This window comes from Brassica napus, chromosome C7 (genome assembly GCF_020379485.1).
Source record: "Brassica napus cultivar Da-Ae chromosome C7, Da-Ae, whole genome shotgun sequence".
NCBI classification, from domain to species: domain Eukaryota; kingdom Viridiplantae; phylum Streptophyta; class Magnoliopsida; order Brassicales; family Brassicaceae; genus Brassica; species Brassica napus.
The window spans coordinates 18,810,876-18,953,058 of record NC_063450.1 but is presented as its reverse complement, the minus strand read 5'-3'; the positions used below and the strand labels follow the sequence as shown (position 1 = coordinate 18,953,058).

Below are 142,183 nucleotides of genomic sequence, written 5' to 3'. Positions count from 1 at the left end.
TTAAATTACTAATAAACACACAACTAGTAATACATAGAAAAATATTGAAGGTAGAGAATTACCCACATATTACATGTAACATTTTTGAGTTAAGTTTCGCAACTCAAGAAGAAATTTGAGACAAAAATGTTTTTAATGGTGTGTGGTATTTATTTAAAATAAATTGGTAAAAACGATTATAAAAAAAATGTTAGTTAAAATTAGGGAATAATAATTATTAATTTAAACCAAACTGAAAATAAACTATTTTGTAAATGAAAAAAGATATTTACATTACAACAAATGTTAAACTCTTAAATTAAATTATATTATTTTATATGTTATATGACAAATATTGAAAATAATATAATGTATTTATAACATTAACATTTGTTGTTATATAAATTACAAAAAAGCATTTCATCATAGTTTACTTTCATTATTGTTTTAAATAGTAAGTTTGAAAACAAATGTTAACTACCATATTTTTTTTTATCGCTTTTTACAATTATAAATTTAAATGTGTAACATATGCGTATGTGAAATATTTTTGTCATAAAATTTCTTCTTAAGGTTGCGAAAACTTAACTTAAAAATTTTACATGTATTATGTGGGTAATTCTCTTACCTTCAAATTATTTTCTATGTATTACTAGTTTTGTGTGTATTATTAGTAATTTAAAACTTAGTCAAAGGTTTGTTGAGTCCTTTAGCTTTTAATATTAGAATATTTTGTTATAGTTTATTTGTTCTTCACTTTTAAATTTTATAGACCTATAAAATGTGGCCAAACAATAATGTTAATTAATAGATATTACAATTTACACTTCACATTTAAAATAATGATAACTAATGATGTCTTTAAATGTTTTTGTTTTATTTCAACACTTGTTGAGAAACATGAGAAGTTGAATGGTGTAAAAAAAAATTCTTATGTTGTGTGTTTAACAACTTAACTAAATTTTATAAGCAGGAAAATGCATTTGGAACAAGAAATAGAATTGTTGTAATTATTGTGATAGCATTTGGTGATAGATATAACGGGAGTCTCATATTTGATATCAAGCAAACTAATACATTTGATGAAAATAAGGCAGCTAATGTATATGGAAAAATAAGCTATGTGGTCATTGTTTGATGAACATCACATTAGGTTATCGCTAGTTAGTACTTAAAAATTATAACATTCAGTGAAATGTTTGTTAACGCCTTCACTTTTAATATTGCGAAGACTTTTGTTTATGTTTTGTGTGTTTTCATATTCGGGTTTCATAGAACTATAAAAAGTGGGTAAAATGTTTTAATTAATTAGGAGATATAAAAACTTATACTTCACATTTAAAATGATGAGATCTAATGATGTCATTAAAGATTTTTGTTGTTCAACACTTTTTGAGAAACATAAGAAGTTGACTGGTTTGAATTTTTTTTTCTTATGTTATTGTATGTTGAACAACTTCATCAAAAATGTTGAGCCATAAGATGCATTTGACACAGAAAAGAGTTTAGTTATGATTACTTTGACAACATTTGTTGATTTATTTAAAGATATACTCCATTTGAAAGTGTGTGGATGATTTTAATTGTGTTTTACTCATCCAATGATTTTAAGGGTGTTTTATTCATTCAATACACCAAAGAAAACACATTGTACATGGTGCTCCTAACAAATTAATAAATCATAATCCGTAAGGGCATTGCTTTATGGGCTTCAGCGTAGGACCGATCTAATTTTAGACAAAAGACAAGGTACCGATCAAGTTGCTAAATCTGAAACTTTAGTTTATATTGTTTAAATTGGCCGGTGTGGGTTTATTAACATATATTGAGGTCCCTTTTCAATAAATGGAGTCATGGACAACGTTGACACCATCTGCCAATACCAATTTGTATTTTTGAAGAATTGGTTACGAAAATTGTTGGCGCTAATCGCAAGTCGATTTCGACCATAATTTACTCGGTTATGTAGTCTTAGATGTTGATCTCTGACCCTATCGATGCCTATGTCGGCTTGTTCCTATGTGCAGGTGGTCCGTGTAAAGAAGGTTGAGACAAGGAACTACCATAACGTATGTTTGATACTGATCGATTCCCTTGAAAACAACTTAACATTCACTGAAAATCAGCTTGCCCTTGGCAGTATAAGACGCGTTAGATGGCACTGTCGAGATCAAGAAAATTAAAGACTCTTGTTTTGGTAAACTTTTCTAACTGGAAGCGCTAAAGTGTTTCATCTTGAACAAGCTGATATATTCGATGCAGATAAGGCAGCTGATGTCTAAGAAAAAGTACGCTATGTGGCCAGTGTTTGATGGATATCCTATTACGTTATCTCTAGTTAGTACTTAAAATTAAAACATTCAGTGAAATATTTGTTAAATCTTTCACTTTTAATATTGGGAAGATATTTATTTATGTTTTGTATGTTTTCATATTTAGGTTTCATAGACATAAAATGTGGATACAAAATTTTAATTAATTAATGAATATTACAACTTAGACTTCACATTTAAAATAATGGGATATAATGATGTTCTTAAGATTTTTTTTTGTTCAACAACTTTTGAGAAACTTATGAAATTGAAAGGTTTGAATTATTTTTTCTTATGTTGTTGTGTGTTAAACAATTTCATCAAAAGTTTATGAGCCAAAATATGTATCTAAGACATGAAATAGTTTAGTTATGAGTATTGTGATAGCATTTGTTGATTTATGTAAAGAGAGACTCAAGTTTTAAAATTTGGATAATTTTAATAGTGTTTTATTCATCATAGTTATTGTTAAAGAGTCTTATTTTCCTTTAAAAGAGAATACATGTGGATAATCAATTTATTAAGACGATGATGAACCAGAAAAACTTTACTTGAAAAAAAAAAGACCGAATGAAAAATTTGGAAACTACTTCTCAATGCTACTTTAGTCCAAGGAGGATCGAGTGAGATAGAAATGATCTATGAAAGGTTGTATGATGAAGCAGTTCGTGTTAGTGAAAGTTAGTTTTTCATTTAATTGACTTATTTTTGTTTTTATTATTGTTTTTGTCATCGTTGTTACTCAACTTAGTTTATTTTATATATGTTTTCGTTAGTTGTTTTATACATTTTAATTATGTTTAATGATCAACGAAATTTCTTTTTTTATATTAATATACACAGACTTCTTTATATATAGTGGTTTAATAAAATAAACATTAAACTCACGCAAAGAGGGGTAACAATCTATATTACACTCAAAAGATTCTTATAGTATCAAATTTGCACAAACTCAAGACCGCATTCGGTTTTATTCTGAAATAAACTTTTAGGTATGTTTACCTTCCCCCTCCCTTTTTTTATAGATGTACGTTTGTATGTTTATGTAATAAACACGATATCAAACCATCTAAACTATATACCAAACTGAATAAAACCTAACTCAGCTCAATTCTTCTATATCTTTAGCAGAAAATGCATTTTTCATATTTTCTCATTTCTCACTAATTTCCTGAAATTTAAGTTTTAGTGAACAAAAATCATAAACTATTAATATACTAACATAGAAATTTATAAAATAATTGGTGTGTCATCTTCTTCTCTCGATATTGTTTTGTCTTTCTCGAAGAACAATGGGGGTCTATCATCTTCTTCTCTAAAATCCTTCTTTGGTTATTCTTCTTTCTCTTTGCCATCTAAATTTTATCTCCAGTCACTTTTTAGGATCAATAATTCCACCATAAAAAAATGCATATGTGATGTTTCTAGCATCTCTAATTTACTTGAAGTATTTGAAATAATAGTAATGAATTCTATTTTAGTTAATAACACCTCCGGATCTACTATCATAGAATTACCAGAACATGATGATCAACGATTTTCTCATACATAGACATGTCCCCAATTAATTTGGTTGGTGAAATTACAAGAGTAAATCCATTATAATGCCAATGCTTGTCGATTCGAATTAAAATCCACTGGTTTGATATGTTGTCATAGATGATTGTTTTCTAACTTATAACATCAATGCATCTATAAATTATGGTTTGTACATGTCATTGACAATTATGTTTTATTCGTTAATTTTTGTGTGCTTATAATTTACAATAATTAGATATACATGGTCTATTTGGCTGATAAATTTTGTTAATTCGTTGTGTCTTGTCATGTGATTTGTTTGAGCTCTGATGATATCGAGTGTTTTTAATGAAAATGGCTTTATGATTTTTAATATGATATTTTATATAATTTTGGGTTAAAAAGGGGTTGGAATCTGATTTAATTTTTGTTTTAAAGGTTAATTATTATTTGATGAACAGTAAACCAATTAGTCTAGTTAATTGTTGTTCAGTAAACAATAATTTTAGCAGTGCTTTAGTGAATTTTAACATGGTGATTCACAGATCAAAAATAAACAATAAAAAAATTTAGTCAAGTGATTTGTTTGATAGTTCAATAACACTTTTACACTATATTATGAGTACGGGTGGGCGTTCGGTTTAGGTCTATTTGGGTTTCGGATTTTTGAGCTAGAGATTTAAGTCTCGTTGGAGTATTTATAAATTTTGGTTCTAGTTTGATTTTGGATTATTGTGGGTTTCGTTTGGTTTCGGATACCAATTTAAATTATGTAAAAGCCTAAAAATCCAAATATACATTAAATTCTCAAAATCAAAATATATATATATCATGTAAGACTAAATACCTAAAATTAACATAATTGTTGGTTTGATTTGGATATTGGGATAGAGAACAAGTATGTATTTCTGGTGTTTTGAGCATTTTGGCTATTTTCAGATATTTATTTGTGATTATTTTGGTATTCTGATAGTTTTATGTATTTTAAATATTTTTAGATATTAAATATAAATTAATTAATATATATATAAATATATAATTGTGATTCATATACCTTCAGATACCATAAATATTTTGGTTTGGATCGGATTCGTTTTTGGTTCTTTGAATATTAAAATTTTGGATTCATTCGCGTATTTAATCAGTTTTGGTTTGAGCTTGGTGATACTTTTTGGGGCCGAATTCGGTTGGATCTTCATATTTTGCTCACCCCTAACAGGAGATCGTAGCACGAATAAAATGATTTTGTGGTTCTATACACAAAAAGAGATTAATGATTTTGTGGTTGTACACGGCGAATAAAATGATTTTTAGGAAGTATTTCACGAAATATAAGATACTCTTTGATAAGTTCAACAGTAGGCCATTAAGAGTTATGGAGGAACAGAGCATGGCAGGCTTGGAGAAGAAGAATAGTTGCTAGAAGTCGCTTAAAAAAATGAAGGCAAAGACTCTTATTGAAAGAGTATCTTTAGTTATTATAATGCAATGTGTCTTATCTGCTATTTATGAATCTAAAGGCATGATATGCCTACCTCAGGTTTTTATCAAAACAATTAACAACAAACTATCTTTCTTCTCTATATATTCTTTCTCTCTTTTCTTCTGCTATGTCACCTCCGTCTTCTGCAATTTCTCTCATTTTTGTCAAACAAACAAGATGAGCTTTCCACAAGCTTATCACTCTTGTAGAAACGTGTAATACAAAGTCATCCAACTATGAAATTAACCTGACTGCTCCCAAATTCCGTCTCTGCTAAGGAAAAACAAGCGTCTCTTTAATATTTTTGGGATCCTTCAACTGTTATCGTTTGCCTTTGTTTGAGAAAATTTTCAAATTTCCCGATAAAATTTTCTTGATTGGTTCATTTACCACCAAAGACAATTTTCTTGATTTTCAAATATCCTTGTTCTTTTCATCTGGCGATTTTCTCGATTTTTAATTTGATCGGCAAAGAAGAAAATGGGGCAACATCAATCGAAAGGGGAGTTGCTATTTCAGCAAGTGAGCTATGGTAATGTTGTAGGGATTCAATCTCTTCGTCATGATGGAGTTGAACTCGAGGTTCAATTTTTTTGATTGATTGTTACTGAATTGCTCGAAATTAGGGTTTATCGTAATTGTTGATTTGGTATTGTAGTGGATTGATAGAGAAGGGAAAACTCCTTTGATGGCTTGCATGAACTCTGAGCTTTATGATGTCGCCAAAACTTTGATCGAGTTAAGCGCTAATGTTAATGCTTATCGTCCTGCTACTATTAAGACTCTTCCTTTTTTATTGAATGTGTTTGATTCTGCAAGTATTTAAATTTGAAAACATATAATTCAAAACTATATAAAAAAATTATTTTAATTTTATTTTATTTATTTGTGTTTATATATATCTAGGGTATAAGAGTCTTTTGGATCTTTAGTGAAATTTATTTCGGTAATTTTATTCTTTGGTAAAAAAACTTAAAAATAGTATATTTGAGAGAATTCGCTTGACAAAATATACACACAAATTGACCAAGAAAAATATACACACAAAAAGGAAATTATTTATCAGAGAAATAATCAGTGGGTGCAAAGTTGAAATTGTATAGAATACAGGGAGTATTTGACAAATAGAGAAAACGTGTAATACAAAAGTCTTTCAACTCTGGATGGAATGGAATAAACCCGACTTTCTCCCCCCCAAACATCTCTTTCTTATTCGCTAAGGAAAAAGAAAAACAAGAAAAAAAGACAAGTGTCATTAATTTCTGGGACCCTTCCTTCCTTCCTTCTCTTATCGTCTCCCTTTGTTTGTTTGATAATAAGAGTTTCCCCGAGAAAATTTTCTCGATCGATTCAACAACTACCACACCAAATACTTGAACTCGCTCCTGTTCCTTGCGTTGCCGTGTGTAATCGATCGATCCTCCTTTCTTCTTCTTTCGTTGAATTTTTCTCGATTTTTGGTTCGATCGACGGAGAAGAAAAATGGGGCAACAGCAGTCGAAAGGGGAATTGCTGTTTCAGCAAGTGAGCTACGGTAACGCTGAAGGGATTCGATCTCTTCGTCGCGAAGGAGCTGACCTCGAGGTTTGATTGATTGTTGAATTTGATCGTAAATTAGGGTTATTTCGGTAATTTGTGTGATTTGGGGATTGTAGTGGATGGATAGAGAAGGCAAAACGCCTTTGATAATGGCTTGCATGAACTCGGAGCTTTACGATGTCGCCAAGACTTTGATCGAGTTGGGTGCTAATGTCAATGCTTATCGTCCTGGTACTCTATAAAGACTCTTCCTTTTCTTTTTATTAGTGAATGTGTTTGAAGTTTGAGACCCTCTTGATCCTGATACAATGTGTTCTTTATCTTCGTGTTGGTATCATCAGCTCGCCATGCAGGGACTCCTCTGCACCATGCTGCTAAAAGAGGTCTTGAGAACACTGTTAAGCTACTCCTTTCACACGGTGGTATGTTTTCCTTTCATTCTACGGCTTGGTCAGTGTGATTTTTAGGATATATTTGTTGCTGTCTTTATCTTAATATGACATTGTTGAATGTTTGGCAGCAAACCCACTTGTTCTTAATGATGATTGTCAAACACCACTTGAGGTCGCTAGAGTCAAAGGGTTCAGTAATGTTGTACGTGCAATTGAGGTATGTTTTCTGATACCCTCCCTGCTTGATCATTCGTCAGATGTGCTCAGTTTTGATTTCTGCATTCTGTAGAGTCACATCTGCTTGTTCTCTGGTTGGATGCGTGAATTTTACGGACCTGCCATTCTTGATTTATTTGCTCCTCAGCTTCTTTCAAGAAGAGTGTGAGTGTATCCATTAATCTTTACCCTTATTATCAGTCCTTTTTTGTTCATTTTGTTTCAAATGCAGCTACACCTGTTCTTGTGGACTTGTCTTTTTCCCCTGAAATCTGTGGAATTTTAATATCTTTGCAGATGGGTAGTCATCGTACCAACTGGTTCAAGAAACCCTGCAAAGCCTTTCAAGTTGGAGCTGGTTGTGTATGCTAGTCTGCAGGTCCGTTGATCATTTATATCAGGATGTTTCACTTTCTATGTGTTGGATTTATCGTTTATCTGCTTCTAAACTGTTATGATGTAATCAGGATGCACAGCCACGCACAGTGATGCCCTTGTGGAAAGCAAATTTAGAGGAACCAAAAGGAAAGCAGTCTGATACTTCTTCAGTGATGATTGTCGATAACTCCACAAGTAATTTCTTGCTACTTTTATATGTTGTTGACATGCAACCTCTTTGTTTTTGTGGATGATGATTGAACTTTATGCTGGTGGATAGTCCCAAGCCGCAGGAGGCAAAGACGAAGGGCCTGCGCCTCCCATGGGAGACGTAGGCCTCAAGTAGTTAGGCGTAAGTCTACACTGTTTAGTTGCTAGCTACCGATCCTTAGTTCACATCATAAATTTTCTTCTACCTCCATGTTTTGAAAGTTGCAAAGAAAGTATCTAAAATCGATGTCTCTGTTTATCTGTTACTTGCATTATAGATATTATGTTTAAGTGAAGTAGAAACATGTAAAGTTTGTATTGTCTTTCTTACAGAAACACGTCTTAAACTGGCGCCCTCGATTGAAGGTGACGGACAACAGCTTAAGTGGTTTTGTGATGCATGTAAAGGGATTCCACAGGTAATATCAAATACATTAGCCATTTGGATTTATAGAGGTCTCTTGTTTCATTTACTCATCATTTGGTTTATACAGCCAGCGCATCCCCCAGTCTTTCTCCAAACTGCACCTTCTGCGCCACCACTTCATCCTGCTATGAGTGACACACCAGATATCAATCACCATTCCATAGGTGAAGCAAGTTCATCATCTGCACCTCTTCCTCCTACTCCTCCTCCCTCAGGAAAAGCAAGCACATCTGGTTTCAATAGCCATGGAAGCGTTACTGTCCATGAACCTTCACCATCAGCTCCTCCATTGGCAGATGAGGATATGGAAACTGTAGAGGAAGGTCCTATTCATTACCCAACAATCGATTCAACACCTGTCGATGTCCCATCTCCTTCTTCCCTTCCAGCTTCAACAGATGGTGAAAAGAAAGATGACGGAAGCTCTGGACAGTGTTCCATATGTCTTGACGCTCCATCTGAAGCTGTTTGTGTACCGTGTGGACATGTCGCGGGATGCATGTCTTGCTTGACCGAGATCAAAGCCAAGAAATGGGGATGTCCGGTTTGTCGTGCCAAGATCGATCAGATCATTAAACTTTACCGTGTCTGAAATAGACAGGTACTTCTACTTACTCCATGGGGAGTATATCTCTCCTTCATTGTGCTGTGAGATTAAAGTTTTTCAACCATTGAAACTATCTCTATGTTACGCTTGTGTTTTAAAAAAGTACGTTTATACTTGGAATTCCAACACAATACGTATGTTTTGTATATATATATATATGGTTTTGGACGAAAGGAAGAATAATGTTAAAAGTATTCATACAATTAGGGGTGTTCAATCCGGATATCGGTTCGGTTTTGGTTCGGTTTTTTTGGTTTTTCGGTATTTTGGTTAGTAAAATATAACTACCATTCTAAATCCATATTTACTTCGGTTCGGTTCGGTTAATATACCGTCGGTTTTCGGTTTATTCGGTTTTATATCCAAAAACATAATTCTTTATTTTGGGATCATATTATATGAATTTTAGAGTCTTGTTGTCAACACATTCATTTATTAAAAAATATTATAAGTTTAAATAAAAGAACAAAAATAAAAAATGTTTCTATCATTTAATAAAATAATCAAATCTATAATTAAAATCAAAGCTCAAAATTTTGATAATAAAAATAAAAAACAAAAAATAAAACAGAAGCACGAAGCACAAAAAATAAGTTATTATATTTTTTCATATTTAGCGTTCATCAAAGTCATGTTTCTTATATTAAACACGAAACTCTACTCGTTTATAGATAAAAAAAATTGTGAAATTTTTTCACTAATTGTTATCATCAAATTTATAATCTTTATTTCAATTTAATCAATGCTAAATTAAAACAAAAAGATCAAAAGAAGACTAAGAAAATAAGAAGCATGTTTGCGACGAATTGTTATTTAATTATAGTTCAAGTGTTTTACAAATCAGGACTATTTTATTACTGTAAAAAATATGGTAATAGTTATTAGCAAAAAAATTAACTTATGATTTTCATACGTTGTTATAAAATATATACATATTTACATGCTTCTATTTTTTGATCGGTTTATTCGGTTTTATCGGTTATATACCGAACCATATCCAAATCCTACGGTTTTTTAAAAATCATATCCATTCGGTTTGTATGGTATATACCAAATCCAAACCATATTATCTATTTTGAATCGGTTCGATACGGTTCGGTTTTGCCATATTGAACAGCCTTACATACAATATTAGTGTATTTTCGATTTATAGTTTATGGTATAAAATCTTTGAATATATTTAATATTCTTGAATCGTGGATTAGATTGGTTCCCAAAAGTAATAACAGCATACGTCAATCATTGTACGGAAAGTTAAATGGTTAGTAAAACTGTTTGTGTCCAGATAACTTTTCCGTTAATTACTCAATAATCGTACTCATCTATGTGCCTTCTTGCTCCATAATAAGTAGGTAAAATGAGCAATTATTTCAAAAAAATAAGAAGACTAAAATAACTAAGAGCATTACATATCTAGTGGAATATTTTACTGCTTTTCTATGTATGAAGAAGATTAGTAGAATAAATGGTTGGACTGTACTATAGACATATCACCACCACCAAATTTAGCATAAAGAAAAGCATGATATCATTGCCATTAATGGCATCAACTACAAATCTAATCACGAATAAAACATCATGTCTGTTATGAAATAACTTATAATTTATAGTATCGAGAAATTTAAATAAGAGTAGAATTTGATACCCGTAGGAAGCAAATAACACTAGTATAAGGGAAAAAGTTTATTATAAGGAAGAAGAAGAAGATGTAATGGTTCTTTGATTATAAACTCTTGTTCTTGTTTATGGTGTACAAAAGAGTGAGATGAGTGATGGTATTTATAGTGAACAACAATACATAAAATAACAAAGATAGTGCTTAATTTGGTAAATGAGTGGGTGATCATAGTGTTTGATGAGTAGATGATCATAGTGCTTGAGTTGGTAAAGGAGTGGATGATCATAGTGCTTGAGTTTGGTAAAGAAGTGGATGATCATTTCAATGCTTAATTTATAACACTCCCCCTTGATCATCCATCTTGTATTACGTGGTGCCTCGTTAAAAACCTAGTCATGGAAAACCCAATGGGAAAAACCGTAGTAAAAGTAAAAAGAGTACAACTACGTAAGCTCCCCCTCGAATGAGTAGTCATAGAACCTTTAGAACAATGATAGATTTTCATCTCTCAAATTGTAACATTCTCTTTGGTTGTCTATCTTTTGTATGTTCTTTGTTGCCTCGTTAAAACCTTGTCATGGAAAAACCCAATGGGAAAAAAAAACATGATAAGGAAAAAGAGTACAACCACACTTACTATCATATTTCTTTCTCTGGAAACAATATCTTCAGGATATGCATTCCAATCAACTCTCTTCAGAGAATTAAGCTTAAGAGAATAAACTCTATTCATTTCTATTATGATATCTAGGGCCTTTAGACTTCTTGTCCATAATTCTCTTTTGACTTAGACAATAGTTTATTGGTCTATTTGGATTTCAAACCAAATTTCTTACATATAATCGTATAGAAATTCGTCTCGTACATACGAATTATTCATTTGTAACTATAGAAGTTACTATTATGATTTTCTTTCTTTTCATATGAAATTACATCTTTCAGTAATGAAAAAGATTAATAATTTTCTTAAATAACACTCTTACGTATGGTATTTCAGGACCAAACATATACGAGCGTCTTAAATAAAATACTTTAAGGATCTTTATGATAACATCTTAGTTTTAGATCTCCAGTTTAGAATACATAAAACAATATAGTATTGTCAAGAGTTTTCTTCCAAAATATAATTTTTCTATAACTCTTCAGGAGTTTTGATTATATTCAAATCATGATTCTATTGATTTATAATCTCTTGATAAATACAAATGGATACATTTGTTAACCTTATAATATTTCATATATTCCATAAAATAGTTTGTTTCAATTCGATCGAATATGCAGAGTTCCCGGGAACATGATTTTGATATCATCAATCCTTCATGGATTATACTTTCAGGGATTAACATTTTTCAAGTGGATTGTTTCATTCAAGTTCTTCCTTTATTACCAGACTATAAGGAACTTGAAACTAGTTGCATCTACCACATGAAATTATGTCTCTTCACAATTAATTTCATATTGATCTTCTTTGTGTGCAACGGTTCATTTACATCTCACTTGTTTTACACCTTTTAGTGTATGGACTACTGGTCCAAATACTTCTCTATTTCACAAGAACTTTATATCTTTGTCTATTGCATCTTTCTGATTTGGCCAATCATTTTTTTTGTGTACACTTTTCAATAGACTTTTTTTCATGATCCTCTTTCTCATTTATTATATCAACTGCTACTTTGCATGTATAATATCATCGACGTCAATTTTCTTATCGGTTCCATTTTGTTTCATACATGACATAACTTATTGAGATCTCTTCATTTGTCTCAGGTACCTGAATTTTCGTCAGTCATGTTTAATTTCTCTTCTGGAGATCATACAAAACTATATTGCCTCGTTTTGACCATTATCAATATATGCTCCTTTTTCATTTACGAGGATTTATCTTTGGAACCAATCTGTCTACCACCCTGCAGGCGTGACTAGCAGTTTGATATTGTTCTTGTAGAACATTTATTCTTATTGGAGCATTTACAGCTGGTATATGTGACTTGATCACTATATTTATATGGGTCGTGTCTGGCAACTGCTTTAGTAAGTTTTGAAATGAATTATCTTTTGGACTTCTATTTCACATTGTGTTTAGCCCGAGGATCAATGATAATTCATTTCAACTTATTTTCTTTTCCAGCTGTTTATTTTCTCCCCCTTATGTTGGAAGTACTAACTCACTTTTAGAATTCATGTATAGCCTTACTTATAGTTTTCGGGGATGGCTCTGGATTCTTAAGTGTCAATAGAGATTTATATCCAACATATATTTCCAACCTCATTTGAAAACACATCTTCATTTGAAGCTCTGTGGCGGAGCAACATCCAACATTCTTAGATGAAAATGATTGGTTTCTGATTCTATACCAATGATGGGGAGAACTAGTGAAAATTTATTGGCTTGATGCGATCCAATGTTGCTCAAAATGTTTAGCACTTATCTCAGTGAATGTGCTATAGTCGTTAAAGACTTTAAGAAGTGAATTCACCAATATTATAAAAATGCATAGTGGGTGATCAGTCCACTAACATCTTCGTTATTTATGCCAATATCTTATTTTGGCTGGTGAAAACCATATTACCCTTTTATCTTATGGGTAAGCAACATATGTCAAATCATTCGGAAGAATCTTCTGGTTCTTATATGACTATGCATATGACCTTTAAGTATATATTCGCATTATTAATGAACCAAAATGGTCTAACTGATTCATGCCAAATGTAAACTTCTAGTTTACTATACATTTATCTTCATTATACTAATCTTTGTGTAGTACAATATATAAGAGGCTGTAGATATTTTCTCTAAAATACTTATACTGCTTTGAGAATTATTTCTGATTGAAATGTATATATCATTTCGTTTGCTTATTGTCTCAACATAAGTGTCTCAAAATCTTACGGATTTACTTTGAGAAAAATTCATTAATCTTAGTTTTAGTGTAAACATAATCTTCTGGATGTTTGACTTATCATAAAAAGTGAGATTCTTTAACTCTTCCCCTCGAGAGTATAATACTACAGGTTTATCAATCTCGAATGTATCTCATTTTCTTAATCAACAACATATCCTACATGGGTTATGTATTTTTCGTAGATCCTTTTAACTTTTGATACTTATAAAAATACAATACCTTAAGAACTTTAAATTGCATTCTTAAAACTTTAAATTGAATTTTTATGTGCATTAATACTATGTACACTTCTGGAGCATCATATATATCCTCTTTTTAAGCATTCTATAAGTTTTTACTACTTGTATTGTACACACAATAAATTTTCTTTCATCTTCAGATGAATTCATAATTTCTTTTCTTTATTACCATGTTTATTTTCTCAACTTTAAGTGAGAGTATGAGTTCTATAAAGAAACTCTTTGGACCTTGACCTCATTTATGCTCACGTCTAAAACCACTATTTATGAGTTTTTTTTTAAATATCATATTCTCTTCAGGAGAATGAATCATAATCAACTAGACGTGATTTATCAATAGATATTTTTCAATATATATGCATCATAAAAAATTTCTTGAAGAAATTTTACTTTTAAACTTAACATCCAATTGGCTTTATTTACAGACTTCAGGTCTTGTAATCTTTAAATGCAAAATACAAAATGAGCTTTAGGTAATCACTTCAGGTGATAATACCTTTTTATATATATTATCTTCCAAAACTTATGGATCTTTTAGAGTCAAGCTTTAAACTTAAAATCCTCAATATAAATGGTAATAAAATCAAAATATTTCAAATATATATAAATATGTATTAACAAAGGTGTCTTATTATATCAGAAAATAAATAAAACTTTCATAGTAATTATTATATAGACTATATTATTACTCTCATGCTTTTTAACAAAGTTTAACCTATCAATCAATTTAATGAACAAATTTATATCACTGCCAACTTCATGCAAATTGATTTATCTAATCAAGTTTGTTAAACTTGTATATAAAGCATAAAAATACTTATCTTATAAACAGAAGTATATCGGCGATGAAAGTTTCAGCTGTTCACGTTTCTGAATTGGCTGATAACTTGTACATATCTTTCCGAGAGAATACACAATCCTGAAAACTTTAAATTTTGCTCATATAAACATGGCCATTACATTAGTAAATATCAACATATAATCCAAATTCTTTTATGATATTAGACCAAAGACTAATCGACAACAAAACTAACCGATTACAAATAATTTCTTTTATGATGTTAGACCATGAATCATAAAGTATGTTTCCTTAATACCATTAAATCATGAAGCATATTAAAGTATAATAAGCAAAATTTAATTCATAAAATAACTATTATTCTTACATATAGACAAGCGTTGATATATATATATATATATATATATATATATATCATCGTCTAAAATGACTATATATATATATATATATATATTTTTTTTTTAGAATTTCGCAATTTTAAAATGAATCATTTATTATGAACTTCATAATTTAAAAACCGTTTACATTAATCATACAAGAAATTACAAGGAGAAGCGATGTAAATAAAATTAAACCGATATTCATCTTAAATTCACTCGGAGTAAATTCTCCAACGAATAAACCATAAATAGAAACACAAATAAAAATGGCACATAAAAACAAAAGTGCGCGAATCATCTTTCTTGAAATGAAAAATCGGAGGAGAGCGATTTGAAATTTTTGAGAGAAGATGAAATGTTTTGGATGATGAAATGGAGTGAAAATGAGTTGTATTTATAGATGAAAATTACTGTTTATGACCGTTGGAGAAAGGGGAAATTTTTGAAAAATTTTCTTTGTGACCGTTAGGGTTAAATCGAGTGCACCAAAAATTAGTCTGAAAATATCGTATTAAACGGTCAATCAAATCTATAAAATTTCATAAAAGTGAAAAATTATGACAATGAAATATTTATGTTATATGACAACAAATCATGCGACGGCTCAGCCGATCAATGCAGAATAATAAATAAATTATACGGCGGCTCGGCCGACCAATTAATAATAAACAGAATATAAGGCGGCTCAGCCGACCAATAAATAATAAACAGGATATAAGGCGGCTCGGCCGGCCAATAAATAAATTAAATTACTAGTAAATAATATATGCGGTATTCCGGCCATTATAACATGATATAAATAATAGTAGAGGCGGTATACCGACCATTATAACAGGGTATAAATGATACAAATAAATTTTACCGAATCGCAGAGTGATCGTGCTGATAACGTGTTATGAAATAACTTATAATTTATAGTATCGAGAAATTTAAATAAGAGTAGAATTTGATACCCGTAGGAAGCAAATAACACTAGTATAAGGGAGAAAGTTTATTATAAGGAAGAAGAAGAAGATGTAATGGTTCTTTGATTATAAACTCTTGTTCTTGTTTATGGTGTACAAAAGAGTGAGATGAGTGATGGTATTTATAGTGAACAACAATACATAAAATAACAAAGATAGTGCTTAATTTGGTAAATGAGTGGGTGATCATAGTGTTTGATGAGTAGATGATCATAGTGCTTGAGTTGGTAAATGAGTGGATGATCATAGTGCTTGAGTTTGGTAAAGAAGTGGATGATCATTTCAATGCTTAATTTATAACAATGTCATTATTATTAATGGCATCGACTAGACAACTACAAATCTAGTTACAAATAAACCTTGTTTTTTTTAAGGGTTGATGGCAGTCAGGCCATCAGTAATGAATATAACCAGTGTTTTGAAAACAAGATTGGTCGGACCGTGGCTCGTTCTTCTAACCGATTTCGGCAAATCTGGTTAAAAAACCGGTCAAACTCGGTAAAACTGGTAATCAGATTCAATAATAAAATTCAGTTTTCTCATAATCAAATTAAAAAAAAAACTGCAAATTTAAGAATATTTCATTAAAAATCATATTTTTAAAAATATATTTTTAAATAAATTAATTTTCATTATATTTTTATACTATTTTTAAGTTTTTATTTTATTTATGTACCAATTTTAGTTAATTTCTAATAATGATATAACATTTTGTAAAAAATAATTTTATAATTATAGATTCTATATGTTTAATTAATTTAAAATTAAATTAAAATTTAAATTTGGTTGAACATGTTGGACCGGTCCGACCATTGACCAGTTACAATATTGAGTCGATGTCCGGTCCGGTTTTCAAAACATTGAATATACCAGACCGACGAAATATTATATGGCTTCTAATTCTTTTGTTTAAAATTTTCAATGATCTTTAACTTCATTAAACTAATATTATTTTTACGAATAAACTAATGGTTTTACACCAAACATTTTCTGAAAAACACAATAAATTAACAGATACCTGATTCTCTCTACAACTAAATTACATATTTAAGTTGTTCTATAAAAAAAGATACTAAAAATTCAAATAAAAATTATAAATTTTGATCATAGCCAAGTTCTATCATTTACTTAGATGAAAAACTCAACATTTTCAAATATTTTGGAGGTTAGTTTAAAGTTTTCTTTTTAAAGTTAGTTTAAATGTATATTCTGATAACCTCGATTTTAAATAAAATAGACATATATGAATTTTATTACAACTTAAGTACAAATATAAACTAACCCTTAAAATAACTATTTAGTTACATCTATTACTACTGAAAACTTAACTAATTCTAAATTTAAGCATTTATTGTATTTTTTAAATTTAACACATACTTTCCTAAATCCATTTCATAACTAATTAATTATAAATAATAAACTTAATTAATGTTTCTATCTAATAAATTTGAACATAGTATAGCATTAACTAATCACAATTTCATAAAAACCAATTTCATAAAATTAATTAGGAAGCTAAAAAATAAAATTTTCACAAAATTATTTTCATTTTTCACGTATACCACTAAAGCACAATACTTTAAAAAAATATATTCTATTAAAACTGAAGTACAAATATAAACTTACCCTTAAACTAACTAATTAATTACATCTATTACCACCGAAAAAAACTAGCTAATCATAACTTTCAGCATTTATTATATTTTCTGAAAACACACTTACCCAAATCCATTCATAACTAATTAATTATAAATAATTAACTTAATTAACTTTTTCTAATAAATTTGAACATATTATCGCACTAACTAAACACAATTTCATAAAAAATAATTTCATAAAATTAATTAAGAAACTAAAAATTAAAATTTTCACAAAATTATCTTTTCATTTTTCACGTATAGTACTCGAGCAAAACACTTTTAAAATGTATGTACTTGTAAATGATTTATTAAATCTATATTTATCATATATTATACGGGTTGAAAAATATATTAGCTCAATATTTAAACAAATTTTTGTTAACAAAAAATATCATTGACTTTAAAATCGCAGATCAAATCTAGTTTTAACACTAAAACCAAAAACAGATATTGAAATATTTTAGGTAGCTTAATATAGAGATGGAATATGGTTATGATTTGAGTTAATTATATATATATATATATGTGTGTGTGTGTGTGTGTTCTTTGATATGTAGCTTAATTTAGAGATGGAATATGGTTATGATTTGAGTTAATTATATATTTATATGTTCTTAGATATGTATATCACTTCATCTTTGTGTCGTTTAAATCTTCATTTTCTCAATAGAAACATCTGATATATTTTACAAATATATATGACTACATGGTAGATTTCTCTTTTGTTTCCACTTTCCACTAACAATCGTGCGGTCACATATGTACAGATTAAATAAACCAAACATCTATTTTGTACTTGTATAAGATAGAAAAGAGCCAAAACATGAAAAACCAGGTGAAAAAAATCACATGCTCCACTATGATATGAAATCAACAGTGAGATTGATTGATTGACACAACCTTTCTCCTTCTTTATTAAGTAACCATTCAAACACACTCCACTGCTCCTCTTTTTCCCTCTCTGTCCTCATCCAGTTTTGTACCTCTGCCACAAGTTACCCCTTTCCGCTAACTTCTTTCAGGGGTAATCTCGACTTTTCTTTGCATGTGTTGTCCACTCGCACCAAATACCAAATATTATCGTCACTATATTCAATCCAGGGCCTTTTCAATCCTGGCCCTGCCTACCCTATTCTCCTCTAAGTTGATAATCTATCACTAGATTTCGATTCCATCTTCTCATGTTAACTGTAAACTACTGTATTTGTAGTATTAGCTACTACAGCTAAGAGCTTAATATGCGTAAAAACAAACTAACGTGTCAAAAAGATGTTTAGAATGATAACTAGTAGCACTCCGGAATTGATGCCACTTTTGCTACCATTAGTTCAATTCCATGTGCATGTTCAAAGCTAATAATCGAAAAAAAAAAGTTTTCTAACGTTGCTACCATTAGTTCAATTCCAATTTACTCTGAATACTCAAGTTTATATAAGAAAAAAGAGTTTACTAAAATTGAAAAAAATGATAATATCTAAATTAGGGGCATGAGTCCTACGGTCCTATCCCATGTATGTAAGGTCGGTTCATTCACATCCGGTTGGAAATACGAAGGAAATGGCTGAATCAAAGTTTGTTGCTCAAATTTTTGAAACAGTGAAATGATAATCAATGAGAGTAGTTGTTGACGATGAAAATGATGCGAGTAAAAGTTCATTAGCTTTTGTTTCAGTATTCCAAAGATAACTGTTGTGTCATTCTTTGTAACTCTGCTTCGTAATACGTTGGGTGATAACCAAAATATATATATTCATCAACGGAAAATAAAACTTGTATTAATAACAAAAATAATTTGATGAGTCGATAAACAATGTTTCTTCACATAATTAATCCACGACACAAAAGTCTTGCATTTCTCCACACCTAGTCGTAATAAAAATAGGAGAAATCCAAGATTTTTATGTTACCATCATTAGCGGTGATAGTCTAGTAGTAAACTTTTAGGATTTTGTGTGTATTCTATTGGTATTAGATTCAATTCCCCTGAAAATTAAATTATTGATGCTTAGTCAATTTGAATTTGGATTAAGATATAACAGATGATTGGTCTATTTCCAAACATTAGTTAGATAGTATTCACGGTGTGGTAACCAATCTATTTTGTAGCACTAAGTACGTTATGTCGAAACCGACCATATCAACCGATAGGATATATAAAAAAGTTTATAAATCAAAATATGGTTCTTACTGTGTACTTAAATTCCTCTTCTGAATTAGATCATTAAATACTACACTGATGTAGATCTAGTGATCAATTTAAATTTTGGGAATTTGCATGATGTTTAGAATATAAAACAAGGAGTCCGGAGTGATTATCTCTAGTGACGCGATGGTCGAATGGTAAATAATTTCTATGTGAATTTAGATCAATTTGATCTTACTGAAAATGTCCAATTCTATTACTTGCATATTGGTTTTTCCCCGTAGATATTCGGAAAGAATGTCCTTCCCCTTTTTTTACAGTAAGAGGTTAAGTCTACCTTTTATTTTCTTTTGGCACAAAGGTTAAGTTTACCATTAAAGCACAAAATATGTATTTTGAAGGATTACACACTTTCATAGTCACTAAGTTTGTCTGTTATTTAGTGCCAAATCTTGAAGTAAATCTTATTCATTATTTTGGAATTCAAACACTTAGTTTTATTTATGTTTACCATTTGTGCATGGGTAAAATTTTTAAATCCAAAAATAAAAGTTGTTTAATTTGTCTGGAACATTGTCCAATGATAAAGACATGCTCCTTCTTACATTCAAGTTGTGAGTTCGAACCTTTTGTTGGAAGGAATTACTGCACGATTATCTTTAGCACATTCACACAGATATAGGTTTTTGGTTTCGGCTCATTTACAAATCATGTACGCAAATCTATAAGTAGACCACACGCCTCAAAAAAATTAATATGGGTTTATTTGGACACGTGATCTACTCCTCAGTTATAAAAATATTATTAATCATTCTAAATTCTAACAACTAAAAACTAGATAGAATGAAAACAGAAATTAAACATTCTAAAATGCATAAACAATATTTTCAAAATAAGAAAAAAATATATGCATATATATATATATATTAATATGTATGAGAATATTAAAATTATATAATTAAACAATAAACATTAAGATCATATTAATATTTGATCAAAAAGACTAATTTGATATAAAAAAAAAAGATAACAAAAAAAAAGATATTAACATTTCGTAAAATTAAAAAGATATTTTTATTGGAAAACAATACAACTTATTTATGGAATGACTCCAGTCTTTTTCTCGTATATTTTTGTTATAATTTTGTAGGCCGGGACTTAAACTTAAAGCAATTATTGATTGAAAAATAAAAAGATCTTCACATTAGTTATTTAATTAGCTTGTAAGTTGCTAAATAAATAAACAAAATTCCAACCTTTTAAAAAATTAGCTTATTACGTTTAAAAAAAATACAGCTTCATTTGATTTTCTACAGTGGAAACAAATATTTTAAAATAAAGATTTTTTGAAACATAAAAAATAAATATGTTTAAAATCTTGTTCTCATTGTGTGTTTCAAGAGTTTCTAAAATAGAAACGCGCTTCAGATGGAGTATCAATGTATCTTACCTAAAAAAGTAATTAGGTTAGATCAAAGTTGTCTTGTACTCCTTTATGGTAATCATGTTAAGAATTTTCAGTACTCGTGGTTTACCTATTTGATGTTTTTATTGAATGCATGTAGCTTAGGAAAAAAAATGATTGACTTACCTCTATTTGATAATTTGTGTTAATAATTTACAAGAGAAAACTGTTGGGATATACTTAAAAATGAGTTAATTTCTTTATTTGTCGATAAACAAAGAAAAAAAAATTTAACATTTAACTTTTTAATATGAAGTTTAAGTTATACTACGTACTCTTTTTGTCAAAAATGAGTTGTTTAATAAGCTGTACTATTTAATATTTTTACTGCATTTGATGAATATGCATTTAACCTTTGTCCGCAAACAGTTTAACATAACAATAATGATTAAAGAGATATTTTATTTTCTTTGTCAAAAAATACAAGCTTGCATTATTAGTTATTTCACTGTTATTAGTCAATCAAAAAATTAAATGAGAAAATATATATATCAGTGACTACATTCAGCAGCCCACTCTTTACTACAATGACTACGATACCCCCTCCTCTCCTTCTTTTTCCTCTCCACCATCTTCCCTTATCAACTCAAGACCCATAAAGTTCAAGACTCAAGACTCATAAAGTTCCTCTCATATTCATCATAACCTAAAACCAAAACCTCAAAGAGTTAATAAAACCTAAATTATACATCAGATCTTGATATCATGGATCCTATCCACGGCTTTATGAGCACATCAAACATCTCACACAACACAAACCTTATGATCGCCGCCGCAGCAGCCACCACTACCACTACCTCCTCCTCCTCGTCTTCCTCTGGCGGCTCCGCGACGAACCAACTGAGTAGGTACGAGAATCAGAAGAGAAGAGACTGGAACACTTTCGGACAATATCTACGGAACCACCGTCCACCACTTTCTCTCTCCCGTTGCAGTGGTGCTCATGTTCTTGAGTTCCTCAGGTACCTCGACCAATTCGGCAAGACCAAGGTATACATACATATGTAACGTATACACTTACGTATATGTATGTATCGCTCACATCAGTATACTAATTTGATATTATTCCACTGAAGATATAATCATATAGATCCACATTATGAAACCCTATTTGTCTAATTTGGGTTTCTTTTATTTGTATTATATTGTTCAATTGGATTCTTGTTGATAATTGTAGATGTTAATATGATTCTTTCAAAGAGCTGAGTCTAACTTATCTAGGTTTGTCTGATGATCTTAAACTTAGGCTTTATATATCACATATTTTTATCTATCACAGGACTAATTGTAAATCCTTTGTATATATGCAAAATGTTAACTCAATCATTATATACAACATGTAAACTATCTAGAGCACCTCAAATTTTAGTAATAGAATCGTCTTTTAGCATAAAAATAAAACAAAACATGTATACATGATATGCTTCTTCAATTGGTGGTTGTATATGTTTTAAAACGTTACATACTGAAACTGCTGATTTTAGACGCTAATTCGATCTTGTATCTCAAGGTTCACATGCAAATATGTCCTTTCTTTGGACACCCAAACCCACCAGCACCATGTACCTGCCCACTCAGACAAGCGTGGGGCAGCCTCGACGCACTCATTGGCCGGCTTCGAGCTGCTTTTGAAGAGAACGGTGGTTCACCAGAGACGAACCCTTTTGGTGCACGAGCTGTTCGACTCTACCTAAGGGAAGTTCGTGATTCGCAGGCTAAAGCGCGTGGGATCAGCTATGAAAAGAAGAAGCGGAAGCGACCTCCTCAGGCGCCACTACCACCGCCTCATCAGCCGGTGATTTCGAATAGTCCTAATTTGCAATAAGTCATATCAGTCAGATATGTTTCAGTCAACTACGTTTCCTTGCAACTTTATATAGTATTTGTCAATGACGAACATGCAGGAGTTGTCTAAAAAGCTGCATGCCCTTCTTCTTTATTTGGCCAGCTAAGAATTTTATATCTGTATTGAATAATTACGTACTTTTTCATTCAGTCTCGCATAAATGTGTATTTGTTATAAACCAAGGTCCGGTAGAAGTTCACATTCGAAGGTCCATACACTTACGTATTTGTATTTTCTAGTTCATATTGTATTAGGGTTTCATACTTATGTAATTCTCTATATAAAGGGCTATTTATTGTCTAATAAAGATACATACTTTTTATCTTATTTTCATAACACGTTATCAGCACGATAGCCTCTAGCCCTAAACCCTCACGAAATATTCTTCAACTCAGCCGAAAATCATCAAACCCTAAACACAAAGGAATCTGCCTCGGAACTTCAAAGATGTTGTTCTCTTAAACCGTGAGGACCCAGAAAACGATCAAGATATCAAATCGAAGCCCTCGCCGAGACGAATCCGTCAGTGCAAACCGCTTGTCGATCTGACCACCGACGCGCCCTCACGCACAGATACAGTGCGCGCCAATTTGATTTGGAAACCAAATCTGATTCCAACAAGGATTTTCTAACCGAACTCAACTCCTGTGCAAGATAAGTTTATCATACCTTAGTTGATTCATGTTATCTTGTTGGCGTTCATGTTATCTAATGCTCCTCGTGTTGTTTCATGAGCCGAGGGAATTAAAATCTAATATCAACAAGGAGTTCAAGCCGAGAGGAGTTGCTGCCTGTGCGATCAAACTCTCTTTTCCATTCAGATCAAAAGGAGTTCATAGGTAAACTATCTCAAACTTTAAAACTACTTAGAAGTCGAGTTTAATGTAATTAAACTCAAACCATACAAGAGAGAACCGATCTCATATACCTTAATATGGGGTCGACCACTTATTTCCCCACGAGAACTATTGTATAGTGCTATATGTCTCCGAAACTATTGCCTCTATCTGTTTGCCTCCGAGAATAAAGTTCAATTCCTATTTCCCCCCGAATATATAGTTCGAAACCTATTTCTCTCCAATCATCGAATTAGACGGTATACTATCGGTTCCGATCTATGATGTAAACCAGAGCCGAAATAAACCAAAATATAGTCAATTAACCATACCAAAACCCGACCCATTAAAATTTGTGAAAACCCCAAATAGCAAAATTCAGTAAGAACCCTAACTTTTGAAATCAGTTTTAATCTTTGTGAAGGTGATGGCTGGAGGTCGGAGCAACACGTCTGGAGATTCGAGGGGATCATCGTCTGGTCCTCGGCCAGAGGTGCTGGAAGATTTTTCAGTGTTCCTAAGAAATGTTGGTGTGGTGAGCTAATGGTGACGTTGACGTCCAATTCCGACTAGAATCCATACCAGAGATACTTGCGATGTTCATTTGCGGCAGAGAATAAGGTAATGTAATTGTTTCAGATAGTGCTTGGGATTTTTCTTTTTGATTATCAGTGTTGTGATTGTTTTTAATTTGTAGCTTCAAAATGATAATCACATCTTCAAGTGGGCGGATGAGGCTTTATTGAACGAGGTTGATACACTTTTACTCATCTTCTGTGTTTTCTACAGCTCCAGAGACTGACGCCATTGATCTCTTATCCATTTCGCCAGCAATTTGGGGATTTTGCGTAAGGTCGGGTTCTGGGTTTACGTTTATGACGTTGGTTTTTTTTTTCTTTTTTTAATAATGAGGCTGGATCTTTAATCGGGTTTAAATCAGTCTTAATTGGATCTTAGTTGGTTAACTATCAATTTTAAGTGGTTTACGGTTTCGGTTGAAACAATAAACCGATAGTAAACCGTCTAATTCGATGATCGGGGAGAAATATGTTTCGAACTATATATTCGGGGGGAAATAGAAATATAACTTTATTTTCGGGGACAAATAGATAGAGACAGTAGTTTCGGAGACATATAGCAGTATACAATAATTATCAGGGGAAATAGGTGGTCGACCCCTTAATATGTGATCATAGAAATCAAAACCTAACCAACTATGAATACATAATTCGATTTATATCCTTATAAATCATATAGTATATGTTTAAAACTTAGTAAAACATGGTCATAAGTTTTAAACCTAAGAACTAATCTAAACCTAAAATCGCATGACATGAAAATCGAATGTCATGCTTAAAACCGAAAACTGTATAAACCTATACTATCTAATATGATTCTAATAATTCTAAAACTTGAATCATATACCTAAAACTATAGTTTCAGATCTGATCATGTCAATAATCAGATCGCATACTTGGTATGCTTGAAAAACCGATTCCTAAACATCTAAAACCTAATTTGCTTAAACCAAAAAATGGCATATCTTTAAAATTAAAACCCCTTGATGAAAACTTTCTAAAACTTGTCTTCACATGCTGTTTAAGGCTTTAAAATCTGATTGTTTGTTTAAGAAAATCTGATTGCATGTTTTTAAAATTAGAAATCGCATGCTAGGCATAAAATTGCAAATCGCATGCTTAGTTGAAATTTGATTTGTTTGACCACCTAATCACATGCTAGGATTATTAAAACTTGATTGTATGATCTGTTTGTTAATAGAAATTGCATGTTTTAGGTTTGCAAATCATATGCTAAACATTAAAATCAAAATCTCATGCTAGACATAGAAAATTAATTCGCATGTTTAGGTTTAAAATCTGATTTTGTTAATCACATGATAGGATTGATAAAACCTAATTGTTTGATCTGATCTCTAATAGAAATTACATGTTTTAATGTTAGAAATCGAAACATAAACATTAAAACTGAAATTGCATGCTAAAACCTAGAACCTTTAAAAAAAAAAATAGGAATGTTGTTACAAGGTTGTTACAAAGTTATTAGGGTTTTTGTCTTGGCCGATTTTATGCTTGTATAACTTGATATTTTTCATGCATAAGTACATGTTTGAGGTTGCATAATTAGACTAAGAATAATTACATGTTCTTGTGTCTAAATCCTATTAGAATTAAGATTTGAAATTTAACCTAAAATCTGATCGCATGTTTATTGGATTTTTTTGAAAATTTTTAACTTAATAAATTTAAATTAGAATTCCAGAATTTGATCATATGAAACCTAGGGATAAAATTTCATGATTAGATTGAAATTATTCATATGCTAATTGATTAAAAATCGATTAGACCTAGGAAATTGAAATTACATGATTAAATCCTATTAGAAATAGAAATTGCCTTGATCACATGCTATTGATTGAAATCTAATTTGGTTGCTTGATCACATGATATGTTTAAAATCTGAATCGTATGTCTTAACCAAATCTGATTCGCATGCTTCAAACCCAAAATCTGATTTGTTTGATCGCCTAGCTCGCATGCTAAGAAATTAAAATATGGATTGATTGTTAAAGATAAAATCCGATTGCATGCAGCATGGAGCCTAGATTTAATTTGCTCAGTCACATGCTCACATGATCCAAATCTGATTTGCTAGCTGATTACTTGATTGAAAATGATGTCTTGCTTGTTTAAAACATAGAGATTGCATGAAATCCTATCCACATGATTAAAAGCTTGGCCGTATGATCAAAACTTCATCATATGCTAAACTTAATTCGATTACATTGCCTGGCATGTATGTGTTTTTTTAAACCTTGAATCATATGCTGAAAAATCTAGCAAATCCGAAACACATAACCAAATCCTAAAACTGTTGGATTTGGTTTGGCCAAGACTATACATGTTCATATGAACATTTGTAGGATCGTTTCTCAAAGCCTTGGCCAAATGAAATCTTAGCCAAATTTTAAGACATGATCACTTGTTTAAAACTTAAAATCTGATCATAAAATTACTCCTTGGCCGAAATCTATAAGAATCCTAGAACCATTCGGATTTGGCATGACCGAAACTTATGTTTGGCCTAATGAACAATCGAATGATCTTTAAAGACTTGGCCAAATGTAGAAGCTTGGCCTAGCTTAAATCTTGATCAAATGCAAAGTCTAAATTTTGTTGGCCAACCTTTAAAAGACCTTGATGGAAGGCAAAAGCTTGGCCAAATTGAAATTTCTATTGGCCAAATATGAAATCTAGTCAAACTAATAGAATCTCTTGGCCAAAGCATTTTGGTAAAATCATCTTGGCCGAATCCCGTTGGCCAAAGTTTTTTGAATAATCTATCTTGGCCGAATTTAAATCCCTATTAATCTAATCAGATTTAATTTATTTCTGGCTATTTGTTGCACACTTTGATTTATTTAATGCATGATGTTTTCAAAATTATTGTCTAAGGGAACAAAATTTGATATTAAATTACCTAAGTTTGAGATTCAATACGAGATAAATGAACATTAAGTGCTATTATCTCGACGGGGAGAATCAGAGAATCCCTAAATCCCTAAATAAGTTAAGCATCAACGACAACAATAGCCCAAATAGAACTCGGCCAAAATCAAATCTGTAAACGAAATTGCACAACAGAAAGATTATATGGAGATTAATAATTAGCAAACCGGTCATGCCATTCCGGTTAAGTATGCGACATTCTATTGAATGATTTAATATATGCTGCCCCTTTGAATAAGAAAATTGATAATATGAGTATTCACCATGATATTTCAAAAATAAGCAAGAAATTTTGTGGGCTTGAACACCTACAGATGGACTGATCATCCATCATATATGACGACATATTGTTGTACATATCCTTGTCAAAATCTGCAATAAGTTTGCAAGAGTAATTGGTGATACAGGTGGATTTATGAATCCTTATAAGTTGCAACAAAATTTGTTCGCATAATGCCAAAGAACAAATAGAGACTCTCCCATGAATTTGATAAAGGGTCAAGAATTAATGTTCCCATATAGAGAACTTAAATAAGTTGTTCCACCACAAAATTATAAGATGGGATCTGAAATTGAATTAAGTGTATACGTTGGATATAAATCTCCATAAGAATATATAAGGCCACGAGAGATATGATTAAGGCTAAGCCATGTATTAGATAATTCCGTATATCCAACATCAGGGAGAGAAATAATAAGCTGGTAAACGATTTCGAGAATGAATAATGATCTTCAAATATGAATATAGAATAAGAGTCCAAAGAATGAATCATTCTCAGAACTTAAACAAGTCAATTGCCAGACATGTTTGATGACCCAAACTGAAATATACCAGCGGGTTATGCTCTAATAAAATTGATATTGGACTTAGTTAAGATAAGACTGTTCCATACATGTATTACTCGAAAATGAGAAGAGCATAAAATTGAAATGATAGATCCGAAATTAAGGTTCCAAAGGAAACCTTAGACATGACCTTGAATAAAGATCAGGTACCTGAAAATAATAAGATCTAAATGCATTATGTCATGTCTGGATTATAAATGGAACCGGTAAAATAATATCGACGTCGATGATGATATAATATTTGAATACAAAAGCGCTTGACAAAAGCAAGGATCATGAAACCAACGTCTATCATAGAGTGCACTCAGAGAAATTGATTAAGCAAATTGATAATGCTATAAGATGTGGTATATGAAATCTCTTAAGAGAAGAGATGTAGTCAAACCAGTTGGACATAAGTAAGTCTTTGGTGAGAAAACATAATAAGAATGACGAAATTGCATAAGGTTCTCACAAACACCTGAAATCAATTATAAAGGAGACATACTACTATGTGGTGGATGCAACGACATTCTGATTCCCTATAAGTCTTGCAAATAAAATACATATCTATATGGTCAACTGGATAGCGAAATTTATGTGAAAGTTCCAGAGGATATCAAACTACCGAACACATCAACTTCTCGAGAACAATATTGAATATCTTTATGTGAACGACTTGAATATCCTAGGAACCTCTGGAGAAATTTCTCAAATATAGAATACATCAAGAAAAAATTCAAATTCAACATGAAAGGTTTTGGGAAAACAAGATTATATATTGGATTATACATTGAGCACCTTGAAAAGAAAATCCTTATGCATCAAATGACATACATAGATAACGTGCTCAAGAAGTTTGATATGGACTAAGCTTACGAATTGACAAGTCCCATAATTATAAGGTTCCTCAGTTTAGAAAAGATAATTTCGGCCATAATGAAGAAAATGAGGAGATCTTTGGTCCCGAAATGCCATGTCTAAGTGCCATAAAGTTTTGACGGATTTAGCGAGCCATACAAGGCTAGATAAATAATTTGTCGTAATCTTTTAGCTAGATATAGCTCATGATCGACCCAAAGACACTAGAACGGGATTATACATATTTTTGTTACCTACAAGGAACTAAAGACTTGGGTCCATTTGATATTAACATACCCGAAGAAGGGTAAATTATTTTGGTAATTCAGGTTGTTTGTCCGTCCAAGTTCACTCAAGCGAGGATTTGGTGGATCTAATTACTAAGGTGTTGCTGACATCCAGAGATGTACTCAACAAAGGAAGTAATACGTGTTGTACTCTTTTTCCTTCACCATGGTTTTATCCCATTGGGTTTTCCTTGTAAGGTTTTAATGAGGCAACATCCAAAGCGTATTACAAACCACTTCGGAGATGGTCTTCCAAGGGGGAGTGTTATAAACCAAGGTCCGGTAGAAGTCCATATTCGAAGGTCCATATTCTTATTTATTTGTATTTCCTAGTCCATATTGTATTAGAATTTCATACTTATGTAATTTCCTATATAAAGAGTTCTTTATTGTCTAATAAAGATACAGATTTTTTCCTTTATTTTCATAACAGTATTAGTATTATTATCTTCAATACATACACCATTATTCTATTCAGGGGTATGTATTTTTCTGCTAATTGAAGTTTTGACTAATAATCCCTTTTTTTAGCAAACAACTAATAATCCTATTATTTCGTCTTTTACCACACAAAAAATATTCCTAGTATTTCAAAACTTCATGTCCATAAACTATTTTTCTATGCATAACTTTAGCTGTTTTTTTTTCTATACATGGATTCATATCCATTAATAGTAATATATTATTACTCCCACCGTATCACTTTAAATTGCGTTTAAAATTTTTTATTTTGTTTCATAATAATTGATGTTCTCACTATTCTATATAAAATTTAATGTCATTAAAAATTTGTGATCAATTACAAAATAGTGTGTATTTTTCTTATTGTTTAGACTACTTTTATTTAATCCTAGTTTTATATAACCAAGATAAACTATATAAGATTTTGTAATTTCTTAATCATCTTGCAAAAACCTTAAACATCATTTAAAATGATACAGATGGAGTAGTTATTTTTTATTGTAGACTTATACTACTTTCAGGTGTATATTAGAACTTCATAATCGGCATCTCTAATAATTGGTAGAACCAACTTATAGTATATGGGGATCAAATAAGTCATAAATTGTAGTTCGATAAGACGTGACAAAAGAAGATTTGCAAAATCAAATGGTTGTTCGTGTCTTTTCATGCTCTGTGTATATGCATTCCTTTGTAGTGTCCTAATTTTGGTAGGGAATTGGCAAATAATTCACTTTATTTGTCCTTGTTACAAAAGTCTTTTCAACCAAGTGGTGGTAGCCTAGTGGCAATCTCTTGGGGCTTGGTGTGTATCCACATCAGTCATGAGTTCGATTTCCCATGGGAACTAAATTATCACTACTTGGCCAGTTTGGGCTTGGGCTTCGGCCCAAGTGGTTTACATGGTGGGTCATAACAGATGATTGGTCCACCCCCTGACATTAGTCGGAAGGTATTTCAAACTCGGGTCAGGCAGTGTTGTACGCTTTCGGACTAGTCCACTCTAGAGCACTAAGTGCGTTCCTCCCGGGGCCGACCGGATCAGCCGATAGAGTTTATCAAAAATACAAAAGTCTTTTCTTTCTTTATTACTATTTGCATACTATTGTTTCCGTAAATTCTTGATCTCCCTTATCATTTAATTATACATGTTTGCATTTGATTGCGCTTAACATTTATATGTTTTGTTTTTATTTGAATATAACACTACACTTCCTGTCTTTAATTAGACATTAGGCAAATGTGATGAAAATTATATATTGTACTCCTTCCGTTTCATATTGTAAGTAGTTTTAGGGAAATATTTTTGTTTCAAAATGTAAGTAGTTTTCGTATTTCTAGGTAACTTTTACATTTATTGAATACAGTGTGACCAATCAAATTAAATAGACTTATTTTTTATTGGTTAAATTATATCTAACCTATTTATTATAAAATACTTTTTAAAAACATAATAATTTTCTTAATCTTCGTGCTTTAAACTACTTATATTATGAAACGGAGGGAGTAGTATATAGTGTTCCGGAGAAAGTTTTGATACGTTTGTTCATCTTGCTCCCTAGGGTTTACAAATCATATTGAAAGACATTATTTTCCGCAAAAAAGATTGATGTCTAGGTTGATTACATACATGACTTCAAGAATCATACTACGCCTTACGAAAAATATCTGTAAACGGTAAAGAATACTGTAAATTGCACATACTGTGAACAAGTAATGATTTTAAAACCACTAGTCACCTTACCCCTTTCCTTCCAAACTAAACGTTGTTCTAAAATGTTTTACGCGTCTTTAGTAAAAAGAGTTTATGTTCTAATATGTGATCAATTAACCAACCAACAAAACTACTTGTTACAAATAACATATGTCTTTACCGAATAAGTTTTATTGAATCTTCGTAGTATACAATATTATAGTATGTAAGATTGTTTAAAAGTGACTACATAAGTATTATGAACGGAAATATAATTTATAGTGATGGCATCAGACTAAACAAAAGGACGGCGGTTTTCAAAACTAAAAAAAACTAGAAAATCGTATAAAAGTTGGCGATAAATATTGATGATGATACTGTATCATTGATACATTATCACTTCGCATGGAATAGTACCAGGAAAACAATTTATTCCTGATCATTTTAAATACATTTACAATTTTTGAGAACAAAAACCCTAAGTATTCCTCACAAATAAGTCAATGTTTCTCATTTAAGGCATGGTAAAATAAAATAGAAAGGAAGGAAATATTGGTGCAGCTTGATTGGCAAATCAAAGGGTCATGGGTCCCACATCACACGCTCACACAGTCTCATTCGTCGTGGCAGCTGAAAAAATCGATAATGACGAAACTATTCTGCTTTACAACAAGCCTTTTTTTACTCCACTTGATATTTGACACGTGAGCAGATACCTACCTGCCGTTACATGTGATCCTCCTCTCTTCTCAGGGTTTAGTTGGACTTGTTTCATTCCCGCTCTTAACGTTTAAAGCCCAGTTTTTGTAAGGGGCTCTGCCCATGACAAATGAGACGGTGCGAGCGTGTATTTTCAACTAATTTTATGATCTCTTCATATTTCAGGAATTCAGGATTTTCCTTTTTTTTGCTGAGAATGTGAATATCATTAATGAATAATGAACATTTGATACAAGACTTAACTGTTAGTTAGGATATGATAATATCCAACTGTTAGAGAATAAGTATATTCTGTATAGATAAGTATCGACAGTTACGGATACGTTGTATATATACTTATTCATATGATCAATGTAAATCATCAAGTCTTATACACTTTCATGGTATCAGCAGCTTCTACGATCCTAGCTTCCTAAACTCGCTTTTGCGAAATTCTCTTCTCTTCTTCTCTCTTTTTCTCATCTCCTTTATCTCCTCTCTCTCTCTCTCTCTGTCTTCTATTTATCACTATGGCTGCTACCACATAAACGGTGAATTCATCAGATAAACCGTTCGGTCTTAGTCAGACCAGAGCATACATTCCTATTGTACTCGATCTTGACAAGATGAATTACGATGTGTGGAGAGAGATCTTTGAAACCCATTGCCTTGCTTTTGGTGTTTCGGATCAACTTGGTGTCAACTGGAGTATTGCAGGGGTTGCAATTGGTCATTGATGCACGGTGTAGTATGTCAGCAATGTAGTTCTGTTGACTAAGAAACATCCCTTTGGCATCAGCATCTAGGTCACCCGGGTAGTTCTATTAATCAGTCTTTGTTTTCTTTGGGTTTTTCAAATAATATTGCCGACTTGACAACCATGTGTCATGCGTGCAAAGTGGGTAAACACACTCGTCTTCCTTTTATCTCTTCTTCTACAATTGTCTCTGCACCTTTTCAGATTATTCATTCCGATATTTGGACATCTCCAGTGTCTAGTACTTCTGGTTTTAAATATTATCTTCTGTTTTTGGATCATTATACTCACTACACTTGGGTCTATCCGTTACACAGAAAAAGTGACACATTTGCCAAATATTTACACTTCTCAGCTTATGTGCGCACACAATTCAAATGCTCTATCAAAGCACTTCAGTGTGATAACGGTGGCGAGTACACAAGCCGAGCTTTTCTCGATCACTTGGCTGCTACTGGAACAGACATTCGCTTCTCCTGCCCTCATACGTCCCAACAAAACGGACGGGCAGAGCGCATGCTTCGTACCATCAACAATCTTGTGTGCACACTTCTTATTCAAGCTAGCATGCCGATTTCTTTTTGGGTTGAAGCTCTCCACACGGCTGTCTACACTCTTAATCTTCTTCCCTCCTCTGCTATTCAAAATAATATACCTTTTACACGATTGTTTAATCGCCATGTGTCTTACTCTCACCTTCGTGTATTTGGCTCTTTGTGCTATCCGAATACAGCTTCCACATCACCTCACAAACTGGCACCTCGATCCATGGCATGCGTGTTTTTAGGATATCCTTTGAACCATCGAGAGTATAGGTGCTTGGTGCTGTCTACTCGAAAGATAGTCATCTCGCGCCATGTCACCTTTGTTGAGGATGTGTTCCCTTTCTCTGCTGTTCCGGCTCATAAAATCTTACCTTCTTCTCCTTCTCATGTGCCACTTATACGTGTTCCACCCACAAATGTTCCACTGGCGGCTACACCTCCCCCGCCAGCTCCTCAGCCTAGTCAAAACACCCACTTTATGGTCACTCGGAGCAAAACCGGGATCTCTAAACCTCGCGTTCCTCTTTGCCTTCATACCGAAATTGTCTCTCCTCTTCCATTGTCTCATGTATAGGCTGCGAATGACCGTTACTGGAATGGAGCAATGCACGAGGAATACGATGCTCATGTTAAACGCGGTACGTGGGTTTTGGTACCTCGACCTTCTAATGTTAACATCATACATTCTATGTGGTTGTTTCGGCATAAGTTTAATGCAGATGTAACACACAAGCGCCACAAGGCACGTCTAGTCGGAAATAGGAAATCACAACGACCAGGGATCGATTGTATGGATACCTTCAGTCCGGTGGTCAAACCTGCATCCATTCGATCTATTCTCCATGTGGCTCTCGCTCGCAATTGGCCTCTTCGACGACTTGACGTCAAAAATTTCTTTCTTCACGGCGACCTTGAAGAAACAGTCTACATGCACCAGACACCCGGGTTCGTTGAGAAATCCAAATCAAATCATGTGTGCTTGCTCCGACGATAGCTATATGGCCTCAAACAAGCCCTGAGAACTTGGTACACGAAGTTCGCTACAGTCGCCAAACAGATCGGATTTGTTCAAAGCAGATGCGATGCCTCTCTGTTCATTATCAACAAAGGCGCTGACACGACATATTTGCTGCTTTACGTCGACGACATTATCCTTACAGCATCTACACCAGCTCTCCTTGATCGAATAGTCTGTGGCCTCTCATCTGCGTTTGACCTCACCGACCTTGGACAGCTTCATCATTTTCTGGGCATTGGTGTCACATACAATGCCAAAGGGGTGTTTCTTAGTCAACAGAACTACATTGCTGACATACTACACCGTGCATCAATGGCCAATTGCAACCCCTGCAATACTCCAGTTGACACCAAGCCCAAACTTGCCGCCGATGAAGGTCCCCCAGTCTCTGATCCATCGCTTTATCGAAGCGTAGCTGGTGCACTGCAGTACCTTACCCTCACACGACCAGAAATTGCCTTTGCAATTCAACCGGTCTATTTGTTCATGCATGACCCACGAGAACCACACCTCACAGCTCTGAAGCGCATTCTGCGCTATCTCAAGGGCACCATGCATCTCACACAGTCTTCAGTTGAACAAGTCGTCCATGACTGATCTTGTTGCATACTCAGACGCTGATTGGGCGGGGTGTCCATCAACAAGACGCTCCACCTCCGGCTACTGTGTGTTCCTTGGTGACAGCTTGATCTCTTGGTCTTCCAAGCGCCAAGACACAGTGTCCCGCTCTAGCGCAGAGGCTGAATACCAGGGCGTTCCTAATGCAGTTGCAGAGACGATATGGATTCGAAACCTACTTCTGAAACTCGGCTGTCTCCGTAAGAAGGCTACTCTAGTCTATTGCGATAACATCTCAGCCGTATATCTCTCCTCCAATCCTGTTCAGCACCAGAGAACTAAACATATTGAGATTGATCTCCACTTTGTGCGCGAAAGAGTCTCTATGGGTCACATTCGCGTCCTTCATGTTCCAACACATCTTCAATATGCAGACATCTTTACCAAGGGTCTCCCTTCACAGCTGTTCACAGACTTGCGCACCAGTCTCAGCGTTCGACAAGCTCTGCTTCCACTGAGGGGGAGTGTTAGTTAGGATATGATAATATCCAACTGTTAGAGAATAAGTATATTCTGTATAGATAAGTAACGAAAGTTACGGATACGTTGTATATATACTTATTCATATGATCAATGTAAATCATCAAGTCTTATACACTTTCATTAACTTGGATCTAATTCTGCTGATGAAGCAAGATGGTTCCTAAGTGTTGCAAAAAAAGTAAAAAATCACTTAGAAACTAAGAGGCCTAGCAAAGTTACGAGAACAATAGCTAGAGCTAATAGCAAGGTCACCAAACAGCTTGAATAGAGACCGGTAAGTTAACATCGAAATGGACCAGCAGACAAGGAAAAGATCGAGGGTCGCTCAGAGCTCAACAGGCGGAGGCGGTTGACAACTCCGGCCCCGACCATCGGCATCGATAAACTAGCTCTAATCAAACCAAATCTAGAGAACTAAGCACTGAAGGTCACAATCCAACCCCAAAAGACTACACCTGGCCGATGAAGAACAATTTCTGATGGAGCAGGCGGTAGATTACAGGCTGAAACCGGCCACTCCACGAAATAAATAACCCGAAATAGAGGAAAGGAGAGGCATACACAAACAGAGCAAAATATCCTTCCGGTGTTAGAAGTTCAGGCAGACTCATGAGAATCCACAAAGCATGGGACCTGAAGAATCACCATGGGAAGCTGAAGGAAAGCTTGACTGAGGAAGAGGCCCTTAACGGAGTGTCTCGGCTCCGTCGCGCTCTGAAGAAACGAGGTCTTCAGGGAGAGGCTCTACAGTACTTGAATCACTGAGGCAGAGGAGGAGCACTGGCAAGGTAAGATGGAAAGAGCAGAGAAGAGGCAACGACGCTCAAGAACCACTCTTCCACGGCTTGGGATGACGGATCTGACCCAGATCTGACGGCAGCAGCTCGAAACCAAAGCAGCAAAGACAAGCGTCCTGAATCAGATCTACTTTACACCACCTCGCACACGCTCTAGGAAAGGTTAGGACACCCTAGCCTTTCGATTAGGTCTGTTGAAACAGATATCCAGAGCAAACGAGTCAAGGAGGGGGTGATGAAAGCTAAATGAGACATGAAAGAGACTGAAGCTGAACAGCGAAGCTAGGAGAAGGGAGGTCGACGGCTAGAACCGACCGTCAACAGCCGGAAACGAGGAAAAAGAAGCGGCGGAGCTCTTATGCGGTGGAGGAAGAGAAGGGATAGATAAAAGAGAGAAAAATCTCTCTCATATCTCTAGATATAACTTCAATGTGAACAATAGGAATTTAGGGTTTACTTAGGTAAAGTCTGATTTGAGCATGCACTTCTGGAAATCATGTGATTATATAAAGAAGTGTGGTACTCTATAATGATATTTGGTGAAATATAAAATACCATATCATGAACAAAATATAAACGAGATTATATTTTATAATGCTAATACATAAGATAACATTTAACTTTTGGTGAAATCACTTCGTTTGTATCAAAGATGCATCCAGATGATCCATCTAAATGCCTTATCCAGATGATCTATCTGAATGTTGTTCGTTTCTGTATTTCGTCTATGCATATAGATGAATCATCTGAATCCAATTCTGTTTGTTTGTTTTTTTTTCTTTGAACTTACTTCTGTATCTAGATGGACTTGTTAATAAAATGACTAAAATACCTAGTCAGATATAATGATATTTGGTGAAATATAAAATACCATATCATGAACAAAATATAAACGAGATTATATTTTATAATGCTAATACATAAGATAACATGTAAGTTTTTGGAAATCACTTTGTTTGTATCTAAGAGATGCATCCATATGATTCATCTAAATGTCTTATCCAGATGTTTCATCTGGATGTTGTTCGTTTATGTATTTCGTCTATGCATCCAAATAAATCATCTGAATGCAACTCTGTTCGTTTGTTTTTTTTTTCTTTGAACTTACATCTCCATCTAGATGGACTTGTTAATAAATGACTAAAATAGACTTGTTTTACATTTTTGGCGGGAAAATAACGTTTTTACGGTTTTGGCTAAAAATGTGTTTTGTGGTTTTGATGAGAAAGAACCATAAGAAAGTGTGTTTTATGATTTTGGCGGAAAAGTGTGTTTTGCGTTTTTGGCGAAAATGTGTTTTGTGGTTTTGATGAGAAAGAACCATAAAAAGTGTGTTTTATGATTTTGGCGGAAAAGTGTGTTTTGCGTTTTTGATGGAAAAGTGCGTTTTTACAGTTTTGACGAAAAAATGTGTTTTTACGGGTTTGACCGAAAAGTGCATTTTAACTATTTTGATGGAAAAATGTGTTTTGCGGTTTTGGCGAAAAAATGTGTTTTGCGGTTTTAGCAGAAAGATGCTTTTTATGGGCTTTGCCGGAAAATATATTTTGCGGTTTTGGCGAAATGCGTTTTGCGGTTTTGGCGGAAAAGTGTGTTTTACGGGCTTGGCCGAAAAAATGCATTTTTGCGGTTTTGGTGGAAAAATGTGTTTTGCCGTTTTGGCGGAAAAGTGCGTTTTATGGGCTTGGCCGAAAAATGCATTATTGCGGTTTTGACGGAAAAATGTGTTGCGGTTTTGGCGGAAAAATGTGTTGCGGTTTTGGCGGAAAAATGAGTTTTGCGATTTTGGCGGAGAAGTGCGTTTTACGGGCATGGCCGAAAAATGCATTTTTGCGGTTTTGGAGGAAAAATGTGTTTTGGCGGAAAAATGTGTTTTGGCCTAATAGTGTGTTTTTTGTGTTTGGCGGAAAAATGTGTTTTTACTGTTTTGGTGGTTGACGGAAATGTGCAGTTTTACGGGTATGGCCAAATAGTGCGGTTTTACGGATTTGGCCCAAAAGTGCATTTTTATGGAGTATGTGTTTTTGCACTTGTTGCGAAAAAGTGCATTTTGCGGTTTTGGCGGAAATGTGCGTTTTGCGGTTCTGGTGAGAAAGTGCATTTTTCGGTTCTGGCAGAAAAATGTATCTCCAAAACATCGGGATTTTGGTTTAAAAAGAATATTTTGGTTTTAAAGAGTTATTTTTGTCATTTATCATTTTGGACTGAACTAGATGCACCATCAAGACTCACATTCGTTTGGGTAAGATTTTAAGATGAATTTTTAAAAACTCAGCTGGAAGATCCATTGAAATGTAGTATTTTAATGTACATAACGAACATCGATTTGTATCTTCATATGGAGATGAATCACTTGGGTGAGTAAACTAACGGTATCTATGTTGTTTACCTACAAAAGAGGTCAACATATAAGAAATGTAGGGTTATCTAGGATGCAGTCCGTATAATATCATGTGAAGACATTAATTCCAAAACAAATTAACTCATAATCGATTGGTGAGGACATGTAAACAACATGTTATTGCTGCTTCTGCTTCACAATATCCCCAAAATAAGTATCTTCGATCAAGCAACAGTAAGAAATAAATAAAAAAGATGCAATATAAAAAGAAGTGGATTTGGAGAAGTAAAAAAAAAACTTGGGGGAAATCAACCAAAACATTATTGGACAAGTGTTATCAAGTTTTTCATATGAGTTAATTTTCCTACTAACCCAACCCACTCACTATCACATGATCAGGCAAGAAAAACGCGTAGATCCAGAGAGAATTCATGACCAAAACAAGTAAACAAAATAAAATAAAGTAAAATCTTGACCAAAAAATAAAAATAAAAATAAAATAAAGCTCGTCTTGCATATCAATTATTACGCCTGGGGGTCGGATTTGGGCCGGTTCCTTTCGGGTCCAGATCTTTTCGGATCCTAAATATTTAGACCCAATAGATACTTAGAAATTTTCGGTTCAGGTTCGGGTCGGTTCTTCTCGGGTCCGGATCGGATCTTCTCGGATCCGAGTCAATTCGGATCTATAATTAAAATACCCATAAATTACCCGTAATTTTTCGGATCCGGATCGGGTTCGGGTATTTAGGATCTGAAAAGGACATGATATACCCAATTTCATAAACTTTAGTTAAATATTTGTCATATATATCTAAATTTTTACAAAACAACTTAAATGAAACTATTAATAATTAAAATAAAAATTTTAAAACTCTAAATTTTACAATTTAAAGCTTTACATTACTTTAAAAATGTTAAAAAAATAATAACAAATATTGTTAACAAAAGATATTTCAACTAAATCATAAAATAATATATATAAAATAGAACACAAAAACATCGTAGTTTTAGATATACATGTTTTTAACTCAGGTACAAATCGGTTCTTATCGGGTCGGATCTATTCGGATCGGTTCTTTTCGGATCCGGGTCTATTCGGGTCGGTTCCTTTTCGGTTCCGGTTTTTTCGGGTAAAAAAATTTAGACCCAAAAAGATACTTGTAAATTTTTTATCCGGTTCTGGGTCGGATATTTTTGAGTCGGTTCTGGTTCGGATCTTCGGATCCAAGTTAAAATGCTCAGCCCTATCAATTGTCATGTTACAAAAACAAAAAAGACCACCGACACACACACAAAAATTAACGAAAAAATAAGATCAAATAAAAAATAAGAATAAAAATTCAATGCAAAATTAACGACCATGACGCGATTTGTCTCTCTAAATCTCTTCTCACACTCTGCCGCTTCGCTGCGAGAAGAGAAGAGAAGAGAAGAGAAAGTTGGTTTGGTTTCCCAATATAGACTCTCACTAATATAGAAAAAGCAACTTCTTAGATCCGATTCTCGCTCCACTCTCTTCGATCCCTCTCCCTCTGCCTTGATCTTGATCCTGGTCCCTTGCCTTCCTCTTCCGAATCTAAGAGCTACTGGTGAGTTCCTCTCTTCATTTACGTTCCCCTGATTCCTTCTTTCGCCGGTAACTAGGTTTAATCAGTCTCTGTTTCTAACTTCGATACTTGTTGATGATAAGGAATCTCATTGCTCGTCTCAGTTTGGTTTCTTCTCATTTCAGATCCAAATCGCGTCGATTCAGAATCATTGTTTTAGATTCATTGATCAATCGAAACATTTGGAGTTGTTGATCAAATCTTGTAGAATCTCTCGTTTGGAGTTGTGAATCATCACGAAAAGAAAGAGCGATGAGGGGAAGATCAGATGGAGGGAAAAAGAAGCCTGTGATCGTGTTGGTCTGCATCGCAGCGGTTGTTCTTGTTTTTGTATATCTCTTCTTTGGCTCCTCTAACCATGGGGCTTCCGCTATTGAGTATGGGAGGAAGCTTGGCTTGACTGGTGATGATGATGTTACCAAGAAGGACGAGGCTTCTTCTACTTCCTTTTATGTAGATGATGATGCCAACGGCTTCACACCAAGAAGTTTTCCTGTGATTTCTTTAAAGACACTTTTTAAATATATTTTTTCCATTTCGTTTTCTAATTACATTTTTTTCTTGACTTGCAAAGGTGTGTGATGACCGGCACTCGGAGCTTATTCCTTGCTTAGACAGGAATCTCATTTACCAGATGAGATTGAAGCTTGACTTGTCTTTGATGGAGCATTATGAACGCCACTGCCCTCCTCCTGAAAGGAGGTTTAACTGCTTGATTCCTCCTCCTCCTGGTTATAATGTGAGTTTCAGTTTCTTCTATATCTGTTGGTCTTGGCATGTTTCTTGAGTACATTTCCTCACGCTGTTTTCATATGTCTTAGGTTCCCATCAAGTGGCCCAAAAGCAGAGACGAAGTTTGGAAAGTGAACATTCCTCATACTCACCTTGCTCATGAGAAGTCTGACCAAAACTGGATGGTTGTCAAAGGAGATAAAATCAATTTCCCTGGTGGAGGCACTCATTTCCACTATGGTGCTGATAAGTACATTGCATCCATGGCAAATGTAAGGCACTGTGACTAGATCTTATGTGGAACAGAGATATGTACTGATGCTATTCTCGAAACTTTTGCAGATGCTTAACTTTCCGAACAACATTTTGAACAATGGGGGAAGACTTAGGACGTTTCTAGATGTCGGCTGTGGTGTTGCGAGTTTCGGTGGTTACCTTCTTGCATCAGATATTATGACCATGTCCTTGGCACCAAACGATGTGCATCAGAACCAAATCCAGTTCGCTCTTGAGAGAGGGATTCCTGCATACCTCGGCGTTCTTGGAACAAAGAGGCTCCCATACCCAAGCAGATCCTTTGAGCTTGCACATTGTTCACGTTGCCGAATCGACTGGCTCCAAAGAGACGGTATTCTTCTTCTCGAGCTAGACAGGGTACTGAGACCTGGTGGTTATTTCGCATATTCGTCTCCAGAAGCATATGCACAAGACGAGGAGGATCTCAGAATATGGAGAGAAATGAGTGCTCTTGTGGAGCGTATGTGTTGGACCATAGCTGCTAAAAGGAACCAAACTGTGATTTGGCAGAAACCAATGACAAACGATTGTTATCAGGAAAGAGAACCTGGAACCCAGCCTCCTCTATGTAACTCTGACAGTGACCCTGATGCTGTGTATGGTGTAAACATGGAAGCATGCATCAGTCAATACAGTGAACGTAAAGTTTTCATTTGCCCTCTTCCTTTTCGAAAACAGAGATTATAAGTTATATTTTAAGTAACTTCACATGTGTTTGATATAGCATATCTGAGAACATATGCCCACTGAAACAAATTTCCTTTTTTCCACTAGATGACCACAAAACCAAGGGAAGTGGATTGGCTCCATGGCCAGCTCGATTAACCTCTCCTCCTCCTCGGCTAGCTGATTTTGGATATTCCGCCGACATGTTTGAGAAGGATACGGTATGTTTAATCCCATGATCTTAGCTCTTGCAATTTGAAGCTTCGGTGATATAGAAACTGTAGTAACCTTATGCTATTTCTTCCCCATACAGGAAACTTGGAGGCGTAGGGTAGATGCTTACTGGGATCTCTTGACTCCTGTAATTCAATCAGACACCGTGAGGAACATAATGGACATGAAAGCAAACATGGGTTCCTTTGCTGCTGCTCTGAATGACAAAGACGTTTGGGTTATGAATGTCGTTCCTGAAGACGGGCCTAACACGCTTAAACTGATATACGACAGAGGCCTGATGGGTGCTGTTCATAGCTGGTTAGTTTCTCTTCCTTAACCTCTTCACTTTATCATAATCTATTTATATCTTTGCTCCTTAATATTATATGATTATATGGCAGGTGTGAAGCCTTCTCAACTTACCCAAGGACTTACGATCTACTCCATGCTTGGGACATCATTTCTGATGTCAAGAAGAGAGGTTGCAGCGCAGAGGATCTGTTGTTGGAGATGGATCGTATACTTAGGCCAAGCGGGTTCATACTCATAACGGACAAACAATCTGTAGTTGATCTTGTGAAGAAGTATCTCAAGGCTTTGCATTGGGAAGCAGTTGAAACCAAGGCAGCCTCGGATTCAGACCATGACTCGGATGTCATTCTCATTGTCCAGAAGAAGCTCTGGTTGACAAGTGAAAGCCTCAGAGATCTCGAGTGATCATCATGATGGCCAGAAACTGCATCCAAACATGAAAAAACGAGATTCGCAATAGATATCTTTGTTGGGAGAATCTAATCAAAGCATACAACGATTAAAAATTCGTTTTATAGCGGTTTAACGTTTTGTTTTCTTTTTAATATTTCTTTCTTTTACATATTCATATATGCTGTTTGTATGGTTCAGTAGAGATGCTCAGTTTCCTATCAATTAAAACTTTTTTTTGATGCAGTTTAATTTCAATCATTGGTTAATAGATTTATAGAATTCAATGATTCACTATTTAACGCTAAAATTTACTACTCCCTTTGTTTCCTAAAAAAATCATATTCTAGTTTTTCACACATTTTAATAAAACACATTAAATTTGCAAATTTTTTGTGTTTATTTTTTTCCCATAATTTTAAGCCAATAAAAATTAATTAGTGCAATTAAGTTTTTTGAAGTTTGCAATTAGTTAATAAAACGTGTATTGAAAATGTAAAAAATGAATCTTTTTGAAACAATTTTTTTTTCTAAAATATGTATCTTTGAGGAAAGGAGGGAGTACTATATACTGAATCTTGTTGTGATTAAAAACTTCATAAAACTCAATCCCAAAGCATTTGATGATGAGCAATAATCTCCTTGAAGCTAAATCTTTAGCACTCAGTGATTAATATAGAATGAAAGAATAAAAGAGAGAAAAAGCGTGATAGGAGGAACAAAAGGCATGCGTGTTACTTATCTAGCCCCCATTATAACTCACAAGTAACTTTACTGTTGTTGGAAGAAATCTTTAGGTTGTCCCAAGCAAAATTGACGATAATGATTAGTTTACGAGATGAAAAAGTAAATAATTAAGTATAATTGCATTTGATGATTAGAACATTTTATTGGTCCAAAAGGAAAACTAAACATGTGAAAGTGTTCTACAAGTTTTTGTCTCGTGGACACAAAGTTGAAGCTGTTGTCCACTTCTCTAAGTTAACTCCCATGATTTATGCCCCCACCTTTTTTATATATTCTATCCAAATAATTGATATTCAAATTAAATAGCCTTGAGTGCATGACAATAACATCCATTACTACATTAGATTTCGAAAACAATTTCTTTCTTCATTATTTTTTGTATATATTATAATATATTACTAGGTGATTTTTCTGTGCTTATGCAAGGATATAAATATTTATAAATAAATATATTATAATAATTGATTGTTATTTATTTTTAATTTTAAATTAACTTATAATTTGTATGCACAATTTATATTAATAATAATATATTACTTTAATTAGACATATGATTTTAGATATGTTATATCTAGTCGATTTTGTTGTTTTTACAGTCAATTTAGTTATCATTTGGGTATATTAGATTGGATATATTTCTCTTAATTCAACTATAATATTTTTTATTTTAAATATATTAAAATTATGATTAATTTTCTTATTTGCATTTACTTTGGTTGTTGTCTTAGATATGTAAATATATTTAATGAAGTTGATGTATAACTTAAGATATATTGTGATTAGAATGAAATAAATTAAACTAAAGTGTTTTATTCCAAATTACATAAATTAATATAACGATAATATTCTACACTCTCATGCATATATATAAATTTTACAAAAGAACTAAATTATAACAGTTGGTTAATATTTTTATTTTCATTTATTAATATGTTTTGAGTCATCCTATAATTTACATATATAAAATAAATTATTATTATAAAATTAGTTATTCTTATTGTAGTTAAATCTATGATTTTAGATATAAATTAGATTAGTCGAGTCACTAATGTTGTGAGTATATTGAGTTATATATATTCTTTCATATTCAAACTGAAGTACAATTATTTTTTATTATCATTAAGTAAAATCAAATTAATTTTGGTTATCGTTTAAATGTGCATGTAGTTTCATAATATTTTTCAAATTATATGTTGATTTTTTTCAAAAAGAAATATCATAAAATAAAGCGATGATCAATATGAAGTTACATACATAAGTAACTAATATATTTTTGGAACACATATCAATATTTAAAATATTTTATAAAGTCTAAATAACTTTATGTCTTAGATATATTAAATAGTAAACTGAAGTTTATTTTAAGTAATCCTTAAATGAGAATTCAAATTTACTTTTGTATTTTAATTATAGTCATATTATGTTCCACAAACATAAAAAAAAAAATTTAAAAGCGAATTTAATATTATGAAAAAAACAATTTTTAATAACGATAAAATATAATATATCTACCTCGTTAAAGTATATAATGTTATGTTATTTTAAAATATTTTGTAATTATTTGATCAAAATATATTTATTGTTAATTCTTTTTTCTAGTATCTCTTAAAAATAAGAAGTTTAAAAAAAATTGTGTGATTGTATTTTAAAAATCATCTTATATAAGTAAAATTTAATTATTTTTTTTTTGCTGTAATTGAATAGATACTATAGTAAACTAAATATATGAAAAAGTAAATAAAATATTTCAATAATACTAATTATAAACTGTTTTTAGTCAATTAAATATATATCAGTTTATGTTACTTAATTTTTTTATGTAATCATGTAAGAAAATAGATAGATATATAAAAACAATTATGTCTATTACTTTGAAAAAATATATTTTTTGTATTGTTTAAAATTATGTTTTAAAAGAAATAATATTTCTTTTTCTAATATCAAGCTTATGTTTGTGAATGTTGTTTTATGAAATCACATTATATGCAAATATATATTTTCATATAAACAAATATAGATATAGAAAATATTTTATTACTTCAAAATTATATTTTAAAAATATTATTTAAATGGAATATTTCTATTTTGTGCACTTTCCTTTTTAATGAAATCATATTATATATCTACATATATTTTCATTTTTTAAACTTTATAAATGTTTCCTTTTAATTATATATGTTATTTGAAAAAATTTAAAAAGGAAACTAAATTAAAAATTCAATAATAGTATTTAAATGTAATATTTTTTAATTCATTAAGGGTATCAGTGTAATCAAGCATCGTGAGAGTTAACGTAAGCACGACACATAAGAAACTGACTTCTCAAATAATATAATAGAGATATATAATCGAGTATATAATTAAATGATAAATGATAGAAAATATGATGTCAAAAAAATGATGGAAGATATATGGTGGGATTTGTGATATCATACATATACCTCCACTTGGGGGTTCAATCCGGTAAAATTAAACCAATTCAAACTGAACCAAACCGAAATAGAAAAAATGATTTGGATTTTCAAATTGAATAAACCAAATAAACTGATTAATTTAAATATAGTAGCATAATTATATGTAAATTATGTAGATGGGGCAGCTTACAAAAAACAATTATATGTAAATTATATAATATAATCTCCTAAACATTCTTTGTACTCTGTAAAACTATTTTAATATGTGTCATAACCACATTTAATATTAACAAAAAACATAACATGATTTTTACAAATATGACATGACATCAATTTAATTGGGACATGTACAGTTTTCCTTATAAATATTTTTTAACATAGTAGTGACTATTCATATATCACCCTTAATGTAAAATTTTCATACAAATATTTATTTATTGACAAGGCTATCAAATATAATAACTAACTAGGTGATCATCCGTGCCCTGCGCGGGGTGAGAAAACTTAAAGAAATTATAAGTTTGAATATATAGATATTAGAAATGTAAAAGTCATAGACACAAATATTACATGTTATTTATGTTAAGGGATTCAACAAAATTGTGGATATGTAAATAAAGTAAGCTTCAAAGTTTTTTAAAACTTGTGTTATTTGTTTTGTGTGATTGAAGTATAGTTCGTGAAAATGAATCTATAAGAGTAAACAAAAACTTATATAAAATTAATTATGAAATAAAGATAAAATGAAATATATGCAATATAATTATTGCTTTCAGAAAATAAAATATGAATATAAGATAAAACGAAACATATGCAATAAAATAAAATAAAATAAAATGTGAAAGCATATCCTATATAATAAAGAAACAAAATAAATAAAAAAACTAAGAAAACTACGACTGCTGTGAAAAGTATTTTCAAAACTCTTCGTTTACAATCCTATAAAGTCCACCATTGGTGTACTGGTTTTGTTAATGATGATTCAGAAAGAGTGATGTGGTGAGGAGTTGTGTTGCAGACACTGCGTATTTATATAGATTTTTAATGATGAAAACAAATAGCCAAAACTATAGTAGCAAATATTTACTAATTAATATTTCCATACTTTCTGTATAATTTACTTTAAAACTGGTCTTTTCACATGCTGTTTTAAAAAACACAGCTCTCAAATTAGGCAAAATTTGGATCTTGAATCGTATATGGAAACGTGTTTCTCAGGTAAATTACTTGATAGTTTTAAAAATTCATTTAGTGAAGATTATGAATTGATTATAAACTTGATAAATAGTATTGTACAGCAAGGTTTGCATTATGGCGAAAGAGAATATTCAGTATCCATATTCTTAGGTAATCCCAAATAAATTTAATTTGTAAAATAAGGAAATCTGAGGAAATAAAGTTAGCCGATGGCATTAATATGTTTGTAGTATATGATCAAATATTCACATTCCCTATAGCTTATAAATTACAAATATTTATACCATAAATAGGGAATTAATTCAAACCATATAGAAATAGCTTAAATTTGGGACGTATAAAATACGGAAATCTGAGGAAGTAAACCTTGTCAATCAAAGCATTAAACTGTTTGTAGGCCAAAGAAAAAATATTGACTTGATTTTCGAAATCATCGGAAGAAAATCAATTATGAATTGATTCCACACTTGACTCCAAAATTTAAGATCTGATTGATACATTTGTAAAATCTAAACTGGCCAAATCCTTGATTTTTTTCCGATGATTTTGATAATTAATAATTTGATTGTATCAATTATGCATTGTTTAAGGAAATGATAATTAATCATCAGATGAAAGTCATAATCAAATATTATGAATTGTTTAGGGAAATTTAATGTATTTTCCTAAATTACTGTAGATTTTAATTGCTTTTCTAACTAAGATTAATAATTTTGAACATATATGCAGTTTCAAATATTGCATAGTTTTATGATTGGTCGAAATATTGCATAGATTTATGCATAATTTGATCATGATCTTCGAAGTATTAAAATATAAAAAAAACAAATTGATTTTAAAGAATTCTAAGTTTAATATTGTTCACTTCATAGCTTTGTTATAAATATTTTTAAAGCAATATATTACATGTTTGAGAATTATTTTTTCGAATCTGATGTAAAAATGTTGCACTTAGTCTGTCACAAAATCAAACGATCTCTTCAACGAATATCTGTCACAGTATTTTGAAAAAGAGTATTGAATTAAATATTGTTCACTTCATAAATATGTTATATATTTTTTTTTAAAGCAATATATGATCTGGTCACGCAAATTTAATGTAAAAATATCCTCTGTTGCAAAAAATATGTATAAATCAACGATGGACAATCATGTATTCGTAATAACTTTGACGTGATGAAACCGTATTCAAATAACAACGATGCAATATCCGTTAAATCCCTTATATAGGAAACTCCTCTTTTCACGTCAATTTTGTTTCCATTATCACGCTAACATTGCCATTGACAATAATTTATTTGATCATGTGATTGACAATTCAAATTTGAATCATATATTATGGGAAAAATCGAAATGGTAATGTATTAAATTGTGTTGCCTTGAATCTAAACTATCATAAAATGATCGTCGACTATAATTGCATTGATAATTATGGAAACAATAAACATGGTTAACATGCAATGGAAGAGATTTGAAACTATTATTAGCTCTTAATAACATAATATATTGAATCGTTTTATGTCATTTAAAAAAAAAGTGTACGTATAAATCTATTACATTTTTCCATTATGTAGTAATTCTTGAACATTGCGATTGTGATTGGTATTTTTATCTAATATGGAGAAGAGTTGCAACGACATATATATAAGCAGATATATATATATATATTTAAAACTAGGTGATAATAGATATATTTTAAAATAAAAATAATTAAATACAATATAAATAATAAAAATTTATTTTATAAAATGTAATGTTAACCCTACTGAAATTTAAATAATTTCAAATTGAAATAGTTAAACCAAATTAAAAGAAATAAGATTACAAAAAAAATTATGGTTTTTTCAAATAGATGAAGTTAAAATGTAAAAATAATAATGTTTAAATGTTAATTAAAATTTTGTTTTAAAAAAAAATAAAATTATATTAAAATTATTATTTATGATTTATGCGCATGACGCAGGAAAACTCTTAGTTAGTAATATATACATAATTTATTTTATTGATATGATCTTCATACTTAAAATGTTAATTTAAATAATTTGAAATTTTGTTTTAGTTTTAAAGTTATTTTTCAAGTTATCAAATTATAAAAAAAAAACATATTTTTTTACTTTTTTGTTGACAATGTGTGCTAATATTTAGTTATCTGGTAATATATGGATTATTAATTATTCTTATATTTATTCTATAAAAACTATTATTAGTAACTTAATATGTTTACTTATTTTTTTAAGTTTTAAAATAAAAAGTAAAAAATAATCTATTTAAAAACCAAAATGTCTTTATTTTTATTTAGCCGATATATAATCATATAAAGTAAAATTCACTAAATGTTATAAAAAATATATATATATATATATAGATAACCTCCCCGACAAAAAAAAATATATATATTTTTTTTTTAAAACCAAAAACTGACGGTATATAAATTGAATCAAACCAAAATAGATACGGATTTAATATGGTAGCTATTTCTTATAACCCAAAATAACAAAAAACCAAAAAAAAAACTGAACCGAAATCCGGATTAGACAATCCTACGGCTCTACCCTTTTTCCGTCTACTTGGATTAAGATTTTGAATATTTATATAAAATTCAAAATAATCTTCGCTGGAAATTAAAATATTCTTCAGTAACATGAATATCAATTAACTGAAAAACAAATCATCTTATAAAGAAAAAAATATATTTAGCTAAAATGATTGACTTAAAATTTTCAATGCTTACTACTGTATATGTATAAGTTTTTCTACTCATCTCACTGAACATAGTACTTAATGTTTGCTTAAAGGCTTGGGGAAAGAGGAACTCAAAAGCTTGGCATTGTGAGGAATGCAAAGCTTGCTGATGTCTTAGTTGATCATCAATGGAGATTTCATAACACAAGAGATAGCAACATTGAGTAAGTTCTTTCGCATGTGATGGAGGTTTCCATTAGTTCAGGCGCAAAATGAAGATGATGTAGCGAAATGGAAAAGAGGAGAGGAGTAGTATAGGAAAGAATTATCTGCTTATAGGACATGATTCGTACCCACCATAACAAGGTGCCTTGGTCTAAGTTGGTTTGGTTTAAACAAGGAGTGCCTCGATATGTTTTTATAATTTAGTTGGCTGTAAATAATAGGCTCTCCACGAGGACTAGAATGAGAGTGTGGGAGATAACACAAGGATGTCCTTTCTGTAGTGAACCAGATGCATCAAGAGATCACTTGTTTTTTGTATGTCTATATATTTATGGACTCTGGTTGCAGTTTACTGGCTCTTTACTTCGACTAGCACCTTCGCCTGATTGGACAGATATTTTGGTTCGTATACTCAGTGCAGCACATGATAGACTTGCTTCTATTCTTCTGAAATTAGCGCTGCAAGTCACTGTCTATTATATCTGGCGCGAAAGAAACGAGAGACGTCATACACAAGTCGACAAGCGAACCAACTCGCAAAGATGATCGAGAAGACCATCAGCAACGAATTTTATCTACTCGTTATTATGAGAAGAAATGGCTATTGGGGTTGATGCAACTTTGGTTCAGTACTCGCATTGAGCAAAATTAGGAGTTTAAAATAGCAAAATTTCTGTTATTAGAGTTTATTTATAAACTAGTGGTTTTCCGGCGCTTTTCTAATATTAATATTACTTCGTTGGTTTTGTAATTTACAACATTTTAAATATTATTTTTTTTTTTAAATGTATCAATGATATAAAGATCTATTAATTTGAAATTAATCTCTACATAGTTGATTTTGAGGTTATCTATGATATATGCACAACACTTTAAGTTTTAACATATGCATGACAATTTGAAAGTGTAATAGCCAAATTGCTTATTATTTGATTGGCAATTATTAATTTTTAATTACGATATAAGATTAATCTTAAAATGTGGACTACATACAATAATTATTAAAAACTTAGTGTTTATAAATAGTACATATTTATTTATTATGTTTTGAAAATATATATTTATTATTTATTACCTTTGGCACATAGTTTATAATCTTCATTAAAATTGTTAATTTAGTTATTAAGATTGTAGTACACATTTAAATTGAATAATTTAGTAATCTTGTCACTTATAAATAAGAGTTTTTCCAAAAAGCTAAATAATAGTGCAGTTTTTAATATATAGACTTACTGTAAAGTATTTTCCCGAACTTTCTATAAAAATAAAAAGATAAATAAATACTCATTGTTTGGTTTTCCTCGTGATTTTGGTCACCTAGACTTGTATTAGTAATAAACATCACATGCCTAATTTCAGCTATGGTCTTTGTCTTAAAAACTGAGACTTTATATTGCCCTATTTAGTACTTCACAGAAAAGGAACTACGATAAAGCAATCATCACATTTCAATTGTGTAAGTAGATACCCTGCTCAACAAAACCAAATAAACAATACCATAAGAAAATTTAAGCACATCCAAATACTCGTCGCACTTTCCTCAAAAATTACCAAAAAGTGGAGGAGTAAGTATTTCTCGTGAAGACTAAACAACCAACAAACGTTTTGTGCAAGTTATTTCTCATAAATGGAAGAATCATAGAGAAACAGAAATGAGTGACTGAGTACTGTGCGAGTTGTGTCATATCGAAAGGGGTTAAAAGAAGTGTTTCTCCTTTCGGTTGTGTCAAGTGTCCACATCAGATTCATAAGAAATTGCATATCTTACTTCCTTCTTTGACATGCTCTCTAAGATTCTCGGGCTAGATTTTGGAACCAAATATCAAAATCATGAAAGAAGACCGTAAATACAAATTAAGACAGTCGATAGAACTATGGTACCGTGCTATATCTATAGAGGGGAGGCTTGTAGTGAGAAGTGGAGATGCGTTCGGAGGCTGGTTGATGTTGTTGCTGTTTAGTGGTATGGTCATAGGAGAGCGGTGGCGCATAAATAAGACATCAACGAAGGAGGTCGCTTCTGGTAGGCTGAGGAGGGGAAGAATGATTTTTTTTTTTGCTAGCATATTTATAATTGAACAATCCTGAAGAAAAACAGAAAAATACCACTTTAGTGTTGGTTGTGTTCAACTAATCTAATCATGTTGAAGAAGAAAAACAAATTGATAGAAAATTATGCTTCGAACATAGAGAATCAAAAGAACTAATAGAACGACACAAAAAATTATACAAAAGCACAAAAGCAAACCTTTGGAAGGTAAGGCTTATCTTCATCATCAAAGGCATTGCATAGCACCAATTTCTCTATCCTCCCGAGATCAGGCCTGATCATCTTCCACTCTGGATCAAGTTGATGGTCTTGTGGATGAGTGTAGACTACAACACGTCAAGAACGAACCAAACATTTACACATCGAGGTTTGTGAAATGCATAATTGAAAGAAATAAGAAACAGAGAGTTATCAAAGTTACCTGTTCATCGATAAGAAGCATGTCGACACTCATAAGCTCTCCACCTTTCCTGAGCTTCCCAGAATCTCAAAAGGCGCACATGCGCCGTGTTTGAGTAACGGACCGCTCTTAAGTTGGCAAAAAGAACATAGGAAGACGACATATTTGAATGGGATGTGTCGGATTGTTTAAGCTATAAGATATCTCGATGGTGTAGATCTTCATCGCTCTAAAAACACTTATTTATAAGTCGACCTTGGATCTGTTACAGACGACACTCGTTAATGGGAATAAATGAAACAGAGTGGGAAGAGAGGTGCGGTGGAACTTAATGATTGTATTAAAGCTTGAGTTTAAGGAAAAGAAAAGAAGTTACAAACGTAGTTGGAGACGATGGAAGAACACGACGTCGAATTGAAGAAGAGGGCACACCAAACCTTAAACACGAACATGCCAAAAAAAAATCAAAATATTGATGGCCCAATGAATCAACAGAAAGCCCAGCGATTACTCCGCGAATTAGAGGCAAGAAAAAAAGAAGCTATCTCTTTACTCGACACGTGGCCCAATATGGAGATATGAGAGATGAGGTGGCGGCATGTGGAGAATTTCTCTTCAACTTTACTATTTCAGATAACTATTATTTTTTTACGATGATCAATAAATTTAATATTTCATAAAAAAAAAAAGTTTACTTAGATACCAACATAACCATTGTCAACAAGTACCGCAATTTTTAATAATTATATGTAGAAAACCTATACATATGATAATGACACTACCAATTAAAATCTAGGTGAACCTTTTCTATATTGTTTTTTTTTATTTCTTTTTCGTATTAACTATTGTTGGAACCACTGCAATTACACACATGACGTTGTGAATCACAACTTGTGATACATCTACATTTTTATAATTAGTTCAACACATTTAATTTATTTTGAAAAATATGAATTTGATACCTACACAAAGTCTGGCAACACATAAATGGTCCCCCGCGTTATTCTTCCCCACCTCAAAGCCCTTCAAAGATTGTGAAAACTGAAAACCAAACCCTTATCCTCTTCAATCTTCAAAAATGTTTTTTTTTCCTAAAGATAAATTAATGTTGCTTATTTTCTTCCTATTTTCAAATTCGTAATGCTGTGGCGCATAAAAATTTCAGATGCCAAGTACATTTATTTTCAAAGAGCAGTTCATTTAGCAAAATAAAGTTTCATGGATTTTTTTCAAAATATATCTTATTTTTTTATCCGGAGATCTTATTAACAGAAATCTTAGAAATAAATTTTATCACTTATATACAATACACGTTTTCCTTACATTTAAATGACTCAAAGTGATTATCACATGAAAAGGTGTAGTTTTGTATCCCCTTCGTATTATTTGAAAAGCATTCTTAAAAATAAACATTTTCTTCACGTGTTATTATCATTTATCATTATTTAGGAGTCATCATGAGAACCTTCCTCGTAGCCTTTAGTGAATAACCCTTTTTTTACTAGACTAATTATTTATAGTGCCATTGGTCATCAACTTGCATATTATTATATACTGGAATTGTTTCAAACGGATTATACATATATCACTTATATTTCATGCGATATTTGAGATTGTTTTTATTGCATTATCGTGATGTGATTCTCATTCTTGCACGGTATCTCATATTATCGAAATGAGATATTACGAGATGCATAATAACTGTTTGACTAATAATATAAACTATAAAATATTCATGTATATAAAAAATAAAAAGTGGCAACCGTATTGAAATCAAAAGAGTGATAAACTATAATGTAAACTATAATCTCATGTATATAAAAGTGGTCGACAGTATAGAAACTAAACTCCCATGTTTGACTAATCTTATTAAACTATACAAAAGTGGTCGACCATATAGAAACTAAACTCCCATTATACATATACAAATCATTGAATGTATATATGGCATTACTTCCCTTTATATATTCGCATAATATTAATCAAAGAATTATTATAGGAAAGTTTTGACTCAGATCTGTATTCGTATGGAAATTATAACAATTTGTGGTACATCAAATTATGACTAATTTCATTTAATTCTTTAGCTTCTCGGCCAAGACTCTAAAATTAAGGAATCATACAATTATTCAATCTAATAATATTCGATAGATCTTTGAATTTACACAACGTTAATATTGTTTCATCAATGTTGATTTCTTAATTATATTACTTTCCATAATTTAAACTTTTTTTACTAAAAGTTAGGAATTCACACGGTTTTATTTACACCAGATAAAATCCTTGACTCTCTAATTTTTCATAAGCAAAACCCTATAAGTGATCCTATATATATCAAGGGACGGAAATTCATCGACACTACAGCCTACCATTTTTCTACGTATCAAAAAGAAAGTACCATGGATTTCATCTTTGATATGAAGCCAAAGAAGTCTATGTGGAAAATCAAGGTGAAAGTTATCCCTGAGTATGTAGTTTTGTGTTGTGTGGTTTTAAATATCAATCTAAAGAAATCTATGTGGACAATTAAGGTGAAAGACTTCTAAATAATTGCAAGCTGGAAACAGTGTCACATCAATTGTGTGGTTTTATCAGTTTTTTTTTTGTGTGTTTCTTTATAATTTGTTTCATCTAGCATTTTATCATCTTATTGCATATGTTTCGTTTTATTTTACATTCATATTTTATACTATAAAAACAATAATTTTATTACTTATGTTTTGTTTTATCTTAAATTTAGAATAAATTTATATAACTCTAAACTTAATCTTATAGATTTATTTCCATACAATATACTAAAATTACACCGTTAAATAAATCTATATGGTTTAAAAGTCATAATCTCTTGGGAAATAATCTCAGATGCTCTTAATGAGGCAAAAAATATTCTCGCATACTCATACGAATTCTGGCGTACTCTTGTCTATTATGATACTCTCTAGGAGTGTGGTTAATGTCGAAAGTGCCCATGACCGATTTAAACTTAAATTAATGAAATAAATTCAATTAATTAATCGAATTCTTCTTCTCTCTCTCCTCTTTCGAGGCTCCACTGCCCTCGAACCCGCCCTCGACCCACTCTCGTCCTCGTCGTGGTGTTCTTCCGAGTTCCTCACTATCATCGAATTGCTAACTCGGTTTCGTCGCTTGGATGTTGAATCATTGAGCTATTGATTCCGTTTTGCAGGGTATGTCTCAAATCCCATCGTTTTAGAACCGTCATCCACCACTCATAGATGATTAACTCAATTCATAGGGATTCTGATTTGGATATAAGATTTCATATTTGTGTATGAACTAGTCGAGGATCGGAAAGTTTGGATGGTCTGTTTATTAGGAAATTCGATAATCAACAACTGTATAATTACATGTCGGGAATCAAAGATGATTACAATTTGGAATTGAAGACTCGATTCGTAGTAATGGAAAATTTCTTATTCATTTGTGTATAAGGATCGGAAAGTGTGGATGGTCTGTCTATTACTCAATTGGATAATCAACAACTGTATGATTGAATGTCAGGAAAGAAAGGACGATTGAATCAAAGAAAGCTGATTACTGTTTGGTTTTCAGAGAAACATCTAGAACTCTGAAACTTGGGGAAACTTGGTTAGATTATACGGGCTGATTATTGAAAAAACTATGTAACATGGTATAACGAAGTATAACTTTAATGGTATAACTGTATAACCATGTATAACTTTAATGGTTTAATTTTTTTATATTGCAGACAATGAGTCTTTTTTCGACGAACATATACTTTGATTATGATGGACATTATTCGAAGGCTGGAGATGATTATGAATGGATTCCAACCGATACTCGTTTGTATGCTATATCCTTTAAGACATCATCCTTGGAGGAGATCACTTATTCATTGTTGAAGGAGAGGATATGCAGGAAGATGAGAATAGATCCGTTAACGAAGAAGCTCAATTTGGGTTACATTTCATTGGTAGTGGAACATGAGAGGCAATCATATATTTTGGATGATGAAGATGTGTTTGTTTATCTAACATCAGTGGATAGAGAGTAAAGAAGAAGTATTTTGCATGTGGAAGACATCCAAGAATTGCAAATAGTTCAAATAACCAAGCAATTATCAAGAGTTGGAGAAAGCTCTTGTAGTAGGAATTATAGCGAGCGTGAGAGTGGATATGGAGAAGAAGAGAATGTGGGCACTAGTTTGGAACACGACGAACACCCCCAGAAGAAACAGAAGAGGAGTAGGTTGTAAACCTTTTGCTTTCAGTTTTGATGTGAAGTAGGTTGTAAGCCTTTTGCTTTCAGTTTTGATGTAAAGTAGGTTGTAAGCCTTTCGCTGTCAGTTTTGATGTTTTTATCGTATGGGAACACTGCGAGGTGAAATTTGTATTTGTGTGTTGTACAACCAAGTGAAACTGTTTTCCTTTACTGGTATAGCTACGATAAGTAAACTGAGTAATATGATTGTAAATTCTAAACTTGTTAATAAGTCATGGAAGTAATAAGATAAGATGGTGATTTATTATTAAAATTATGATTTAATCAGAATTATAAAAATTTCATTTCATTGCTTGTTAGCAATCATTTAGGAAATACACTGAGGTCTCATATCTTTTTCGTTAATACTCACCTTGTTACATTTTAAAATTTGCTACTGGTAGGAAATCAAGTTTATGTGTACATGATCGTATGAGAAATGAACCAAGGAAACATAATATAATTGGTATAACTATAAAATCAGTCATTCAAGTAGAGTATAACTAATATAAATGGAAATAATTAAAAAGTATAACTTTGATGTTTTCTGTAAAACTAAAAACTTGGTGAAACTTCGACCACAAAAATCCTTGGATAAAAGTTTCCGCCCAGCTTTTCGAATTTCGAATTTCCCTCTTCCAAATTTGATAAAACCCCAAAATCGTTTAATCGAAGTATTAAAGACCTTTTTTTTTGTTTTCCCCATTCGCTATCTTCTCCTTTCTCTCTCTTCCCTAATTTATCTCTCTCCCATTCGAACTCCCCCCAACCCCGAGAGAGAAATAGTGGAGATGTCCGCTTCATCTTCCACTACCAGTGGTCGGAGACGAGTACGAACTCCGGGAATACCTAGTAAGTGTTGGTGCGGGGTGGGCATCACCGAGCTCATCTCCAAAACCAATCAAAACCCATATCGCTGGTATTATCGGTGTATCTATGCGGCGGTGTCACTAAGGGTACATCCGTTTAGCTTTTGTAATTGAAGGCTTACTCGTTCTTGTTTTAATGGTACGTTTAATCCGTTGTAGCTTGAGAACGACAATCATTTCTTCAAATGGGTTGAAGAAGCTTTCACCGATGAGATACAACAGTTGGACAACCAAGTTCGAATGCTAGAAGAAGAAGTTCAATTTCTCAAAGCAACAATAAGGAGTGAAAGCGAACTCAGTGAAGGTCCCAAAATAATGGAGCCCAAGATAAAGATATCAGGAGGTTGTGTTATTCTTGCTGTCGTTTTTGTTCTAGGAATTATGATGTACAAGAAGTAATTCCTAAGAGACTTCCAGCTACTTTCTGTTTTTTCTAAGTTTTTTGCAAGTTTCTCCTAAGTTATGCGAAGTTGGATAACTATGTAGTTTGATCTATCGATAAAGTTTCTATAATTTTTACGATGTTAGACAATTGAGAAAGTGAAAGTAACACAAAGTCTGACTTATTTATACGAAAACGAATTTCAACTTTGTCTAAGCTTTACAAAGTTGGACAATTGATTAAGTGAAAACACAAATTTTTACCAGTTTATACGAGCACAAACTTGTAGTTCATCTAATTTTTTCGAAGTTGGAAAATTGAAAAAGGTAAAACCACGATGTTTCATCAGCATTTGATATAGTTTCACCAACATTTAAACAAAGTTTCACCAAGTTTAAGACAAGTACGAAGATGGAAAACATTGAGAACAACAAGATTTACAAAAGACCTACAGCCCCATATCGCTGAACATAAGTGTCACTGCTTAGTAGCGACTGCCTGAACTCCTCAACCTCCGGCAAACGCGGATTGAAACTGAAGTCAGAAAATCCACCCTCTGTCTCAAGCCATAGATCAAGAGGACCAAAATAACCTGTGTAAATGAGTTTAGTAATCGTTTTACTCAACTATCACTTACTCAAAAATTTTGCAGGGATCACATACTCATAAACTACACTTACTCAAAAATTTCCAGACCCTCCACATCTTAAGGACCACAATCACCTGTCCACGACCCTTTATGTTTTCAAGACCATCCCGGAAGGCATAAGCATGAGCGCCAATTGCCACACATTTTATCTGACTGTCACTATTCAGATAAATTATAGTATAGATAAATTTTACAGTATAGATAAATTTTGCTTTGATCATATGTTACTTTCTACTTACATGTTTTCCATTATGTAAAACACCATCCTTGGACTTGCAGGGTCATCGAAATGGGCTTCCGTGTTGAAGACCACTCCCATTGTATCTACCAGATAAGTGTTACGTTTTCCTTAGTTTCATAAATTTAGACAATCTAAATCACTTAGCTTCACTTACTTATACATACTGTGTTGGAGTTTAAATGCAATGGTAATGATGATTGTAGACGGTGTAGTGTTGTGGCGTTTAAATGCAAGTGTAATTATTATTATAAGAGACTTTTTCATTCGAGACATGCAGTTATTCGCGGAGTCCATCATTATCATTAATTACAAGTTTTTCCCAAACTAAATACTAACATTTACATTTATTATCTCATATACTGCTAGTTTCTGTCAAAATATAACAAGATACTATCTAAATTTCTATCAAAATATAACAAGATACTATCTAAATTTCGTTAGGTCTTACATAGTTTCAAATATTTATACAATCTAAATTGTTATGTTTTTCTTAGTTTCTTAAATTTAGACAATCTAAATAACTCAGTTTCACTTACTTATACATAGTTATAAATCTTAATAAATTAAAGTTATACAAATTTCCAAATTCCAGATATGCGACTGTTGCAGTCAGAAGGCGTGTGAGAGAAGTCTTGCTTTCTCGGGGAGTCAATCAAATCACCCTTGAATGACACGCCGATGCTTGAATAATTAATTACAGGTTTTTTCCCAAACTAAATACTAACATTTACATTTATTATCTCCTATACTGCTTGTTTCTGTCATTAAATATATTCACTAAGTATAATAAGTTTTGGATACTGATCATTTCTATCAAAATATAACAAGACACTATCTAAATTTCGTTAAGTTTTACATAGTTTCAAATATATATACGATCTAAATTGTTACGTTTTTCTTAGTTTCATAAATTTAGACAATCTAAATAACTCAGTTTCACTTACTTATACATAGTTATAAATCTTAATAAATTAAAGCTATACAAAGTTCCAGTTCCAATTCCAAGAGATGCGACTGTAGGAGAGAGAAGTCGTGTCTTCTGAACTCGTGTCTTGTCGCGCCGTCTCCCCTTAAATGGAAGAGTTACAACTTGTAGAATAGTTGGGGTAATGAATCGAGAATTAAATAACATGAAATAAAGTTACAAAATATTAGCATTTTCATTTATTAAATAACATGAAATAAAGTTACAAAATATCTCATTTTCTTAACGTTTTACATAGTTTCATATATTGAGACAATCTAAAATTTTAAAATTATGCTTAGTTTCATAAATTTAGATAATCTAAATCAGTTACTTTCACTTACTTATACACAATTATATATCTTTATCAATTAGAGTTTTTCAAAGTTTCAAATCCAACCCATGCGCACTGAGAAGTTCTGTCTTCTGAACTCGTGTCTTCTCGAGGCGTCTATCAAATCACCCTTAAGTGGGGTAATAAATACTCAGTTTATACTTTTCTCTACACGTCAGTTGAACTTCCATACTACGTGTATTACGGTTAGAGGATCATCCCCATTATAAAAGGGTTTATCACCTTCTCCAAATAAGTAAAACGAAAATCTCTCCATTTACTTGATTAAACAAATATCTCTCCATGTCGAACAGTAACTTGGCTTCTCTCCCTCCTTCCATGCTTCATAAAATTCTCTCAAAGGTAGCAACAAGCCATCTTCGGGACTTCGGTAGTACAAGAATTGCTTTCTCCGAGTTCAATCAAATTGGCAGAGAAGAATACTTCTACCGATCTGCAGATCTCTTTAATTTGAATGACTGGATTGATGAGGCTAATGCTTTAAGGACATTCAGAATTAGGTGCTACCAAGCCGGTAATCTATAGGCCATCTACATGCGAGGTGTGTATGAGTTCTTCGTCCTCCATTTACTTGATGAAGGAAGGGAAAAAATCCGTCTTGCTGGTGAGAGAGGATTGTTGTGGGCCAAGTATGTAGATGGAATGTTGAACTTAGCGTTTAGTGTTGATGCTAGAGGATTTGTTCACAACTATCCTAGCTTTAGTCGTGAATTTGTTGATCGGATGAATTACATGATCACGACTTCGTTATCCTCAGGCCATTGGGGTTACGAAAAACCTGAGGTGTTTATGTCTCTACTGGAAAGAATAAATCCCAACGTCTCACATGATTATTGGTGCTCCGCAGTAATAGAACTGGTGTTTGTAGTCTCCTTAGATGGATCTAGAACACGGTGGACATGCAATCGTTGTTTCTGACAATGTGCAGCTTGGGACTTCTGCAATGATATTCACTTGACCGCTGGCCACTGGCCAATTGAAGATTAGTTGTGTGTTTATGAGTTATGACATGTACTTTTTATCTATTTTTACTAGCTTTATGTAAAATACATTTCATATAATATAATGTCTCTAGTTTTTCTCTATAAAGTAATCTTTATTTATTATTAACAACATTGTCTCCATAAAAGAGCATAATGCAAATGTAAAAGATACAATCAAAACTAGTTGAACTTTGCAAATCAAAAAGTGCGACTTAGTTCAATTTAGAATAACTTTGTAATTGATACAGTTTATATTAGTCGCAGTCTTATACGCTGTACAGTTACACCAAGATTTACAATTACACCAACTCGTACAAAGTTGTTGAAAGTTATGAAGAAAGAGATCTGAATTTTATGGATCGGGTCTCGATGGTCCGCGAAATGGTCATGGTTGGGTTGTAAATACGCGAAATTCTGTTGGTTTCGTGGTCTTTTAATAATTTTTAGGATTTAATTAAAGATTTATCTATTTTCTAATCCGGGCAGCTTCGAGCAGGAGTATCTGAGAATTTTTTTTTCCGAGCAGGAATACTGGAGCAATTGATTATAATCTCTTATAGTTCATCACTCCGCGCAGGGCGCGGATTACCACCAGTGTAGTTATTGAAACTGAAAAATGAGAGGAAGATATATGTATATTGTATAGTGTATTTAGCACATGCAAGAAAAATAAAAGGAAAATGAGTGGAATCTATCTTTAGCTGGTAAAAATTTGGAATTTATGCATTGATTCTACTATAAAACATTTTTGGAAATAAAAGTACATGTATTTCAAGAATTATCAGTATATATAAAATTAAAACACATAGTTAAGAACTAATGAATAAAATGAAAAATTTAAAATTATCTTACAAAAATGATTTTTATTTATGAATAAAAAATAGTGAATTACTTTCTTTGGTTAAAGAATACAGATTTTTTAAATTATTTTGAAGAGTATAAAAAGGGTTCCTCCAAAATAGTTTTACATAATTTTTTTAAAAAAGAAACTAGAATGAAATTGTTAATTTTTGTAATGATCAAAATGCGAAAAAAAAAAAAAAAAAAAAAGAGAAAGAGAAAGATTGCTGACAAATTACAAAATGGCATTAGTCGTTGGAGTGAACAAAAAAAAAAAAAAGCATTAGTTGTTGGAAAGCTTAGGACCATGGTGTTTATAAGTACCACGTGGCGTGATGGCACTGCATCACCGGCGGATATCCAGGCTTTTGAACTTTTTCATTTTGTGTCTAGAATTGGTTTCATAGTAGTTTCTCAATTTTTGTTTATCATCTAGTATAAAAATAACTTTATTTTCTATAACTAATGAACGTTTGCTAATAACAAAGAAATTATTCACATTTAATTATTATAATTTGTTTCTATGCTAATATTAATAATTAAATATTTCTGCATCATGAAGTGGATAATCAATTATTTTTTCAGCTTTTATTACTTGAGATTTTATAATTTTTGAATATTAAATTTGTTTCAGATTTTAATGTAAATTTATTTTATTTTTTTATAAATTATTTATATTCTTAGTTTGTTTGTTGATGAAATCTGTTTATATAGATAATTATGGTATTGTTGACAAAAAAAAGATATTTATGGTATTTTAAAAAAGGAATATTTTATTACCTTGTTTTTTAATTAAAACTATAATTATTGTATTTAAAAAAAAAAGATATTTTCTTACTTTGTTTGTTTAATTTAAAACGATAATTATGGTATTTATAAAAAAGAGAATATTTTCTTACTTAGTTTGTTTGATTGAAAACGTTAAATAAAATAAAAAAATGGAGGGAATATTCATTACTCATTTAGTATCAATGATTCCTATATACGTCTACGTATAGATAAGGTAAGAAATGCCATTTTAATAAGACTGAGATCTATACAATTAAAGACTCTTAATCCATTGTTTCTATGATTTGGACACTAAACCAAATCCTCAAAAACGCAAAGGCAGAGGAAGAGGAAGAGAGAGCAGTTTGTGCATAATTCATTCAATATTTACACATCAAAAGCAACGAAAGCTTCAAACTTTCCTTTATACCCTTTCTCTTTCAAGACTGCAAATTTGAGGAATCAGTTCCCTGGAATCGAGGTTTCTTTCTTTCCCTTCCACTTAAACCCTCACCACAAAATCGACCCTTTCTCTATCTCTTCTACTTCTGTCTGTCTGTGTTCTAAAGTCTCAAGCTTTGTTCTTCTGGGTACATTCTGTTTACTCTTTTAAATCGATCTTGGTATCGCTTTACCTTGGACTGATCATGCTTATTGAGTAAATGTGTAAGCTTTACTGTTAGGGTTGGCTAGTGATAAGCGTAAAGGAGTAAACTTTTTGCTCGTCATAGGATCTTTATTATGAGTTTACTTAGGCCCTTTGATTAAATGCTCAGACTTGTTTTGGTTGTTCTCTAAAGATAGTAATAGCAGCAGCAGCAGCTATTCATGCTTTCTTATTCAATAATCCTTGATCATTTTTGTCTGTTTATTAGCTATTCTCCAACTTAGTTTCTTGGGGGTTACTGCAAGGGGTAATACCTAATCACATTTGACCAAACATTGTCTTGATAGTTGCCTAGCTACTTGGAATGTGTTCTTTTAGATGTGGGGTTACTACTGTTAGCTAATATGTGGTTATCTTGGTGCTAGAGAACTTGTTGCTTACTTCTGCATAAGGAGGAGTAGCTAAGATTTGTTGGTTTGGGATCTCGACTTAAAGGGAGGGAAGGTGATGGATATCGTCAGAGGTTGGCTCAATAAGTTAAAGTCTAAAGGGAAAGACAAGTCCTCTAAAAAGAAGGAAACTACTACAAGTAAAAATGTAAACGAGGGATCCAGAACAGGTGGAGGTGAAGAAGCTGTGTCAAATGTTACAAAGCAGAAGGCTGCCGCTGCGAAACAATTTATCGAAAATCATTACAAGAAACAAGTGCAAAGTCAGCAGCAAAGACAGGAGAGGTATTGTCTCATTACATAGCTTTCTAGGTAGTCTTTCAGAGTAATGCTATATCTTTATTTGATAATTGGGGTTTGGTGCAGACGTAATATGCTGGAGAATAAGTTAGCTGCTGCAGAAGTATCAGAGGAAGAGCAAAAGAATATGCTTAAGGATTTAGAGAAGAAGGAAACTGAATACATGCGTCGTCAGAGACATAAAATGGGAACTGATGACTTCGAGCCATTGACAATGATAGGAAAGGGCGCTTTTGGAGAGGTTAGGATATGCAGGGAGAAGGGAACAGGCCATGTCTATGCTATGAAAAAGCTCAAGAAATCTGAGATGCTTCGTAGAGGCCAGGTAACGTATTGTTTTGATATTATCTTCGTTTTTTTTCTATCAATGAAGAAGCTCAAGAAATCTGATTTGCTTCTTTTTTGTTGTTGTTGTTGCAGGTGGAACATGTGAAAGCAGAGAGGAATCTACTTGCGGAGGTTGACAGCAATTGCATAGTGAAGCTGTATTGTTCATTCCAAGACGAAGAGTATCTGTATCTTATCATGGAGTATCTTCCCGGTGGAGATATGATGACGTTGCTTATGAGGAAAGACACACTTACCGAAGATGAGGCGAGGTTTTATGTTGGGGAGACTGTCCTAGCTATCGAGTCCATTCATAAGCACAACTATATCCACAGGTCTAGTCAAGTTAACAAACTTGTATATAGCTCTTGCGTGCCTATTTCCTTTTTGTTGTTCTAAGTGTTTATTTGTTACAGAGATATAAAGCCTGATAATCTGCTACTGGACAGAAGCGGGCACATGAAACTATCAGATTTTGGGTTATGCAAGCCATTAGACTGTAGTATTCTGGAGGAAAAGGATTTCACATTTGCGCAGAACGTTAGTGGGGCTTTACAAAGCGATGGTCGCCCTGTGGCATCTAGACGCAGCCGCTCCCAAATGGAACAGCTTCAAAACTGGCAGAGAAATAGAAGGATGCTTGTGAGTTTTATGTTTATGCAAATCGTTCATTACTCTGTTTATCTTATGGAAGATTCTCTCTCTGTCGATATAGAATTTTCTGTTGAAATATGGCTTTTACTAAATAAAAGGTTATATATCAATTGCAGGCTTATTCAACAGTTGGAACACCTGATTATATTGCTCCAGAAGTTTTGCTGAAGAAAGGGTATGGAATGGAATGTGATTGGTAAGTGAAGCCAACTGTTTGCTCATGTTCTGTTCTTCAATTTGGTTTCTTTACAATATAAGATATAAGTTATATGTGATGAAATGATCCCCTTTAGGTGGTCTCTTGGTGCCATAATGTATGAAATGCTTGTGGGGTTTCCACCCTTTTATTCAGATGATCCAATGACAACTTGTAGGAAGGTAAGCACATTCCTCCCTTCTTATTGAATTATATGACTCTCTTCTCATATCTGATTGTCTCTTGCTCTTTCTTTTCTAATGCAGATAGTGAATTGGAGAAATTATTTGAAATTTCCGGAAGAGGTTAGATTATCACCAGAAGCTAAGGATCTTATCTGTAGACTCTTATGTAACGTAGAACAAAGGCTTGGAACAAAAGGAGCAGATGAGATTAAGGTTTGCTGTGTGATCTAAACAACCTTTAAGATTTGAACTTCTCTTTTCTAAAGGTCTATTGATAGATGCTTAATAAACTCTTTTTCTTTCTTTATAGGATCATCCTTGGTTCGTAGGTGTGGAATGGGGAAAGTTATATCAAATGAAGGCTGCTTTTATTCCCAAAGTCAATGACGAGTTGGACACCCAGAACTTTGAAAAGTTTGATGAGGTAAACTAATAACAGAAAGATGGTTGTTTAAGTATACAAAAAGGATAGCAACCCAACATGATGCGTATAAGCTGTTGATATTCATCTTTTTAACTCCTTGTGTCAACAGACCGACAAGCAAGTTTCAAAGGTGACAAGATCAGGTCCATGGAGAAAGGTACCCAACTTCATGTCTCACTTTATATGAACTAAGAAGTCATGCATATTGTTATTAGCATTCTTAACATGAGACTGTCTTTGTCTTTGTTTTTTTTTGTTTGCTTCTCTCCAGATGCTCTCATCTAAAGACATAAACTTTGTGGGTTATACATACAAGAACGTTGAAATCGTAGAGGAAGATCAGTTATCAGGGATAGGTAAATTTCACTTTACATAACTGACTCGACTTATAATCTAAAACGTTTGCTGTTGTTGTAACTTGCAGCTGAGCTGAAGAAGAAGAGCACAAAGCCAAAGCGGCCATCAATCAAATCTCTCTTTGGTAAATTCATTTGGCTGAAGATTTACCTAATTTTATTAATAATATAAATTAAGCTCTAACTAGATTGTTTTAAAAAAAAAAACATTTGATAGAGGATGAATCAGCGAGCAGCAACACAAGTCACCAAGGAAGCTTCTTGAACCTCTTGCCACAAGTTCCAGAGAAAGAAGGCAAATCCAGCTCATCTGGGTGACAACATGTGGCACAAAGCCTAAACCAAAACTTGTAGAGAGAGAGAGATATACACAATTCATTTTAATTTAACAGGTTTGAGTTGGGTGAATTCAGGGTTCGAGAAAGTACAGTTTTCCCTCGTGACCCCTTTGATATTTCATATTTGTGTGGAGATAGAGAAAAAGGTTTCAAGTATTGTTCAAACAGTTTCCGCAGAGGTTTGACATTTGTTTTGGGTTAGATTGATATCTTATTGTTCAAAAGATGTTTCTATTTGAAGTGAAAACCCAAGTAAATGTTATCATTATGTTTTCATGTGTAAATTCATCAAAAGATGACAAGTATATGACCGTTCAAGCCATTCATCAAACAAGTAAATGTCACACCACTCTACTTCTCCCCAAACTTCACCAGTTTTCGGCCTTTTAAGCATAATCACAGCACACCAAATCATCTTAGGTTTCAGATGGTGACCAAGAGAATGGACGGCATTCCTTATAATTTGCACCATTTACAAGGAATATTTGTTACCTTAAGATTTAAAGAATAAAAGACTACAATTATTTCTTGACAAATTAGGAGAAAATAGATTTTCCTTTTATTTTAGGGCAAATTTCCAAAATAACACCTTTCTAAGTTTATATCACAAAAATAGCACTCAAAAACTAAAATGACCAAAATAGCATTTTATCTTTTGAAAATTTTAATTTTTTTATTTTTCAAAATTTGAAATCTTATCCCAAAACCTCATTTTTCAACTCTAAACCCTAAACCCTAAACCCTAAACCCTAAACCCTAAACTCTAAACCCTAAACCCTAAACCCTAAATCCTAAACCCCACCCTTTAACTCTAAACTCTAAGTGTGTGACTTTTGATAAAACATTAAGTGCTATTTTTGTGACTTTTGACATTGAGTGCTAGTTTGGGAACAAAAACTTGATTTAGTGCTAATTTTGTTTTTTTCTCTTTATTTTATTCCCTCTCATTTTTTTTTGAGAAAAAGACAAAAATAGCACTAAATCAAGTTTATGTTCCCAAACTAGCACTCAAAGTCAAAAGTCACAAAATTTTTTTATCAAAAGTCACAAACTTAGGGTTTAGAGTTAAAGGGTGGGGTTTAGGATTTAAGGTTTAGGGTTTAGGGTTTAGGGTTTAGATTTTAGGGTTTAGGGTTTAGATTTTAGGGTTTAGGGTTTAGAGTTTAGGGTTTATGGTTTAGGGTTAGGGTTTAGGGTTTAGGGTTTAGAGTTTAGGGTTTAGGGTTTAGAGTTTAGGGTTTAGGGTTTAGAGTTGAGAAATGAGGTTTTGGGGATAAGATTTCAAATTTTGAAAAATAAAAAAAATTAAAATTTTCAAAGGATAAACTTAGAAAGGTGCTATTTTGGTCATTTTAGTTTTTGAGTGCTACTTTTGTGATATAAACTTAGAAAGGTGTTATTTTGGAGATTTGCCCTTTTTTTTTTCCTATTCTGTTTGTTCCTTTTGTGATTACCAGTATTCTGGTCCCACAGGACAACCATCTTGCCACCATAATCAGCCAATGTAACAGAGACGCCACCATCAAAATTAGGTAGTTTTCCTTCAAACCTCTCTCCACATGTTTACCTCGGTGTCGTACCATCTGAAGGTACAGTCGTTAACAGAGTACAACACATTCTCTATCACGCAATAACAATCTTTGAACCAAAAGGAAGTCATCTTTCCGCTGCTGGTCAGATCATCCCACTTACCTTTCTAGGAGTTGTAACACACCACCTTATAGTTTTTAGTCGCCACGTGGAACTTTCCGTCAAGACATGCGCTTCTCATGTTGTCGTCTCGCTGATGGGCGGCACATGATCATCCCAAACAACTTGTGGTTTTAGAGTGTCCAACACCTTGAATGAGTTCTTCAAGGCGTAGAATTGGACTCCTGCTACATATATCTTTCGATCAACAACGCTAGCAGAGAGTGTATGTAGCTTGACACACAAGCTTGGACCCTCGTGCCACGTGTGAGACCGACAATCAAGAATCAAGACTCTAGAGGAGGAGGAAGATCCGATGTTGTAGATATCAGAACCAACCGCTACAATACCCGAGGACATTGGCATCGCATGCGGAGTATGGAGAGTGGAGGCTGGAGCTAAAACGTACCCATTTGATTTGGCTTGGGTGGTTTGGTCAGGCTTGCGGCAGAGGGTGAACCAACTACATTTAGTAGCGGACTGAAAGCAAACGTAGAGACAAGTCTTGGTGCAGCCCAAGAGTGATCGGGTCTTGTATAGCTCCGGTGAAGCAAGGAAAGAAGAAAAAATCTTGGAGACAAGGGAGAGAGTTGGATGGTACAATCTTGAGATGCGTGCAAAGCAGCTCAATGACAAATCATCGGGAGGTGAAGGCAGCAGCTCCTGCTTCGTCTTCTTCTCCTTTTCCGGGGAAGCCATTGGCTGTATCGCAGTCTTTAAAGGTTAAAAAGTTTTTTGAACTTCCGGTTTAGTTTGATATGACAAAAGTTGTGGAACCCAATTATTGTTGTAATGGAATTGTAATTTGTTCATGGTATTAATTTGGTCTAGGGCCACTTTTCAAAGCCTAGTCAATTTCTCAAGGCTTCACCGTGTGGATAAATTAGGTTTCGGTTCGAGTTCAATCGGATTTTGATTATTTGGAAAAAAAATATTCCTTTCATTTTAAAATTTGGTTCGAATTGTGTTTAAATTTCGTCGAGTTCAGTTCAGATATAGTAAATACATCACAAACAGTTGAACTCGTTTTATCTTTGGGTTTCAGTTCCCCAAATATTTATTTGTGATTCGAAAGTACACAATTTAATTTGTAAGCTTGACAAGTTTAAATAATTTACACTAACAAAAACGTATTTCATAAATGGTATTAAATAGGAGAGAAACATAAACAAATTAAAATTATCAATTAACAACTCTATAAACGTAAGAAACATTATTTAAACTTTAAAATAAAGCCACATTGTTTAAACTTCAATATCAAACTTATTCATAAACTGAACTTCAAATGCAATTGCCAAAACATAAAACATCAATATGTTACAAAATACAAAACTAAGTATTTAAGTTAATTATTCTTGTAATAGATACTTTTTAGGTACTCAGTAGTATTTTAGAGTATTTTGTATATTTATTCGGGATTGGTCTTGAGTTTGGTATGATTTTTTAATTGAATTTTGAATTTATGAGTGTTTCAGATATCCATTTGGATTCGAATTCGGTTCATGTAAAACTCATACACTAAAATATCGTAAAACAAGATTCATTTGATATTACGATTTAGCCTTTGATTTATCTAGAGCATAGTTCAAATAGCGCAAGTGAAAGTAGTAGTAAAGCATTTACCCGGAAAATTCTAAATCAAACACCTATGAGATCATCAATTTTTTTTGACGGTGGTCAAGGAACGAATCAGAACTATTAGTTTCCAGGATCGAATAGCTTTGTTTAATTTAAAGGTCTCAATCGGGTCACAAACCCATAATCTCTGATCAAACTAAAAAAAAAATATTGGATTATGAACTCATAATTAAATATACCCTAAAATCAAGTTTGATTGTTTGTGATTTTTGATTTAGTTTTTGGTTTTTGTTTCTGTAGAAACCATTTTTCATCCAATCAAGTTTTTGGTTTTTATTTTTGTTTTTTGTAAAAACCATTTGAGTTGTCAATCAAGATTTTCAATAAATAGATTTCCTAAAATTTAGGAAAAATGGTTTTTGAAAAGTTTAACCAATTTATGAAGAAAAACCAAAAGCAACTTTTGTGAGTTTTTACGAAGAAAAACGAATTTTGATTTTTTTTTGTAGAAACTACTACATTATAATTAATTAATAATTAATAAATACTTTTTCATAAAAATTAAAATTATCATAAAATATTTTGTACATTAGATATCATTTAAACAATAATGTGAAATATTTTAATTTGTGTTTCATATCTGTAATTAAATTTATATATTTTATAAATAATATTATTTAATTTTAAAACTTAGTTATTAGTTTCTATAAATAAAACAATTGAATTATTTTAATAATTATTAGTCACATTAAAAATAACAAAAAAAATTATAAAAACATAATATGTTTTATTAATAAAATATATTGTATAATCCTGAATTATAAAAATCGCCATTCAACTTTAAGAAAATATAAATAATTTATATAAGAAAATTTATAATTATTTTCAAAATTTTATGTATTTTTATTTTTGTATCATTTATAATATTTATATAAGAAAAATTATTTCCATTCAAGTTTTAAAAATTAAAAATAATTTATATAAGAAAAATTTCTAAGTAGTTTCAAAATTTAATATTTTTATTTTTGTGTAATTTTATATATATTTGATGATTTATATTTTACTATAATATATTTTTTATAAAAATCTAATAATTAAAATATGTTATTGCATTTTATTTTAAAATAATAATCACAGTATTTTGATAAATTTTAATTGTAAAATCTAAATATTTATTGCTATTTTATTATATTATTTTAAAATAACGTATTAGTTAATTTTTGAAATTTTTTAAAAAATACAACAAATCCAAAAACCAAAATCTAAAATCAAAAACCAAAAACCAAAAACCAAAATCTAAAAACCAAAATTTAAAAACCAAAAACTAAAATCTAAAAACCAAAAACTAAAACTAAAAACTACTGAAACAATCATCACCTAATTTAAATAGAAATCGTCAATGATGATCAGTTCACAAGGTGCAGGTAGATTTCATTTACAAAATAATTATATTTGTTCTGTTGTGGATAGGGATGGCAATTGGGCTCTCCCGTCCCGTCCCGTCCCGACCCGCTGCGCGTTTCTCTTCTGGCGGTACACGGCGGGACCGTCACGCGCGGGACGCGGTCTTTAAACTAGCTGCCCAATCCCGTACCGCAAAAAGTGTAAGCCTTCGCGGGCTATCCCGCGGGACGTCACAGAAAACACCATACAAGCTGCTTCAAGCTGCTTATGCTTCTACGAGACGTCAAACAAAACACCAAACATCATGAGAGTCAACAATCAGACTTGTCAAGCTAAAACAAACAGAACACAAGTAGTCCATAGCGTCAACCCAATACCTCTCTTATCTTATCTCTATTAATGCTTCAATGCAACCAAAGTGATCATCACTCACTGGTCGTGTATAAGATTATGGTCGTGTATATGTAGAGTCAACCATCAGACTTTGTTGTCGTGTATAAGATTATGGTCATGTAAATGTAGTTTAGAAAAGCAACATTCACTTTGCTGATAAGAAAAAAGAAAAGCAATTGGACTTCATATTGTCTTAACCAAAACACCAATGTAATAAAAGCAAAAAAAACCAATCATAGTACTGAAACAAATCCAAGAAATTGAAATAAAACAAAACAGCAAATCAAAAAAGATATCAAACTTCCTCATCATCATTTTCCTCATTGGCAATAGAGTCAAAAGATGGCAATGTCTCCTCTTCAGGATCAATTTCATCTTCTGTAAATTTTAAAAAATTACAATTGATTTGTGTTTAAGATAGGGATGGCAATGGATGTACTGGACCGCGGGCCTGGGCTTGTTAAGGCTTGGTGTGGGGCGGGTTTGGGCCGAGTTATCTACAACCCGCAAAATAGCGGGCCTTGCGGGCTGAGGCTTGGTTGGTATCGGGCTCTACGCGGGACGGCCCAATCCGAACCGCGGGATGCCCTAGATCCCGCTTTCCTTTCGTCATTTGCGATTCTGCCTCTTCACCCGAAAAAACAAAAAGAAAAAGATGAACGGAGAAAGCGATGACGATGTAGTTCACCGCGTGAAGAAATGGAGCTCCAAGCCTCCGACCACGGCCGTTCGATGTCCGGTGCTGACCACATAGTATTCGATCTTCACCATAGAAGCTAAGCAGAGAAAGCTCCAACAAAGTCGATTCTTCTTCTTCAATGTCTCTTCATGAGCTTATAAGCTTCACAGTTGAGACATGCATGTACAACTTGTAAGGTTCTTCTTCTTATCTTCACAGATCGGACATTACACGGCTGTTTCTTTTGGACAACTTGCTTTTGAATTTTTTTGTCAATCTAGTGAATCATCGGAGCTTCTCTTCCTTGTCGTGCCACCACTGAAGCCTCTCTTTGTCTTCGTTCCATCAGCTGAGCTCCGACGACGGTTCCATTACCTGAGCTCCGACGGCATCACCTGAGCTCCGACGCGGGCGGTTCTTACTCATGAGCTTCTCTTCCTTGTCGTTCCACCACCGAAGCCTCTCTTTGTCTTCGTTCCATCACCTGAGCTCCGACGACGGTTCCATCAGCTGAGCTCCGACGACGGTTCCATTACCTGAGGTTCGACGCCTGTTCCATCACCTGAGCTCCGACGACGGCAGTTCTTCTCACGGCAAGTACATGTTATGTATTTTTGTGGGTTGTGCTTGAGACATTGGAGTTTAGCACAAAGTAGTTTGTGATTTGTTCTAGAGACATTGGAGTTTAGCGATCTGTAGTTTGTGCTCGTTTCTTTGAAACAATTCACTAATTCATAGTCGTTGTCTTCGTTTTGTGGTTTGTTTTGAGGGGTTGGAGTTATGGTGAACAAGGAGGCGACTCGTTCATCTTCTTCTTCTCTTTGAAGTCAAGACGTGTGTTGTCTCGAGTGATGGTGAACTCGTAGGCGTTGGAGTGATGGCGAACTAACAGCTAAGGACCTCGGGTTAGTAGACCTAGTAAGCATTGATAGGACTCACGGTTTAGCTAGTAGAACTCGCTGTTTAGATATGACTGACTGTTTAGATAGGTTAACTCATTGTCTGGCTTAGAAGTTAGAACTCGATCATGTTGTTAGATACTTAGATGGTTGTTGTTTGAGAACTAGTAAGAATTGATAGGAATGGCTTGAGCTGTTGTTAGATGCTTATTTGATAGGAATGGCTTGATCTGTTGTTAGATGCTTGTTGTTTGAGAACTAGTAAGAATTGATAGGAATGGCTTGATCTGTTGTTAGATGCTTGTTGTCTTGAGAATGTTAATGTTGCTTGTCCTCAAGCACGTAACTTCTATTTTTTTTTTTTAAGTATCAAAATTTTACAAAATTTAATTTAAAAAATTAACTTTAGTAAAAAACCCTACCTCCACTTAGTCACGTATCTTAGAAGTTAGAACCAGCCGTAAGTTAGAACTTAGAATTATCGAAAAAAACCAGCAACAATAGAAACTTGAGAGACGATGGGATCATCTAGAGAAGCCTCGGAAGAGCAGTTCACTTTGAATACCGACTACTCGCCACCAGCTACCTGTGACTTGGGGACTCAACAACTCATTGCCAGACTTTCTGCAGAAGAAGAAAGGAATGATCTGAGAGCTGATGGTGTTAATGATCGAAATAAGCAAGCACGGAAAAGAATGAAGATTATGCTGGTCGATTCAGAAGAAGAATCTGATGTTGAAATCACACCCCCAACCCGATCGAGCAAGCCTCACAGACAAACAACTTTTGGAACAGCCACGCGGAAGCCCATGTTACAATCCACTCTGGATGGTGGTAGTGGCTCGTTCGCACGGGCTCGTAGTCAGAAGAAGGCTCCATTGAAAGCCGTGATTAGGGGAGAGAGAAGAAAGGCATCAACTCAGGCCTTGTCTAGTGAGGCGCGGAAAAAGAAGGGCTCCTCTAGTCGGTCGCAGAAGAATAAGAAGAAGGTTGAAGAGTGATACTATACAACTAATTATAATGTGAGATATTTACCATTTTCATAAGCCTCATATCCTTTTATCCAATTCCTTGTGCATATCAGAGCTTGCACATTTTTTGGGAGTAAACGGCTCCGGTATTTGTTAAGAACTCGCGACCCAATACTAAAGGAGGACTCTGAAGCCACTTTTGTGATAGGAATGCTGAGCAGATCACAAGCCATTGCAGCCAAATTACCGTAACGATGAGTGTTAGTTTTCCAGAATTGGAGAATGTCCAAGCTCTCTAAACTATCAATGTCCAAAGGAGGTTCATCAAGATAAGCTTCTAGAGCTGTCTTTCCAGTAGCAGCTCCGTTGACTTTGCGAAATTTTAAGAATTCCTATGAAATTATAAGAAAAAAAACAAGAAACGATTTAAAAAAAAAACAGAAAGTTGATACTTTAAAAACGATTTTAAATACTCACTTGGTAGTTTCCAAACAGTCCCATGGAACCTGCAGCAGTGACATTTTGTGGAACCGTCTCACGTGGCTCCGTATACGGTGAGTTAGCCTTGGATTTTTTGTCGTAAGACTCGAACAAAATACTCAGCTTCTGGCGCAAGTTCTTCAACTTCACTTCACGTGTACTCATGTCAAGCTTTCCTAAGCAACACTCGACAATTGAAAGCTTGAAACGTGGATCAAAGACTGCTGCCATTGCAAAAACACCACTAACTTCATCCCAATACTTATCAAATTTCTCTTTCATGGTGGCACCATTTTTCGGACGATCTCATCCTCGCTGAACTCATTCATTTGAAGCCACTCATGGATGGACCAAACTTGATAAAAATACAAGTTCGAGGTGGGGTAATTAGCACCTGACATCAGTTTTGTGATCTCTGCGAAAGGGCACAAAAATTGGCATATCGTATCAGCTCGCGTCCATTCCTCAGCCGTAGGCGCCACTTTATAACCTCTCTTATCAAATGTCTCCAACTTAACAAATGCTTTACGATACTTGATGGCTCTTTCAAGCATAAAGTAAGTCGAGTTCCATCTTGTCTGCACATCCAAGATCAGACCCGCGTTTTCATTTATGCCTGCAGCATTCACGCATTTTTCAAACAACTCTTCCCGCGCTTCCGATGCTAGCACATACTTAATACTCTCTCTAACTTTGTGCAAAGCGCCTCTAATAACGTTCAAACCATCTTGCACTATCAGGTTAAGGATGTGGGCAGCACATCTGATATGGAAAAATTCTCCTCCACATAACAAATCATCATTTAGCAACAGCAGCGATTTGACTATGTCTTGCATCGAGTCATTACTTGAAGCATTATCTAATGTGATAGAGAACACCTTCTTCTCGAGACCCCACTCTTTCAGCGACTCAAGAAGGTGAATCACAACACTCATACTGTTATGTGGTGGTGGTAGAGCACTAAATGACTGGATCTTGCTGTTCAACTTCCAATTCCGATCAATGTAATGTGCTGTCACACACATGTACCCTTCACGTTTTAGTGACGTCCACAAGTCGGAAGTGAAGGAGACTCGTCCAGGAAGACTCGCTAATTCCCGTTTCAATGTATCTCTCTCACTTTCATACAATCGATACACATCTGATTTCGCCGTGTTTCGACAGATGAATTGAACATCAACATTCAAATACTTCCATGTCTCTCTCACTCTTTCATACTCCACGTAAGAGTATGGTAGATCATGCTGGACAATTGTCTTTGCTACCAACTGCCTAAACACAATATGATCGTACTTGCGAGATACTACTTTCCCCTCGGTATTGAGTTGTTGCTGCCTTCCTCCATTCCTTGGATACATTTTACATCTTCCTCGATGTCTCCTCAACCCACTTGTTCCATGCGAGTGAGAATACCATGCATACTCATTCCTGCAATGATTGCATACAGCTTTCAAATCTCCACTTATTTTTTCAACCACAGTGAAATCCTTCCAGACGTCTGACCTTTGCCTATTCTCCATCTCTTCCAAATCGATTTCAGGGTCGTCCAACTCAACTTCTTCCAAATCATCATCAAAATCCGGTATCTCCTCTTCAACCTTCTTCTTATTCTTCTGCGACCGACTAGAGGAGCCCTTCTTTTTCCGCGCCTCACTAGACAAGGCCTGAGTTGATGCCTTTCTTCTCTCTCCCCTAATCACGGCTTTCAATGGAGCCTTCTTCTGACTACGAGCCCGTGCGAACGAGCCACTACCACCATCCAGAGTGGATTGTAACATGGGCTTCCGCGTGGCTGTTCCAAAGGTTGTTTGTCTGTGAGGCTTGCTCGATCGGGTTGGGGGTGTGATTTCAACATCAGATTTTTCTTCTGAATCGACCAGCATAATCTTCATTCTTTTCCGTGCTTGCTTATTTCCATCATTAACATCATCAGCTCTCAGATCATTCCTTTCTTCTTCTGCAGAAAGTCTGGCAATGAGTTGTTGAGTCCCCAAGTCACAGGTAGCTGGTGGCGAGTAGTTGGTATTCAAAGTGAACTGCTCTTCCGAGTCTTCTCTAGATGATCCCATCGTCTCTCAAGTTTCTATTGTTGCTGGTTTTTTTCGATAATTCTAAGTTCTAACTTACGGCTGGTTCTAACTTCTAAGATACGTGACTAAGTGGAGGTAGGCTTTTTTACTAAAGTTAATTTTTTTAATTAAATTTTGTAAAATTTTGATACTTAAAAAAAAAAATAGAAGTTACGTGCTTGAGGACAAGCAACATTAACATTCTCAAGACAACAAGCATCTAACAACAGATCAAGCCATTCCTATCAATTCTTACTAGTTCTCAAACAACAAGCATCTAACAACAGATCAAGCCATTCCTATCAAATAAGCATCTAACAACAGCTCAAGTCATTCCTATCAATTCTTACTAGTTCTCAAACAACAAGCATCTAAGTATCTAACAACATGATCGAGTTCTAACTTCTAAGCCAGACAATGAGTTAACCTATGCAAACAGTCAGTCATATCTAAACAGCGAGTTCTACTAGCTAAACCGTGAGTCCTATCAATGCTTACTAGGTCTACTAACCCGAGGTCCTTAGCTGTTAGTTCGCCATCACTCCAACGCCTACGAGTTCACCATCACTCGAGACAACACACGTCTTGACTTCAAAGAGGAGAAGATGATGAACGAGTCGCCTCCTTGTTCACCATAACTCCAACCCCTCAAAACAAACCACAAAACGAAGACAACGACTATGAATTAGTGAATTGTTTCAAAGAAACGAGCACAAACTACAGATCGCTAAACTCCAATGTCTCTAGAACAAATCACAAACTACTTTGTGCTAAACTCCAATGTCTCAAGCACAACCCACAAAAATACATAACATGTACTTGCCGTGAGAAAGAACTGTCGTCGTAGGAGCTCAGGTGATGGAACAGGCGTTGAACCTCAGGTAATGGAACCGTCGTCGGAGCTCAGCTGATGGAACCGTCGTCGGAGCTCAGCTGATGGAACCGTCCTCGGAGCTCAGCTGATGGAACGAAGACAAAGAGAGGCTTCGGTGGTGGAACGACAAGGAAGAGAAGTTCATGAGTAAGAACCGCCCGCGTCGGAGCTCAGGTGATGCCGTCGGAGCTCGGGTAATGGAACCGTCGTCGGAACTCAGCTGATGGAACGAAGACAAAGAGAGGCTTCAGTGGTGGCACGACAAGGAAGAGAAGCTCCGATGATTCACTAGATTGACAAAAAATTCAAAAGCAAGTTGTTGAAAAGAAACAGTCGTGTAATGTCCGATCTGTGAAGATAAGAAGAAGAACCTTACAAGTTGTACATGCATGTCTCAACTGTGAAGCTTAGAAGCTCATGAAGAGACATCGAAGAAGAAGAATCGACTTTGTTGGAGCTTTCTCTGCTTAGCTTCTCTGGTGAAGATCGAATACTATGTGGTCAGCACCGGACATCGAACGGCCGTGGTCGGAGGCTCAGAGCTCCATTTCTTCACGCGGTGAACTACATCGTCATCACTTTCTCCGTTCATCTTTTTCTTTTTGTTTTTTCAGGTGAAGAGGCAGAATCGCAAATGACGAAAGGAAAGCGGGATCTAGGGCATCCCACGGTTCGGATTGGGCCGTCCCGCGTAGAGCCCGGTACCAACCAAGCCTCAGCCCGCAAAGCCCGCTATTTTGCGGGTTGTAGATAACTCGGCCCAAACCCACCCCACACCAAGCCCTAACAAGCCCAGGCCCGCGGTCCAGTATATCCATTGCCATCCCTAGTTGTGGATATGGTGAGGAATGGATTGTTTGATTTTGTCTGGGCCAAAGCCCATTCAGTCTCTGAAGAAATTAATTCGCCATGGAAATTAATTCGCAAGAAGCGACGGCGCATAAATAAAAGAGCAGCCAGCATCTTCTGTATTCTCTTAAATCGAATCTACTTCAAAAGGGCTCTTTGCGAACTTAGAATCTGAAAGGGCAAAGATGCAGGTAGGCTTTCGAAACCCTTGTTTTTTTTTTTTTTTCTTCCTCCAAAATTGAAACTGTGGATATCAGCTAAGAGAAAAACCCTATTCGATTCGCTAATTAACACTGGCTTAGTTCAATTCCTTCGAAATTAATCAGAAGCATAGCTGAAATCTGTGAATAAATTAGGTATCTTTCGCATCAGATAGTCACGCGAATCTCAAATTTTGTATTGTTTTTGTTTGGTGCAGGCAAGTGATAGGTTTAACATCAATTCTCAGCTTGAGCATCTTCAAGCTAAGTATGTTGGTACTGGCCATGCTGATTTGAGCAGATTGTGAGTTTCCGTTTTCTTTTGGTTTCTGTAAATAGTTTGATTTTCTTCAGGCTTGTTTACTAATTGGTACTTATCTTATTTTATATATGTTGTTGACTAGTGAGTGGGCTGTGAACATTCAGCGTGACAGTTATGCTTCCTACATTGGTCACTACCCCATGCTTGCGTACTTTGCAATCGCTGAGAACGAGTCCATTGGGCGAGAACGCTACAACTTTATGCAGGTTTTTTCACCTTCTTCTTTTCTCTCTAGACTTATCTTTGCTTCTGTTAACAATCAAATGTGTCTATGTGTTTGTTTGTTTTGTTTTGGTCCTTTGTCTGCACTAACTGATTGAACAACGTTTCATGTTTGGATTATGATTATCGGTTTAGCTATTCAGCGTTAGTTTCGGCTGTGTTCTCTGGGCATTATCTCTTCAGTTATTCATTTATTTGGTTTTATAGCTTTTTACCTAAGTTTATGTAGGATAATTGGCTGTATAGCTTTGCTGATCAGTAGTAGAAAACTGTCTATGGGTTACATTCAGCTGAGAGAGGATTAGTCTATTATGATAACCCTCGTGTCTTCTATTTCTTTCACATCTTTTAATTCAGAATAATGGCAAACCTCATGTTAATATTAAAAGGAACATTTCGAATTAGGATGTTTCGGTTTAGCTTATGAGACACTTGTTTCAATTGATTATAAAATGTGTAGTTGTCGTCTGGGTCTTGCATGCAAGACTGTGTTTTGTTCATTATGTCTCTGCTTCATTCTCTTCTCTTTTCTTCTACTGTCCTGTGTCATTTATTTGATTTTATAGTTTTTACTTGAGTTTATGCAGCTCTAGATAGCTTTGCTGACCAATAGAAATCGGTCCATTCAGTTGAGAGAGTATTAGTTTAGTATGATAACCTTTCTCACTAATTCTCTTTCGATTTTGCAGAAAATGCTTCTACCGTGTGGCCTTCCTCCAGAAAGAGAAGACGACTAATGAGAGACTTGCAAGTGTTCTGTCGCAACTCGAATCAGAAGCAAAGGACAACTTATTTCTACTTCTTAAAGAACTCTCTCTTCAAGCAGTGTTGTATTGGTCATAAAACCCTCTCTGAGCTCTCTCTCTCTCTCTCTCTTATTGTGTAAACAAAATTGTCTTTGATTTAATGAAAACTTACTTCCATCAATATATAATTATTCAATCTCATATTACAAAATAATTGAATTTGTAAAAATATTTGACATAAAATGTAAAACTTTGAATAAGTTAAACTAACAACTCGAATAGAACGGAACCATAAAGGAACAGTCTTTGCGCTTGAAAACGTTCAGTCTCATTCACAAAGAAGAATGAGTTCATCATCATCATCAAAAGCCATAATCAAAACCCTGATCAAGAACCCAACTCGCATCAGATCAAAACACCAAGCCAAGCAGCTCCACGCCCAGTTCCTCCGAACCCAATCACTCTCCCACACATCAGCCTCCGTCGTCATCTCCATCTACACCAACCTCAAACTCCTACACGAAGCCTTGCTCCTTTTCCACACGCTCGAATCTCCTCCCGTCCTCGCATGGAAGTCCGTCATCAGATGCTTCACCGACCAGTCGCTCTTCTCTCGCGCATTGTCTTCCTTCGTCGATATGCGAGCTTCCGGGAGATGCCCTGATCACAATGTCTTCCCTTCTGTCCTGAAATCGTGTACGATGATGACGGATTTGAAGTTGGGTGAGTCTGTTCATGGGTATATTGTTAGGCTTGGGTTGGATTGCGATCTGTATACTTGCAATGCGCTTATGAATATGTATGCTAAGCTTCAAGGGATGGGTTCCAATATTAGTGCAGGTAAGGTGTTCGATGAAATGCCTCAGAGAATAATAGATAGTGAAACTATGAGTAATGCTCTGCCTTCAGGGATAGATAGTGTGAGGAAAGTTTTTGAATTGATGCCTACAAAGGACGTGGTTTCCTGGAACACGATCATTGCAGGGTATGCACAAAGTGGAATGTATGAAGATGCTTTGAGGATGGTTAGGGAGATGGCAAGTGAGGATATAAAGCCTGATGCTTTCACTTTGTCTAGTGTTCTTCCGATTTTTTCAGAGTATGTGGATGTTAAAAGGGGAAAAGAGATTCATGGGTACGTGATTAGGAAAGGGATTGATGCTGACGTGTATATTGGGAGTAGCTTGGTTGATATGTATGCTAAAAGTGCTCGGATTGAAGATTCCGAAAGAGTGTTTTCTCACTTGTTGAGACGGGATAGTATCTCATATAACTCGCTTGTTGCCGGGTATGTACAGAACGGTAGATATAACGAGGCTCTCAAGTTATTCAGGCAAATGGTGACCGCAAAGGTTAGGCCGGGACCTGTGGCTTTCTCGACCGTGTTGCCTGCTTGTGCTCACTTATCCACCTTGCACCTTGGGAAACAACTTCACGGGTATGTGTTGAGAGGTGGCTATAGCGATAACATATTCATAGATAGTGCGCTTGTGGATATGTACTCCAAATGTGGGAGCATTAAGGCTGCTAGGAAGATTTTTGACAGGATGAATGTGCATGACGAAGTTTCATGGACGGCTATTATAATGGGGCATGCGTTACATGGTCATGGGCATGAAGCAGTTTCCTTGTTCGAGGAAATGAAACAGAGAGGAGTGAAGCCAAATCATGTAGCGTTTGTTGCTGTACTAACTGCTTGTAGTCACGTTGGGTTGGTAGATGAGGCGTGGGGATATTTCAACAGCATGACTGAGGTATACGGTTTGAACCATGAGTTGGAACATTACGCAGCTGTAGCTGATCTTCTCGGCCGTGCAGGGAAGCTGGAAGAAGCGTATGAATTCATTTCAAACATGCGTGTTGAGCCTACGGGTAGCGTATGGTCTACGTTACTGTCTTCTTGCAGCGTTCACAAGAATCTTGAGCTAGCAGAGAAGGTTGCTGAGAAGATATTCGCTGTTGATTCTGAGAACATGGGAGCTTGTGTGCTGATGTGCAACATGTATGCATCTAACGGGAGATGGAAAGAGATGGCGAAACTGAGATTGAGAATGAAGAAGCTAGGAATGAGGAAAAAGCCAGCTTGTAGTTGGATCGAGTTCAAAGACAAGACTCATGGTTTTGTCTCAGGGGATAGATCGCATTCGAGTATGGAGAGAATCAACGAGTTTCTTGAAGCGGTAATGGAACAGATGGAGAGAGAAGGGTATGTTGCAGACACAAGCGGAGTGCTCCACGATGTGGATGAGGAGCATAAGAGGGAGCTTTTGTTTGGACACAGCGAGAGATTAGCTGTTGCGTTTGGTATCATCAACACAGAGCCTGGCACGACGATAAGGGTCACTAAGAACATAAGGATATGCAGGGATTGTCATGTTGCTATCAAGTTTATTGCGAAGATCACAGAGAGAGAGATTATCGTGAGGGATAATAGCAGATTCCATCATTTCAACCGTGGAAGCTGTTCTTGTGGAGACTATTGGTGAGAGAGTAAGTGTATCGTGTTTGTTCGGAGTTAGAATGATGAGCGATAAGCTTCCATTACAGTGATTGCAGTGTTGAGAGTTAAAGAAATGCGAAAAGATACTCTATGTATCTTAAAATCAACATGACGCCATTTCTTATATGTTTTGCTTCGATATACGTAATTATTTACAGTGAAAATAAGAACCTGCTCAATATGCTAGTGTCAAATACACACATTGGGATCGGTGAGAAGAGATGATCTGGACTCTGGAGTCGCTTGGTTATGTGATGATGTACCAGCTATTGGCTTGTGTAAAGCATGAAAATCCTCATAACTTGGGACGGCGTGTATCTTCTTGTCTCAGTCAACCATGGCAAGGTCTAAAAGCTGGTACGTGATCATGTCTGTGTTCTGTATTGTGAAATCATGTTCTTATACTTTTTATTAAACATATCTTAGGTCTTTACAAGTCATTACCGGGTAGGTTAGAACCCTCTAGACTCTTTGTTCAACTTCCGTTACGAGAAACTTAAACTGAGGTATTGTAGGGCTTTACCCCGAAGGGAGCCCTTCCAGAAATTCTCGAGAGCCCAAGACAAGCTTAGGCCCAGGAGGGGGTTTGGAAATAGTTTTCAACCAGCAATAGACGCGCCTCGGTTAGTACCTCATTAGCTGCGTCATTGCCCCAAGCGCAAAGATGCTTTTTCAAGGACAACGTGAGCTTTGTTTTATAACCCAAGTTTATTGACCTTAGAAGTTCTCGCTACCGATGTGGGACAAATATACGCACCTTTTACAATTAAACAACGATCGGGCTTCAATGCATAATGGGCCTCAGAATCTGGGTCGACAAAAATCTATTAACGGCTTTTTTTTAGGTCGAATTCTTGGAAATTAATTTTTTTAAGTTATAAGTTTTTTTTCAATTAACATGTTTTAAGTTTTTTTTCTTGTGAAAGATACCTTTATTTAAAAGCTGTTACTGATTTTCGTATAACCTTGTAGGAAGAAAATGTGAGAAAACAATCTCTCTCTCCCTCTCTTAATGAATTTATATAATTTGTTACCAAGACTATAAAGTAGTGTTTATGTAGCTTGTAACAACATACTTTTTTTAATACACTAATTACATTTGGTCAAATATTCATAACCTAATAATAGTTGTTGACTTCTCCTGAAGTCTCTGAGCTAAAAATGTGGTTATTCATGAGAATGTTTGGTCTTGTGCTAACATATAAGTGATTTGTGGAGACACAAGTGATCATTCAATTTATTTTGTTGGAAAATTTGATGGGGACACTTTGGTTTGGAGAAATCAAGAAACAAGCGTCTTTGTTTCTTCATGACAAGTACAATGTTGCTAGACTTGTTCTCACCGATGTTACCGAAACTGAGCTGTAAGACTAACACTATAAGCTAAGCTAATAATACACATTAGTGATTGTTCATCACACTCTTTAATGAGAAACTGGTTTGTCGGTAATGTTCTTCAGGTTAGTAGAAGAAGTGACAAACGATGATCCTTCTTCTCCAGACGCTAAAACGATGACTAAAATAGCCGATGCATCGTTTAATACAGTGGATTACTGGAGAATTGTGGATGTTCTTCACAGAAAGTAATGAATAAATGAATTCTCTAAGTTCGTTACTTGTGGGAAATTGATCATTCATGAGCTTAACATTACACAAACAAATTGAAAACAGAATAGGAAAAGGGGGAGGAGAGATGAAGAAGTGGAGAGAAGCTTACAAGGCCATGGTGTTGTTGGAGTTCTTATTAACACATGGTCCTCTTCATTTGCCTCATGATTTTCTTTACGACTTGGATCATATTCGTTTCCTCTCAACCTTCCAATACGTTGACGACAAAGGGTACCTATTAATTTTCCAAAACATCCATTTTTTATATATTATAGAGTGTGATATGTGCTGCTTTTTTAAAAAAAAAAACAGAAACTAATTTTGATTAAGCCCATTTTTTACTTAATATATTTTTAAAGTTTTTAACCAAACTACATTCATTAATTTCTTACAAATAATAATAAGTAACTAGGTTTTAATCCGTATTATGAAATTTCTAATTTTCAAAAAATAAATTTAGAAACATTTAAATTTATAAATTCCAATGTACTTATAAATACTATATATAGTTTGATAAGAACTGTTAAATGAAACATAATTATGATTTTAAATTAATATTGTGATAAATAGATTTAGGTGCTAATTTTTTTTATTGAAATGGTTATTATAATATTGTCTTCCCTCAAAAAGAATTCTATGGTGGTGATTGGTTCGCCATTGGCCGTAAGAATTTAGCTGTAAAATTTTAGCTGTAAGTAAGTCGATTGCATAGCTGTAAAATTGTTGCTGTAGATTTTGTTGCATATATTTTTGATGTAGTTAAATTTGTTGTAGCTGTAAGACAAAAGCTGTAGATATTTTAAAATAAAACATGTAAACTATGCGATGTATATATGAAATAGATAATTTTTATTAATTAAAATAATTTATATTAATATTTTTTAATAAATTACCAAAGTTTACTGTTATTGAAAGTGTGATATGAAACTAATATTATGTTATATAAAATATTTCAGTAGTTTAAAACACCCAAAATTAAATTAAAATAGTTATAAATGTTTTATTACCATGATTATTTTTTTTTTCATATTATAGATAGTTATTTTAATTTCAGAGATTCTACGGCCTATAAAAAAAGATGTAGATTTTCTGCCTAAAATACAAAATAATAAGATTTGCTTTATTTATTTTGATGTAGCTTAAAAAATAAAGTTAAAGCATGATTGGTAAAAATTAATTGAAATTTGATGTATGCTTTAACTTTTAAAAATAAAGCTACAACATGATTGATAAAGTTTAGTAATTTAAAAAAAAAAAAGTTAAAGCATGGAGATAAAACCCAACCAATCACCGTGCTCAAAAATATATTACCGCGCCTTTGACAAAAAATAGTTTTAAATTTAATTTAATTTACTTCATTTTTTTGTTATAAACGGAGTTTACTTCATTTTTCCCTCATTAGATTTGATTGGGGAGCTAAGGTACAGAAGAAGGCGGATCAGATTCAAACACTTCTTCTAGGAAAAGAAGAACTAAGAGAAGCTCGTCTTAAAGCTCTAAAGATCACCGCCCAAATCAATGGCTTCGGAAACTCCGCATCTTTCTCTGCTCCTTCTCCGCCTCCTTCACCGGCCTCATCCTCTCCTCTGAATAGCTCCGGTACAACTCTAACCGAAAGAGAGGCTGTATCCGAGTCAGATTCGTTGATCGGCGATAAAGACGAGAGGAACCGAACCGCCGGTGAAGAGACACTGATCAGCGGGATCTGCTCCAAGCTCGCCGGTCTCAGCCCTCTGAAGAAACTTCACGGAGGTCGTACGGCGGCCGGATTTCATGCTTTGTCGAACGTTGAGAGAGTTTCAAGTAAATGTTATGACCGCCGCAATTCTATTGGCTACTGATTTTGATTCTTTGTAATAAAAAGAAAACGGTTCGGTTTTAATTTACATATTTACCGAATATCCGGTTAAAACCGGTTTATGTAAACCTAATTACGATACAAGAAATTTCGCTTTTGCTAATCCTGTTTAAAGCTTCGTTGGCTAAACATTTTGCAGCTTCTTGAGGATCTTCCATATGCCTGATTAGGTTAATAGCTTCTTGATTTTTCATCACCTGCATCATAATCAAAACCACTATTAACGATTTTTCGCTAAGTGATATTAGTCTCTGTAATTTGATTGAGTACTAAACTAATTTACCTGCCAAATCCCAGAGCTACCAATAATGATGAACTCTGTATCTGAACTAATCTTCTCTGTAACCAAAGCAAGCTCTAAATCTCTTGAATCTGATTCATCATCTGTCTCTCCTTGGTAACAAACTGAGATTACACCGTTGAAAGCAGAACTTAATTCATTTTCTTGTTACACAAGTTAGCCAAACCGGTCTTAACCGAATCAAACCAGAGTAATACTGGGTTTAAGGGAACGAACCTGGGAAAACAAAATCCGACCATTTTCTTGTTGATGATTTAGCTCTGAGTTGATAAGCCTCACCGTCTCTGCAAATCACCACTCTATGGTCGCCGATACTCGCCATAGCTAGCTTTTCACCGTCCACCACCGTCACCGAAGCAGCTGAGCCACTGCTTCTCTCTTCCTCAACGTACGCTCTTCTCATGATCTCTTTACATTTTCTCAAAACTCCAGGCTGCAGTTCCATCAATCACTGATCAGACTGATATTAAAGAATATAATTTTTCTTAATATAACTCGGGACTTTCTTGCTGGCCGAAACCTAACTGACTAAACTCCTGTTGCTCGCAATGAAAATTAAATAGTCATGTCACCTGGTCTAAGTTCTAACTTGGGGTGCTTTTATTTAAGAGACGGTTCTTAACTTTTCTTAATTAAAATATAAGAAAAGATAAGAACCGTCTCTTAACCGAAGCTAAGAACCCCAGTTAAGAGACTGAGGTTAATCATGGTCTTAGAACATGATTAATGAGGGTTTGTAGAGTAGGATTCTTAGCGGAGTATAAGAAATCGTCTCTTAATTTTTAACTAAAAAAGCTAAGAACCGGTTCTTAAATATCTTTTTTAGTTAAAAGTTAAGAGACGGTTTCTTATATTCCGCTAAAAACTTCACTCTAAAAACCCCTAATTAATCATGTCCTACAAAATTTAACTAAAACTTTCAGTCACCTCATTATCGAAGATATGGTTCTGCATATACTTGACAATCTCTCTCCCAGTTCCAGCATCTGACACTGCAAAGAACCAAACTTCAAGCTCTTCTTCACTCTGTTGCTCTCTCTGTACTGTAACCGAATCTGCACTCGGTGAACGGTCGATATAGCTTAACCGGTCGATGGTATAGCATCCGTGAGAAACCGGATTTAACCAAAATGGTTTCTTCTTCCTTCTACTTACATCCCCATCTACTAGTCGTTCAAACCGGAACGCCTGTTGAATTCGATAGGTATTGTTATAGATTTACTCAGATTTTGAAAACAAACTAAAAGTTTATATAATCAATGGATATATAAAAGATCATATGTTTCAGAAATTTCAAGATCTAAAACCATTATACACGATCTTTCACTCTAAGAAGATATAAAAGAGGAAGAAAGATATTATACCTTTTGCATGAAAGGGAAATCCCAGAATCCCATCTTTAATCATAGCTTCTTATTTGCTAATTATTAGTATTTATAGTATATATTGCTATAAGCTTTTGATGAAAACAAGAAAACTTTTTCGATTCTCACAATTCAAAAGAAGACAACTTTTTTTCAGTTGCAAGATACACTTTCGTCGGTCGTTTTTGAATATTATAAAATTGTAATGTAATTTAGGTGCATATTAGTCAACTTAATTAGCAATTAAAACGCTTTTTTTTTTAATTTGTATGGTAAAACAATTTGGAATACATACAAATAACTAGAACATTAAATAAAGTGTTTCAAAAAAAAAGAGTAACGTACGCCTTGTTTTTACATCGCGCTTATTATACTTCGACTACGTTTACGTTTCACCCTTACTGTTTCTAATACGATTACGTTTCTTTTTTCTTTTTTTTCTTTTGTATTCTGTAGAGTTATATATAGTTTGTTATTGCACTATCGCGGTTCGTGTTTTATTTTCCTTGTGTGATGAATTTGCTCAGTGCCGTGGCTAACATCTGAGAGGCCTAAGGCAAGAATAACATGACAAAATTTATTAATCCTTCTGCAACTTGTGTAAATCATAAGCCCTTTAACAAGCAAAAAAAAAGTATGAGAAAAAACTAGTATAAATCATATAACATTTTTATTAAAGTATGATGTAAATTTTAAATTAATGAGTTAAGAAAGAGTGCATACAACAAAATCGATAGATGAAATCTAAAAAGTTTGTTTTTTGTAAAATTAAAAAGAAACATATATTTTTATGGAATATATACTTTAACATAGTTACTTTTAACAATATTTCATAAAACTTGTTTATCGTGGATTCCATAAAAACATATATAAGTGAATACATATTTAGTAAAAATGGGGCCCTAAATTGTAATTGAAAAATAGGGGCTTAAGGCTGCCGCTTTTTTCCAACAAGGGTGAGCTGGGGGTGGGCGCAAAGCGGGTACTTGCTTTTTTACGTCTATTTGATACTTGGTTTGCCTTAAACGAGTAATGAATTTTTCGACTTGTACTTGACTTGTCAGAAACGAGTACTTGTTATTTCGAGTACTTGTGCAAAAATATGTTACTTGCAAGTTGCCTTGTTCGATTACTTGCTACTTACAAGTATTTATTAATTACTTGGATATATTTCTAAGTTTCTAAAATTTATTTGATAGATAATATTTTACGAGAGAATGTTATGAAAGTTTATTTTATTTACTCGACTTGGTAAAAATACGAGAGTTATTTTAAATAAAATATTTGCACCTAATATAAAAAAACAAAGATGGAGTTCGATAAGAAAGTATTGTTTACTTCTTACAACAAAGAAATATTTGTTTAGGGCCTTGATTTTTATGGTTTAGTTATCATTTTTAGTCGTAAAATAAGTAACGAGTAATATCAAGGCGAGTCGTAATTTTTTTTGTGATACTTGTTACTTGTTTTGTAGTTGCAAGTAGCAAAACTCAACGACTTGATACTTGACTTGGCAACGACGAGTACTTGAAAAAACGAGGCGAGTACGGGTCAAGTAGCGAACGAGTATACGAGCACACCCCTGAATTTGCTAATGAGAGTTTTTTTCTTCAGCAAAGACCAACATGCTTCGTTAGATTGCTTCAAAAAGGACAGTCTTGTGAATAAGCCAACTCCAAGCCCACGAGTGCACATGGGAAAACAAAAGCACCGGTCCGAGCTCTTTTTGCAAGCGATTTTGCCCGGATATTGAAGATATATATGAAAGACAGGTCAGAGAGAGATTTTGTGTAGGAGGAAATAAGATAAAAATTGTTCCAAGTAAGGATGACAGTCTTCGTCACATTGAAGAAAAAGCATGTTCTGTTTAATTCTTCTTCAGTCACACGCTTCCAGCCCAATGCTCCTATAAGATTTGTGTAAAGCATGAAAACAAAAATTTATCCATAAACTATAGTATACTTATATAATATTTTGATGTCTTTTTATTCCTATATAAATTATTGGGGTCTAAAGCTAATGCTTAAAACTTTAGCTCAAGGCCAGCCTTGACCAATAAGTTTGGAGACTCATTCTTGAAATATACATTAATTTGTTGAGTAACGTTTTTAAAATTCCGTAAAGGCGGGGATGGAGAGGAGTTTTGTTTTTCTGTATGAGATCCTCAGAGCATCTTTATCCTAAAGCCTCTATTTGGGTCTCTAAATTTTATTTTAATACTTTTAATTAGTTAAAGTGAGGTTAGAGACCTAACTAAGAAACCCGTACAATTAGCGCATCCATTGCAAGTCTCTTATTTAGGGGTTTTAAAAAAAAGATTTTAATTTTTTTTAAATAGATTTTATTTATGAAATTGCAACATTAGAAAAGAAAACATTTTAAACATAGATTTAAATATAAAACATCAAAATAAAGATAAGTAAAAAAAAAGATAACAAATTGAAAGAAACATCCGATATCAGTTGTTGTCTTCATCACGTCCAAATTTAAGCCATACATGTTCAACCAAATCATCTTTGAGTTGTTGATGCATTTGACTATCACGAATTCTAGTCCGAACACTCATCATGTTGGCGACATTTGTAGGGATATCTGTAGAATACGTGAGATCTACATGTGAAGTTCCGGTGTCTTCTCCTTGTTGGAACTCTGAAGTATCATATTGAGTGTATCCATCTCGTTCGTCTCCTACTATCATATTATGGAGTATGATACATGCTCTCATAATCTTCCCAATTTTGACCTTATCCCAAAACAGCGCTGGATTTTTAACAATGGCAAAGCGAGCTTGCAAGACTCCAAAAGCACGCTCAACATCTTTTCGGACAGCTTCTTGACGTTGAGCAAATAAAACTGCTTTCGGCCCTTGTGGTAGTGGAATAGATTGGATAAAAGTTGCCCATTTCGGGTAAATACCATCCGTAAGATAGTAAGCCATATGATACTCTCTTCCATTGACAGAGAAAGTGACATTTGGAGCTTGACCTTTTATTATGTCATCAAAAACAGGTGAGCGATCGAGAACATTGATATCATTTAATGTACCTGGAGGTCCAAAAAATGCATGCCATATCCATAGATCGTATGAAGCAACAGCCTCTAACACGATTGTTGGTTTACCCGAACCACGAGAATATTGCCCTTTCCAAGCGGTGGGACAATTCTTCCACTCCCAATGCATACAATCGATGCTTCCTATCATCCCGGGAAATCCACGATGCTCTCCAACATCAAGTAGACGTTGAAGATCAGCTGGTGTTGGTCTTCTTAAGTACTCATCGCCGAACAAATATATTATTCCGTCCACAAAATTTTCCACACATAACCGAGTGGTTGTTTCCCCGAGCCGGAGGTATTCGTCAACCGTATCAGCTGCAGAACCATAAGCCAAGACACGAATGGCTGCAGTACACTTTTGAAAGGGAGAGAGACTATTCCTTCCGAAACCATCTTTCTTTTCCCGAAAATACTGAACTTCGTTGGAGAGTCGATCAACAATGTGCATGAACAATGGCTTGTTCATTCTAAAACGTCGTCGGAAGATATTATCAGGATACGTAGGAGTTTCACTGAAATAATCATTCCATAAACGAATATGCCCTTCTTCACGATTTCTTTCGATATAAGCCCGTTTTTTTCTTTTTTTTCTTCCCTCTTCTTGATCAATATGAATGGCCAAATTCTCAAAGGCTTGATCAAAACGTTGATCAAAGAACTCATCAAATGTATCATCAAAACATTCATCTAAAGTTTCTTGAGAAGAAGAAGCCATATGAGTTTGTAAATAGAGAGAAGAAGAGTTAATGAGTTTGGTTTGGAAATGAATTTGATACGAGTTTGGTTTAAGATGAGAGAATATGGGTTTGTGATATGGCTTTTGATATTGGTTTGGTAAGAAGAGAGGAAGAGAGATAGAGTGTCGATTATGAGTTTGTCAATATGAGTTTGTGATATTGGTTTGATACAAAGAATGAGAGATAGAAGGTCGATTACTTTATACTACTTGATGAAATAATAAGAGTACAAAGTCCGTGACACACTACACGCCAACACACTGATACATTGATACAAAAGACAAGCCAAACACCTGAAAGTCCCGTGAATCCTAAAGATACATTGATACATTGACACTACAAGCCAAGTCCCGTGACTCCTAAAGACACACTGATACATTGATCCAAGACACACTGATCCAGTATAACAGTATGCAGCCTCTTCTTTCACTCTTCTCATCTCGCTCCGTGACTCTACAACAAGTCTGTTTACCTGCAAAACAAAAGAGGAGATTTTAATTAAACTTAAGCCGAGAACATGAAACATAACCATAAGCTTAATTAAACATTATCAGAGAACATGATACATAATTAAACATAAGATCGAGACCATGAAACATAACAAGAGATAAAACAAAACAAGAAACAAAGAACAGGAGATGAAACAACAAACAAACAAAGAACAAGTTACATTAACTCATTTATGAGTTTTTCCTTGAGAGCTTCTTCATAAGCAGCTAGGTTTTCCTTTGCAACAAGACTCTCAAGTAGCCTCATCTTGGAGAGTTGTTGCTTCATTGCCAAGTCATCCTTCTTGATACTCCACATAATCTGGAAATCAGACACATCTTTCCCATCAACTTGCGGCTTCTTTCCACGAGCTTTTGCAGCCTTAACACCAGGGGGACGAGATGTTCCTTCTACACCAGCATCGTTTTCATTGACTTGAGAGCTTGCTCCTGAATGTGAACCGTCGGCGAACTTCCTCCTTTTCGAGCTGCTTTCAGTTTTAGCTGTACTGAGATCACACCACTTCTGGTCGTTGCGAAGCTCGTTCCACGCATGTTCAAGGCAGAACTTCTTTTTTTGGTTATTGAAGAAGATCTCGTGGGCCAGCTTTAGAACGTCATTGTCATTCATGCCACTGATTTTCTCTCTCGTGGCTGCTTCATACGCCCCAGCGAACTTGCAAACTGCTTCATTCAGCTTGTGCCAACGTTGCTTGCATTGACTACCCTCTCGTTTTTCAGAGGCAGCAAGTTTAGGGCTAGCCGAGAAGTATGCTGCAACTCTGGTCCAGAAAGCCACTGACTTCTGCTCATTCCCTACAACGGGGTCTTTGCTCGTGTTCAACCACGAGCTAATGAGCACTATATCCTCTGTCACTGTCCACGTCCTTCTTTCCTTACGCTCTGCTCGAAGCTCCGCAGCTTGACTGCCTAAGGAGGGCTCTTGCGATGAAGAGAGTGAAACACGTCCTTGACTGCCAAAGACAACATTTTGTTGACTATTGAGTAGTTCAATAAAATTGGCAGAGTCCTCAAATGGATTGAAATCCATTTCTGAAGACAAGAATAGAGGAGAAAGAGGAGATAGAGGAGAAAGAGGAGAAAGAGGAGACACAGGAGAAAGAGGAGAAAGAGGAGACGGAGGAGAAAGAGGAGACGGAGGAGAAAGTGGAGGAAGAGCTAGCAAGCGCATTCAGATGTTGGAGATTGAAGAGAAAGGCAGTGGTTATAAATAATTCAAGGAAGTGAGGTAGCATTCAAGACACCCAACCAAACAACTCATCACAAACAATTCATCACAGAAGCTTTTTTAAATTTACGTTTCAACTACAAGCAGACTTAAATTTACTCATCACTTTTCTATCTAACCATCATGTCTATTTATTACCATACACAACCATAAATCTAACACTTAACTACATCTTTAATTACCCGAGTTTCAATTCATCACAGAAGCTAACCACATCACTTCTAATTCAATTCTCTTCATTTCATTGCGGCCAGATGTTGGAGAGTAACACTAACCTGTATTGATGAACCTTCCTGACCTCTCTTTCCACAGAACATATCAAACGCAAGTTGATTCCTTCGTCTCACGTTGATCCCTTCATCTCACCACACAAAGGCAGAAACAAAATAAAATTAATCAACAGAAAAAAGCCAAATAAAAATTGATGAACTTGCAACAAACAAAACGAGATTGAAACAATGTTACAGCTAAACCCAACATAATCAAATGACAGAAACATTATCAAAATAGATTCACTTGCAACAAACAAATCACAACTTATCAAAGCACAATCAGAGACATGCATCATTGAAGAACGTGAAACAGAAGCATTACCTGTACGAATCGCGGAGAGGCATCGATAGAGAGCTCCATCGCCGTGGAGGAGAGCCACCAACAGAGAGCCATATATAGCCGTCGACGAGAGCCACCGCGAGAAAGAATCGAACCTACAAACCAAACAAACTTGCAATCAGAACAAGAATAAGTCTAGAATAAGACATGCATGCTTGAAGAACACAACAAACGATTTAGATTTACCTTCCGATTCCAGTTTATCCACCCAGAGAGAGAGCGCCGTCCTTTGCCGACGAGGAGGCCCACAGAGAGGGAGATAATCAACGATTTCCCTCCCCGACGACAGCCACCGAGAGAGAGAGGTCTGGCTTCATTTCCTCGAGGAGCACGAAGAGAGAGAGAATCGCCCTTTCGTCTGCGAGCCACGGAGAGAGACGATCCCGTTTCGTCTGCGACCCACGGAGAGAGGGATTATCGCCGGCAACTCGAGGAACCACGGAGGAAGAGAGAATCGCCTTCTCGGAAAGGAAGGTGGAGAGATTTCGAGAGAAAGAGAGAATGAACCAAAGAAAATCGTAGACGGTCCTCCTCTCTCCTCTCCCTTTGCCTACACGTGTCCCTCAAATACGGTTTCTACCTTACCCCAATTAAGCGACGCCTCTAGTGTTTATTAGTGTTTTTGATTTAATTTTAATGCACAATTTAATTAAGACACCCCCTAAATACCACCGATAATGGTGCTCTCATAACGTTATACTTTAAGTTATCTAGAAAAACTACTTGAAGTGTACCATTCTTTTGCTTACATACAGTATTTCCAAAAATTATAGGTTGACCTAGAGAGGTTGGGGTAAGAAAAAGGGTTACGGACTCTATTTTTCTGTTGGGCCGGTGAGAATAAGCTTGAACCCGGTATTAAAATAAATAATCGGTTAATTACATCATAACCGAAACAATCTCAGAAAACAGATTCTCTTTTGTCTCCCTCGCATCGCATCGGAACCAAACCCTCTTCTCTCCTCCGCCTTTCTTAAACCTCAAAATCCCCCCTTTCTTATTGCGGAGAGAAGATGGCGATGGGGCGTCTTCTTCTTACGCCCAAACTGAATCCCCATTTCAGCATCAGAGGTGACAACAGAGAAACACCCTTCTCATTTTAATCGATAATTGGTAGTTTTTGTAAATTGAAATCTTGTTTAACAGGTTTCCTACCTTTGACGAGGAGATGGTCTTCTTCTTCCTCTTCCCTGGAGGATGGCCGGGACTCTAAGGCTTCCGCTAACAAGTGAGTGAATACTCTTCTCTTCTCCTCTCCTCTCCTCTCTTTGCCCTATGTTTTGTGTATTGAATGGTCGCTCTCCTTTGTAGAACATTATATTGGCAAAAGCCTAAATCTTTTTGTTATCAAGTGAATACTAGTTTTAGATTTTAATGTGAAGAATAATTGGATACCAAATTTGGAAATGGAGTTTTAACTTATATCCTCTTTCACTTGAGTGGCTTCACACCTTGGCAAAGCAAACTACTTGGAGCTACCAGTTTCTTATTTTTGTTTTATCTTGAATATGTAGAGATATTGGCCAAAAGGGAATGCATTGGTACTCTTTTGGTGGCTTACTCACTAATCTGAAGCAAAAGATTATGGGCAACTTGCCCTTGCTCAACAAACCTCCATGTGAAGAAGGCTCCGTTCTGTCGGAACCACCCATGGTTTCTTCACTAGCTGCTGAGAACAAAAACAGTATCCCTCCTCCGAGTGCAAAAGAAGAAGAGTCTTTAGTCTCTGTAGATGATGCATCTCAAAGTGTTGCTGCAATTGAGATTTCTGTGGAGAAAGTGATGTTAGATAGTAATAGCTTAGACGGCTTGAAGCTTGCACAGGAGAAGGTGTTGGGTTCGTTACAAGCTGAAAGAGTAGATAAAAAGGAATCACCTCAGAAGAAACTCTCCAACATGTTCATCAACCTGCATCCAGATAAGGAGGTTAAGCCTCGTCTCAGATCTGAGGCATTGAGTGACATAAATTCCAGTCTGTCTCGTGATGAGGGTGGTCTACACGTCCCTGTCCAGAAAGTGAAGAATATCACCAAGGAAAACGATCAAAAGAGCGGAGAACTAGTTGCTATTCCTTTTAGAGGAGCCGTTGTACCTGTGGCAGTGAGTAGAGACTCGAGCTTCAAGAAGGTGATAGAGTACCTTCACGCTCCAACTAACAATGGCACCAAAAAGAGTTATCTTTTTTGTGTGACGGAGGAAGAAGAATCCAAAGGACTGTGCAGCCAGGCCACATTGGCTGCTGCTGCTACCAGTGCGAATCAAGAGTCAACAAGAAAGAGTTTGGACGCGTTATCTATCAGAGAGCACTCCCCTAACAGAGTAGTATTGAGGTTTTTGCACGAAGGGTTTCAGAAGACTGACATCGTTAAATCATTTTCTGAGTTTGGAGCCGTTTTAGATGTTCAAGAAGTTCCATCTTTCGAGGGCTGCATTTACAAAGATGCTCTCTTGACTTTTGAGGTTTGTTTCATTCTATCTTGAGAAACGGCTTACATTGTCTTCTTGTTTAAACGGTCTACTTAAAAGTGTGTGTGTTCTTTGCTTTTTGTAGACTAAATCAGCAGTCAAGAAGGCTCTCAAGAAAGGTGTTGTGATGTTGAAACATTGCAGTGCAATTGTTGAGGCAGTTTCTCAGGAAGACATGGTAGAAAGGATACGTATTCCGGATCTCATTGGCGATCCCGACGTGCCTGTTTCATTGGTGAAGGAACCAACCAGAACAGTTAAGATTCATCCACTGGATCAAAGGATAGGTTCGAATCAGATCAGAGAAGCGCTAAGGTTCTGTAAGAGGGACATATCTAAGATCATCTTTGGTTCATCGACAACAGCTGCTTTCGTTGAGTTTGAGGTGTGGTTTATTTTTAGCTTATAATACTCAAAGACCAATTGACCAAAGATAAATCATATGCTTTGTGGTTTGCAGACGGAAGAAGGCAAAGAGAGAGCAGTTGCAGCGCATTCAGTTGACGTGCTCAACAAGAAATTGTTTATCTCTAGGATTGATATACCGAGGACAACCGTTGCAAGAATCTCAAACTTGTCAGGATTAATGACTGGTGACTTACGGAAACTGTGTGTGCCTTATGGGCAGATCAAACAGATGTTTCACAGAGGAAAGGGTGTTGCAGATGTTCATTTCGATATCTCTGAGTGGCCAAACATGCTCACTATTCTCAACAGGTAATACCTGCACATTGCTTCTTTTTTTTTTAAAAATAATTGTCTTGAAGTTTTTGTTTTGTGTGTTGTTAATGATATAGCATGAATGGTAAAGAGAGAAATGGTAAGAAGTGGGTGGTTCGACCAGCGACAACAGTTATACCTAATGAGATTCTGAAGGTTTTGTGGGAAGACCCTCAAGGAATGAGGTATGTGAAAGGTTTGATTAAGGACATGGTGAGAGAGATTGAACAGCCTTTAGATTCAGCTGCATTATCTTCATTGTGCTCAGCTCTTGAAGATTAGAGGATAGAGAGCCATTGTTTTGGTAAAACATCTATCAAAAGAAAACCTAACCACGTAAAGAAAATTTCTAATCAACAGGATTTAATTTAAGAAGCTCTACTCAAATCATTTAATATCAGCAAAAGAATTCTCTAGTGCTTCCAGTACAGCTAACACTAATTATAAAATAATGTCAAACTAGATTTTTAATTAATAAAATAATAAATATTTAGAACTGAGTTTTGGAAAATTATAAAATAATATTTTGAAAATTGATATCTGTATAATTACCTTATAAAGTATACATTTTATATCTTAGTCTTATTGTATTAACATTTTTTCATAGTATTACTTATTGGTTATGTTTTTTTTGTAATGTATTGCATATTAATACTGCTTTTAAGATTATTAATATAGACAATATAAATAAGGGAGAATTGCCTGTGACTCAAAACTTGGAGTCAAACCCAAAACAATACCCCAACTTGGGTTAAAGGCAAAAGTAACCTAAAAGACTATTGAAATTACAACTATCCCCTTGTGACCAAACAAGAAAACGGAATTTTTTTTACGTTTCTACCCCTCGCAAGTCGTCTGTTTAGACGACTTGAAAATAAGTCGTCCAGACGACTTAACTGAAAGTCGTCTGGACAGTTAGTCTTAAACATAATTTAAAAATTTTGTAAAAAATATTTTGATAAGTGAAAAATGGGAATTATGTAATTAACATATGTCTTAGGAGGTATAAATTAAGATATAACAAATTTCAATTGTTTTCAGCATAGATGAGTGAAAGTAGTGAGTCATGATATTCTTAAGTTTATGTTTCATCAGCATATGTTGTAGTATTGTATGTGTTCTTAGGGTTAGATTTTGGAAAGCATTAAAACCGTTTTTGAAAATTTTTAAAATTACTTATGCGTGTTCATTTCTGTGTATAGTAAACACTATTTAAGTATAATTTGATTTTATAACGTGGTTAGTTAGTTAATCTAGTCATTTTAGTTTAGGGGTTCATTTTAGGGTCTAGGACGACTTAATATTTTGTCGTCTGAAAACAGACGACTAAATATTAAGTCGTCTGTTGTACATTATCAGCCAGAATAAGTCGTCTAAACCGGACCAAACCTTAAAGTTTACCAATGTACTTTTAAAGCTAACCGGATTATTTACCCAATATATAAGGTGATTTTTATTTTTTTTGTTTCATTTTTCGCGAAATTCAGAAACCCTAACAGTTCTCTCTCAAAGGCGATTTCGAATTCCCACGATTTCCGAACAAACCATCGTTCTCAACGTCGGCTATCTCACTTCATTTTCACCGTTGTCGCCGCAGCTTCTTCTAACCCTAGCGCCGCCGATTCCTCTAAACCCTAGCGCCGCCGATTCCTCTAAACCCTAGCGCCGCCGCTTCCACTATTTCCGAACAAACCGTCGCCCTCGCCACCGTGGTCACCAACGTTCTCACCGCCGCTTCCTCTAAACACTAGCGCCGCCGCTTCTTCTAAACCCTAGCGCCGCCGCTTCTTCTCTGTAAACCTTAGCGCCGTTTCTCTGTAAACCCTAACGCCGCTAAGTCATCAATCTCGAGGAAAAGATGAACATAAAACGTTGTCTCTATCAATTTACTCATTCTCACTGTTTCACGTTTATTTTTTCAGATCTATAACCGTAATGACGAGTACTCCAACTCCTTCTGCGACTGGAAGACTTGTAAGTAATTTAAGTCGTCTGGAAAGTCTTCCAACTGGACGACTTAGTAGATGACTTAAATATAAGTCGTCCATTTGGAAGACTTTCCAGACGACTTAATTATAAGTCGTCTACTAAGTCGTCTGGACTTATATTGTTGTCTTTGATTATTTTGCAGACAAAAAGGATGGATATTCCAGAACTCCCCCGTAGGTTATACACATCAGGGGAAGAGCCAGAAGCCCACAATAGCATTTCGTATCATACGGATAACAGCAAGTTGCATACTGCTCTTAGGAAAGCTCTTACTGATGACGAATTTGAAGAGCTCAAGGAGTCGAGTTTGGGAGTTTTCATCAAGTTCAAGGAGCAGGGATTTGGTTGGGCTTCAAGGCTGGTTCACTACATGCTCAGTTTCAAGCTGGACATTAAGAAGAAGTATGAGATGTGGTCTCTCGTTGGTCCAGAACCTTTGAGGTTTTCACTGTTAGAGTTTGAAAACCTCACTGGTCTAAACTGCGAGTACATCGAGGACCTTGAGACACCAAAATGTGACGTTACCCCAGAGATGGTTTCTTTCTGGGGGATGCTGGGAGTTCATCTGGAAGCTGGGCCAACTACTGATCAGATAATAGCAGCACTGAAGAGATGCGGGGATTGGTCCAGGGAAGATCGCAAGCGGCTCGCGTACCTCTCCATCTTCACTGGATTCATTGAAGGGAGAAAGTTTTCAACCGCTACACGATCTACTCTGGCAAGGCTAGTGATGGATTTAGAACGGTTTGAGAATTATCCATGGGGGAGAGTCGCGTTTAAGGTGCTGATGGACTCTTTGTGGAACAAAGAAATTGCTGGCTGTTACACCGTGGATGGGTTTATACAAGTTCTTCAGGTCTGGACGTACACAGCTATGCCGGAATTGGGTGCTAGTATTGGTGGTCCCAGAGCAGACAGTCCGTCTCCACCGATACTGGCTTACGAGGGCAGCAGAGGCCGCAGATCAATGAAAGCTGCTATCTTGAGTCAGGTATTTACTTCAATCCAAAAGACTGCGCAGACGACTTATTATAAGTCGTCTGGAAGGTCGTCCAGCTGGACGACTTATAATAAGTCGTCTGGAAAGTCTTCCCAGCTGGACGACTTATCGGACGACTTAATTAAGTCGTCTGGAAAGTCTTCCATCTGGACGACTTATTAGACGATTTATTATAAGTCGTCTGGAAGGTCTTCCAGCTAGACGACTTAGTAGACGACTTATAATTAAGTCGTCTATTTAGTATTTTTTTTCAAATATCTAACTCGATTCTTCTATTTACTGCAGACCCGCGTGATCAACTTTGTTGAGAAGGACATTAGTGAAATGTGGCCAAAATGGGACTCTGAGGTTGAGGACCTGCCCGCGGAGAACATCATTAAAGTCATGTATGAGCGGAGACCGTGGAAGTGGACCATGGATTGCTGGGAAGTCACTGGTACTAAGGTCAATACAAAACCTAAGGTTGTGACTCCATCGAAGAAGGCCAAAGAGATGGTTGTGTTGGAGGAGGAGGAGGAGGAGGAGGAGGAAGACAATCCAAGACCTCGGAAGAAAGCTCGTAAAGAGGCTCCTAAAGTGGCTAGTGAAGAGGCTAGAGAAGAGGCTAGAGGGGTGACCAGAGAGGAGTTGGAAATTATGTTCAAGGGCGTAGCTGACTGCATGAAAAAAGGGTTTAATAAGTGCATGAGGGAGTTTAGGAAGTTGTCCGATAGATTGGAAGCTGTGGAGAAGAAGGTTGGTGTCACCAATCAGGCTACCCCTCCACCTCTAACCAATCAGGCTACCCCTCAAGATAAACAGCCTACCCCTCTTGCCAAAGAAACCGGGGGTAGAAACAAACAGGCTACCCCTCATGCCAATGAAACCGTGGTTAGTAACCAGCCTCCTCCTCATCAAACCAAACAGCAGCCTCCTCCTCCTCAAAAGAAACAGCAGCAGCCTCCTCCTCCTCAAAAGAAAGCTCTTTTATTGCAGAGATGGTTGCCGGAGGATACAGCAACCGAGGCGAACTCGGTAAATAATATCTTGCCGGAGGATAAAGCAGATGGTGTCACCTCCAAAGAGATTGTTGCTGTCACTTCCACCGATCACCAACCGAGCCTCGCTTCCACCGATCAACAACCGAGCCTCGCTTCCACCGAGCCAAGCGATCCAGTTTCAGAACCGAGCCTGGTTGTATTGGACAAGCGTGCAAAGAGTAAACGAGCGAAGAAACCTGCTCCCACTGTGAGATCTCCTTATACGGCAGAGAAAAAAAAAGATAAAGTGGCAGCCTATAATCCATTTCCGCCAGTAAACAAAGATAAGTTGAAGGAACTCGCTGATTGGTTGAAAACTGATCCGTAAGTGATTGCTTTACCCATAATAGCTTGATTTAGTCGTCCAAAACTGATTGCTTTTTTGTTTGCAGTCATTATTTAACTAAGACCAAAGACAAACCACGTACATCACCAACAAGGTGGTACCACTTCCTCCGGACAGCCAGAGGATGGCTGGAAGACTGCGTCAGTCTTCTGCACACGATTTAAGTCGTCTACAAAGTCGTCCAAGTAGACTACTTTCCAGACGACTTAAAGATAAATCGTCTGGAAAGTCGTCTACTTGGACGACCACGTATTCAACAAGATGCGTTGAGTCTCACAACTGAACATAGCGGGGGTGTTGAATACTTGCTTGTTGTTCGAGAAGAGATAGCGGGTACGATGACGGTCGAACCAATTGATGGATGGCATTTCTTTGTCAAAGGTGGCAAAATGGACTGTGTGGTTGATTTGGAACATGCAAAGTGTGATTGTGGTGTCTATGGAGTGGAGAAAATACCTTGCTCTCATGCTATAGCTGCTGGAATACATGCTGGTTTGCATATCTCCACACTTGTATGTCCACTGTACTCAAAGAATTATCTGTATGCAGGATACTCAGAGAATATATATCCTATCGTGTCACAACATATTGAGGAACGAGAATGCTTTCCTCCAGAACTAAAGCGTGGTCGGGGGAGACCGAAGAAATCAAGATGGCAATCTTGGTTGGAGCTATCTAGGATGAGAGGACACAAACCCAGGAAGAAACACAGGGCACGGAGATGCTCAAACTGCAAGGAAACTGGCCATACGAAACCACAATGTACACAACCAGTTGACTAGTTGTCCAGACGACCTAAATTTAAGTCGTCCAGTCTTGATTACCCGTCCAGACGACTAAATTTTTAGTCGTCTAGTGTATTTTATTTTTAGACGACCTTCTACTAAGTCGTCCAGTGTATTTTATTTTTAGACGACCTTCTACTATCCCTTCAAGTGTATTTTATTTTTAGACTACCTTCTACTATCCCTTCAAGTCGTCCAAACCTTCTAGACGACTTATTTGTAAGTCGTCCAGTTGGAAAGCCTTCCAGACGACTTATAATAAGTCGTCCAAACCTTCTAGACGACTTATTTGTAAGTCGTCCAGTTGGAAAACCTTCCAGACGACTTATTTCTTTCAGACAACTTATATATTTACAAATCTATACAAAGACAAGCTGAAATACAAATACTTCGCTTGTTAAAAAATCATGTTCAAATACAAAGACAAGTTCAAATACAAACACAAATATAATCATACATGCCCACGAACTTATCACCATCCACATTTTCTTTCAAATGCTGATCAACAAGCTCCTTCCATATATCCACCGCCATATTATCCCTCATTTTCTTCGCGTTGCACCTAGCAAAGTCTTTAGGGTCAAAGGAGACCCCAAGAGCATGACATTCAATGTACTTTACAACGTACACGCCACAATCACCATTGTTGGCAGTGGGTACACCTTTCAGCGGTCTATCATATGTGTATGGCTCCAACCCGTATTTGACCCGTATTTCGTCGGTGGCTGCGCACTCAACAAGCAGATAAGGGACCATCTGGAGAAAAGGCTCCATTATCGCATCCCATGCGTCTGGTACACTAGATGAAGGTATGTTGTCCCAGACGACTATGTGCCTCTTAGGGATCGATATCCAAATAGCAACCCAATGCTTGTCGTCCAAGTTCACTGGCGCATAGATATCATCAATGTCCTCCCCCCACTTCTTGTTTGATTGGCAAAATAAAGGTATTGATCCGTCATAAAAATTCGACGCCCCACCAGGTAGAACTCTTCCTAAACCTTTGTGATCAGGTTCCGATGTTTTGAAGAGCTGATACTGCTCTCTCCAAGACTGGGAAAAGTTGTGATCCAGGAAGCACATTCGCTCGCTCCTGAAAGCTTGTGGGTTCTCCTGATACCTCTGCCTTAGCACATTAATCCAAGCATCTATATGCTGCATATTAAATATAACAAGTTAGAAGTTACCAGACGACTTAAATATAAGTCGTCTACGTGGTCGTCCAAGTAGACGACTTTCCAGACGATTTATCTTTAAGTCGTTTGGAAAGTAGTCTACTTGGACGACTTTGTAGACGACTTAAATCGTGTGCAGAAGACTGACGCAGTCTTCCAGCCATCCTCTGGCTGTCCGGAGGAAGTGGTACCACCTTGTTGGTGATGTACGTGGTTTGTCCTTGGTCTTAGTTAAATAATGACTGCAAACAAAAAAGCAATCAGTTTTGGACGACTAAATCAAGCTATTATGGGTAAAGCAATCACTTACGGATCAGTTTTCAACCAATCAGCGAGTTCCTTCAGCTTATCTTTGTTTACTGGCGGAAATGGATTATAGGCTGCCACTTTATCTTTTTTTTTCTCTGCCGTATAAGGAGATCTCACAGTGGGAGCAGGTTTCTTCGCTCGTTTACTCTTTGCACGCTTGTCCAATACAACCAGGCTCGGTTCTGAAACTGGATCGCTTGGCTCGGTGGAAGCGAGGCTCGGTTGTTGATCGGTGGAAGCGAGGCTCGGTTGGTGATCGGTGGAAGTGACAGCAACAATCTCTTTGGAGGTGACACCATCTGCTTTATCCTCCGGCAAGATCTTATTTACCGAGTTCGCCTCGGTTGCTGTATCCTCCAGCAACCATCTCTGCAATAAAAGAGCTTTCTTTTGAGGAGGAGGAGGCTGCTGCTGTTTCTTTTGAGGAGGAGGAGGCTGCTGTTTGGTTTGATGAGGAGGAGGCTGGTTACTAACCACGGTTTCATTGGCATGAGGGGTAGCCTGTTTGTTTCTACCCCCGGTTTCTTTGGCAAGAGGGGTAGGCTGTTTATCTTGAGGGGTAGCCTGATTGGTTAGAGGTGGAGGGGTAGCCTGATTGGTGACACCAACCTTCTTCTCCACAGCTTCCAATCTATCGGACAACTTCCTAAACTCCCTCATGCACTTATTAAACCCTTTTTTCATGCAGTCAGCTACGCCCTTGAACATAATTTCCAACTCCTCTCTGGTCACCCCTCTAGCCTCTTCTCTAGCCTCTTCACTAGCCACTTTAGGAGCCTCTTTACGAGCTTTCTTTCGAGGTCTTGGATTGTCTTCCTCCTCCTCCTCCTCCTCCTCCAACACAACCATCTCTTTGGCCTTCTTCGATGGAGTCACAACCTTAGGTTTTGTATTGACCTTAGTACCAGTGACTTCCCAGCAATCCATGGTCCACTTCCACGGTCTCCGCTCATACATGACTTTAATGATGTTCTCCGCGGGCAGGTCCTCAACCTCAGAGTCCCATTTTGGCCACATTTCACAAATGTCCTTCTCAACAAAGTTGATCACGCGGGTCTGCAGTAAATAGAAGAATCGAGTTAGATATTTGAAAAAAAATACTAAATAGACGACTTAATTATAAGTCGTCTACTAAGTCGTCCAGCTGGAAGACCTTCCAGACGACTTATAATAAGTCGTCTAATAAGTCGTCCAGATGGAAGACTTTCCAGACGACTTAATTAAGTCGTCCGATAAGTCGTCCAGCTGGGAAGACTTTCCAGACGACTTATTATAAGTCGTCCGATAAGTCGTCCAGCTGGACGACCTTCCAGACGACTTATAATAAGTCGTCTGCGCAGTCTTTTGGATTGAAGTAAATACCTGACTCAAGATAGCAGCTTTCATTGATCTGCGGCCTCTGCTGCCCTCGTAAGCCAGTATCGGTGGAGACGGACTGTCTGCTCTGGGACCACCAATACTAGCACCCAATTCCGGCATAGCTGTGTACGTCCAGACCTGAAGAACTTGTATAAACCCATCCACGGTGTAACAGCCAGCAATTTCTTTGTTCCACAAAGAGTCCATCAGCACCTTAAACGCGACTCTCCCCCATGGATAATTCTCAAACCGTTCTAAATCCATCACTAGCCTTGCCGGAGTAGATCGTGTAGCGGTTGAAAACTTTCTCCCTTCAATGAATCCAGTGAAGATGGAGAGGTACGCGAGCCGCTTGCGATCTTCCCTGGACCAATCCCCGCATCTCTTCAGTGCTGCTATTATCTGATCAGTAGTTGGCCCAGCTTCCAGATGAACTCTCGGCATCCCCCAGAAAGAAACCATCTCTGGGGTAACGTCACATTTTGGTGTCTCAAGGTCCTCGATGTACTCGCAGTTTAGACCAGTGAGGTTTTCAAACTCTAACAGTGAAAACCTCAAAGGTTCTGGACCAACGAGAGACCACATCTCATACTTCTTCTTAATGTCCAGCTTGAAACTGAGCATGTAGTGAACCAGCCTTGAAGCCCAACCAAATCCCTGCTCCTTGAACTTGATGAAAACTCCCAAACTCGACTCCTTGAGCTCTTCAAATTCGTCATCAGTAAGAGCTTTCCTAAGAGCAGTATGCAACTTGCTGTTATCCGTATGATACGAAATGCTATTGTGGGCTTCTGGCTCTTCCCCTGATGTGTATAACCTACGGGGGAGTTCTGGAATATCCATCCTTTTTGTCTGCAAAATAATCAAAGACAACAATATAAGTCCAGACGACTTAGTAGACGACTTATAATTAAGTCGTCTGGAAAGTCTTCCAAATGGACGACTTATATTTAAGTCATCTACTAAGTCGTCCAGTTGGAAGACTTTCCAGACGACTTAAATTACTTACAAGTCTTCCAGTCGCAGAAGGAGTTGGAGTACTCGTCATTGCGGTTATAGATCTGAAAAAATAAACGTGAAACAGTGAGAATGAGTAAATTGATAGAGACAACGTTTTATGTTCATCTTTTCCTCGAGATTGATGACTTAGCGGCGTTAGGGTTTACAGAGAAACGGCGCTAAGGTTTACAGAGAAGAAGCGGCGGCGCTAGGGTTTAGAAGAAGCGGCGGCGCTAGTGTTTAGAGGAAGCGGCGGTGAGAACGTTGGTGACCACGGTGGCGAGGGCGACGGTTTGTTCGGAAATAGTGGAAGCGGCGGCGCTAGGGTTTAGAGGAATCGGCGGCGCTAGGGTTAGAAGAAGCTGCGGCGACAACGGTGAGAATGAAGTGAGATAGCCGACGTTGAGAACGATGGTTTGTTCGGAAATCGTGGGAATTCGAAATCGCCTTTGAGAGAGAACTGTTAGGGTTTCTGAATTTCGCGAAAAATGAAACAAAAAAAATAAAAATCACCTTATATATTGGGTAAATAATCCGGTTAGCTTTAAAAGTACATTGGTAAACTTTAAGGTTTGGTCCGGTTTAGACGACTTATTCTGGCTGATAATGTACAACAGACGACTTAATATTTAGTCGTCTGTTTTCAGACGACAAAATATTAAGTCGTCCTAGACCCTAAAATGAACCCCTAAACTAAAATGACTAGATTAACTAACTAACCACGTTATAAAATCAAATTATACTTAAATAGTGTTTACTATACACAGAAATGAACACGCATAAGTAATTTTAAAAATTTTCAAAAACGGTTTTAATGCTTTCCAAAATCTAACCCTAAGAACACATACAATACTACAACATATGCTGATGAAACATAAACTTAAGAATATCATGACTCACTACTTTCACTCATCTATGCTGAAAACAATTGAAATTTGTTATATCTTAATTTATACCTCCTAAGACATATGTTAATTACATAATTCCCATTTTTCACTTATCAAAATATTTTTTACAAAATTTTTAAATTATGTTTAAGACTAACTGTCCAGACGACTTTCAGTTAAGTCGTCTGGACGACTTATTTTCAAGTCGTCTAAACAGACGACTTGCGAGGGGTAGAAACGTAAAAAAAATTCCGTTTTCTTGTTTGGTCACAAGGGGATAGTTGTAATTTCAATAGCCTTTTAGGTTACTTTTGCCTTTGACCCAAGTTGGGGTATTGTTTTGGGTTTGACTCCAAGTTTTGAGTCACACTTGGCAATTCTCCCTTATTTATAGATAGTTAAATATTAACAAAAATATACATATATCAATTTCAAACTCCATTTTAAACACTCTTATAGTTATACTACAATGACAGTCTGGTTGACATGTGTGTTAGTCACTGGTATTGTAGTGTGCGTCGTAGTGATCGTGTTTGCTTTCTTTAAAAGGATCGGCTTTGAGTTTTCCATGAAAAATGATAACGACGACAACAAATTCGAAGCAATGCGTGAACGACAGGGGCAACACAATCTTCTATTAGCAAATTTTATCGTTCCTTTTCTATAATCTTTATTTTCGTGAAATTTATGGTTATAGTTCGTTATTTATAATTCTCAGTTAAGGAGATGAAATTGGTTGGAGGTTGTTAACAATGATAAAAGTTTTGGAAATTCTATAATCAATTATCCATAACCCAGTAATGGGTAAGAATATGACTATTGATGGTTCAACTGATGTAATGACCTTTGGTTAAGAGCTTAAGAATAAACACAATGACACTATCCAAGTCATATATGACCGTAAAGTATATGTGGTTTATTTTTTATTTTATTTTTGACAACGAAAGTATATGTGGTTTATTTTTTATTTTTTGTTTGACAACGAAAGTATATGTGGTTGAAACGTTAATACTGCAAAGAGTTAATAAAGTTTAGTATCTAATGAAACTATGACTATACGGTGTTGTACCATGCAAGTGTACATGCCCTTGGTGTTTTTAATTTGTTTCAATGTAATATCTCAAACAATTTCAGTATTTAGGTGGAAGTTCCGATCAACTTCCTAAATCTTATTAAGCATTTCCTGGAAACCAACGCATCTCTCGCGTTTGCCAGCAAAAACGACCGTAAGGTAACTCGGAGAACCTTAATATAGGACTGAAGAAAACCGCCAAAATAAGGGTAAATCTTCTGGTTATCCGTTGACTTACAACTTCTACAGCCAATAATCATCCGCCATGTGTCTATTAGGCATGTGTAGAAAAAAGAAATAGACAAGAAATAGAGAAAGAGCCTTTGGACACATTTTGAAGTTTCACTTTTTTTTTTTCCTTGCGTTACCTTCCTCTTCAGCTAGCTGACACATAACAAAACACGAAACAAGAAAATAACAAAAGAATTAGAGAAAAGCCTTTTGATTTTATTTTTTATTGAAACAATTTGGAAACACACATTTCGTTCTAAAGTTTGTAGCCAGGTAATTTAATTTAAACTTATATATATAGTCCTTTGTTTTCGTTACGCAAGTATTGTTTTTTTTGTTCTTAGTTGTTTATATATTCCTCTTATATTTGCAGAAACTCATAGCTCTTGGAAATCTTTATGATTCGAATTCTTTGTTAATAGAGTTTTATCTCCTCCCATAACATGTAAGTTCATTTGATCAATTTCTTATGCTTTTTATTTTATAGTAGGATTTACCCGGAAAAAATCTTGCACCGATCTCTGCATTATATAAACTTATGTATAATCATGTTATTAACATGGATAGAGAATTGTAAGCAAAAAGAAGCATAATTTCTATTTAAAAAAAAAACGATTTGTGAAAAAGTTTATGATTGCTTCACGCGCAATTTAGGTATGCATCTGCAAGTTGAAGATTACCTCAACAATGAAGGGTTTCTTAAAAGGGTTGAGGTACATTGCTCGTATCTTCGGTTAGTATTCGTTTATTAATATATGTGTTTGTAATTATGTATGGTTACAAATGGAACAGAATCTCAAAGATTATAAAAATGGTTGCATGCAGAAGATGAGAAGGAACCAGAGATACAGATTGGAAACCCGACCGATGTCAAACATGTTGCTCATATAGGATGGGAAGGGCCCTCTGCTACGACCCCAAGCTGGGTACATATTACCTCGTACACTATCTATATTAATATAGATTATATTTTGGTTGTAGATAAGCTCATATTTTTCATTGTATTATGCAGATGCATGAGTATAAGTCTCCAGTGGCGGAGTCAAAAGGAAGTTCCAACAAGAAAGAGAAGCAAAAGAACAAGGGGAGGCGTAAATCATCTACAAACACAAACAACTCACCTTCAGAGTCTCCATCAAGAGTGGGCGGATCAACGAGGCCATCAAAACGCAGAACGGGTAAGCAGAGAGAGCAGAGCACGGGTGAAGGGTCAGAGTCAGGTACAGGGATAGACTTACCTCAACAGAATGATCAGTCCTTGGGACAGAAAAAATCGAGGCAGAAACGGTCAAGAGGTGGAGGAGGACGAGGCGGAGAACCTTCTCAATCTGCTGGACCTGCAAAGTCAAAAGAAACAGATATATCTGTGCGGGCGGTTTTACCTTGTGTGGGTCTTGGAAGTTCTACAGGAAGATGAGAGGTGAGAAAAGGAGAGTTTTTCTTGATCAAGTTTAGACTAGAGTGGTGGTTTTGTTTTTCTTCTCATCATCTACATACCTTTTCCTTTTCTGATCTCCATTTTGTTGGAGTTGCATTTGTATAACAAGACCAATGTTTTTGTCAAGTGATTTACAAGAAAAGAGAACCCTATGATGATAATGAATCTGGATGTGTGACTTATGCTTTTTGCTTAATGATTTTGGTTGCTCTATAGAATATTCCGTCACCTTTATATTGTGTTTGATTCTTGAAATGATTTAAATCTTGTTATACTAGTATTTTTTTTTGTTTAGAAAAAAAAAGAAACTAGTATTCGCTTTCTAGTTTTTTTTTCTGAGGTTAGTTCGCAGATTCACTCAACAAAAGGTGTTATTCTATTAGTATAAGAATTGAGTCTAACATCATTAGACTTGAATTGTTTGTTGAGTTTACATATGTTATGGACTTATGGTAGTCTTCTTTTTGAATGTCAAGCAAGACTTTTTTGCAAAGCTTTTAACACAAAAGCAAAAAAAAACTGTTTAGATACTAAAACTTAAACTTGTTTAAAATAATTATTAGGTATACAAACGAGACACCATTAAATGATCACATATCTGAATAATGTATTTAAATCTAGATAAACAAATATTAGTTTCATGATAATATTCATGAACTAGTAAATTTTATGTTGATAACACCATCAACATAATTCTGAATAATGACATTGTGTTGTCAAAAAAGAATGAAAAAAGAACTTTCAAAATGACATTGCTTGAAATGGCATTTGAGTCTTTGACTCAAACATGTATATTTTGGATTAAAATTATTATTGTTAGATATTATGTAATGTGTCCGTCTGATGTTCACGTTTAGCTAGATTCAGGTCACCGTCCACAATAGACTTACCCATGATGAAACACATTTTTGGTTCTAAAATGATAAACTCCAACTAGGAGTATTGTTTAAACTTACACTGTCAATAAACTAGTAAAGAGAAGAGACGAGTTTTCGTCGGTGGGTCAAGACAAAGACGTGTTTTATTAGATCAGTGAGTCGAAACCGAGTTACAAAAAGGGGAAGAGAACAGAGGAAAAAGTCCGGCGAAGACAAATTCGTCGGACCGTACAAGTCGGCGAGATGTAAGATGTAAAACCCTAATTCTAGCCGAAAGTGAGTGTAGTAATTTGCGGATCACCTCCTTGTTGCCTTGTCTCCTCCTTTTATAGGTGAACGCTCGTTGACCTAATGTGTCTTGTCTTGATGGGCCTCCTCAAGTAATTGGGCCGACTCATCGGGCCGTCGTGTCGGGTCGGCGAGCCGACGATGTTCAGTCAATCATCTCATCGACTAAAAGTAGTCTGGAGCCGAGCCGAACACCGGCTTTCAAGTCGACGAGCCGATCTTCTTTGTTGTAATCATGTGTCTGGGTAATTGTCTTGCGGGCCTTTTGGGAGGGCTAGGCCCATACCCAACAGTAAGTCCCCCCAGTTCGCTGGTGAGTAGCGTAGCCGACTCAGCGAATTTGACAGTAGGGTTTGCGAGACAATTATCTCAAATCTGTGATTTCAATCGACTCCTCGACTATTCAATCGACTCCTCGACTGTGCAGTGGACTTTGTATGCTCGCGTTCGCGGATCTGACTGATTTGATTTTGATGATGATTTTTTTTATTTTTTATTTAAACCGGTGGTTAGTTCCGGTTTTGATTTGAACCGATTTCGGTTCTCCTCGAGAAGCTGAAAAGTCGCGACGTTTGGTGAGCTCCACGCGCCTTAATGGGCCGACTCTAGGCCCATCTAGGTCTAATGATGACGCCTCGGGGTGCGATGTGCTCCTCTCTCTATAAATACCCCTCTTCCTTCTCATTTTCTCCACTCTTCATCCGGCTCAGGTACTTTCTCTCTCTAACTCTCCACTTATCTCTCTAACTTTGTAGTCTTAGATCTGAGAATGTCGTCGGGCGGTAGAGGTAAACTTTCTAGGGCCCAGAAAGGGAAAGCCGCGGTGAATGCACCCGAATCGAGTCCTGCACGTGTCGTCGAGTCGAATTCCTCGCCCGATTTTGAGACGATTCATCGTGAAGCAATGATAGATACGGAGAATATGGACACGCCCCAGCGAGTCCTCGTTGCTGATTCGGCGCGGCAGCTCCGCGAGGAGAGAGAAAATGTAACATTAATTTTGAGAGACGGCCAGGGTGGAGCTGATGTCGGAGAGACTTCCCTCCCCGATTTTGTCCCGTGTTGTTACCATCCGGGGGGAATCTTCGAGGATCTTCCGGCTTTGGCGGTTGAGCAGATGCGTCCTTCTGTCGTAGAGGGACAGTCATGGGAGAATATCGAGGAGACTCGTTCGACTCCTAGTAGCGTGAAAGCTTTATTGAGGGAATGTGAAGGAACCGGGGTGACCTTTTTGATCCCAACTACATCTCAGAGGCCGTGGTCCCCTCCTTTGGGATTTCAGTGCGTCTATGAGTCATACTTTCAAGATGAGACCAAACATTGGTTTCCAATTCCTCGACTCGTTACGTCTTATGTGAGACGTCGTGACGCGGTGATAAGTCAATTTTTCAATGGCGCGTTCCGTACCTCGGTGGCATTGATGGTGACTGCGGCGGAGATCGACATTTCGATGAGTGTTCGGACACTCAAGGAGTTGACCTATACGAAGTCCATGGGCGATGGTTTATTCTCGATCCAGATGAGGCCTAACTACAACGTGATCGTCGATCATCCGTGTAGGACGGCACACTGGCGGCGTTTCTACTTTTACGTCAAGTCTGACAGTTTTGCCTTCGAGGAGCCGCCCGACGTTTCCTTTTGATTTTTGTGGAATCATAAACTCGGTAGAACGCTGTTGTCAGCTCATCGACTTTCTCTTTTCCTTGTTTTCTAATGAGTTTTCGTTTATTTGCAGTTGATCACCCGGACACGGCCTCTTATCCGGAAGATTTCGTCTCTGATGCTCGTGCAGTCGTTTTGCGCGTCAAAGTGAGCTGGAAGGATATCACCATCGAGAGGATTCGACGAGTGCTTGACAGAATCTCGAGGAGTAAGTTTCCTCTTGCGATCACATGTTTTCTTCCAACTCATGTCAGTTCCGAGATTTATCTGAACCAGCTTGCTGATCTTTTTCAGAGGATTGGAGGTCTGATCTACTGCCTTTGATTACCGGTAACAAGCGGCGGTTTTCGATATTCAGTAGCGCCGAGCAAAAGATCATCAACGCAGCCAGGGAAATGAAAGAGCTTCCAGACTTGAGTGCATTAATCAAGAAAAAACTGAGCGAGGCGAAAAAGACATCCTCTGCGACTCCTTGCGAGACAACTCTTAGTGGGACGACTCCTCGCGAAGAGACTCCTCGCGTGAAGACTCCTCGCGTGAAGACTCCTCGTGGAGCAATTCCTCCCGCTCCTCTTCCTCTTGTGGTTTCCCCCGGACCGTCTACAGGCCCGGCTAACGTCGACTCTTCGAGGGAGGATCTCACATTGATCTCTGAACGAGAGACTGCTGAACCATCGGTGACTGGTGGTAATAAGAAGAGATCTGCTCCTGACTCCTCTGCATCAGCTGCTTCTCAAGCGAGGACTGAATCTGATGGTCCTCCAAAAAAGAAAAAGAAATAAGAGAGGAAGAAGAAGAAATCTGTTGAGGAACAGTCGGAGCCTGCTGAAGGCGCCGAGAATTGTGAGACTGTTGTCGAGAAAGGTTCTTCTCGCGATGCTGCAGCTCGGGGAATCGTCGACTCGGACAACTCCCCGTCCATCTCTCTGAAGAAGAAGAAGACTGCCCACAGTCATGAGTTGTCTACTCCGGCTGCGTCTGCTTCTGCTGCGAAGATTCCTCTAGCTGCACCTCGGACTCTTGTTGAAGGCGGTTCGGCCTCTGAGGATCGTCGGGTCAAATTTCATGACCGCGTGGAGTTCAAGTACGTCGGCGAGACTCCTCTTTCCTTTGCCCCGACTGACTGTGCTGAGCTTGTTCGACAAATTAAGGGTGGTCGCAAGGACTTGCCCGCTGTCAAGGACCTTATTTTCAAGGACGCATACGTCGATGCGGCGAGGACTAAATTTCTGGTAAGAATTATTCTCCTTATTTTATCTTTTTCATGTTTCTGGTTCTGATCTTTTCTTTCGTTCATGCAGAGCGACGGGAGCATGAACTACGTCGTCGAGTTATACGACTCAGCCCTTAAGGAGGCCACACCCAAGTTAAAGCAAGCCGACAAGCTCGCTCGAGCGAAGGATGTAGCTATTGACCGCAAGACGAAGGAATTTAAAGCGACAATTGATAAGGTCGCAGAGGAACGGGCTCAACTGATTGAGAGGAAGAAGGCTCATTTCCTGGAGAAATTCGGGGAGTTGAAGGATAAATTTGAGGCTGCGGGTGCAAAGATACGAGGACTCGAGGAGGAGAAGAAGGCTTGGTTAAGAGAGAAGGCAGCCATGGAGGAGAAGATGGTGTCCACCGCGCTGAGACACTTGAAAGAGGTCAACAGATTGAGGGACACTCGAGGTTATGAGGTTACTCACGAGCGGTTTCGTGTACAAACGGCCATGATTGCTAAGAGCAATAAGCGTTTCTCCCAAATTCGAGATCTCGAGAAGCGTCGTAGTGAGTTCGAAACAGCCAGATCCTTGCAGAGCCAAGCTTTTGGGACAAAGAAATGTCTCGAAGCGCTTAAGGAGAGCGGGATCGACATTCTGCAAGAGACGATTGACTTGTTCGCCGAACAAGAGAAGGAGTACGAGGTTGCGGCTGAACGCCTAGCTGTCGGAGGGATCCCCGAGGAGCTTCTCTGTCTTTCCCCTCTTCATCTTCGATCTCCTTTTCTAAACGAGAATGTGTGGGCGACGATCGACCCATATGGATCGAATGCGGGCCTGATTGATGTTGGGACCGCTGCTTTCCTTCAAACTCCCAGTAGTTCTCAAGGAGATCATGCGAACGAAGGATCTGTAGAACCGACTGGAAGAGAGCTTGGGGAATTGCCTCTTCAAGAAGGTGGGATCGTTGGCGAGGTCGTAAGGCTCGAGGATATGACCGTTGCATCTGCTTCGGATCCGACTATGCTCTCCACCAGCCTCGTTGTGAACGAAGATCCGCTGGTCCCGGTTCTTGGGACTAGTGTCGAGACGGAGACAGAGCCTGTTAATCTACTTGAACTCTCAGACTCTTCGACTGAAGAAGAGGGTGGCGAACAATTGGAGGAGACCGAATCCGGCTTAGTTGGTAACCCGGAAAATGAAGAGGGAGCGGTTGATGGAACTGATAATCTGCCAGTTCTGCCAGCGGACGTGACTGGGGAGGCTTCGGATCGGCTCGCTGCCCAGGTCGTCGAGGGGGGCTCCGACCGTGTCGAGGACTAGTTTAATATGTTGTTGTTGTTTCCTTTAGACTTTTGGTTTTTAGCCCTCGGAGGCTTTTGTTAATGTAATATCTGGATTTATTTTGCTTTTGCGGCTATCCGTTGTTTCAGACTTTCAGTAAGTTTATCTTCCTTAGAAGTTATTTCTGAAACAGAGTTTGCCTTAGTCGTGAGATATAGTTTCGTGGACTCGAGAATGCGAGTTAGCCTTCGACGAGTCGCTGAAATCTATTTTGAATGTTGGGTTTAAACGATTTTGGTTTGGCAATCTGGTCGATGTCTTGAATTAAACCGAAGAGTCGATGACTCGGCTTTATCAAATTTTGACACATCATGCCGTCAGTTCGAGTCCTCGATAACAACATAAATTTTCGAGTTTCGAAGACAATCGTTTATACTTTCGAGCGACAATGGTTTTCAAATCGATCCTTAAGTAATCCAAAAAAGAATATTAGGTTGGCCAAGCCCGGCTTTAGAGAATTATAAGATGATTGAAAGTTGTCGTCTCGATCGCACGGGTCAGGACTGTGATACGACCGAAGAATCCCTCGAGCATGTGTCTGATCAGGACATGCCCGTTAGTGGGTGCGAGTGCTAGTACGTTTGTCCGAGAGACAAGGTCGTGCTCGTGCGTAAGCATCGCTTAGAACAATTCGCGCTCCTACTTGTTAGGAGATTGTTTTTGTTATAGCTGGACCCTGTAAAAGGCTGCCTACGTACCTCTAGGAGAGGATCAAGCCATTCGTAGTTCGTTTTGGTTAGTGAAAGTGGCATTGGATGCGCATTCACTTGTTTTTTTTTTTTTTTTTTTTTGGGAGTGAAAGTGACAAGGGTGTCATTCACTCGTCGATTGAGCAAGACTCCTTGAGTGTTCGATCTTCGGGCTTTTGCCTAAGAGTAGTATCGTCGGAGGTGCATTGAGTTCCACGCTCTGGGGATGGGTTCGCCGGTCGACGTCTCGAGTCGGTAGACTCCTGGTTTGACGACTTGAGAAATTTTGTACGGCCCTTCCCAGTTAGTTCCGAGCTTGCCTGCATTCAGCTCCTTGGTGTTTTCGAACACTTTGCGTAGTACTATGTCGCCCATTTCGAGAGGTCGAGACTTGACCTTCTTGTTGTAGTAACCTTCGATCTGATGCTGATAGTTCTGGATGCGGAGTAGTGCTTGGTCGCGGCGTTCTTCTATAGCATCCAGGGCGTCGAAGAGGATACCGCTGTTGAGCTCGAGGTTTTGTGGCATCCTCGACCTTCACAGACTGGTTACGTTGACTTCGGCGGGAGCCATGGCTTCGATTCCGTGTGCCATCGAGAAAGGAGTTGATTTCGTTGCTCCTCGAGGAGTTGTTCGATGTGACCAGAGGACACCGTCGAGTTCATCTGCCAAACATCCTTTTTTGAGATCAAGGCGCTTTTTCAAACCGTCTATTATGATTTTGTTGGTCGCCTCGGCTTGGCCGTTGCTCTGGGGGTATCGCGGAATTGATGTGTTGAGTCGGATTCTCCATCTCTCGCAGAACTCTCGAAATTTGTTCGATATGAATTAGGAGCCGTTGTCAGTCACTATCTCGTAAGGTAAGCCGTGGCGACAGATGATGTTCTTCCACACAAATCGTTGGACCTCTTTTTCTGTAATGCTTGCGAAAGCTTCCGCCTCAATCCACTTCGTGAAGTAATCTGTCAAGACCAGGACGAAGCGTTTCTGTCGAGAACTCGGCATCGGGCCGATTATGTCCATTCCCCATCGCATGAAAGGGTATGGAGCTGTCATCGTTCGTAGCAACTGTGTCGGGGAGTGGATCGTTGAGGCATGTCGCTGGCACTGATCACATCGCTAGGCGTAAGCTTCGCAGTCTGCATTCATCGTTGGCCAGTAGAAACCGAGACTCTTTACTTTTAAAGCAAGTGCTCGACCTCCAGAATGATTTCCTGCAGCGTCTTCGTGCGTTTCAGCCATGACTAAATGCGTCTCTTCGCCATTTATGCACTTCAGAAGTACCTTGGTTGCGGTCCATCGGTGGAGTTCTCCGTCGAGGACGACATAGTGGGCACTCCGCGTCTTGAGTCGTCGTATAATCCATTTCTCAGGAGGTAGCTTTCCATCGACCAGATAGTCGATAAATTATGTTCTCCAGTCGTTGGTGTCGTTTGACACCTCTTCGAGGACTTGGTTCGCGGGTGTGGCTTCGGTTATTGGTGCTACGATGGCGGTCTCGATGGGAGTCAGATCGATGCTTGGTTTGTCGATATTATGGATAGGGATGGTACGTTTCACCTGATCGCGCAACCTGCTACCTAAGGCAGCGAGAGCATCAGCGCATACGTTCTCTCCTCTGGGGACTTTGGTGAGTTCGAAGAATTCGAAATCTTTTGCAAGTGTTTGAACGATCTTAAGGTATGCGTCCATTCGTTCGCTGCGGGCGTCGTAGTCACCACTAAACTGACTAGTTACGAGTTGTGTGCCGCAGTATGCGCTGAGGCGTTTTGCCTTGACTGCCTTGGCGAGTCTTTGTCCTGCGATCAACGACTCGTACTCAGCTTCATTGTTTGAAGCGGCGAAGCCGAAGCTGAACGACTGTCTGATCAGTTCTCCTGTCGGGGATTGCAGCTGCACTCCTGCTCCTGATCCTTTGTTTGTCGACGACCCGTCGACGTGGAGTATCCAATTTTGACTCGGGAGGATTAGATCTTGCTCGAGCTATGGTGCGAGCTCGATGAGAAAGTCTGCGAGGACTTGAGATTTCGCAGCTGTTCGATTCTTGAAGACAATGTCGTGCTCGCTGAGTTCGATAGCCCACTTCGATAACCGTCCGGATTGATTTATATTCTGCATTACCGTTCGCAATGGTTGATTTGTCAATACTTCGATTGTGTGCGACTAGAAGTAGGGACGCAGTTTTCTCGCCGATGTTACAACGGCGAGAGCCATCTTCTCAAGGGTGGGGTATCGAGTCTCTGGATCAGTCATGCGCTTGCTCGTGTAGAAGATAGGTTTCTGTTCTCCTCGATCTTCTCGGATGAGGACGCTGTTGACCGCGGTTGAGGATACGGCGATATAGAGTGAGAGTGTATCGCCAGTTTCGGGTTTGGATAATATAGGAGGAGTTGTAAGATACTCCTTGAGTTGTTTGAACGCCTCTTCGCACTTCTCGTCCCAGATGAAGCGTTTGTTTCTTCGCAACAACTCGTAGAAAGGAAGGCATTTGTCCGTGGATCTGGAAATGAAACGGTTCAGGGCCGCGATCCTTCCTGTAAGTCGCTGGACTTCTCTGCTGGTTTTTGGGCTGGGAAGATCAAGTATGGCAGGGATCTGTTTAGGATTTGCCTCGATTCCTCGCTGGGTGACGATGTACCCTAAAAACTCTCCTGAGGTGACGCCGAAAGTACACTTGGCTGGGTTGAGTTTCATACCGTATTCGTTCAACGTCTTGAAGCATTCTTTAAGATGATCCAGATGGTCCGTTGCGCGGAGTGATTTTACCAGCATGTCGTCGATGTAGACTTCCATCGTGTTCCCTAATTTGTCGGCAAACATTCGATTGACGAGTCTTTGATAAGTCGCACCCGCGTTCTTGAGACCAAACGACATTACTTTGTAACAGTACGTCCCTCTATCGGTGATGAACGCCGTCTTCTCTTGAACATCCGGATGCATCATGATCTGATTGTAACCAGAAAATGCGTCCATGAAAGTCAGGAGTTCATTCCCAGCAGTCGACTCGACGAGTCTGTCGATATGCGGGAGGGGGTAACTGTCTTTTGGGCAGGCTCTGTTCAAATCGGTATAATCGACGCAAACGCGCCACTTCCCGTTCTTCTTCTTTACGACGACCGGGTTAGCTAGCCACTCGGGGTATCGGACCTCGGTGATTGAGCCAGCTGCGAGGAGTCGCTCAACTTCTTCGTTGACAGCTTTGTTTCGGTCGTGACCTAGCTTTCGTCTCTTCTGGCGAATGGGTTTGATGGTTGGATCGACATTCAACTCGTGGGATGTGATGGCGGGGTTTATTCCTTTCATATCCGATGTCGCCCAAGCAAACGTTGAAGCGTTCTCCTTGAGAAAGTCGATGATTGCGCGTTGCATCTCTTCGTTGAGGAAGGCTCCGACTCGGACTACTTTGCTCTTATCAGAATCGTCGATGGTGACTTCTAAAATCTCGTCTTTCTGAGGTTGAATTGGCTTTGCTATCGCGTTGATGCGAGGAGTTGATTGTTGCATTTTCACCGTTGCAATGAGTAGTTCGCGAGCGGCCTGCTGGTCTCCGTGAAGCGTCTGCACTTCACCGTTTGGTCCTGGAAACTTCACGCACTGATGATATGTCGAAGACACTGCCTTAACAGAATGTAACCAGGTGATGCGGTCATCAGATCAGCAACTGTACCAGAGGTCAACCCAAAGCCCTACTCAACCAGCCAAGGCGCCAACCAGGATATACGTGCACTAAAAATACCATATCTTACAAACCAGGAGGGTTTAAATCACGAGTCTAATTTTTATGGATTCTACACTCAAGAAGGAGTCCAGGTAAATTGGAATTGGGCCAATATATTCACGGAGCAAGAAGTTATGAATTTTACAATTCAGAGGTTTCTCAACCCGTCCATCTGCGAGTACCCGACTTTAGAAGAAGATTCAAGCTCAATTAAGGAGCGTCCTGAAGCAAAAACCATCATAGGAGTCAAGATGAGTTTATCAGCTTTCCAGAAAACCCAAGATCAGGAGAAATGGCCACGGAAATTAGGAGTTATGATCAATTCCCCAGAACAGGCCAAACCGACGTCATCTATGGAAAGTCTTCAACCAATTCAACTTGGTTCGACCCAGAGCTATTTATGGGAACCAGGAGATCATATTAACCAATAAGGAGGTAATCCAGAAGTCCTTAGCTGCACCAGAACCCAGGAGATCAGTCGGTTCAATGGAGAATCACTTAAATCAAACCGGAGCTATTTATGGAAAGATTGGACAATCTTTCGGTTTGATCCCTTCCAAGCAATTCCAATCCAACCAGGAGAACCAGACGACATCCAGACTAAACCAAGACATCCAGGAGACATTATACACGAGCCAGAAGAGTTCTACAACTTCATCCCATGCACCAGCCCACATAGGAATAAGAAGATCCCCATTATCACCGAACTGCCTTATTTGGAGTCTCTTGCATTCAAACTCCAACAGCTCTTTTTCTACCAAGTCAAGGACGATATAAGCATCTATCAAGCATTCAAGAAGGTCTCAAGAAAGCTCTCTTATCCCCTTAAACCATCCAGGTTCAAGAAAGATCAGATTCTTTACTTGGAGCCAAAATCACACAAAAGGCTCCAACGGCTAGTTTTTGATTTCTTTCTTAGTTTTGATTTGTTTACTTTTCTATTTGTTTTAGAACGTTAGGACCTTTGTCTCTGAGCATTATATAAGCTCCTAGACGTCCATTGTAAAGATCACCCTTAATCACCAAGTTAATAAAAAGTTATTCAGTTTTTATCAAAGATTGTTCTTTGTATAAAATATCGCTCTTTAGGATTCAAAGAGAGATTCTTTGTTGTTCTATTGATTTCGTGAGTCTAGTTTATTTGTGCAAATAAAATAAGCTCAGTACACAGATTGAGAGAGTCAATCAATTCGATCCATCCTTCATCAGATTGAGAGATTCAATCAAAACCTCATCCGCAAATCCACTTCAATCCATCTTTTGATCAAGCTGAGAGTGATACACATCCAGCAGCTTGATTCCGCCATATCTATCATTTTTCTTTGTTTATTTATCTTAGTTTATTCTTCATAGCATTCGTATCTCATTCATCTTTCATTTGTTTCAGGATTTACAATCGATTTCAGACCATATCGACCAACCGGTCTCATCTTTGGTTGATCCGATTTGAACCTCCAACAACCATTTGGGCGACCCAGCTTCCAGCCTGCAACATTTGGTATCAGAGCTCAAGCTCCTGAATCAGGTCCATTCTATCCTTGCAACATTCATATTTGTTTGCATTTGTTTTCATTTAAAAAAAAAAAAAAAACCGTTTTTGCATTGTTATTGTTGTTCTTAAGAAAATAAAACTAAAGAAGAAGAAGTTGTCTAGTTTGATCCACGAAATTCTTTTGAAATACTTGTCTAGTTGTTTGCATTCATTCCCCAGCTCCACTTGCCATATTTAGATTTTGTGCATTCATTTAAAAAAAAAAAAATCTGCATTTCCATATTTGTTTCTTGCATAAGAAAATTCAAAAAAAATATCCTTGTTAGTTTGTTTCCATAAGTCTTTCCATTTATTGTTCATAGCATCCCATACTGATTTATTTCGTGCTTGCATCAAGAAAAAAAATTAAAAAAAAAATTATTTAGAGCATAGTTCATATCATTTGCATATTGTGGTTTAATTGTTGCATCTTAAGAAAATTCAAAAAAAAAAATCAGGCTTAGTTTAATTTTCATATTTTCTTTCCCTTTGTGTTTCTTATCATACCATATTGTTTAATTTCGAGATTGCATTCAGAAAACCAAAAGAGAAAAATCATTTTAGTATATTTACTTCATTTCGGTTCATAATTGCATATTTTCTCGGTTTAGTTAAATTGCATTCTTGCACTTGTTTTATTTTGGTTCGACCAAAACTTTCCATACTTTCACTTGTTCTTTGAGATTGTTTTCAGGAAGCAATGGAGGAGGAGAGACATGGCCAAAACCTAAGGGCCACCTTGAGCCAACAGACCGCAGCTCTACAAAAGCTCCAAATTAAGATTGCTCAATTGGATAAATGAAATCAGGCACAAGGCCAACGACCACAGCAAGGAAAAACAAGATTTGGAGATGTACCAGGGGCTATATATGTCGATCCCAAGCCACCAGATCCTTCAAAGATCAATCAAACTCCAACTTCTAAAACCCACAACAATCATGTTGTTAATCCTCGGTTTGATTATAACTCTTTTGCTGATAAAATTGAACTCTTTAAATTTTCAGGAAAAAGAGGTTATCTTAGATGGGAAAGAAACCTTGATGAGTGGTTTCACTACAACAACATCCAGAAAAAGGAGAGGTTGTTTTATGCCATTGATCAACTAAAAGATGATGCCTTTAAATGGTGGGTACAAGAAGAAGATGATAGGTGGTTTTACAAGGAGCCAACTATCAAAACATGGAGAGCTCTTAAGGAAGTCATGAGATATGAGTTTGCACCAGGTTTTACAAGTTCTGAAATCCAGGAACTTTATCCAAGGAGGTATCCAACTCATGGTTCTAAAGAGGCAAAGAGAATGGTGCCACAACAAAGCCATAGAAGCTTAATCCACCAAGACCAGATTCGGCCAAACAAGAGGTCCACGGTTTTATATGATCAATACCAGCCTTATGAGGTCCCAAAGGCCATGGAGAAGAAGAACTTTGTCAGCCAAGACACATTGGCCAGACACAAAGAAAAATCAGACAAACCGATTTTTCAAGAAAAGGCCAAGGTAAGTCCTATACTTGATAAATGTGTTTATAAATCATCTCCCACTGGTATGAGTCACTTGTCTTTGTCCAAGGGTGTTAAGACAGGTCCTGAGGTCCAGGAAGACACGATCTCCACATCCTTGTTGAGATCAAAAGTTGTCCATGATTTAATTCCAAGAGACAAGGAGATTTTAAACCCAAAGAAAGAAGGGCCATCAAACCAATGTAAGTCTTCTAACTCTGAGGATTTAAAATATCAGACATGTTATAGATGTCATAAGAAAGGACACTATGCTGTAGTTTGTCCTAGTAAGCAAGTATTGATAGAAACATCACTAGAAAAGAAAACAGATTTACCTATGATAAGTGACAGTTTTGTTCAATCTGAACTATTGGTTCAAAATTCTTGTATGATGCACTTGTCTCTGTCAAAGTGTCTTGTAACAGGTCTTGAGGAACCAAGAGAAGGAGAGCCATCAGTAGTAACCCACGTGGTCGACCAGAAGATGATTCAAGACACCAAGCAGTCGATCTTGCTTAAAGAAGCAAAACCGATCATAAAAGTATCTCACCAAGGTAAGTGTCTAACACCACCTAGAGATACTATCACTGACGTGTGTGTTCTTGATATAGGGAGTAAAAGTGAAAGCTATATGCTTACTGAAGTTCCAAGGAAGGAACCAAACCATAAGCTCAGCCATGAACCAACTCACAAGTGGAAGCCTAAAATTGAACTAAGTGTTGTTCAAATGCCAAGGCTTAAGGTAAGTTTCTCTGATCTTAAAACGTCCAAGACACTTGATTATACAGGTATAATGCACTTGTCTTTGCCAAAAAGTTTTGATCCAGGAATAAGACAAGAAGTAGTTCATAACAACCAAGGTCAAAAGTTGCAAAGAAGGCAGCAAACAAAAACAAGTTGTCCAAAGAAGAAAATCATTCTTCAACTTGTGGAAGCTATCAAAGTAAGTCTGGAAATTTCAAATTATTTTTATCAGTGTCCAAACACAGATATGATGCACTTGCTTTTTGTCCAGAAAGTTGAGAATTTTTCAGGTTGCAAAAAAGAAAGCTTCAAAGAAATCCCACCGAATAATCTTTTGTTGCTAGGAGATTCAACTCTAAGGGAGACCAGAAACGAGACCACCAAAACTTTGAAGGGCCATCCACTCTAGAAGAGATGCAATGTCCAAAACCATAGAAGAGGCGTGGTCCTTTCATATCTGTCCAAAGAAGAACCACCTGATGCACAATCCATCCCCAAACCGAAACAATATCAAGGTAAGACCTTAGAATCTCAAAAGAGTATGAAAGCTGACTTGCTCTATCTTGGTGCAGGTTATCCAGTTTCGAGGTCGAAACTTTGTCAAGGGGGAGGGTATGATGCGGTCATCAGATCAGCAACTGAACCAGAGGTCAACCCAAAGCCCTACTCAACCAGCCAAGGCGCCAACCAGGATATACGTGCACTAAAAATACCATATCTTACAAACCAGGAGGGTTTAAATCACGAGTCTAATTTTTATGGATTCTACACTCAAGAATGAGTCCAGGACAATTGTAATTGGGCCAATATATTCACGGAGCAAGAAGTTATGAATTTTACAATTCAGAGGTTTCTCAACCCGTCCATCTGCGAGTACCCGACTTTAGAAGAAGATTCAAGCTCAATTAAGGAGCGTCCTGAAGCAAAGCCCATCATAGGAGTCAATATGAGTTTATCAGCTTTCCAGAAAACCCAAGATCAGGAGAAATGGCCACGGAAATTAGGAGTTATGATCAATTCCCCAGAACAGGCCAAACCGACGTCATCTATGGAAAGTCTTCAACTAATTCAACTTGGTTCGACCCAGAGCTATTTATGGGAACCAGGAGATCATCTTAACCAATCAGGAGGTATTCCAGAAGTCCTTAGATGCACCAGAACCCAGGAGATCAGTCGGTTCAATGGAGAATCACTTAAATCAAACCGGAGCTATTTATGGAAAGATTGGACAATCTTTCGGTTTGATCCCTTCCAAGCAATTCCAATCCAACCAGGAGAACCAGACGACATCCAGACTAAACCAAGACATCCAGGAGACATTATACACGAGCCAGAAGAGTTCTACAACTTCATCCCATGCACCAGCCCACATAGGAATAAGAAGATCCCCATTATCACCGAACTGCCTTATTTGGAGTCTCTTGCATTCAAACTCCAACAGCTCTTTTTCTACCAAGGCAAGGACGAGATAAGCATCTATCAAGCATTCAAGAAGGTCCCAAGAAAGCTCTCTTATCCCCTTAAACCATCCAGGTTCAAGAAAGATCAGATTCTTTACTTGGAGCCAAAATCACACAAAAGGCTCCAACGGCTAGTTTTCGATTTCTTTCTTAGTTTTGATTTGTTTACTTTTCTATTTGTTTTAGAACGTTAGGACCTTTGTCTCTGAGAATTATATAAGCTCCTAGACGTCCATTGTAAAGATCACCCTTAATCACCAAGTTAATAAAAAGTTATTCAGTTTTTATCAAAGATTGTTCTTTGTATAAAATATCGGTCTTTAGGATTCAAAGAGAGATTCTTTGTTGTTCTATTGATTTCGTGAGTCTAGTTTATTTGTGCAAATCAAATAAGCTCAGTACACAGATTGAGAGAGTCAATCAATTCGATCCATCCTTCATCAGATTGAGAGATTCAATCAAAACCTCATCCGCAAATCCACTTCAATCCATCTTTTGATCAAGCTGAGAGTGATACACATCCAGCAGCTTGATTCCGCCATATCTATCATTTTTCTTTGTTTATTTATCTTAGTTTATTCTTCATAGCATTCGTATCTCATTCATCTTTCATTTGTTTCAGGATTTACAATCGATTTCAGACCATATCGACCAACCGGTCTCATCTTTGGTTGATCCGATTTGAACCTCCAACAACCATTTGGGCGACCCAGCTTCCAGCCTGCAACACCAGGGGGTTCCGAGGATCGCGTTGTAAGGAGCTTTTGTTCAGATGACTGAGAATTTGACCGTGCGTATCACTCCGCAGGCGTAGACGGGGAGTTTGATTGTACCAATCATTGTCTCAGAAGCATCGTTGAATCCTGTAAGGGAGCGAGATGATGGTTTCATCTCGCGCAGTTCGACTCCCATCTTATCGAGCGTATCTTGAAAGATTAAATCGACTGAACTGCCTGTGTCAATCAACACTTTAGCGACGTCACACTTCGCAATTCCTACCTCGACTAGCAGTGGGTCGTTGTGAGGTAAATGGACGCCGATGGCATCATCTGGCGAGAAAGTGATTGAGGAATCGTTCTCGGGTTTTGATGGCCATTTCTTTGGGGTTATTGCCTGTCGTCGATGGTCCTTTACAGACCGGACGGAATCACCGCAAGGAGGTGAGCCACCCATGATTACGTTTAGGAAGTTAGACTCAACGACTCGTTTATTTCTCAGTCGAGTCCTCAAGTCGTTAGGCGAGTCTTCGATGATAGGTGAATTTTTGACATTGGGCGAGTCCTCGACAACGGGTGAGTCCTCGACAACAGATTTTTGTCCGTCCTCATTCTTGGACCTCGCCTCCTCGATTCTTCGTCGTAAGTCTGAATGTTTTGGTCGGTTGAGCTTGATTCTGAGGTCTTCCGACTTTGAGTTGAGCTTCTCACGAAGATCGATGACTCGTGGCCTGAGTCGAGATCGAGCACTCGAGTCCTCGATTTTCCTAGCCTTGGATTTTTCGATGATTGAGCGGAGATCTCCGTGTGAATCGTATGCACGATCAGATGTCTGCGACTTTCGCCTGAGCTTGTTTCTTAAGTCGTTTGACCCTTCTGATCCTTTGCTCTCGTTTGTTCGTTTGCTGGAATACTCGCGTGAGTCATGGACCTGTTTATCCTCTTCTTCATCTGAGGAGGAACTGGGTCGTGCGAGGATGACTTGTACACGTCGATGATTACGCGGTTGCTCCTCGTCGACTTGTGCGTCGCCGTCTTCTTCTTCATGCTCTTCTGGCTTGTCATCCTCAGTATGCTTCGGCCGGTTTCCAGACTTATCCTGATTCTTGTGAGTTTTCTTTTCTTTGTTTTTGCTCCAGCTCTTGGTGCCGTTGGGCCTAGGCTTAGGGAGTTCGACGTTTGACGTTCCCTTTTTGTACGACGAGAAGAGGGCGTCTAACAAATGCCTGCAGTTCCTTGTATCATGTGCCTTAGACTTGTGGAAGCTACACCACATATTTCCCAGACATTCCAACCTTTTTCGCGTACAACGACAGTGGGCTGTGGGGACGCGTTTTTGTCTTCAACCACGTAGACGAAACTTTTCAGCTGGTTAGGTTTACTGCCTGAGGCGTGCTGACGAGGTTCCTGGCGTGCCTCGGGAGCTTTGGGGACAGTTGCCGGTTTGGTTGCCGTGTTCAGTTTCTTAAGTATCGCCGCTGTGTCTTCTTCCATTCGGATGAAGTTGTTTGACCTGGCGATTGCGTCCTGGAGCGAAGTGGTTGGATTTCTGTAAAGATCCTCGCGAAACAAGGACTTGAAATAGAGAGTGTTCATCAGTGCGTCGACGGCAACGCTGTCAGGGACTTGGACTTTCGAAGCGACTGTTTTGAATTTTTCCATGAAGTCGCGGAGGCTTTGGCTCGATCCTTGAGATAGATTCCATAAATCGGACAGAGTTGCTCCTTGTCTTGTAAACATGATGTAGTGCTTGAGGAACGCAGTCGTCAGATCGTGGAAATCGTTGATGGAGTCGCGCTCCAATCCAGTTAACCATCCGAGAGCTTAGGATCAGAAGGGTCAAACGATTTTCTCGGACAAACGTAAGCCGGAAGGCGAATTTTCTCAGTCGGCCGGTAACGTACGTCGGTGATCTTCCGGGAAAATGGGGTTTTTAGGGTTTCGGTGAGGACACGTTCGATCAGCGGCGCTGAAGTAGGTCCTTCGAGCATCCGGTCTTTCATGTCCAGGACTGATTGCTTAAGCTCAGCGAGTTCCCGGACGGTAACGAGGTCGACGCCGCCGGGAGTTTGGACCTGTACGGCACTCGTGTTTGCGGGGTTTCCGGCACTGGCTGTTCGGTAAGTGTCGAACAGTTGTTTTTGGACCGTCGTAGCCGGATCTCCTGAGCCTCCGGCCAGCGGAGCTAGAATGGCGGCGATGGCGACGAGTTGCTCGGTCGCCGCCTTTTGGGCGGCGTCTTGCTGCACCATCCTCTCGAGTATGGTTTCTGCAAAGGCCGCTGCTGTTGGAGCGCCTTCGGTCACAGGCGACTCGTCGTCGGACGGCGAGTCGGGTCGAGTCATGATCTTTTGCTGACGCTACTCTGTCTGCCCCACGGTGGGCGCCAACTGTTTAAACTGAGACTGTCAATAAACTAGTAAAGAGAAGAGACGAGTTTTCGTCGGTGGGTCAAGACAAAGACGTGTTTTATTAGATCAGTGAGTCGAAACCGAGTTACAATAAGGGGAAGAGAACAGAGGAAAAAGTCCGGCGAAGACAAATTCGTCGGACCATACAAGTCGGCGAGATGTAAGATGTAAAACCCTAACTCTAGCCGAAAGTGAGTGTAGTAATTTGCGGATCACCTCCTTGTTGCCTTGTCTCCTCCTTTTATAGGTGAACGCTCGTTGACCTAATGTGTCTTGTCTCGATGGGCCTCCTCGAGTAATTGGGCCGACTCATCGGGCCGTCGTGTCGGGTCGGCGAGCCGATGATGTTTAGTCAATCATCTCATCGACTAAAAGTAGTCTGGAGCCGAGCCGAACACCGGCTTTCAAGTCGACGAGCCGGTCTTCTTTGTTGTAATCATGTGTCTGCGTAATTGTCTTGCGGGCCTTTTGGAAGGGCTAGGCCTATACCCAACAAGTATTAAAGCCAACCAACCCATCCCATTCAACTCGTCCCTTAGAGAATTTCAGCGGGTTAACCCAACCCCGTTAAAGTGGCCCCTAAAACATGCATCCGTGAGTTTTGTGATTGATCTGCGAGCACTTAGCTTTAACTGTTCGTGATTAGTTCCCGGTTTATGTGAAACCCGCAACAAAAGCTTTAGTTATCCTACTTGACACCCTATGTAAAGCCCAATGTCGTTATAATAAATATGGGCCTTGAAGTTACTGATGGCCCAAAGTCACCGTTTCACATTTTAAGGTTGTAGGGTTTCTTAAAAGCTTACTATAAATTCTGTTTCTTTAACCTTATCCTTCGTTGGCTAGCAGACGACGGCACACACGCTTCACCGGAGATTTCAGAGGAGCGACAATGGTAACGTTTTCTTCCCTTTCGATTTGATTTTATATTAGCTGAGGAACTCGCTTTGGTTTCTGATAAGTTTGGATTAAGTCTTGTGAGGAAGAATTAGACATGGTAGATAGATTGATTGTTTTTTTTCTTTCTCAGATCTATAGTTTGAGGTTTTCTCTCTGACAAAACTATTTCAAGATGCTTTTGTCGTGAAATAGTTATTGCTAGTTTCTTTCTTTGCTGTCTTGGTTTTTGAACGTTAATTTTTTTTTCTAATTATTGGTTCTATTTCAGTTGACTCTGATAGAAAGATCTTCATTTCTTAAAAACTTTTGTATTGACCTCATATGTCTTTTGATTTTGTATGTGTCGAAATGATTTCCTGTGCTCAGTTGGGCTGAAGATGTTTTTTTTTGTGTTTGTGTATTTGAAAGGTGAACATTCCCAAGACAAAGAAGACATACTGCAAGAACAAGGAATGCAAGAAGCATACCTTGCACAAGGTTACCCAATACAAGAAGGGTAAAGACAGTCTTGCTGCCCAAGGAAAGCGTCGTTATGACCGTAAACAATCCGGTTATGGTGGTCAGACTAAGCCTGTCTTCCACAAGAAGGTATACATTCACCACTTCCTTTTACTGATTGTTTCTCTATTTGAATTAAGCCCAGTTAGCTAAATTAAATGACTGAGTGTTAGCTATCCTTAACTCTAATGTAGGGAACTATTTAGCTTGTATTGTTAGCTACTGAACTTATCTTTAGCTCTGTACCTTTCTCTAACTCTTTAGTTTAAGCCTTTAAGGCGTAAGTGAGAGTCAAAACACCCAATAGAATCAATATTTTGGGCTGAGACTCATTCCTGTATTATATTATTGAACAGGCTAAGACCACGAAGAAGATTGTCTTGAGGCTTCAGTGCCAAACCTGCAAGCACTTCTCTCAGCACTCGATCAAGGTAATAACCAACAGTACTTCATTACATCAATTCCTGTTTTACCAGATTTGAGACTTGGTAGTTGTTCTTACATGGTGTCGATCCTTTTTCTCTTTGATTCTTCAGAGGTGCAAGCATTTTGAGATCGGTGGAGACAAGAAGGGAAAGGGAACATCACTTTTCTAAGCTGGTCTCGTCTTGAGCTTTTTACAAGTTTTGTACTTCGTTGGATCTTGATTTCATCTGTTTTAGCTCTCGTATAAGATTGTTTCTCATCCTTGCTTGTTGACTCTAATATTTTGTATCATCAAGATATGGTTTTTCTTTTTATCTTTGCACTCATCAGTCAATACAATCAAAGTAAAACTTAAACGTCCAGTTTTTAATCGATGATTTCATTACGCAAGATACTGTTGGAATTCATACCTATTTATAATTATTTATAAATCAATCTATGAATTTAGTTGCCTAGAATCTCATGTCAATACTGAAATAAACTTAGATCTTAGAGTTTCGAATATACCTGGTTATTCGCAGTGGAAAGATGAATAAACCAAGTCGAGATTTCAAGCACTCTAAACGTCGTGCTTCTACCGGTATCCACACGCACACAAACTGGATTGATACGGGATGCTAGTGCCGTCGAGATCAAATCTCAAAGAACTTGACAAACTCTTTTGTCTCTTTTGCTATTAGGGTTTCACGTGAGATGTGTTGATCTCAAAACATCACGGCACATGTTTATATAATGAACAAGTGATTAACCTAATTCATTAAAGGGTCAGGTCCATGCATGCACGTGATGGTCAAATGATAATTAATTATCATTATCATGTATATACATCTTTATGTATATCTTATAATATATATCATATATATATTATTCCTAAAACCTAATATATGTCATTGATCCAGTTTACTTAGGCGTGTGACCCTGTAGGATCATATAATATTAGTAATAGATTCTCAATCTATAGATTATAAGCGGTTTCTAACAAAACATTATAACCACCTAATTTTATACGATTGTCGAACCTCGATTTACGACTTTAACAAGAGTAAGTACAAATGATTTTAGGACATTCCCAACAATCTCCCACTTGTACTAGAATCATCTATTCTTATAATCCCTTTGTCTCTATATCTCGATCTCATCATAAGGCAAGAACTTGTGTCACCCTTATTAAGCTAGATCACGTTTATCGAACTCTGATTTATACTGATAAAACAAACGACTGACAATCACCTCGTTTGAGCACGGCCATGCATTTTTCAGTATCAAATCTTCGATAGGCCAAGAGATATTTATCTCCCGTTATATGGGAGGGACAAATTCCATCTTGTTCCATCCATGTTCCTTACAAACTTCATAGAACACCTAATCAATGCCTTTATAATCACCAGTTACGGCTGACGTTTGACAAGGTCAAAGTGAACTAATCCACAAGGAAAGAATCATGACGAACTCAGGTCTAAGGACTATACTCTATAGTCGTAATGAAAAACTCTTATGACACTCATATAACAATCTTGCAGAGTTCTCATAGCGGGTCAGTCCGATCATGTGTTCTCTAACACATATCCATGTGATTGACTTCAATACCACATATTGAATGACTCCATAAAACTTAGTCATCAATCACCTCACATACTAGCCATTCATGGTCATTAATGTCCCACGTTAACAACCTTGACTAGGGACGTCAATAATTTATAGCATCTTTCACTTATAGGGTTTCATGATCAAGTCACATACTTGATGACCTATAAGAATGATATAAATTATTTTGGGACATTTATTTAATTATCCAATAATAAAATAAATCTGAAACAATTTCATTAATTTTAAAACATAACCAAATGTATGTAAACCTGAACATCATATCATAAAAGAAAGGTCTCCCACTAGAATCAAGATCACATCTTAAGAAACTTTATGCCTATAGCAGTAGTATGACTCTCATGCTTAGGTCTTGGAAGAGGTTTAGTCAATGGATCAGCAACATTTGCATCCGTTGAGACTCTGCTAATCTTCACATCTCCTCTATCGACGATATCACGAATCAGATGATATCTCCTTTGAATGTGTTTGGATTTTTGGTGGGATCTAGGTTCCTTCGCCTGTGCGATGGCTCCATTGTTGTCACAATAAAGATCCACTGGGTTAGAAATACTCGGAACCACACCTAGTTCAGCAATGAACTTCCGAATCCAAACAGCTTCCTTTGCTGCTTCAGAAGCAGCGATGTATTCAGCTTCAGTTGTTGAGTCTGCTACGGTGCTTTGCTTGGAACTCTTCCAACTCACAGCTCCTCCATTAAGACAAAAGATGAAACCAGATTGTGATCGGAAATCATCTTTGTCCGTCTGAAAGCTGGCATCAGTGTAACCACTCACAACAAGTTCATCACTTCCTCCATAGACCAAGAACTTATCCTTAGTATTTCTCAAATACTTGAGGATAGTCTTGACTGCTGTCCAGTGACTTTCACCTGGATCAGACTGGTATCGACTCGTCATGCTCAAAGCACATGCGACATCTGGACGAGTACAGAGCATGGCATACATGATAGATCCTAGAGCAGAAGCATATGGGATTCTACTCATGCGCTCTCGCTCATCATGTGTCGATGGACACTGAGTCTTGCTGAGAGTTATGCCATGGGACATCGGCAAGAAGCCTTTCTTGGAATCATGCATCTTGAATCTATGCAAAACCTTATCGATATAAGTATCTTGACATAATCCAATAGTCTTATTTAATCTATCTCTATAGATTCTTATTCCAAGAATATATGCAGCTTCTCCCATGTCTTTCATTGAGAAACAACCTCCAAGCCAAGTCTTTACAGAATTAAGCATAAAAACGTCATTTCCAATGAGAAGTATGTCATCTACATACAACACTAAGAAAACAACTGCGCTCCCACTAGTCTTCTTGTAAACGCAAGGTTCTTCTTCATTTCTAATGAAATCAAACTCTTTGATAACCTCATTAAAACGAAGATTCCAGCTCCGAGATGCTTGCTTCAAACCATAAATGGAACGTTGAAGCTTGCGTACTTTCCCAACACTTCCAGGGACTGTGAAACCTTCAGGTTGTGTCATGTACACATCCTCTTCGAGATTTCCATTAAGGAAAGCTGTTTTCACATCCATTTGCCAAATCTCATAGTCATAATGAGCAGCAATTGCTAGGAGAATCCGAATGGACTTAAGCATTGCAACTGGTGAATAGGTTTCATCATAGTCAATACCATGAATTTGTTTGTAACCTTTAGCCACCAATCTAGCTTTGTATATTCGTATATTACCATCCATGTCAGTTTTCTTCTTGAAAATCCATTTACACTCAATGGTTTTAACACCATCAGGTAAATCAACCAAAGTCCACACTTTGTTTACTGACATGGAGTCCATTTCGGATTCTGCGGCTTCTCGCCATTTATCGGAGTCTGGGCCCATCATAGCTTCCTCAAAGGACGTAGGTTCATCACTCTCTATTATCAATAGATCATGATGATCCGTCACCCAAACCCCATATCTAACAGGTTCGTGACGTGTCCTTTCGGACCTACGTACCTCAGGTTCCACAGGTGTAGATTCTACGACTCTTCGTAAATCTAATTGATCATCTTCCTGAGAGGATGAAACATTTTCCTGTGTTTCTCGAACTTCTTCGAGTTGTACTTTACTCCCACTGTTCTTCTTAGAAAGAAACTCTCTCTCAAGAAAAACGCCACTACGAGCAACAAACACTTTGTTCTCAGTGGAGTTGTAAAAGTAATAACCTTTGGTTTCTTTGGGATAACCAACGAATAAGCATTTATCAGATTTTGGTTCAAGCTTATCTGTAAACATACGTTTGACATAAGCATCAGAACCCCAAATTTTCAGAAAAGACAAATTTGGAACCTTTCCAGTCCACATCTCATATGGAGTCTTTTCAACTGCTTTTGATGGACATCTATTCAGCGTAAACGCAGACGTTTCTAAAGCGTATCCCCAAAAGGATGGTGGAAGATCTGCATGACTCATCATAGATCGAACCATATCTAATAAAGTTCGATTTCTCCTTTCAGACACACCATTCCATTGTGGTGTTCCTGGAGGAGTGAGTTGTGAAACAATTCCACATTCTCTCAGATGATCATTAAACGCTTGACTCAAATATTCTCCACCTCGATCAGATCGAAGAGCTTTTATTTTCTTGTCAAGCTGATTTTGTACTTCATTCTGAAATTCTTTGAACTTTTCAAAAGATTCAGACTTATGTTTCATTAGATAAACATAACCATATCTACTGAAGTCGTCAGTAAATGTAATGAAGTACTGATAGTTTCCTCTAGCATGTATACTCATTGGTCCACATACATCAGTATGTATAAGTTCCAACAAGTCTTTGGCTCTTTCACCGTGTCCAGTAAAAGGAGTCTTAGCCAGTTTACCCAATAAACAAGATTCACATTTTTCATATGATTCATAATCAAATGAGCTCAAAAGTCCATCACTATGAAGCTTTTGAATGCGTTTCTCATTTATGTGGCCCAAACGACAATGCCAAAGAAAAGTCTGATTCGTGTCGTTGGACTTGAATCTTTTGGTACTGATATTATAGACAGGCACGCTTTGGTCTAGAATATAAAGTCCATTCTCTAATGGACCGCTACCATAAAAGATATCATTACGATCAAAGGAACAACACTTGTTTTTGATCGAAAACTGAAATCCTTCCAAATCCAAACAAGGAATGGAAATAATATTCCTACTTATAGCAGGTACATAGTAGCAATTCTTAAGTTCTAAAACCAAGCCTGAAGGTAAAGACAAATGAAATGTTCCCACGGCTAATGCAGCAACTCTTGCTCCATTTCCCACCCGTAGGTCCACTTGACCTTTCTCCAAAATTCTACTGTTGCTTAGGCCATTCATATTCGTACAAATATGAGCACCGCAGCCGGTATCCAATACCCAAGAAGTAGAACCAGAAGTAGTAACATTTACTTCTATAACATAAATACCCTTAGACGATGTTTCAAAAGTCTTTTTCCTTTTCAGATCTTCCAAGTAGGGTGTAAACTCTTGTTTGAGAACAATTCTCGGGTTTCGATACCATTGGAGGAAATTTGATCCATTCAATTTGTCCTTCTTAAGGGCATATTGGAATGAAAATGGGTTGTGAGGAGTTACCATTGCTGGAATAGAGGAATAACGAATATTAATATGATGTTCAGGAATTAGAGAAATCTTAACAATTAAGAAAACTCATATTATATTCAAAACATTTTCCTCAAACTGAATATAATATCCAAGATCCCTATTTAATTAAATTCGAGTGAGCTTTGGCTCATCGCCCGAATGTATAGCCATTTAGGTAAGCAACACTTTACTAATTATATCCAATATAATTCTTGGTTGTCAGATGACATCTTATATCTTATCCAACCTATGTCTATAAGTCCAAAACCGTTTTGATAGCCTAGTCAAGTAAACCAATCTTAATTCATATGGTAACCGTTACCATCCACCTTACTCATGTAACTGCAGACACCTTGCTTTGGCAAGCCCATCTTACAACGAAACGAGCCTTGATGGTTGATAAGATTGGGTAGACATCAAAAATACTTGAAATTTATTGAGGAATAAATTTTAATCCAATTTACTTTTATATTTAAAATTTATATCTGATATAAAATATAAATATAACTAATACATATCTTATATGTACTTTAATTGGATTACAAATAATTAAAAATAATTTTAATCTAATTAAAATAAATTAATTATTTATATGTTTGATTTTAGAATTTAATCTAATTAAAATCTTATCAAACGACCAAACCAATTGAACAAAAGTAATCGTATTAAACCAATCGAACCAAACACTTTGATTCAATTGATTTCATTAGTCACGAATACGCTATTTCTAAATATTTAAAACATGCAGTCAAACATTACGATAATGCGCGATGCCTTGTTATTAAATATCATACGATAAGCAAGTAAACTATATTGTAAACTATATATTAGTTGCATAATAATCGGACGATTATAGTTATCTCATACATGTGTAATATTCACTTTCCCAAAGTTAAATATTCCTTCACACGTAAATCATAAGTCAGATTTCATGTATTCATCTTCTAAAACATATGAACGAAACGTAACTTCAAATCATAATCCAATTTTCATACAGATTTTAGCAATCACATATATCTAACATATACTCATTTATTCAATTTCAGTATTAAACAAATAGGCTCTGATACCACTGTTGAAATTCATACCTATTTATAATTATTTATAAATCAACCTATGAATTTAGTTGCCTAGAATCTCATGTCAATACTGAAATAAACTTAGATCTTAGAGTTTCGAATATACCTGGTTATTCGCAGCGGAAAGATGAATAAACCAAGTCGAGATTTCAAGCACTCCAAACGTCGTGCCTCTACCGGTATCCACACGCACACAAACTGGATCGATACGGGATGCTAGTGCCGTCGAGATCAAATCTCAAAGAACTTGACAAACTCTTTTGTCTCTTTTGCTATTAGGGTTTCACGTGAGATGTGTTGATCTCAAAACATCACGGCACATGTTTATATAATGAACAAGTGATTAACCTAATTCATTAAAGGGCCAGGCCCATGCATGCACGTGATGGTCAAATGATAATTAATTATCATTATCATGTATATACATCTTTATGTATATCTTATAATATATATCATATATATATTATTCCTAAAACCTAATATATGTCATTGATCCAGTTTACTTAGGTGTGTGACCCTGTAGGATCATATAATATTAGTAATAGATTCTCAATCTATAGATTATAAGCGGTTTCTTGCAAAACATTATAACCACCTAATTTTATACGATTGTCGAACCTCGATTTACGACTTTAACAAGAATAAGTACAAATGATTTTAGAACATTCCCAACAGATACGATACTCATTTCATTGTAAAATACTTCCATTTGTACTAAACTCCTGTGCTGGTTGTAGCAGAACATAAATTAATCAAAAAACCCCTTGAACTTGAACAAAATTGTCTAATTTTAGCTTATGTTAATTCTATGTATTGAATCATATAGTTTTGGTTTCACTAAGCATGAATGACATTCACTTCATTATAAAATACTTCTATAATCAACGTTCAAACGATGTGTACAAAACTCATGGGGGTCATAAGGCTGCTACAACAGGCAGGAAAGTACTTAAATCTTTACATGTCAAACATCCTTTGAGCTTAAGCAATGACAAAGACCCTAAGTTCACCTCTATCCCCACGAGTTATGCGCATGTTCTCATCAACATAGGTGACTTCAAAATCTCCAGTTCTAGGGTTAGACGGTGGCCTGAAACTGTCGGGAAGCCTCGGGATCTCAAACGGAGGAATCTGTGCTAAGTTTCCGGATGTCTTGACAGTTGTTTTCTCAAATGTGATCTTGATCTTGCAAGTACCTGTTCTCCCCATTAAGAGTCTAACACATCACTTATCTATATACAATGCCAGAAAACATAAGGGGAGAGAGGCAAACCTAAGAGTTCGAATTTGTGAGCCAATGTGGCAGTGGCTTCCAGAGGCGGAAACGGCCATGGAGCTCCTATCTCCACTTCGGCTATGTTATCGAAATCTTTGCTAAACACATCAATCCTCTGAAACACCTACAGTTTTCAATAGAGACTATATGTATTAAAAAGGAAAAAAACTCTCTTTCTAGTCAAGGAAGGTGACATTGCCAAAAAGCTAGAGTCTTGGCTCATCACAACTCAAAACTGATGCCAAAAAGGAAGAGTCTTGGGTCATCACACAGTTGAAGCTTCAACAAAAAGAAGTAATACCTGGCCAAGAGTGACGGGAATCAAGCGACCAGTGGGGAGTCCAGGACGGCTACCACCCAAAGAGCGAGAAGAGAAGGCGCTGCTATACAGCAGCCTCCATTTCCCTTGGAGTTTGTCAAGATCATTGGTTAGATCCACGGGCCCACCAGCGGCTTCAAGTAATTTAGCAGCGGCCTCAGCACTTTGTAGATCATCTACACTCGCCACAAGTCCTCTGTTCAAACCCGAAACCACGCTCTGCACACCACAAAACCACACATCATACTCACAATTTAGATTCTTCCAATCTAAAGATTACGTCTTCTCTGACTCACCAGTAATTTGAGTTTCAGCGATTCCATTCCCGATGTCTCCGGTTCGCGGAAGGAGACCTCGCCGACGGTTGATTTCACGACGAGGCTTCTCCTCTCAGGTATAGTGAAGCGCAAACGAGACGATCTGGGAGTAGCGATGAGAACCGGCGAGGAGGACATCGAGCATCTGACGGAGCCGCATGACGGAGGAGAGCGGTTGTTGGAGAGAAGCGCTGGTGAGGAGAGAGCAGAAGAAGCCGCCATGGGAGAAAAGTTAGAGATGTTTTCTAGAGGAGGAGGAGGGAGAAATCTTTTGCCTCTCGTTTATTATTAGTATGTCATGTGATTTGCGGAGCGACACGAGTGGAGCGCGCAAGCTGTCACGTTTTCTATCTACAAAATGGTATCAGACTCGCATTCACATTACATTCTTCGAAACCTTCGTTTTGGTTTAGCAGTCTAGCATTACTTTTTTTTTTTTTATCTTATTCATTTCTGTGTACTGTTTTCTCTCTCTCAAAAAAAAAAAAGAAAGCAAAAAGAGGGAGATAACCAATCGCGTTCTTACATTTCGGCGTTTTTATATTTTGGCGGTGACGCCCTCTCGATGTCACCATCAGAATATTCTTTGGCATTTTCCTTATTATCTTGTGTCTCCGACAAATGTTAGCAAACATTTGGGCTTCTTTTTTGGCATCGGTGGCGACAGACCGGGTTCAGACTCTGGCGATCTTTTTTATTCCTATAGAGGGTCGGCTAACTTTGACTATGACGTCATCACCTTCCTCTTCGGCGAAGACGGCCAACTTTTGATCCTGTTGTTAGTGTTTATGATTTAGAAAGAAGATGAAGTTGTAACAAACTTTTCTCATTTTTGTTAATTGTAAGAGTAAAGTGTACAGCATCAAGCTTATATAGTGAGTTTGTCACCGGTTTATAAGAAATAATAAACCTGAGACTAAACCACATTAAACCTAAGATCTTATTAAATTCTGTACTCAGAGATGCCATTAATATATAAAATAGAGTAAATAACATATTTTTGACTCTTTTGGTTTTTCGATTTACTCTCGGACAGGTTTTTAGCTCAATCTTCAATGAAAGCTTCGTTTTGAGACTTACTAAGTAAATGGGCTCCATCGCTGAAGAATGAGCTTTGAGAAGCTGTCAAGTAGGCCCTTCTTCTTCTTCTTCTTAAATGAAAGGTAAATCACCTAAAATAAGTTTTTTTTAAAGGAGCACATAAAAAATAAAAAATAAAATATGTTTCATTAAAAAATTAAAATACTATTCTAATAAAAAATGTTTTTTATTATTTTTCGATATATAAATATAAATATAAATAATTATTTAAACAAATAAAAATAAAGCTGTTTTTATTATTTTCGAATAATATATATGTTTTGCAATTCAAACTTTTTTATGTTAAGTTTTCGAATTTTTTTATTTTTCAAAATATTATTTTGAAATCCAAAATTTTTCTATAAATTTTTTAATACTAAAGTTTCTTATAAAAAATCTTAAATCTAAGCACTACATTTAGATTAGTTAATATTATTGATATCAATGTTTTATTGGAAAATTGCCGAAAAGACCATATTCATATTACTATTTTTCATGTTGACACTATCACTTTTACCTTTACTTTTAATGAAGGATACAAAACATTTATAATCTTAGGTTTAACTAATCTAGATTTAAGGTTTAGAGTTGAGGGGTGAGGTAAGTTTTTGGAATGTGAAATTTAGGATTCTAATAAATATATAAATAAATAATTAAAAAGTTATAAAAATAATTTTCGATTTTCAAAAAGAAATTTCAAAAAAAAAAATTTATAAAAAATTTTGAATTTGAAAAAGTATAATTCGAAAACATAATTTTTATTATTATTGTTTTTATTTATTTAAATAATTATTTATTCTATATATAGAGAACAAATGTATAAGAATCTTTTGCTGCTTAATGAAAAAGATATTTTTGAAAATATCTATTTAGTGGTGGTAATCATGAATAATTGTATAAAGAAAGTGGTAAACAAGAAATTTCCTCATGTTTATTTACTTTTTAATAAAATATTTTGGTCATTTTGACCCTTATGTGCTATATTTATGATCATTTTGATCCTTATGTGCTATATTTTCGTTTTATCATATGAAATTTCTTAAAAATTTATCTAGTCTCGCAATCACTAAATAAAATCTTTTAATATTTTTTTTGACAAACAATGGTTCTAAATTGAATTTATGAAATTAATATAAATAACTCTTGGACAATTTTTTTTGAATGGTTCTAAATTGAAATTACGGAATTAATATACCTAAATTTTGAAATTTATACTATTATTTAAGAAATTTTGCTAATTTATGACTTTCTCCATAATTTTAGGATGAATCATTTAGTTTAATCAATACTAGAGATTTATCCGCGCTTCCGCATGAAATTGGTTTTTATTTTTTATAAATTATTTAATGATATTTTTAAACATATAGATTTATGTCATTTATATATTTTTAGGTTCCAGCGAATCTACTCGGACCCGAAGAATCCGATTCGAATCCCGTTTGGAAATTTACAATATAAAAATGTAGTTTAATTTTAAAATCCAAAAAACTTGATACCCGAAAAACTGATATGTATCCGAACGTATACCTGAATGTCCATGTCTAACTAATTATGTAAGCAAAAAAAAACTCTTTGTTAAACGATTTGAATTCTTACCACTGATAGAACAATTTCATTCAAACATGTGAATTTTTACTCGTTAACACGTAAAATAAATGACGCCGATTTTTAATGGTAAATATAGTTAATAAAGTAGTTTGAAAGAGTGGTAAAAGAATGTAAAAGATATAATAAAACATCCAAAATAGATAATAGATAAGTTATGTTTCATATTTGTGTAATAAATGATGTCGAATTATTTCGAAAAGACAATATATGAAGTGGTTAAAATTAGTTTAAAAAGGGAATGAAGAAGATTTAAGAAATCAATTAAAATTAGGTAAGTAATATTTTGTATTACAGTTTTAATAGAGTAGATTATTATCTATACTATTAATATTGCTATCTATAATGTTATTTAATATATATTCATCATGATATTTAAAATTCTCCATGATTTTAAAGTAAATCATTAGTTTAATTAATAATATTATTTGATGTCAAAAAAAAAATTAATAATATTATTTAAAATTTATTTTAATATATATATATATATATATATATATATATATATATATATATATATATATATCATGATATTTAGGATATTTAACTAATAAATAGATATTCACAATAGATATTTTTTGTTGATTTATGTTCTCCATAATTTTAGTATGGGTCATTATTTTAATTAATATATTATCTATGCTATTATTATTATTTTCTATCCTATTATTTAATATATATATATATATATATATCATGATATTTAAGATTTGTCATTTTTCTTCGATTTTAGGATAAATCATTAGTATAATTAATATTACTATTTAAAGTTTAAAAAAAATAAAATAAATATATATATATATATATATATATATCATGATATTTAGGATATTTAACTAATAAATAGATATATATATATATTAAAAATTCTACAGATAATATATCTTATATTTATTTTATGATTTTAATGGAATATTAATGTTTTTATTATAAATATTGATCAAAATACAGATTATTACAATATTAAGTTAAGATTAAAGGTAAAGAATCATTGAAAATTAATGTCGTAAAATATAATTTGTATGCTTGTGGTAATATTTTATATATTTTTAAAATTAAAAAATCATATTCCTAACCTAAAATAATTCAATTTGTATTTGTATATGACAAACATAAAATTATGTTTTGATCCGTAAAATCACAAATATTATCAAAATGATATATTTAAAACCAAAATAATAAATTTTATATAAAAGACAAAATGATAATTAACTAAATATATATATGGAAAGCATGAAAAAACTAGGATAAAACATTGAATAACATTAAAATTTTGACAAATAATAAAAATACAATAGATGTAATCTAAGAGAAAAAAGATGATATTTTGTAATTTATTATTTTGTGTCCTTGTTGTTATTTTGTTAATGTTTTATGGGTTGTGATTGTTTATAATCATTTCAATGCCAGTTGAACTTTTTTTTTGTCTACAAATACAATCTATACAATTAAAAGAAAACATTTCTGAAAAATCTATTTATACAAGATTGTTGCACCATTTCATTAGACTACTAATATTTTGGTCTTATTTTAAATAAAGA

The 142,183-nt window shown here is 36.1% G+C and overlaps 15 protein-coding genes and 1 non-coding gene across 23 annotated transcripts; 11 read left to right on the top strand and 5 right to left on the bottom strand.

Moving 5' to 3' along the window:
• The first annotated feature begins 6,472 nt into the window (after positions 1–6,472).
• Positions 6,473–9,234, top strand: LOC106421485 (putative E3 ubiquitin-protein ligase XBAT35). 2 transcript variants are annotated; one of them, XM_048762252.1, is made up of 10 exons: positions 6,473–6,876; positions 6,948–7,062; positions 7,173–7,253; positions 7,352–7,440; positions 7,513–7,604; positions 7,737–7,818; positions 7,907–8,012; positions 8,098–8,169; positions 8,361–8,446; positions 8,522–9,234. In XM_048762252.1, the coding sequence occupies exons 1-10, from the start codon at positions 6,775–6,777 to the stop codon at positions 9,044–9,046; spliced, it is 1,350 nt and encodes a 449-aa protein (XP_048618209.1). In that variant the 5' UTR covers positions 6,473–6,774; the 3' UTR covers positions 9,047–9,234. The 2 variants fall into 2 exon arrangements, with proteins under 2 accessions (XP_048618209.1, XP_048618210.1); XM_048762253.1 differs by lacking the exon at positions 8,098–8,169 and having other exon boundaries at positions 6,477–6,876.
• Positions 9,235–21,722: 12,488 nt separating this feature from the next.
• Positions 21,723–23,386, top strand: LOC106421413 (protein LIGHT-DEPENDENT SHORT HYPOCOTYLS 4). The gene is made up of 2 exons (XM_013862262.3): positions 21,723–22,203; positions 22,724–23,386. Exons 1-2 carry the CDS (start codon positions 21,919–21,921, stop codon positions 23,036–23,038), a joined length of 600 nt encoding a protein of 199 aa, XP_013717716.2. The 5' UTR covers positions 21,723–21,918; the 3' UTR covers positions 23,039–23,386.
• A 16,722-nt stretch (positions 23,387–40,108) lies between these two features.
• Positions 40,109–43,277, top strand: LOC106421396 (probable methyltransferase PMT1). 3 transcript variants are annotated; one of them, XM_013862245.3, is made up of 8 exons: positions 40,109–40,400; positions 40,544–40,913; positions 40,993–41,157; positions 41,240–41,422; positions 41,493–42,087; positions 42,222–42,334; positions 42,427–42,647; positions 42,731–43,277. In XM_013862245.3, the coding sequence occupies exons 2-8, from the start codon at positions 40,671–40,673 to the stop codon at positions 43,044–43,046; spliced, it is 1,836 nt and encodes a 611-aa protein (XP_013717699.1). In that variant the 5' UTR covers positions 40,109–40,400; positions 40,544–40,670; the 3' UTR covers positions 43,047–43,277. The 3 variants fall into 3 exon arrangements, with proteins under 3 accessions (XP_013717699.1, XP_048618513.1, XP_013717700.1); XM_048762556.1 differs by having other exon boundaries at positions 40,177–40,400; positions 40,523–40,913; XM_013862246.3 differs by having other exon boundaries at positions 40,188–40,400; positions 40,627–40,913.
• Positions 43,278–63,282: 20,005 nt separating this feature from the next.
• LOC106421486 (serine/threonine-protein kinase tricornered) lies at positions 63,283–67,143 on the top strand. 2 transcript variants are annotated; one of them, XM_048762610.1, is made up of 13 exons: positions 63,283–63,520; positions 64,072–64,380; positions 64,462–64,720; positions 64,816–65,057; positions 65,139–65,364; positions 65,493–65,572; positions 65,670–65,754; positions 65,839–65,970; positions 66,068–66,181; positions 66,291–66,338; positions 66,453–66,537; positions 66,606–66,662; positions 66,755–67,143. In XM_048762610.1, the coding sequence occupies exons 2-13, from the start codon at positions 64,154–64,156 to the stop codon at positions 66,853–66,855; spliced, it is 1,656 nt and encodes a 551-aa protein (XP_048618567.1). In that variant the 5' UTR covers positions 63,283–63,520; positions 64,072–64,153; the 3' UTR covers positions 66,856–67,143. The 2 variants fall into 2 exon arrangements, with proteins under 2 accessions (XP_048618567.1, XP_013717779.1); XM_013862325.3 differs by having other exon boundaries at positions 63,338–63,629.
• Positions 67,144–68,279: 1,136 nt separating this feature from the next.
• On the bottom strand, positions 68,280–70,524 carry LOC106421424 (F-box/kelch-repeat protein At5g51250-like). Its single transcript, XM_048762611.1, has one exon. The coding sequence runs from the start codon at positions 69,261–69,263 to the stop codon at positions 68,643–68,645; it is 621 nt and encodes a 206-aa protein (XP_048618568.1). The 5' UTR covers positions 69,264–70,524; the 3' UTR covers positions 68,280–68,642.
• An 8,245-nt stretch (positions 70,525–78,769) lies between these two features.
• LOC106421401 (uncharacterized protein At4g14342) lies at positions 78,770–80,431 on the top strand. The gene is made up of 4 exons (XM_013862249.3): positions 78,770–78,951; positions 79,179–79,264; positions 79,365–79,488; positions 80,194–80,431. The coding sequence occupies exons 1-4, from the start codon at positions 78,946–78,948 to the stop codon at positions 80,239–80,241; spliced, it is 264 nt and encodes an 87-aa protein (XP_013717703.1). The 5' UTR covers positions 78,770–78,945; the 3' UTR covers positions 80,242–80,431.
• A 138-nt stretch (positions 80,432–80,569) lies between these two features.
• Positions 80,570–82,891, top strand: LOC106421405 (putative pentatricopeptide repeat-containing protein At3g23330). Its single transcript, XM_048762778.1, has one exon. It carries the CDS (start codon positions 80,595–80,597, stop codon positions 82,734–82,736), a length of 2,142 nt encoding a protein of 713 aa, XP_048618735.1. The 5' UTR covers positions 80,570–80,594; the 3' UTR covers positions 82,737–82,891.
• Positions 82,892–83,265: 374 nt separating this feature from the next.
• LOC125590992 lies at positions 83,266–83,416 on the bottom strand. Its single transcript, XR_007326984.1, has one exon. It is a non-coding gene; the product is annotated as a U4 spliceosomal RNA (small nuclear RNA).
• Positions 83,417–83,789: 373 nt separating this feature from the next.
• LOC106421471 (epsin-1) lies at positions 83,790–86,319 on the top strand. The gene is made up of 4 exons (XM_013862311.3): positions 83,790–84,114; positions 84,211–84,333; positions 84,422–84,589; positions 85,761–86,319. Exons 1-4 carry the CDS (start codon positions 84,008–84,010, stop codon positions 86,197–86,199), a joined length of 837 nt encoding a protein of 278 aa, XP_013717765.1. The 5' UTR covers positions 83,790–84,007; the 3' UTR covers positions 86,200–86,319.
• LOC106421472 (putative protein phosphatase 2C-like protein 44) lies at positions 86,184–94,688 on the bottom strand. Of its 2 annotated transcripts, XM_013862312.3 has the most exons (6): positions 93,688–94,688; positions 87,882–92,147; positions 87,445–87,705; positions 86,734–86,950; positions 86,500–86,621; positions 86,184–86,413 (listed from the first exon to the last, which is right to left on the bottom strand). In XM_013862312.3, exons 2-6 carry the CDS (start codon positions 87,912–87,914, stop codon positions 86,276–86,278), a joined length of 771 nt encoding a protein of 256 aa, XP_013717766.1. In that variant the 5' UTR covers positions 87,915–92,147; positions 93,688–94,688; the 3' UTR covers positions 86,184–86,275. The 2 variants fall into 2 exon arrangements, with proteins under 2 accessions (XP_013717766.1, XP_048618736.1); XM_048762779.1 differs by lacking the exons at positions 86,184–86,413; positions 86,500–86,621 and having other exon boundaries at positions 86,746–92,147.
• Positions 92,342–93,214, bottom strand: LOC125590469 (glutathione S-transferase T3-like). The gene has a single exon (XM_048764042.1). It carries the CDS (start codon positions 93,212–93,214, stop codon positions 92,342–92,344), a length of 873 nt encoding a protein of 290 aa, XP_048619999.1.
• Positions 94,689–94,902: 214 nt separating the features above from the next.
• BNAC07G08130D lies at positions 94,903–107,857 on the top strand. 3 transcript variants are annotated; one of them, XM_013862251.3, is made up of 7 exons: positions 94,903–95,095; positions 95,171–95,252; positions 95,539–96,484; positions 96,576–96,875; positions 96,951–97,207; positions 97,288–97,395; positions 107,628–107,857. In XM_013862251.3, the coding sequence occupies exons 1-7, from the start codon at positions 95,038–95,040 to the stop codon at positions 107,743–107,745; spliced, it is 1,869 nt and encodes a 622-aa protein (XP_013717705.1). In that variant the 5' UTR covers positions 94,903–95,037; the 3' UTR covers positions 107,746–107,857. The 3 variants fall into 3 exon arrangements, with proteins under 3 accessions (XP_013717705.1, XP_013717707.1, XP_013717706.1); XM_013862253.3 differs by having other exon boundaries at positions 107,591–107,857; XM_013862252.3 differs by lacking the exon at positions 107,628–107,857 and having other exon boundaries at positions 97,288–97,626.
• Positions 107,858–108,088: 231 nt separating this feature from the next.
• LOC106417938 (CRIB domain-containing protein RIC5-like) lies at positions 108,089–110,660 on the top strand. The gene is made up of 5 exons (XM_022705366.2): positions 108,089–108,654; positions 108,755–108,826; positions 109,036–109,114; positions 109,207–109,307; positions 109,394–110,660. The coding sequence occupies exons 3-5, from the start codon at positions 109,069–109,071 to the stop codon at positions 109,796–109,798; spliced, it is 552 nt and encodes a 183-aa protein (XP_022561087.1). The 5' UTR covers positions 108,089–108,654; positions 108,755–108,826; positions 109,036–109,068; the 3' UTR covers positions 109,799–110,660.
• An 11,409-nt stretch (positions 110,661–122,069) lies between these two features.
• LOC106417349 lies at positions 122,070–123,422 on the top strand. The gene is made up of 6 exons (XM_013858167.1): positions 122,070–122,085; positions 122,136–122,557; positions 122,699–122,831; positions 123,054–123,182; positions 123,240–123,370; positions 123,417–123,422. Exons 1-6 carry the CDS (start codon positions 122,070–122,072, stop codon positions 123,420–123,422), a joined length of 837 nt encoding a protein of 278 aa, XP_013713621.1.
• Positions 123,423–128,706: 5,284 nt separating this feature from the next.
• On the top strand, positions 128,707–130,097 carry LOC106416371 (60S ribosomal protein L36a). Its single transcript, XM_013857239.3, has 4 exons — positions 128,707–128,854; positions 129,268–129,447; positions 129,714–129,788; positions 129,894–130,097. The coding sequence occupies exons 1-4, from the start codon at positions 128,852–128,854 to the stop codon at positions 129,951–129,953; spliced, it is 318 nt and encodes a 105-aa protein (XP_013712693.1). The 5' UTR covers positions 128,707–128,851; the 3' UTR covers positions 129,954–130,097.
• A 6,786-nt stretch (positions 130,098–136,883) lies between these two features.
• Positions 136,884–138,368, bottom strand: LOC106418448 (plastid-lipid-associated protein 6, chloroplastic). Its single transcript, XM_013859163.3, has 4 exons — positions 137,937–138,368; positions 137,623–137,859; positions 137,319–137,445; positions 136,884–137,241 (listed from the first exon to the last, which is right to left on the bottom strand). Exons 1-4 carry the CDS (start codon positions 138,177–138,179, stop codon positions 137,027–137,029), a joined length of 822 nt encoding a protein of 273 aa, XP_013714617.1. The 5' UTR covers positions 138,180–138,368; the 3' UTR covers positions 136,884–137,026.
• Between the last annotated feature and the right edge of the window lie 3,815 nt (positions 138,369–142,183).

Bases quoted from the DNA above. Each gene is read 5' to 3' on its own strand.
- LOC106421485 (XM_048762252.1), top strand. From the start codon at position 6,775: ATGGGGCAACAGCAGTCGAAAGGGGAATTGCTGTTTCAGCAAGTGAGC. The intron at 6,877-6,947 runs GTTTGATTGATT...TGGGGATTGTAG, and splicing joins GCGAAGGAGCTGACCTCGAG to TGGATGGATAGAGAAGGCAA. The intron at 7,441-7,512 runs GTATGTTTTCTG...TGCATTCTGTAG, and splicing joins ATGTTGTACGTGCAATTGAG to AGTCACATCTGCTTGTTCTC.
- LOC106421413 (XM_013862262.3), top strand. From the start codon at position 21,919: ATGGATCCTATCCACGGCTTTATGAGCACATCAAACATCTCACACAAC. The intron at 22,204-22,723 runs GTATACATACAT...TTGTATCTCAAG, and splicing joins ACCAATTCGGCAAGACCAAG to GTTCACATGCAAATATGTCC.
- LOC106421396 (XM_013862245.3), top strand. From the start codon at position 40,671: ATGAGGGGAAGATCAGATGGAGGGAAAAAGAAGCCTGTGATCGTGTTG. The intron at 40,914-40,992 runs GTGATTTCTTTA...TGACTTGCAAAG, and splicing joins TCACACCAAGAAGTTTTCCT to GTGTGTGATGACCGGCACTC. The intron at 42,088-42,221 runs GTAAAGTTTTCA...TTTTTCCACTAG, and splicing joins CATCAGTCAATACAGTGAAC to ATGACCACAAAACCAAGGGA.
- LOC106421486 (XM_048762610.1), top strand. From the start codon at position 64,154: ATGGATATCGTCAGAGGTTGGCTCAATAAGTTAAAGTCTAAAGGGAAA. The intron at 65,573-65,669 runs GTAAGTGAAGCC...GATCCCCTTTAG, and splicing joins TATGGAATGGAATGTGATTG to GTGGTCTCTTGGTGCCATAA. The intron at 66,182-66,290 runs GTAAACTAATAA...TTGTGTCAACAG, and splicing joins ACTTTGAAAAGTTTGATGAG to ACCGACAAGCAAGTTTCAAA.
- LOC106421424 (XM_048762611.1), bottom strand. From the start codon at position 69,263: ATGGCTTCCCCGGAAAAGGAGAAGAAGACGAAGCAGGAGCTGCTGCCT.
- LOC106421401 (XM_013862249.3), top strand. The intron at 79,265-79,364 runs GTGAGTTTCCGT...GTTGTTGACTAG, and splicing joins CATGCTGATTTGAGCAGATT to TGAGTGGGCTGTGAACATTC. The intron at 79,489-80,193 runs GTTTTTTCACCT...TCGATTTTGCAG, and splicing joins AACGCTACAACTTTATGCAG to AAAATGCTTCTACCGTGTGG.
- LOC106421405 (XM_048762778.1), top strand. From the start codon at position 80,595: ATGAGTTCATCATCATCATCAAAAGCCATAATCAAAACCCTGATCAAG.
- LOC106421471 (XM_013862311.3), top strand. From the start codon at position 84,008: ATGGGGACACTTTGGTTTGGAGAAATCAAGAAACAAGCGTCTTTGTTT. The intron at 84,115-84,210 runs GTAAGACTAACA...AATGTTCTTCAG, and splicing joins GATGTTACCGAAACTGAGCT to GTTAGTAGAAGAAGTGACAA. The intron at 84,590-85,760 runs GTACCTATTAAT...TTCCCTCATTAG, and splicing joins CAATACGTTGACGACAAAGG to ATTTGATTGGGGAGCTAAGG.
- LOC106421472 (XM_048762779.1), bottom strand. From the start codon at position 91,653: ATGGCTTCTTCTTCTCAAGAAACTTTAGATGAATGTTTTGATGATACA.
- LOC125590469 (XM_048764042.1), bottom strand. From the start codon at position 93,214: ATGGATTTCAATCCATTTGAGGACTCTGCCAATTTTATTGAACTACTC.
- BNAC07G08130D (XM_013862251.3), top strand. From the start codon at position 95,038: ATGGCGATGGGGCGTCTTCTTCTTACGCCCAAACTGAATCCCCATTTC. The intron at 95,096-95,170 runs GTGACAACAGAG...CTTGTTTAACAG, and splicing joins TCCCCATTTCAGCATCAGAG to GTTTCCTACCTTTGACGAGG. The intron at 96,876-96,950 runs GTGTGGTTTATT...TGTGGTTTGCAG, and splicing joins CTGCTTTCGTTGAGTTTGAG to ACGGAAGAAGGCAAAGAGAG.
- LOC106417938 (XM_022705366.2), top strand. From the start codon at position 109,069: ATGAAGGGTTTCTTAAAAGGGTTGAGGTACATTGCTCGTATCTTCG. The intron at 109,115-109,206 runs GTTAGTATTCGT...GGTTGCATGCAG, and splicing joins GTACATTGCTCGTATCTTCG to AAGATGAGAAGGAACCAGAG. The intron at 109,308-109,393 runs GTACATATTACC...TGTATTATGCAG, and splicing joins CTGCTACGACCCCAAGCTGG to ATGCATGAGTATAAGTCTCC.
- LOC106417349 (XM_013858167.1), top strand. The intron at 122,558-122,698 runs GTCAGCCAAGAC...TCTTTGTCCAAG, and splicing joins CCATGGAGAAGAAGAACTTT to GGTGTTAAGACAGGTCCTGA. The intron at 122,832-123,053 runs GTAAGTCTTCTA...GTCTTGTAACAG, and splicing joins AGAAGGGCCATCAAACCAAT to GTCTTGAGGAACCAAGAGAA.
- LOC106416371 (XM_013857239.3), top strand. The intron at 129,448-129,713 runs GTATACATTCAC...ATTATTGAACAG, and splicing joins AGCCTGTCTTCCACAAGAAG to GCTAAGACCACGAAGAAGAT. The intron at 129,789-129,893 runs GTAATAACCAAC...TTGATTCTTCAG, and splicing joins TCTCTCAGCACTCGATCAAG to AGGTGCAAGCATTTTGAGAT.
- LOC106418448 (XM_013859163.3), bottom strand. From the start codon at position 138,179: ATGGCGGCTTCTTCTGCTCTCTCCTCACCAGCGCTTCTCTCCAACAAC. The intron at 137,446-137,622 runs GTATTACTTCTT...TGAAAACTGTAG, and splicing joins TTCCCGTCACTCTTGGCCAG to GTGTTTCAGAGGATTGATGT. The intron at 137,242-137,318 runs GTTTGCCTCTCT...TGGGGAGAACAG, and splicing joins TCACAAATTCGAACTCTTAG to GTACTTGCAAGATCAAGATC.